Source organism: Pyrus communis, chromosome 3 (genome assembly GCF_041283825.1).
Source record: "Pyrus communis isolate YQ-2024b chromosome 3, ASM4128382v1, whole genome shotgun sequence".
Lineage (NCBI taxonomy): Eukaryota > Viridiplantae > Streptophyta > Magnoliopsida > Rosales > Rosaceae > Pyrus > Pyrus communis.
The window spans coordinates 10,001,865-10,107,505 of record NC_142567.1 but is presented as its reverse complement, the minus strand read 5'-3'; the positions used below and the strand labels follow the sequence as shown (position 1 = coordinate 10,107,505).

Here is a 105,641-nt window from a genome sequence, read left to right as displayed (position 1 = left end):
TGTGTATACAAAATGTATATATACGTTCTATATGATTTCTATTTGGCATACAATCTCAACTCAGGATCTTCTCCCTTTTTCCAGTAACTAGTGTACTGGTGCATTCGAGTCTGGACTCTCAATATTTGTTCTTCGCATATCGCATAGGAATAGAGCTTAACCTCGTGGCCGAAGATAAGGACACACCAACATCCCTCTATGCACCCAGCATGTGGAAATACACCTGAGGTGCCCACCCATCCAGCTGGTTTAGGAGAGGTAAGGACCGCTAGTAACAAATCGAAGCTATGATAATTCCTACAAGACCTCCGGCGAAGACGTCCTGCCAATGATTCAGTAATCATAACACGAGAGATTCCCACAAGAGCAGCACATAGTAATGGAAGAAATACAATGCAGAGCTTTGCGGAATAGCCTATGTGATCAAACATTTTGATCTTCCGGGACAAATACCATGCAAGAAAACCAAGAACTGCAAATAAAACTGAAGTCTTTCAGCACAAGGAATCAAACAACAACAATTTTTTGCATTTATTTACATAAATGAGATTAAATGAACAATTGTAAAAAGCAATTGAAATAGAATCAAAGTAGATACATAGACAAACAATTAATGAATTTGGCCCCAAGTTTTCCAATTTTATTTATTAATAATTTACCAAAAACAACACCCAAACTCCAAAGCTCTGCATCTGCATCTCAATTCTTTGTCCTTAATACTAGGTTTCTAATCAAAAGCTTGCATCTACATCCAAAGCCTTGCATATACATCAAATTGTGGACGTGATAGGAATAGACAAGAGCACCACATGCTGAGGCACACAATTCTTTGTCCTTAATACTAATTTTCTAATCAAAATTTGCACCATAATTATCATTTTACTTTCCTCATATAACACCTAATTACTGATATTAATATGAACAAATGTGCAGCCCCGTGCACCAGGCTACTGCCATTGCAGAGTATTGAAGAGTCATTGCAAAGTACATAGACAAACAATTTGAACGACGCTAATCACCCACACGCCTCGAACCACTTAGCCACTACTGATTTATGAAATTCAACCCAAATCAAAAACACCCAAAACCACAAAATTCAAGAAAACTAAAATTATCTACAAAATTGACAATCTTTAATGTAAAAATTCCAAATTTTCACAGTTTTTTATGTGAAAATTATATTGACACACAAATTAAACCCTATTTGTGACAATTATAGTATAAATGCAAGTAGGGATCGTTCTAACCGGGGATTAACTAGGGATGCTAATCTACTCTAAACTGACTTAAAAACACAAAATTGAACTTTAAAACACTTACCTAGACCTATATGACTCAAAATAACTTAAAAAGACTCAAAACAACCCAAAACACTCAGATAGACTCAAACTAGACTCTAAAGGGTGATTTGGACGAAATTTAACTAACTTAGACTCAAAACACTAATTTGGACAGATTCAAACACTTTTCTAACTAATCTAACACACTTAATAAAATGGGGAATTGATTTAAACGAAATTAATTAAAATGGACAAATTGTAAACTAAATAGATTAGGCACTAAATTAGGTGAATTGAATGGGAAAAAGGCTAGTTAGAAGGGTCCTTCTCCACGCATGCACATATGCAACACAAATTGATTTCCAGATTTTATCCCTTTAAACCATGAATGACAATGCCCCAAATTAATTGTGAAAAGTACAAATTAACTTTCAGATTTTCCTAGTTTCATTGAATTGGATGGAATACGCATCGACAATCAAATTATTCTAATCAAATTCCCTACATGAACTGCATAATAGAGATAAAATCAAAGATCATTAAGCTTTTTGAAAACTCTAAGCATTGACTAGGCATTCGTAACTATGAATTGCATGATACTCGTGCCTAGAATTTACTTAATACAATCATGACTGGTGATTTCCACTACTTGTGAATATAAGTTCATAACGATTAGGTGAAATTCCCTTATATCCTAGCATCAAATTCATGTATGAAAACTAAGTATGCATCCTTAATCAACACACAAGAACAAGTTCTTAATAACTCAATTAAGTAAATCACATTCACAATTCAAGAAACAAAATCTGGAGGAAATCAATTCATATAAAACATATGCTCATGGGTTCGAGTTCACCCCTAACTAAGAAAAACTTAGTTATACGTGTTCATAACAATTGAGAAGCAAATTAAAATAAACATGGAAACGAAACAAGGGAAGAAAGAACTCCCAAATTCTCCAATGGGTGTAGATTTCTTGCAGCACAAGATGATCTTTCTCCTATGGAAGCCACGGCACTCCTTCTTCTCCCTAAGAATTGCGGCACAAAGGTCTATTTCTGAATGGATGGTGTGTGGGTTGAATGAATGAATGATTTGAATGATGAATGGCTGCCTAGGGTGTCTAAGGGGGGTGCGGCAACTTAAGTTCTATATATATATATATATATATATATATATATATATATATATATATATATATATAGCATGGTAAAAACCCTAGGAATCAGAATTAGGGTTAAACCTAGCAGATACAAGTGATTAGGGCCCCTAGGGTTTGTGGCAAAGGTTGGGAACTTAAGTCTTAGCCCAATTGGTTTCAGATATGGACTTATACAATCCAAATCCAAAAGGAAAAGGGCCAAATTAAATCAAAATCCCATCAGAAAAAGGTTTAGGAAATTCGTCCAAAATTGGGCCTTCTAGAAACTAAGTGTTTTATGGCTGATTTTGGGTGTTCTAGAAGGCATAAAAGGGGGAGAGGTGTGGTACCCTTTTAGGGTCAGATAAGGCTTCTAGAAATTAGGTTTTTAGGTCCACTTGCAGCTAGGATTAAGGGGGAACAAGATAAGGTTAGGATAAGATAGGATAAGGTTTGGATAAGATAAGGTTGTTAGGATAAGTTTCCATATTTTTTGCTCTTTCCTTATCTTCTTTGTCTTGAACTTTCCTTTTCTGATTTGTAGCACGTTTCTAACCTCTTTTGACTCCAAATTCGTCCATCCACCTTGCTCCATATACAAGCTATCCATAATAAGCCCAAAACTGCTCTAAAAGGCTCAAAATTGCCTTTTCTTGCCAACTTTGTCATTATGACCTACAAACAAACGAAAATAGCTTAAAACACTATAATAAGTAGTAATTAGCTCACTAAATGTAAGGAAATAACATAACTAAGTAGCATAAATATGCTCCTATAAGTTTTCAAACCCAAAACAACAAATCGATAAAAACCCAGTAATAATTTAACGATTTGAAACAAAATCGAAGAAATAAATCGTCAGATTTGAAATTTACTAGACCAAGAGTAGATGATGACGAGTAGGAGATAAGGGCGAGCAGTACGAGGATGACGGAGCAGGAAGAGGAGCGAGCAGACGAGGACGAGCGACGACTCTCTCTTGACAACGGGCTTAGACAGTCCCGTGGTATTTGGGGGTTCTCGCGAAAAACTCTTAGCGAAGGAGATAGTCGAAGCGAGTAAGGGCTAATCTCATTAAACCTAGTCCCTTTGCCTACCAAACATGGGACTACACTAATAATTAGTGTAGACCAGTCTAATGAAACTTAGTGAGCCCAAACAAACAACCAATGTATGGAAATGAATTTCACACCCGTTTTCACACGCATGTCTTGAGTTTGACTTTTGATGCTCGTGAATCACATGATGGTGACCAGAGAAGACTGAAATACCTCTATGAGTCTTTCCTGCTCCTTGTTGTAGGGAAGCATCGAAGTCACTAGCTGGTCCGCTTTTTTAAGCAAAGAATATTTTGAGTCAATATTAATAATAGTTTAGTTTATTTAAATAAGTCAAATTCTTTAAGTTTAGGATTATTTTATTATCAATCATTATTTCTTTAATGATAATTTTCTTATAAAAATTAAATTTCTTCCTATTATCTCTTTAATTATTATTTTTTGTTCATTCTTGTTCTTCTTTCTGCCCTAAACCCTCTTTATAGATTTTATTTTTAATTTTATAATCAACTTATATCACATTTTAATTGTATTTTTATGTACCTATGTGACAGATTCTTTTTATAATCAATTTGTATCACAGATTAATGTGTCTTGCTTGTAGGTAACTAGACTTAACCTAATAACCATGTTGATTTTTTGGAACTAGATCTAAATGCCCTTATAAAATATGTAATGTCAGCTACAAAAATTGGCAGAACTAGTAAAACAACAATAAAGCCTTATCTCACTAAATGGGTTCAACTGTATGAATCTTAGAATGTCACTGCACTTAGTTTTGCACCAAGTCTTCTGTTAGCTCTAAGTACTCCATGTCTTTTCTTAGAGTCTTTTTCAAAGTCTTCCTAGGTTTTCTTCTACTCCTTTTGACATAAGTCTCTATCTCAAAGTCACATTTCTTAACCGGAGTATCTATAGGTCTTCGGTTTGAAAGGGAATATTGAAATTTATGTGGGATTTCGAGTGACTAGCATGCAGACAATTCAAAATTCAAATACATAAGCAATGGAAGAAAAATATCAAAGCTATATTCATGCAAATTCTTCTAGAAGCATAGGTTTAGACTTGATGCATCAAATAAACTTATTGAAGAACAAAGTGAAGGGTTAGTTTTGTACCTCTTGATCTAGACTTTAGACCAAGGATGGACCACCACCTCCAAGACCTTTGTCTTGGACCTCCTTGAGCCTAGCCTCCCTCATTGCTTCCTCCACCTTGAAGATTTGGAACTACTTGATTGTCCTTAGTCCCCAAAGTTGAAGGCCTCCAAAGATCCACACCCACTAGTGTAGTGAGATGGATGAGGGAATACCCAAAACAAAACGAGATGATTAGCTTTCTTCTTCCTTTGGTAGCCGGCCTATGTGCGTGATGGTTAGCTTTTTTTTTTTCTTTCTCTTTCTCTCTCTCTCTCTCACACACACACACACACACACACACACACACACACTCCTACACAAAACAGTTGGCCTTTCCTTAGTGTTGGGCTTGACTTGGCTTGGATTTTCTTATTTCATGTCACTCCATGCTTGAATTAAAAGCCTAATGGGTTTTTGCCCAATGGACCCAAAAGAACTTGAAGTTCCTTTTAAGCCCAAAAACAATGTTTCATCGCTTCTACGATTTATTTAGTCTATCTAATCATCACACAAGTGTATTGGTGTACAATCTTTTTAGGTTCTAAATAGTGAGACAATGAGGTGATTGGTATCAATCCAATTGATTAGTACTAATACAATCACTTCATGAATTAAAACTTACTTTTAATTGTCCTTCTACTTTGATGACGACTTATTTAATCATCTAGAATGACCCACAAGCCATGTGAGACATCTAACCATATATCATGGCTACCCAAGCTAATTTAGAATTTGGTCGGATAACCTATTCTATTCAGTTGGAATTACAATGTAATTCATTCCTTCTTTAATTCAATACTCCCAATCACATTACCAGGGTATGAATACTTTACGTCAAACCCTTAATGTGATTATATTATCTTATATGATTCAATTGAGCCATATAGGAATGTCTTCCATCATTACACTCGATACTTCGGTCCAAGGCTTCTGAATCATATATTAGAGTATTCATCCTCTTCTATTGAGGATTAGAGATTCCTTGTTGAACATTCACATGCCTCTGAGAATAAATCACTGATCCCAACAATGCATAAAACACATCCAACATAAGATGTGGTCACGTCTCATTGTGAAATGATCAACAATGTATTCCCAAAGACATCTATGATGTCTCAGGTCAAATGACTACTTACATTATTCTAACAAGTAGAGTTACTTGCTTGACATGTGAGTAGGCCTCCATGCAAGTACTCACGTTTAATTGTGTTTAGTGGACTCATTCCCTTAACGAGCGCCTACATACTTGTTTTAGTATCCCTACATGAATGGCTTAAGACTTTCTATCATTCCCATTGAAGCAGATATAGTACGTAATGGTCCATCTGGATTGTCAGTATTCATTTAATAATCCTATGATCAGGAACCTTTTGGACATTATGGTTATGTGAAGAAGGTCCTTGTAGTTTAACTGTAGACATCGAAATTTCAGTAAAACAAATGTTCACCAATGCATTAAAGTTTTGACGTGTCAAGGCATACATGGCATACGCCACGTGTTGTACAAATTGTACACATGGCGTGTGACTCAACAAAATAGGAAGAAATACCCTTGAAGGATTAAACAAGTTTTTCTTCTCATTTTGGGCAATGACAAGGCAAGTACATTTCAATCCATTGAGGATCAAAACAAGTTTTTCTTCTCATGTTGGGCAATGACAAGACAAGCACACTTCAATCCATTACGGATCAAAGCAAGTTTTTCTCATTTGGGCAATGACAAAGCATACACATTTCAAGTTTAAAATGGTGTTAAGTGGGAAATTAGGCCATAAGTTAGACCACCTCAAGTTTAAAATGGTATTAAGTGGGAAATTAGGCCATAAGTTACACCACTTCAATTTCAATATTGCATTAAGTGGGAAATTAGGCCATAAGTTAGACCACTTCAAGTTTAAAATGGTATTAAGTGGGAAATTAGGCCATAAGTTACACCACTTCAATTTCAATATTGCATTAAGTGGGAAAATTAGGCAATGGTGCTTGGAAAGGAAAAAAATATTTTGTGGTGGTGATTCATTCTCAAAGCCTATAAATAGGCTTCTCCATCAAGGTATCAAGCATCAAGGAATTCACAAATACATTTCTCTACTCCCAAATTGGAGAGGGATCAAGGAATTCACAAATACATTTCTCTACTCCAAAATTAGAAGAGAATTCCCCAAATCCTTGAAGCTTTGAAACTCCAAAGCTTCCAACCATCCAAATTCCCAAGAATTCCGAAGAATCAAGAAAGCTCTCTTCGTTCTTCGTTAAATCCTCTTTCAAGATCAAGCCCCGATGGCCCTTGAAGAAAGTGTTCATCGTTCATCCTAAGATCAAGCCCCAACGGCCCCTTGGATCAACAGCACAAACAAATCCACACATCCAATCGTTCTTCAAGACTAAGCCCAAAAGCCCTTGAAGATCCGCTCATCCATCAACCTTCAAGATTAAGCCCAAAAGCCCTTGAAGAAATCTACACAACCATTATTCAAGATCAAGCCTTGACGGCCCTTGAAGAAAGTGTTCATCATTCTTCAAGATCAAGCCCAACGCCCCTTGAAGATCCGTTCATCAACTGTTCATCCTTAAATCAAGCCCCGACGGCCCTTTGGATCAACAACTCATCCATAAACCTACACCCTACGAAGATAGAATCAGAGGACCAAATTTGAGAGAGATCGTAACCCCAAAATCATAAACACAAAAATATTATTTTGTACACGTACACTTGTTTCTTGTTTCAAGGAATCTTTCGTGTTCACAAATTTGGCACGCCCAGTGGGACATCTCTACCTCTCATCTCTATCCTCAAATCATCGAAAAACGCAAATGGCATCAAGAAAGGATCAAGCTGTTCCTGCAATCAAAGCAAAGAACAAGAACATCATCGCCGCAAGTGGTGATATTTCGGGCACCATAACCCGAAGTAAGGCAAGAGCTCTTTTTGCCACGGCTTCCGCCCCTGCATTAACTCTGTCAAAGGAACAAGAGCACCTGAGGCACGAGCCTGTGATCACCCTAGCCTCGCTAAGGGCATCAAGAGGGGAAAGCCCGAGGAAATACTCAGAGTCCCTACTCTCCGACGCTGATTCGAGCGGCAGTACAACCATGCAAGTCATGACCACTGGAGTAACTTCAATCGAGGAGCAGCTAGCTCAGATGAATGAAGCAATCGCAAAGCTCACATGGACTGCAGAGGAGAAAAACTTGCAAACTGCCGGACTCATCAACCGTCTGGAGGCGCAACATGGTGTCATAGTGAAACCAAGCTCTCTTCCAACTAAGAAGACCGAAGAAGGCTTTAACCCAAATGCCTACGAACTCATGTCAAAGGCTAGGCATGACTTTGCTTCCTCTTCAAATCTTGGAAAGAAGGTTTCAAACACCGTCAATGACAAAGATCGTGACCTCACCGAGACTCAAAAGAAGTTGAAGGAGCATGATTACGGAGTTGACAACAACAAAGCTGGACTTGGCTTCACACCAAATACACCCGTGAAGATTTCAAGCAAAGTGAAGAAAGCTAGCGCTCAACACATCAGCGTGAGCATTGAACAAGACCAAAAAGAGCCTAAACCCGCCCCTCGGACGTCGGTCTTCGATAGGATGAGCCATTCAAGCTCCAGAATTTCAGTGCTTAATCGCATTGGTAGTCAAGGCCGAACCTCTGTCTTCAAGAGGCTTAACGCGCCAACATCCCAAAACTCTGTTTTTGAAAGGTTGTTAAAGCCTAAGAAATAAAGCAACACAGCTATCTCTCCTCTGCGACGATCAGCTTCAGAAAGATTTGAAGATAATGAGAAGCCTTTTGGAAAGAGGAAGACAACACCAAAGGAAGAAAAGTTCGATGGGTTAGCAGAAAAAGGCGACGTTCGAAGCTTGATTCCTTCAAGGATGAAGCGCCAAGCAATCCTAGAGGTCGACACAAAAGGACCACTGAAGGTAAGGAGGCGCATCATCGTCCATACTGGCAATTCTTCATGCTAACAAACCCAAGAGAACGGCACTGAAGATGAAATCCCTAAGAAAGATGTCACTTCTGGCTCTTTCGACTCAAAGTCATCACCTCGACTGTTGGGGGCATGCTCCAAGTCAAGTGAAATTGAAGGATGGACTCATGTCACTCCGAAGAAACTGCACGAGAAACATATGTCTTCTCCACAAGTGCACCAATCGGAAAGGGGGCAAAGCAGCTACCGTCAACCTTCAAAGCTACATGAAAATGTTGAGGATGATGAAATTACAACACAAAGATCGTTCATGCGGGATCTTTTCTTCCTCGAAGACGTCTTCAATTACTCGATCAAGGCTCCTTGCTATGAAGATTGTGAGGAATGCAGTTCGAAGATCGCTTCGAAGAAATTGGACAAGTAGCAACCATCTTGTCCACAAGTTTATCAGTCGAAAAGGGGGCAAAACAACTCTTGTCAACCTCCAGAACAATGTGAAAGTGTTGAAGATAATGAAATTTCGACACAAAGATCGTCCATCCCCATCACAATGTGCGACCTCTTCCCAGAAGACTTTTTCAATTACTCGATCAAGGCTCCTTCCTACGAAGATTGTGAGGAACGCCTCTCCCAGATCGCTTGACAAATCCACAACAACAACCAAAAGCTCCTCGTTCGCACGAGCCTAAAAGGCGACAACCAAAAGCTCCTCGTTCGCACGAGCCTAAAAGGTGACAACCAAAAGCTCCTGGTTTGCACGAGCCTAAAAGGCGACAACCAAAAGCTCCTCGTTCGCACGAGCCTAAAAGGTGACAACCAAAAGCTCCTCGTTCGCACGAGCCTAAAAGGCGACAACCAACGCTCCTGGTCCGCATGAGCATAAAAGGCGACAACCAACGCTCCTGGTTTGCACGAGCATAAAAGGCGACATCAATTGCTCCTTGCCTGCACGAGTTAAAACTGCAAGCGGCACCAAACGCTCATTGCCTGCACGAGTTGAAACTGCAAATGGCACCAAACGCTCATTGCCTGCATGAGCTGAAACTGCAGAAGGCACCAAAATGCTCCTTGCCTGCACGAGCTGAAACTGCAAACGGCACCAAACGCACCTTGTCTGCCCGAGCCAAGAAACCTGCGCGAGCTGAAAAGTCTACAAGGACGGCTAGCCTTCATCAGACGCTTCATCTCCAACCTCGCAGGGCGTTGTCAACCGTTTAGTCGCCTTATGAAGAAAGATGTTCCATTCGTATGGGACAAAGCATGCCATAATGCTTTTGAAAACATAAAGAAATATTTGTCAAGTCCACCTATCCTGGGGGCACCTATGCCCGGGAAACCACTCATATTGTATATTGCTGCTCAGGAAAGTTCAATCGGAGCACTTTTGGCGCAAGAGAATGAATCCCAAAAAGAAGGAGCACTTTACTACCTCAGTCGAACTCTCACCGGCACTGAGTTGAACTATTCCCCAATAGAAAAGATGTGCCTCGCTTTGGTGTTTGCCATTCAGAAACTCAGACATTACATGCATGCTTACACCATCCACTTGGTTGCTAAAGCCGACCCTGTCAAATACGTTATGACTAAGCCAGTCTTGACAGGGCGACTCGCTAAATGGGCTTTGCTTCTTAATCAATATGAGATCATCTACGTCCCAGCTAAAGCCGTCAAGGGACAAGTGCTAGCAGACTTCCTTGCCGATCATCCAATCTCGGCTGATTGGAAAATCTCAGACGACTTGCCTGACGAGGAGGTGTTCTACATCGACATCTTCCCAACATGGACGATGTTCTTCGACGGATCCGCACGAGCAGACGGAGCGGGGGCAGAAGTAGTATTCATGTCGCCACAAAGGCAAATACTACCTTACTCCTTCCAACTGAATGAGCTATGCTCCAACAATGTTGCTGAGTACCAAGCATTGATCATCGGGCTCCAAATGGCGATTAACATGGAAATCACAGCTCTTGAGGTATATGGCGATTCCAAGCTCATAATCAATCAACTCTTAACTGAATATGAGGTGAGGAAAGATGATCTCGTCCCATACTTCCGGCTAGCGACCCAACTGCTACAAAAGTTCGAAGCTGTGACACTAGAACATGTGCCAAGAAAGGAAAATCAAATGGCAGACGCTCTCGCCAATCTAGCCTCGAGTATGACACTAGGAAAAGATGAAGTTGCAGACGTGCCAGTTTGCCAAAGATGGGTGATTCCGCTCGTTAATGAAATGTCACTAGATGATACAAATGTCATCTCAGTACTTCCAGTCGATGCTGAAGAGTGGAGACAGCCGCTGATCGACTACTTAGAGCACGGAAAGCTTCCAGATGATCTCAGACACCGTTCCGAAATACGTCGACGAGCACCTCGCTTCCTTTAATACAAAGGAACACTCTATCGACGCTCTTTTGAAGGAGTGCTCCTGAGATGCCTAGGTGAGGAAGAAGTTAATCTAGCCATGGAAGAAGCACATTCAGGTGTGTGTGGGGCACATCAGTCTGGACCAAAGCTACATTTCCGGCTTAAAAGAATGGGTTACTACTGGCCGAGCATGGTGAAGGACTGCCTGGAACACGCCAAAAGGTGCCAAGCCTGCCAATTCCACGCCAACTTCATACATCAACCGCCTGAACCATTACACCCTACAGTTGCTTCATGGCCGTTTGACGCATGGGGATTGGACGTTGTAGGACCAATTACGCCAAAGTCATCTGCAGGGGAAGCTTACATCCTAGCTGCAACAGATTACTTCTCCAAGTGGGCTGAAGCCATCCTTTTAAGGGAAGTAAAAAAGGAAACTGTTGTTCGTTTCATCAAGGAGCATATCATCCACCGATATGGGGTGCCTCGCTACATTATCACTGACAACGGAAAGCAGTTCTCCAACCGACTCGTGGACGAGCTTTGCGACAAATACAAGTTCAAGCAGCACAAGTCTTCCATGTATCATGCTCCGGCCAACGGCCTCGCGGAAGCATTCAACAAGACGTTGTGCAACCTCCTGAAAAAGGTAATCGGCCGAACAAAGAGAGATTGGCATGAAAGAATAATTGAAGCACTTTGGGCATATAGGACTACACATAGGACTCCTACCCAAGCTACACCTTATTCTCTCGTATATAGCGTAGAAGCTGTTCTACCGCTCGAAAGTCAAATTCCCTCACTAAGGATGGCTATACAAGAAGGCTTGACTGATGAAGAAAATGCAAAGTTGCGCCTTCAGGAGTTGGAAGCGCTGGATGAGAGAAGGCTCGAAGCTCAACAACACTTGGAATGCTACCAAGCACGGTTATCCAAGGCATTCAACAAGAAAGTCCGCCCAAGGTCTTTCCAAACCGGAGATCTCGTGCTGGCATTGCGTAGGCCTATCATTACAACTCATAAGACAAAAAGCAAGTTCACATCAAAGTGGGATGGACCCTACGTAATACAAGAGATCTACACCAATGGCGCTTACTTAATCATGGCAGAAGACGGGTTGAAGATCGGCCCCATCAACGGCAGATTTTTGAAGCGCTACTACCCCTAAAGCAAACGCACCACGCTCCTGGCCCGCAAGAGCATAAACTGTGTACGGCAAAATCATAAAAAAAAAAAAAAAAAAAAACCATCACTCATTTGAACTACGTCATGACTTGATCCCTCCTCAACCAAGAGTACGTAGGCAACTTGAAACTTCAAAACTTCAAGTACAGTCACATCATCAAAATAAAAAATTAAAAAAAAAAAAAAAAAAAAAAGGGGAAATAACACATCTTGGTGATGTATATGTTTTATCTGTATTTAGCACAATACACTAAATAAAATAAAGCATGTTCATTGATCTCCGAGAAATTACAAGTGCGTACAAAAAAAAAAAAAAAAAAAAAAAAAAAAAAAAAAAAAGAGATTGAGCTTTCATAAAGGTTGTTCACGTGAAGCCCCACTACTTGGGAAAACTACAGAAGCGGGAGACATCAAAGAAGAGGCCTCAATACTTGGTGGAACGCTAAATGAGCCAGGAAAAAGGTGCCTCTGGAAGAAAGCAGCAAGCCTTTGACGGTCACTTTGAATTCGACCACTGGATTCTTGCAGCTCATCAAGCTTCCTCTTCATGCCCGTCGAATAGTTATTTGCAAGCACATGCAAACTTCTATTCTCGTGCTTAAGCTGTTTGATCTCTTGCTTAAGAGTTTCCACCTCCGCCATCAATGATTCCACTTGGCGGGATCGAGCAAGTAGGCGTTGGCCCATGTTGGACACAGAGCCTGCGCACTGAACACTGAGAGTTAGGGACTCTTGAACGGCCAACTCATCGGACCGTTCTGAAAGCAGCCTACTATCTTTTGGAGTGAGGAAGTTCCTAGCTACTATCGTAGCTGTTGTTGCGTCCTTCATCATAGAATCTTCACCTGTCAAAGGGCCATTAGAAGATAAGAAAGAAGGGCACCATACATTTACCTGACGCGGCGCACTCGGATCATTGCTGAGACTCAAATCTAAGCAAATGTTAGACGGGTTAGCCATTGTCAAAAGGTTAAAAGAGAAAGGTGGATGGAGTAAAATCAGAAAGGGCCGAAGACGATTTTCACAAACGGGCGATCTTCAAAGTGTGCATGTTGGAGGTGATTGATACCTCTATAAAAAGCCAAGGCGACACGACCACGGATTCAAAAAATCGGATTTTCCTGCGTGAAGTTCGGCGACGCTTTCGCGGCTTTTCAGATAACGCATTCAACTTTGTCAAAAGATCTCTGACAAAGTTGAAAACACGTGAAGGTTATCATCCCAACTACGCGCCTTTGCCAACAAGCGTGGTGACAGAGCCGCACCCGTGACTACTTTTTCGAAGAGGCGCTCGCTCAGAAATCGAAGAGACGCTTGTTAAAAAATCGAAGAGACGTTTGTCGACAAGGGTAAAAGAACATAACCACCACTTGCTATTGGGAAATCCCTATATATGTCGACCTTCATCTTTTATGGCAAGGCAGACCTGAAAAAAAAAAAATGCCCAACTCTTCCTCACCTCTGAGGGCGCACTCCCAGCAAAGCCTCTCGAAATACTCAATTTTTTTCTTCTTCCCCAAAGAAGATACCAGATGCCTGGAATACAGATGAGGCAGGAGGAAACGGTAAATCGAAGCATGTGGAGACAAGTACAACAAATATATGTGCTGATTCATTCGCTGCTTCTTCAAAAGCAAAAGTATCTCATATCATCAAGGGCGAAAGCAAAGGTATCTCATATCATGCTTTTTCCCTGTCTTTTCCTTTGCCCTTGTTCTCACCTGCCAAGACAAGGACAGAGAAAGCAATATGTCGGAACCTCCACTCAAACTTGCGCTGCCACCAAGAAGTGAGGGTCCATTCAAATGCAAGGTTTGCATTCAACTCCTGCATCAGAGGACAAATACTACAAGAGAAGATGCTAAACCTGCATAAGGAAATACCACTTCTGCAAAGGGAGCAAGTAAGGCAAGTGAAAATGATACATCGAAGCATGTGGAGACAAGCACAACAAATATATATGCTGATTCATTCGCTGCTTCTTCGAAAGCAAAGGTATCTCATATCATGTTTTTTCCCTGTCTTTTCCTTTGTCTTTGTTATTACTCGCATGGCAAAGTGAAAGAGAGCAATCAGCCGGCACTTGGAGTCAGTCTTCCGATCTGGAACCGACTACCTGGAACCTTTGCCTGGTTGCTTACCTGGCGTTGCTCGAGTAGTCATCTTTAACGGTTGATACACTGCCAGATAAGGGACAAGGAAACTTCAATCTTTCCAATTCGTATTCAATACGAATTGGAAAGATTGAACAAAGAAATAGGTCAGCACCTCCACCTCGTACTTGCTTGCCATATCCTGAAACCGCTCGTAGACCTTCGGGGGAAGACCAAAAGAATCCTGCTGCCCAGTTCAAGAGTAGCACAAAGGAAAATCAACGAGCGGAGGAGACCAGAAGAATCCTCCAGCCCAGTTCAAGATCAAGCCTCAATGGCCCTTGAAGAAATCATAAGTCCGATTCAAAATCAAGTGTTCACCACCCTTGAATCAAATTCAACTCTAGATAAAAGGAGTAAGTTCAGACCTTCGGGGAGACCAAAAGAATCCTGCTGCTCAGTTCAAGAGTAGCACAAAGGAAAATCAACGAACGGAGGAGACCAGAAGAATCCTCCAGCCCAGTTCAAGATCAAGCCTCAATGGCCCTTGAAGAAATCACAAGTCCGATTCAAAATCAAGTGTTCACCACCCTTGAATCAAATTCAACTCCAGATAAAAGGAGTAAGTTCAGACCTTCGGGGGAGACCAAAAGAATCCTCCAGCCTAGTTCAAGACTAAGCCTGTGGAAAATCAACGATTGGAGGAAACTAGAAAATCTTCCAGTCGAACTCAAGATCAAGCCTCAATGGCCCTTGAAGAAATTTCCAGCCCAATTCAAGATCAAGCCTCGACGGCCCTTGGGTTGACATCTACATTAAGGGACTTCAAAACGCATCTTCTACACGTGACAAGCACATGTCTACGACGCGCCTTGAAGTGGGGGCATTTGTAGACATCGAAATTTCAGTAAAACAAATGTTCACCAATGCATTAAAGTTTTGACGTGTCAAGGCATACATGGCATACGCCACGTGTTGTACAAATTGTACACATGGCGTGTGACTCAACAAAATAGGAAGAAATACCCTTGAAGGATTAAACAAGTTTTTCTTCTCATTTTGGGCAATGACAAGGCAAGTACATTTCAATCCATTGAGGATCAATACAAGTTTTTCTTCTCATGTTGGGCAATGACAAGGCAAGCACACTTCAATCCATTACGGATCAAAGCAAGTTTTTCTCATTTGGGCAATGACAAAGCATACACATTTCAAGTTTAAAATGGTGTTAAGTGGGAAATTAGGCCATAAGTTAGACCACTTCAAGTTTAAAATGGTATTAAGTGGGAAATTAGGTCATAAGTTACACCACTTCAATTTCAATATTGCATTAAGTGGGAAATTAGGCCATAAGTTAGACCACTTCAAGTTTAAAATGGTATTAAGTGGGAAATTAGGCCATAAGTTACACCACTTCAATTTCAATATTGCATTAAGTGGGAAAATTAGGCAATGGTGCTTGGAAAGGAAAAAAATATTTTGTGGTGGTGATTCATTCTCAAAGCCTATAAATAGGCTTCTCCATCAAGGTATCAAGCATCAAGGAATTCACAAATACATTTCTCTACTCCCAAATTGGAGAAGGATCAAGGAATTCACAAATACATTTCTCTACTCCAAAATTAGAAGAGAATTCCCCAAATCCTTGAAGCTTTGAAACTCCAAAGCTTCCAACCATCCAAATTCCCAAGAATTCCGAAGAATCAAGAAAGCTCTCTTCGTTCTTCGTTAAATCCTCTTTCAAGATCAAGCCCCGACGGCCCTTGAAGAAAGTGTTCATCGTTCATCCTAAGATCAAGCCCCAACGGCCCCTTGGATCAACAGCACAAACAAATCCACACATCCAATCGTTCTTCAAGACTAAGCCCAAAAGCCCTTGAAGATCCGCTCATCCATCAACCTTCAAGATTAAGCCCAAAAGCCCTTGAAGAAATCTACACAACCATTATTCAAGATCAAGCCTCGACGGCCCTTGAAGAAAGTGTTCATCATTCTTCAAGATCAAGCCCAACGTCCCTTGAAGATCCGTTCATCAACTGTTCATCCTTAAATCAAGCCCCGACGACCCTTTGGATCAACAACTCATCCACAAACCTACACCCTACGAAGATAGAATCAGAGGACCAAATTTGAGAGAGATCGTAACCCCAAAATCATAAACACAAAAATATTATTTTGTACACGTTATTCTTGTTTCTTGTTTCAAGGAATCTTTCGTGTTCACATTAACATATTTAAATCACTTCTTCCATCAATCCATTGTCCATGGATTTACTATTTGGACATATATGGTTTATTGAAATTGTCCTAATTAGTGATTGTGCGCTTTTGTTGTATTATACTTAACTATACATTCAGACATCATCATGAAATGTTTCTTCTCAAGATTGACTCTCAATTCATATCCCCAACAATCTCCGACTTTCCCAGTGAAGACTCACTTGCGACTGGAACAAGTATCGACTTTTGGAGCTAGTTTGCACAGTGTACTAAGCTGGAAACTCTTGAATTCCTAACTACACACCATACCACTTGTTGAGAAGCTTGAAATAAGTGATGATTCAAAATGATGTTGGGGTGAGATTGCAGAGAGCTAGTCTATAGCTGATGGTCACCTTTTTGTAAAGTCTAACAAGGGAAACATCAGGCCCAAGGCTAGGTATCAAGGATTGACCATGGTGCATAGATAATTAAGGTCAAACAGATTTGGCTGCGGTGAGTGGATATCTTCGCCGGCCTCTCACCGGAGCTACATTAGTTGAAAAAGTTATGTCCAGGTTGAACATAACCATTACAGTCTTCTTGATTCCTCACCCTAAGATTAGGAGCTCAAATTGAGTATAGCTTGGGTGAGGAACATAACGAACATCAAGAATGGAAGCTATAACCATCGTCAGGAATTTAGAGAAGAAAGTTGGAAAAAAAGTTCTGGTTTTGTGAAAGTTTTTTTTTTTTTCAAAGAAGACTTGAGAAATTTTGAAGGCAATAGGAGAAAGTGAAAGAAAAGGGATGAGTATTCATAAAGGTTTCTTTGGAATGGCATGAGTGTTTAATCTGGAACGATTCACCTTGAGATTCGTGAATCCGATGGCTAAAAACTCTCGAAAACGTAAAATGTGATATATCTTCATCATTGTTGTCTTAATGGTATGACTCTCGAGATCAAATGCGTGAATTCAGAAGCTCCCCACTACCTGGCATTCATTATAGAACCGGATTGGCACGTGTTAAAGAATTACCAATGACATGCTATTTCAATTTACTCTGAAAGAAATGGTCCTAACCCTCAAGGGTACTTCATTTCAGAAGCATAGTTAAGGAAATTTGTAGGACCATGAATTTTATTGGGCCGGAGTAAGGTGGATCAGAATGTCAATGTCTTTATAGTTCGGTCATGGACTTAACGACTTCGAATCAGACTAAGCTGCCTACATGGAGCAAATGTGCCATCACACCTTGTTGGGCACTAGAAATGGTAGGCAAAGCCAACAAGCCTTTCCAACCGTGCTTGTTCCACAAGACACGAGAACCTGATTCAACTAGGGATCATATTGGTTTCCTATATTCTTCGATATTTCTACAATTTAGGAATTGGCTTGTGCCGCAAGTAACCACAATCCTAAAAGGAAATAACATCTTATGCTAAATATCTTATATGATTCTCTCAGTTTAATACAAATTCAATATCCTAAAAAGAACCTCTCTCGTCTAGTAAATGCACCCCTTAATTTTCAACATGGCAACGCATACTATGTCTTCTTGCCCACTGCTTGAGTTCTAAGATATTATACTAACTTGACCTCCAGAGACCCTTTGTCCAATATTACATTGGTGCCTTAGATTATTCATGGATGTTTGCTCTTTCTTGTAGGTGGTCGTTCTTGCACTCTTCTCCGTCCACGATGGTACAAAAATTTGGTTCGAATCAGGAAGCATTTGCCAAATATATTTCAGTGAAATGCAATATGTGTGTGTGTGTGTGTGTGTGTGTGTGTGTGTGTGTGTAGGAGTTGAATGGGTTTGTGTAACGCACCAACTCAAGTATTAATGTAAACCTTGTTTAGAATGTGATTCACACCTTAACTGTAAACCTTAGCAACATAATTATAGTGTGAAATGAAATATAAAATAAGAACATGAATAATTCGCTTGGAACAAATTCAACAGAGCAACATATAATCCATTGTAAAATACAACCAAAATTATAACTTAGAAACTACTCAAATTATACACATGACTAGCTCTTTATTAAAACAAGAGAGCAAAAACCAGCAAGCTCATCTTTTTATTTCTTATACAAAGTAACATAACAGACAACAAATAAAGTAATTTTTATTGCTTGTACAAAGTCACATACATACAACAAATAAAGTAAACTTCTAGTTTTTTGGTTTCATACCTGCAAAATTTAGTTAGGATGAGCTTAAAAGGCTAGTAGGGACCTATACCTTCAACATTAAAGTAATAGAGCTTGATTAACTTGACAAAAATATTAAAGTGTGTTTTAATTCTCAAGTCTTCTATAGAGCTTTGGATCTCAGAATTGACGCTTTTAGCTGAGCAAATTTAGAAGGGTTGACTTGGGAGATTAGAGCTCCAAATACAACAATTAGTGAAAACAAACTTTAGCTTTTATCCACCTCATCATTTAATTCTAGTAATGCCATCACTTAATGTTGGTAAAGTTGTAATACCCCATATTAAATATATATATATATATATATATATATGTATGTATGTGTATATGTACATGTGTATGTAGAAGTATGATTACTATTTCTAAGATACAAAATTTTTGTAATATTTTTATGAAAATCTATTCTTATGTACTTGTATTTCTCTATTTTGGATTAAGATCATTTTGCATATATACTTAATTACTAATAGAACGGGAGGTGTTGTCAAAGCTTGGAATGTCTTTGTGCCTACTACTATCCTTGTAAGTGATTTTTAGTGAAGTTTTATGAAAGAAACGTGGAGCTTTTACCAAACTTCATTTGTCTGCCTATTGATTGTAGATTTACCCATGTGTTTTGATCTAGGAAGAAAACTTAAGGTAAAGCTCCACGTGGCCTTAGATGCTTGTCATGCATGATATTGGTTAACTTAACACGTCTCTTTGCTATTTGAACACATACCATTGTTAATGATTAGCCTAACATTTGGTGTGTTTCTATTGGAACACATATTAGGGCTGCTGATTATCTTAACATTTTATTGTCTTTCTATTGGACCGCATATCATGGCTAATGATTGACACAACACTTGGTTTCTTTCTAATGGCACACTTTGGAGCTTTCATTCTCAAGCTACATGGGAAGGAGGATGCCATGCAATCCTTCTAAAGGAAGGGCAAAAACCAATGGAATGAAGAAGAGAGAGGAAGAAGAAAAAGAAAAGAAAAAAGAACAACTCCAAATAGAAAGCCACTCTCCCTTTCATGTTACCTTCTTTCTTTTACATGTTGTTAAGGCTTTACGTCATATTTCATTGTTGTATATAGTGAAATACAATGAAAGCAAGCCCCAGTGGATGTAGTCGGTTTGGCGAACCACTTAAATCTTATGTTTATATATTTACATTTTGAGATCATTGCCATAAAAAGCACTCCCACCAAACCATCGAAAATCTGCCCTTACTCCACCCTGAGAATCATGTAAAATAAATGAGAGACAAATCCCAAAAAATACATAAGAACTTACCCAACAAATCTCTCCCCACCAAACTCATCATCATTTTCGTCTAGTTATCAAAAGAAAGATATCTAAAACCTAGAAATTCGTCATACCTGTTTAGCATAACCAAACACCATTTTCTGTAGCTCAAAACGTAAAGCCTTCTCCATGAAAGTTATTCATTTACTTGTGAACTACACCATATCCAAATTTGAGATCCATTGGAATAGTATAACCTCAGAAGCTCAGGTATAACTAGTGGCTGTTCATCCTTTGTCTGTCAATCAGTCAGGCCGGTTGTGAGCTTCAAAAATCTATTTTATCTTATTCAGATCAAACTACTCTCTTCATAGAAGTTGTTATTTATCATATTTACCATAACATATCTAAATTACAGAAAGATCCAACGGTCCATTCATTCCAGATCCTCGAAATACTATCACAACCTTGAAAGTCTCACAGAAAATCCTGCAGTCATGTTTGGAGCTTCAAAACTCCAACTTCCTTAGCTCAAACAGAAATACTTCCTTTATAAAAGTTTCTCCTTATCATCTCTTGTATAACATATCCAAAAATCACAACAATCCAATCTATATGTTGACTTGTATGCTAGTTCGAACAACTGATGTACGGTTGAGCTGGCCTTCTTGGCTAACCTCTTTGCATGGTCAACATCTCCAGTTTTCTGTCACTCACTTTCATGGAAGTTTTTCAGCAATTCGACTCATATTACATATTTAGAATTTCAGCTACATTAAAGAAGAGAAAGGGAAAGTGGCGAAGGAAGAAAGAGAACAAGAGGGGGGAAATGAAATTGAAAACAATAAAAAGGAGAAATGGTAATGTGATATCCCGTCCCTAAAATTATTATTTTATTTTATTCTTGACGTATTTCGAAGATTTGATTGGAACTAGTTCTTATTTTTCTCCAAATTTGAGAAAAACGAAGTGAGGGTTACTTTAGTCATTTCTAATTTTCTCGACCTTTTCGGTCAACTCTTGAATTGGTTAGGTAGGGTTCGATTCCATGAGCGCGTAGGCGTAAACAGATCTTATTTCCGAATCCGAACGGAGAAGTTAGAGTCGTTTGAAGTTGGTGGCATTTTGGTAATATTACCAAATTGCTATAAATTAAAGGGGAGGGAAACCTCCAGAAAAAAAGGAGGGAGAGTTTTTCGGAAAAATGGGAGAAAAGAGCTGCCTAACCCGTTTTTAGGGAGAAATTGACCCGTAAACCCACCAAACTTGACCCACTTGTATCTTTTTCATCCGAGCTCCGTTTTGGATGATCTTGGTGTCCATGGAAAGCTCTTGGCGAGCCCTACATTTCTGTGATTTTAGATTTCCCCATTTCCTTTCCATCTTTGCAGCTCGAGGTCGCAAAGTCCACGACTTTTCCGGCGGTTTTATCATTTTTCCGGCGATTCCGGCAATGATTTCCTTCGAGTGAGGTATGAAACTTCATCTACTCTTCATAATCTTCGAGTAGGTATGCTTAGTTTGTGCTTTCGTATTCGTTTTAGAGTTGGGTGTTTTGAACACCTAGAAATCCGGTTTTCTCCGGTGAAATTGGACGGTTTCCGGTTAGAAATTATCGTCGGCCTAGTTGTGAAAAGTGTTTCCCTTGTTGAGCTCTAGCTACCACGTAAATTTGAACTCCTCCAGTTAATGTTGAAATTCGGGGTTTGTAAACCCTCCACCTTGACTCCCACCGCGTGTGGAGGTGCGTGGGATCATTCACGAGTGTTGTCTAGGTTTTAAATACCTTCTAGTGATCATGTGAACCTATGTCTAGCTTGGTTGCCAAAGATTCAATTGTTGGGTGTGGTGATCAATTTGGACCGCCACTTGTTTGTGTGATTGACGACAATTCGACCATTGGATCATAATGAAATTTTAGTATGTTATCCTCGAAGCATAATGTGGACTTTGGAAAGTTATGGATCATAAATCGGATTTGCGGATTGTTGTGGACCCCATCGTTGATCGAGAGTTGATTTTTGGTCAACATGTTTCGGAATGTTCTAAATAATAAAATTAGTACCACGGGAGACTTAAGTGAAGTCTAGTGGGCCTACATTGGTTAGAGAGTGACTTGAACATGTGTGATATGGTTGTTACCTTGATTTCTTATATTGGTATCATCTGTGAATTTGACTTGATCTTATAATGTGATTCTATTGAAATGTGATTATATATTTATATATATTTATATATATTTAGCCATAGACCTATGTTTATCAAACATGATTTGGCTTGTGTACTGATGATGATTGTGGTAGGTGAATTGACGTGCATATTCGAAAGGTGTTTGAATTACATAGATGGTATGTTATGATGAAATGTGAGTGACTTTAATATGTGTGAATATGAAATGGCTTTATAATCATTTTTCCTATAAATTGTTAATTTTCATATTTAGCCAATGATATAGTTATATGAAGTGGGATTTGACGTGCATATTGGAAACATGGTTTGTTTTGTATGAATGGCTTGATTTGATGAGGTGAGGGCTAGTGGTGGACCATTAACCCATTGTCATGGGGTTTGTTGCTTTGAAACATGTGTCAATGCTCGTTTCATTATTTCATTTCTTGTTTCGTTGAGCCTTTATAACTTGAGTAACTTGATTCATGTGTTATTTCATCGGTTGGTGGTTATGCAATACACTCCGCGATTCCGTTGAGTGATGGTCAGGAATCGTATCTTGGTTTGGGTTCCGTTGAGTGATGGTCCGGAATCCCTCTTACTCCGTGATCTCGTTGAGTGATGGTCCGGGATTGTATCCACCTTAGTTCATTGAGTTTAGTTGAGATGGTTGCAAAGGTGTAGGCTTTGGATGAACTATGTCGCCCTACTTCTACTTTCATTGTGTGTATGTGAATATGGATGTGAAATGCTATGGTTGTTTGGAATGAACTTTTGGATGTTTGGGTGACTCCCTCAGTGTTTTCAAAAGTTTGGTATTGATTTCTTATGAAAGATTTATATTCAAGGTTTATAAATTATGATTGACGGCTGGTTTTATTATTGTATCACATGCTTATTTTGTTGTCCCTCACCCGAGCCTCTCAGCTTATCTGAGTGCCTGAGTTGCCAGTGCACCAATTCCATAATATTGGCATTGACTTTACATATGACAGGTATGGGTAGATTATGAGAAACCGCTTCATATTTTGGTTCCGTTGAGTGGTCCGGAACCCAATGTTGTTGGATTCCGTTGAGTGGTCCAGAATCCTTGCTCTAGTTCATTCCGTAAGGTGATTTAGAATCCTAAATTCGAGTAGATGGAAATTACCCACAATAGATATTGTGAAAATAAATTAGAATTACCATGTTATTGTTCTTAACCCCAAATTGGAAATTATGTAGAGTTCTTTAATTAAATTCGTGAAATGATATGTTATCTCATTGATTGCTTAACGAAATTAAATGTTAATATTGTACTTCGTGATTCCTTGACATGTTACAAGCTATGTATTGAAATATAATGTTGGAAGTATAGTGATTAGTATGATGAAGTGAATTGTGATTTGAGTTGTGTATTGGAAATGGTTGTGACATGTGATTGAAACGCATATTGAATTGCTTGGGAGTTATGAGGTCTAGTAAACTACCGATGACCCATTTTGATGTGGATTTTTTCTCAATATTGCTTCGTTCGTTGAGTTTCGTGAATTGGGTAACTTGAATCATGTCTTGTTCCTTCGAGCCGTTGTTATGTTTCTTGGACTTCCGTTCAATTCGGTTGGGTGGATTGGAACTGAGTTCTGTTTGGATTCCGTTGAGTGATGGTCCGGAATCCCCTTTGGAGCCTTGGTCCGTTGGGTGGTCCAAAATTCCCTTTTCCAAAGATGTAGTCTTCAACTGAATTGTGTTGCTCTAGCCTTGCGTTTCGACTTGTTGTATGTGTTATTGATGATGTGATGGTTGACATTATTGATTGAGGTGATTATGGAATGACGTTGGATATGAGTGGGGTCATCATAAGTATTTTAGTTGATTAATACTTCTAGAGATTAATGTGTGCTTTGTTAATTCTCAACTATGTTACACATTATGAAATGCGATTGTATGTGGAAAACGTGATGAATTATGTGATGGTTGAAGTGGAAAAAGTAAATCGTCATGTGGGATTGATATGTAGGATACCATGGATATGGTTATGACTAGACTCGTTGATAAATGTGGCTAGAGAATGGTATTGTACATCGTTGGTTCTTGAAAATGATATATGTTGTGAATTGCGATATCATGTGGTGACATAATTGCCTATATATTGTTGGAGGGGAAATCATGATTTTCATATGGGTTGTTATGTAACCCTGAGTCAAGTAATTTCATGCTTGTCGAGTTCTATTGATTGATTGAGAAACGTTATACCTTTCGATTTAATTGGAGTGTGTTATATGTCAATTATTGTGCATGACGAACTACGAATGGCTTGATCCCTGTTTAGGGTACGTAGGCAGTCTAACGGAGAGGTTAGATGCAGCCATAAAGCATACGAAAATAACTATGTGATTCGATTATTGTGTTGAGCTTGCCCATATCTCGGAGGTAAGATATGATAGATACGGATTTTTGGTGACGTCACGTGTCAATTCTGGACGTATGTCGGGATTGGGGCGTGACAGGTAACGTATTGTTTATCATTTGTGTTGTTAAAGACTATTACTTTGGCAAGTGACATTTTACCACAGTGGTGGAAAGGAGTTGAGCCCTTACATCACGGCGTGGGTTCAAACCCCGTTGGTGTCTAAAATTTAACATAATGTAATAATATCTATCGTTTGACAAAAAAAAAAAAAAAACGATTATTAATTTGTTGTTGATATTATGATTATATTACTCTTGTTGTTATTATTTCTATAGATAAGATGTAGCTCACACCCTAACTCATGAATAGTTCTTATTCGTGGGTCGGGACGTAACAAAAATCATCACTTAACGCCGGTGACCTAACAAATCCAAATTTTCAAAACTTGAAGTAGTTATTTAAAATATTTTAAGAAATTGAGATTAATTTGAAATCACCTCAAAAGATTGAGTAGTTATTCGCACTTAACCATACTTTTTATATCTTATTGGTAACCCACAATGGCGGCTCCATTGGTTCTAATTGCATGTCTACAAATTTTATGCCCTTTGTTTTGTAAGTCCATCTTCGTTTTATATGTTTTTCATTTATCTATATTGATTTATGATTTCAGATGGGAAATTAGTGTTTATTTGAGTTGATGGTATTCAAATTTTGAAATTTGAGATGGCGTTTGTACGTAGATGATTTCAATCTTTAGTTACATTGTATTTGGTGGTCGCTTATTTTCTGTTTGGTTGCTGAGAAAGTGTCGGAAAATGAAAAATATTTAAAATTTGAATATTTTTCACTGACAACAACTGATATCATGGCGGAAGAGAAGGCATAAAAAGAGAACCCATCATCATATAATTCAAAGTTCAACAGTTCAACTTATGAAGCAGAGTACAAATTTCTTACCATCTTTTTCTTCTGCCCCTTAATTACTTTATAAATTTCATAACTTTTTTGGGCAATTGATAGCTGGATTTAAATGGAAGATTTTGGGTTTCTTTAAGGAATTTTAGTTCCTAAAAAAAATGATATTTTTTTCACAATGAGATTTTCTAGTGATTTTGCTTTTTATGTTAAGCAAATTGTGATTTCTGGTGATTTCTGTTTTCATATTGGTAAAGAATAGTTAATGACTTTCCTGTTCCTCCTTAACAGTTCTAGTCTCAAGTCTCTTGTATTACTGATTGAATCCTCTTGCAGATCAGGGTAACTTATTTTCTCCTTTTCGAAAGGATTTGATTCCAAATTTGTTTTCAAATGTGATAAGGATATGATTCTGTATTGTCTTTTGCATTATGGTATATGATTCTGTTTCGGCCTCGTGTCTTTTTCTGGTGAATTTATTAATTGAAGCATGTGTGGTGTCCTGGAGCAGTTAAGTTCCGAGTTTCCCGTTCCATTATCTTCCCAAGAGTGAGACTGAATAAATTCATGGCTACTCCATTGAAAACAGTTGAAGCTGAACATTCTTTCTCCAGTTTGCTTGAGCTTGCAGCTGATAACGATGTCGAGGGCTTTAAGCAGTCTATCAGCGACCTTGCTGTGGTTAATGAGATTGGACTTTGGTATGGTTGCCATAGCGCTTCAAGACGAATGGTTCTTGAGTATAGGACTCCATTAATGGTTGCTTCTAAGTATGGTAGTGTCGACGTTGTGAAACTGATTCTTTTATGGTAGTGTCGACGTTGTGAAACTGATTCTTTCTCTTTCAAAGGCGGATGTAAACTTCTCTCTCGGCCTACATAAGACCACTGCCCTTCACTGTGCTGTGTCAGGTGGGTCTGAAAAAGCTGTTGAAACTGTGAAGGTTTTTCTGTAGGCTGGTGCAGATCGCAATGTTACTGATGCCAACAGATGTTTCCCTTTAGATGTTATTGTTGTTCCTCTGAATTGTTCCAATCTGAAGGTTGTGCTTTCAGAGCTTTTACAATATGGTGGTTCAGTCCATGCTTTAAGTGTTAGTTTTGGATTTAGTTCACCACTAGTCATAGTGCCCGCGCGTTGCTGCGGGTGTTATAAGTGTAAAACATGTAAAAAGTAGGACATTAAACTACAAAATAAGGAGCAAAATTAGTGTCTTCAATATCTAAGTCTCTGCCAAAATGATCTTGGATCTTCAGCTCATGCTGTAAACCTGGGTACTAAAACAATGTAAATTATTGAAAAAATGACAATAAATAATGTCACCTGAATTTCATCTAGGTTTGATCTAGATTTGAACTACATGCTGATGATCTGAATGAAAGAAGGTAATGGTAACAGTAGAAATTTGTTTGAATTTCTGATGTCATGTGTCAGTGGGTTTTAATTTTTTAGACCACTATGCCTATTATATTTGTAGCAAGGAATGAACATTCACATATAACAAAAGGTTCAGGTTTTATCTAGACATTTCAACACATTTAACTATCTATGCAGAGCTTTTAAATTAGTTTCCAAAAAGAAAAGTAACACCTCGTTTCGAATTTTATTATCAAAATCTTACCCTCAAGCAATTTTATAGTGATCCCCTGCAAAAGAAACCGCCAAACAAAGAAAAAGGAACAAACGATGAGCAATAAAACTCACAGACCATAATACACAAAATTCCCTATAACGTAAATTGATAAAGCATTTTACCCAATCCAATTGAATTCCTGATCACAACACATTAGACAAACTAATAAACCATTTTATCAAAATAACCATTTAATTTTAAACACTTAAAACCAAAGAGAACCAAACGCGCATATTTGGAAAAAAATGGAGTGTTTTGAGTATCTAAACCTCACCCTCATCACTTATAAAATGTAGTGGTCCCAAATGGAAAGAGAACTTGCAAAACGGCGTCCCAGCACAAACACAACATATTAAACAAACATATGAAGACAAAAAAAGTTTTAAAAACCGACAATGAACGATAAAATTCAGAAATCCCACGACACAAAATCGCAAATGACATAAAAATTAGTAATAAAAGTTATGAAAAAACAGACACCACTTGACATCAAATGGCTTGACGCCAATGACAACCCCAAAGGCAAGCAAAATCCCAAACCAGTCAAGAAAAAATTAAGAGTCCATTCCTCTGTCATATTCTTTTCCCCTGTTTTGCTACCCCTAATCCCAAATGTGTCTTCAATGCTCTTTGTCCCGTTTTTCTCTCACCCTAATATCTCACCTGCAAAATCTTAACGCTACTACTTTCCCCCGCCAGCAAACCCTCAACACCCTGTAATGCTATGTTCTTCCAAATCTATAACAAAAAAATGCACACATAACACGATAGAAATTTGCGAAAACCCACAACACAACCTAACTAAAAATCTCACGGACCAAAAGTTTCACCCAAAAGAACCCCCCCTCCCCATCTCTCTTATCAAATGAATACTCCAAAAGCAATTCAATGCTTGATAACAACCCATTTAAAATTGAACCCAAAAACAAATTAAAAGCTTCTGAGATTTAAAATTGAACAAAACACAATCCATACATTATAACAAAAACTGCATGCTTAAACATGCTAGAAATTCACCAATACCCACAGCACTGACCAAGATCCACAAAATCAGCCAAAAGATACAAAATAGGGAAAAAAAGCTAAATCTGGAAAAGGAATAAAAAGAAGGGGGCTGCAAATCGAAGAAGCTGAAAAGAAAAAGAAAAAGGGCGTTAAGGGAGTAGCCAAATAGCTTCGAAAGCAATTCAATAGTTGATAACAAAACATTTAAATTGAACCCAAGAAGCTTCTACCATTTAAAATTCAACAAAACACAATCTATACAGTCGGAAAAAAAAAATACAGTACCAGATGCGAGATTAGAAAAACTCACCAAAAACAAAAAACGATTCCATCCAACAAAAGATTCAGGAAAAAGAATAAAAATGATATACCTTGTTGATAAAGAGCTTGCAAAGCCGCAGATAAAAACTGGAAAATTCGAGCAACAACTTTTGCTGCAACTAAAAATCAAAGCAGATCAGAAAAGTATACCCAAAGCTTGAAAAAAATTAAATCACACACAATCAGAAAAATAGAAAATTCACCAGTAAGCGTTTGATCGTATCCTTAACTTTTTCTGAAATTAAAAATAAAAACACATCAGAGAACCACACATAAACCACGAAAAAAAAATATTAAAATCCCATGTGGCAAGAAAACCAAATAACTCACCAAAGAACTTTAGATCGCATATCACACAATGTTATTGTTAACATCCTCTTCGGTTCTATAAAATCAGAAAGAAAATTTGCACAGAAAACCCATTTTGATATTCATATTTAATTATAAACTCACATCATGTGGCATTTTTCAGATGCAGGAAAAAAGAAGACCAAATGAATTCCCACGAATGTAACTCTTAAAAAAATAAAAAATAAAAAAAATAATTCAACAACAAAACCCAAAAGCAAGCAACCAAAGTTTCTCACCTTAAGCACAAATGTCTTCCAAAGCTGCAAACAAAAGTTCCAGAAAAATAAAAACCTGAATCCCCTGAAATTCAAAAGAAAACCTGATTATACACCCACATGCAAAACCCGATGGCACAAAAAAAAAAAAAAAAAACAAAACAAAACAAAAAAAACAAAAAATGAGAAGAGAAACAATTTCAACAGAAAATCCATTTACAAATCGAAAATCCATTTGTCAAGACCCACAACACAACCTAACTAAAAAACTCACGGATTAAAAGTTTCTCCCCAAAAACCCCATCTCTGTCATCAAACGAAAACTCCGAAAGCAACAACCCATTTAAAATTGAACCCAAAAAAAATTAAAAGCTTCTAACATCTAAAATTGAACAGAACACAATCCATACAGTTGCATAAAAAAGTTGCAGATGCAAGCTTAGACGAACTCACCACAAAACTATCCACTTTGAGACCAACAGAGGCGAAGAGAGGAGAGAGCAGATGGCTACGAAAGAAGAGAAGCAAAAGAAATGGGAAAAAAAATGGACCAAAAGCAGTGAAAAGGAATCACTGTAGAAAACAGGAAAGAAAAGGAACCGGACAAAAATGTTGAAGGGCAAAGTTGAAATAACAAAAAAGAAGCAGGGGTAAAAAGGGAAGTACACTGCTCTAGAACAGTGCAACCCGAGTTTGGGTTTTAGTATATATTAATTTATTTCAACGACTCCGACAAATAATTCCTTGCTATCATCAATCCCTGATTCAGCATGTAACACTTATGACATACATGTTTCTTCTACACCTGAAAAGAAAGAACACTGTAGACATCAAAATTTCAGTGAAATAAATGTTAACCAATGTATTAAAATTACAACATTTATTTATTTCACCTACATCACACACTCATTTCACCTACAACTTCCACTTACTTCACCAACCTCACACACTTATTTCACCTACAACTTCCACTTACTTCACCAACCTCACACACTTATTTCACCTACATCACACACTCATTTCACCTACCCACTTACTTCACCAACCTCACACACTTATTTCACCTACATCACACACTCATTTCACCTACAACTTCCACTTACTTCACCAACCTCACACACTTATTTCACCTACATCACACACTCATTTCACCTACAACTTCCATTTACTTCACCAACCTCACACACTTACTTCACCTACCAACTTCATTTACTTCACCTACAACATCCACTCACTTCACCAAAAAAATGGATGGTAGTGATTCACTCTCAAAGCCTATAAATAGGCTTCTCCATCAAGAGAAAGGGAGGAGGAGAACACACCAAAACCTTGAAGCCTTGAAACTATAAAGCTCTCAAGAAAATCCCGAAGGATCAAGAAAGCAATCTTCGTTCTTCGTCAAATCCTCCTTCAAGATCAAGCCCCAACGGCCCTTGAAGAACTCCCACCAACTCAAGATCAAGCCCCGACGGCCCCTTGAAGAAAGTGTTCATCATCCGTTCATCCTAAGATCAAGCCCCAACGACCCTTTGGATCAACAACCTCAACAAACCCATACACCCATTCTTCAAGATCAAGCCCAACGCCCCTTGAAGATCCATTCATCAACTGTTCATCCCTAAATCAAGCCCCGACGGCCCTTTGGATCAACAGCTCATCCACAAACCTACACCCTACGAAGATAGAATCAGAGGATCAAATTACAAAGAGATTGTAACCCTAAAAATCATTAATACAAAAATATTATTTTTGTACACGTATTCTTGTTTCTTGTTTCAGGAATTTTTCGTGTTTACAAACTTGGCACACCCAGTGGGACAATCTCTACCTCTCATCTCTATCCTCAAATCATCGAAAAACGCAAATGGCATCAAGAAAAGATCAAGCTGTTCCCGCAATCAAAGCGAAGAACAAGAACATCATCGTCGCAAGTGGTGATATTTCGGGCATCACAACCCGAAGTAAAGCAAGAGCTCTTTTTGCCGCAGCTTCCGCCCCTGCATTAACTCTGTCAAAGGAACAAGAGCACCTGAGGCACGAGCCTGTGATCACCCTAGCCTCGTTAAGGGCTTCAAGAGGAGAGAGCCCGAGGAAATACTCAGAGTCCCTACTCTCCGACGCTGATTCGAGCGGCAGTACAACCATGCAAGTCATGACCACTGGAGCAACTTCAATCAAGGAGCAGTTAGCTTAGATGAATGAAGCAATCCCAAAGCTCACACGGACTGTGGAAGAGAAGGACTTGCAGATTGCCGCACTTGTCAACCAACTAGATGTGCGGCCCGACGTGAAAGTCGACCCAAATTTTGGCCTAGTAAAGAAAGAAGTCAACGAAGAAGAGGAGCCTCCATCGGAGAAAGTCGAAGAGAAGCTGAAGCTAGACCAAGCAACGGCGTTCATGGGATCTCTCTCTATCCAGCAGCTACAGTAGATGATTGCAAGCACTATCAAGACACAGTACGAAGGAAGCTCACATGACTCCGTACTGTACTCAAAGCCTTATTCCAAGAAGATTGATGCTTTGAAGATGCCAAGGGGTTATCAACCCCCAAAATTTATGCAGTTCGATGGAAAAGGCAACCCGAAGCAACATGTCGCCCATTTCATTGAAACTTGCAACAATGCTGGGACAGAGGGGGACTACCTCGTCAAACAATTCGTGCGTTCGTTGAAAAGTAATGCTTTTGACTGGTACACCGACCTCGAACCCGAGTCTATCAACAGTTGGGACCAGCTAGAAAGGGAATTCCTCAACCGCTTCTACAGCACTCGCCGTACTGTAAGCATGCTAGAGCTGACCAGTACGAAACAGTGGAAAGATGAACCTGTCGTCGACTACATCAATAGATGGCGCTCCTTAAGTCTGGATTGCAAAGATCGGCTTTCTGAAACCTCTGCCATTGAGATATGCGTTCAAGGCATGCACTGTGGGTTACATTACATCCTCCAAGGTATAAAACCAAGAACATTCGAAGAGCTAGCAACTCGTTCCCACGAAATGGAGCTGAGTATCGCTAATCACAGGAAAAATGAGCCGATTACTAATTTCAAGAAGGATAAAGTATTCGCCCCAAATGTAGACAAGACCGGGAAAAAGCCCGCTAAGGAAGCTTTCATCGTCAACACTACCCCTATCAAGACCTCCTTAGCGCCCATTAAGATCTCCTCCAAGAAGAAAGCGAAGGAGATAAAGACAAGTGAGCATTCTCGCACCCAAGACAGATACAAGAGCACCTTGAGAGAGTTGGAACAGAAAACGTACCCTTTTCTTGACTCTGACATGGCTGCCATGTTAGATAACTTGCTGGAAAAAAAGGTGATTGAGCTACCCGAATGCAAGCGTCCTGAAGAAATGAATCGCACAAACGATCCTAGCTCCTGCAAGTACCATCGTATTGTGAGCCATCCTGTTGGCAAATGCTTCATTCTTAAATAACTCATCATGAAGCTAGCACAACAAGGGCAAATTGAGCTCGACCTTGAGGACACGGCCGCAACGCATACCACTACAATTGCGTTTGGATCGTTTAATCCTGTGCCTATCCAAGCGACACCTGACCATTCCCGTGAATGCTCAAGTTGCACGGCACCTCCTACACAACCATCACTGGAGGGAAGCGACCAAGATGCACATGCTGATAATGAAGAAGGATGGATATTGGTAACCTACAAAAAGACAAGGAAACCAAGACCACGAGTCATACAGCCAAAGGTGGAACAAAGAAGAAATCACCACGGCCGCAACAATGCGAAGCCTAAAAGAAACATAAAGCATGACAAGACAACATATGCTGGGGAACCTATGGAGCAGGAGCCACGCATTCCCGTTTCCTTGCATGAGTACTTCCCGAATGACTTTTTCCAACAGTGCACTACCGTGGCCTGTCACATGGTTGAAGTAGAAATAGAAGAGCCCTCAAAAGGAAAAGCTATCGCCACTGAGGTAGAAAAGAGCCTCACACCTGAAGAAAGTCTGCCAACACACTTTAGCATCGAGGAAGCGTTACCATTGCCAAAAAAGATGCGAAGAGCACTAGCAGCAGTCTTGGCAGGTCCCAGCGACCACGAATTGCAAGAAAGTAACGACGAAGGCTCGAAGCTTCAGCCACATGAATGTGCCATATGTTGTGCCACCCATGACGTAATTAACTTAATTGACGAAGACCTACCGTTGGGATCAAAGCTTCACAACCGTCCTCTCTTCGTCTCCGGGTACGTAAGGGAATACAAAGTCAACCGCATGCTTATGGATGGTGGGTCGGCCATAAACATCATGCCAAAATCAACAATGACCATAATCAGCATCAATGTGAATGAACTATCCCTGAGCCGTCTGTTGATCCAAGGTTTTAACCAAGGAGGACAAAGGGCGATGGGCATGATCCGAGTAGAGATGACCATTGGTGAGCTCAAATCAAGCACGATATTCCACGTGATTGATGAAAGAACTTCCTACAGCTTGCTCTTAGGAAGACCTTGGATCCACGCAAATGGGGTAGTGCCGTCCACCCTTCACCAATGCCTAAAATTTTACCGAGAATGAGTGAAGGTGATCCAAGGTGACACCAAGCCATTCACCGAAGCTGAATCACACTTTGCAGACGCCAAGTTCTACATGGATGAAGACATGGTACCCGAAGCCCTTCCGGAAGAGATCAGATCCACGGGCAAAGCAGCACCTAAAAAGCAGGAGTGGCAAGCCATGCCTAAAAAGCAAAAAGAGCAGGTTGTGCCATCTTCAAGCAAAGACGATGATGAGTTTGCTAAACCTGCAACAACCAAAGGGAGTAGGATGCCGTCAGAAAGACCGAACGCACCCATATTCCGGTATATCCCGATGTCAAGAAGAAAGAATGGTCAATCTCCATTCGAAACTGGAACAAGAACAGCCGACACACAGTGGCACACGGATAATGTGAAGTTGCTCAAGACGAATGCAGTTTTGCCTCTGACACAGCTAGGGGGTGCTAAGGTCGCAAGACTACCACAAGGCTTCATAAAAGCTCTACCAAAGAAGGTGGAATCAAGCTTTCTTCCAACCAAGAAGACTGAGGAAGGTTTCGACCCTAACACCTACAAACTCATGTCAAAGGCCGGGTACGACTTCGCTTCTTCTGCGGCGGCTGGAAAGAAGGTTTCAAACACTGTCAATGACGAAGAACGTAACCTCACCAAAACTCAAAAGAAGTTGAAGGAGCATGGTTACGGAGTTGACAACAAAAAAGCCGGACTTGGCTTCACACCAAATGCACCTGTGATGATTTCAAACAAAGCGAAAAACACTAGCACTCAATACGTTAGCGTGAGCATTGAACAAGACCAAGAAGAGCCTAAACCCGCCCTTCGGACGTCGGTCTTCGATAGGATGAACCATTCAAGCTCCAGAATTTCAGTGCTTAATCGCATTGGTGGTCAAGACCGAACTTCTGTCTTCAAGAGGCTTAACGCGCCAACATCCCAAAGCTCTGTTTTTTAAAGGTTGTTAAAGCTTAAGAAACAAAGCAACACAACTATCTCTCCTCTGCGACGATCAGCTTCAGAAAGATTTGAAGATAATGAGAAGCCTTTTGGAAAGAGGAAGACAACACCAAAGGAAGAAAAGCTCGATGGGTTAGTAGAAAAAGGCGACTTTCGAAGCTTGATTCCTTCAAGGATGAAGCGCCAAGCAATCCTAGAGGTCGACACAAAAGGACCACTGAAAGTAAGAAGGCGTACTATCATCCACACCAGACAATCCTTATGCCAATAAGCTCGAGAAGACAGCACTGAAGAGGAGGTCCAAGATGTTTTCCACATCATGATTCAAGAAGGTAAAGAAGATGAAATCCCCGAGGAAGATGTCACTGCTGCACCACCACAGCTCAAAGATGGGGGGCAAGCTACGGTCGATGATCTCAAGGAACTCAACTTAGGTACAAGCAAGGAACCAAAGCCTATCTTCGTAAGTGCATTATTAAGTACAGATGAGATAGAGGAGTATTATCAACTGTTGTTAGAGTACAAAGACGTCTTTGCCTGGACCTACAAAGAAATGCCCGGCCTGGACCCTATCATCGCTGTTCATCATCTTGCGGTCAGGCCTGGAACACGACCGATAAAGCAAACTCAAAGACGCTATCGATCTGAGCTTATCCCACAAATTGAGGTCGAGATCGACAAGCTAATCGAAGCAGGCTTTATTCGAGAAGTGCAATACCCCAAGTGGATCTCTAATATCGTCATTGTCCTTAAGAAATCAAGACAAATACGTGTTTGCGTAGACTTCCGGGATCTCAATGATGCTTGCCCAAAGGATGACTTCCCCTTGCCAATCATTGAAATCATGGTGGATGCAACCACTGACCATGAGGCATTATCATTCATGGATGGCTCTTCTGGGTACAATCAAATTCGCATGGCCCTCGAAGACGAGGAACTAACAGCCTTTCGTACTCCAAAAGGTATCTACTGCTACAAGGTGATGCCCTTTGGTCTAAAGAACGTTGGAGCTACGTATCAACGCGCAATGCATAAAATCTTCAATGACATACTGCACAAAAACGTAGAATGTTACGTAGATGATGTGGTGGTTAAGACGAAGAAAAGATCAGACCACTTGAAGGATCTGCGAATAGTGTTCGAAAGGCTGCGAAAATACAACCTCAAGATGAACTCGTTAAAGTGTGCGTTTGGCGTCACCTCTGAAAAATTCCTCGGCTTCATCGTCAAGCACCGTGGTATTGAAGTAGACCAATCAAAGATCAAGGCCATTCAAAGCATGCCCGAGCCAAGAAACCTGCACGAGTTGAAAAGTTTACAAGGACGGCTAGCCTTCATCAGACGCTTCATCTCCAACCTCGCAGGGCGTTGTCAACCGTTTAGTCGCCTTATGAAGAAAGATGTTCCATTCGTATGGGACAAAGCATGCCATAATGCTTTTGAAAGCATAAAGAAATATTTGTCAAGTCCACCTGTCCTGGGGGCACCTGTGCCCGGGAAACCGCTCATATTGTATATTGCTGCTCAGGAAAGTTCAATCGGAGCACTCTTGGCGCAAGAGAATGAATCCCAAAAAGAAGGAGCACTTTACTACCTCAGTCGAACTCTCACCGGCGTTGAGTTGAACTATTCCCCAATAGAAAAGATGTGCCTCGCTTTGGTGTTTGCCATTCAGAAACTCAGACATTACATGCATGCTTACACCATCCACTTGGTTGCTAAAGCCGACCCTGTCAAATAAGTTATGTCTAAGCCAGTCTTGACAGGGCGACTCGCTAAATGGGCTTTGCTTCTTAATCAATATGAGATCATATACGTTCCAGCTAAAGCCGTCAAGGGATAAGCGCTAGCAGACTTCCTTGCCGATCATCCAATCCCGGCTGATTGGAAAATCTCAGACGACTTGCCTGACGAGGAGGTGTTCTACATCGACATCTTCCCGACATGGACGATGTTCTTCGACGGATCCGCACGAGCAGACGGAGCGGGGGCAGAAGTAGTATTCATGTCGCCACAAAGGCAAATACTACCTTACTCCTTCCAACTGAGTGAGCTATGTTCCAACAATGTTGCTGAGTACCAAGCATTGATCATCGGGCTCCAAATGGCGATCAACATGGAAATCACAGCTCTTGAGGTATATGGCGATTCCAAGCTCATAATCAATCAACTCTTAACTGAATATGAGGTGAGGAAAGATGATCTCATCCCATACTTCCGACTAGCGACTCAACTGCTACAAAAGTTCGAAGTCGTGACACTAGAACATGTGCCAAGAAAGGAAAATCAAATGGCAGACGCTTTCGCCAATCTAGCCTCGAGTATGACGCTAGGAAAAGATGAAGCTGCAGACGTGCCAGTTTGCCAAAGATGGGTGATTCCGCTCATTAATGAAATGTCACTAGATGATACAAATGTCATCTCAGTACTTCCAGTCGATGCTGAAGAGTTGAGACAACCGCTGATCGACTACTTAGAACACGGAAAGCTTCCAGATGATCTTAGACACCGTTCCGAAATACGTCGACGAGCACCTCGCTTCCTTTACTACAAAGGAACACTCTACCGACGCTCTTTTGAAGGAGTGCTCCTGAGATGCCTAGGTGAGGAAGAAGCTAATCAAGCCATGGAAGAAGCACATTCAGATGTGTGTGGGGCACATCAGTCTGGACCAAAGCTACATTTCCAGCTTAAAAGAATGGGTTACTACTGGCCGAGCATGGTGAAGGACTGCCTGGAACACGCCAAAAGGTGCCAAGCCTGCCAATTCCACGCCAACTTCATACATCAACCGCCTGAACCATTACACCCTACAGTTGCTTCATGGTCGTTCGACGTATGGGGATTGGACATTGTAGGACCAATTACGCCAAAGTCATCTGCAGGGGAAGCTTACATCCTAGCTGCAACAGATTACTTCTCCAAGTGGGCTGAAGCCATACCTTTAAGGGAAGTCAAAAAGGAAACTGTTGTTCATTTCATCAAGGAGCATATCATCCATCGATATGGGGTGCCTCGCTACATTATCACTAACAACGGAAAGCAGTTCTCCAACCGACTCGTGGACGAGCTTTGCGACAAATACAAGTTCAAGCAGCACAAGTCTTCCATGTATCATGCTCCGGCCAACGGCCTCGCGGAAGCATTCAACAAGACGATGTGCAACCTCCTGAAAAAGGTAATCGGCCGAACAAAGAGAGACTGACATGAAAGAATAAGTGAAGCACTTTGGGCATATAGGACTACACATAGGACTCCTACCCAAGCTACGCCTTATTCTCTCGTATATGGCGTGGAAGCTGTTCTACCGCTCGAAAATCAAATCCCCTCACTAAGGATGGCTATACAAGAAGGCTTGACTGATGAAGAAAATGCAAAGTTACGCCTTCAAGAGTTGGAAGCGCTGGATGAAAGAAGGCTCGAAGCTCAACAACACTTGGAATGCTACCAAGCACGGTTATCCAAGGCATTCAACAAGAAAGTCCGCCCAAGGTCTTTCCAAGCTGGAGATCTCGTGCTGGCATTACGTAGGCCTATCATTACAACTCACAAGACAAAAAGCAAGTTCACATCAAAGTGAGATGGACCCTACGTAATACAAGAGGTCTACACCAATGACGCCTACTTAATCATGGCAGAAGACGGGTTGAAGATCGGCCCCATCAACGGTAGATTTTTGAAGCGCTACTACCCCTAAAGCAAACGCACCATGCTCCTGGCCCGCAAGAGCATAAACTGTTTACGGCAAAATCATCACCAAAATCACCATTAAAAAAAAAAAAAAAAAAAAAAAAAAACCATCACTCATTTGAACTAAGTCATGACTTGATCCCTCCTCAACCAAGGGTACGTAGGCAACTTGAAACTTCAAAACTTCAAGTACAGTCACATCATCAACAAAAACACAAACACTTTGGAGAATAAAGAGCAAATTCAAGAATGCAAACACTTTATTTCTTTGAAGGAAAAAGTCTGATTACAAAATAGAAGGCAGAAGACACTACTCGAAAACTATGTCCCTAAAACTGCGGTGACGATCTTCAAGCAAGCCTTCCAAAGTCTTCAAAGTCTCTACCTCGGTGAGAGACAAGATGGGCAACTCCATAGCCATGTCTTTCTCTTATTCTAGGCGTGAAATCTCCTCCTGGCATTGAGAAAGTGTAGCTCCCCGCTCCCCGAGGACACTTTCAGGTCGTGATGCTTCGATGCCCAACTGTTCTTGCTCTCGTATCAACGCATCTAGACGTACTTGGACGGAAGCTAAAGAAGTTTTTGTGGCTTGATAATCTCCCGAAGCAGCTTGCTGAGAAGACTGGACTTGGGTTAGTGACAAGTCTATTGCAGCAAGCTGGTGAACTCTAACATCTGGACTCATCTTCTTCAAGGAAATAGCACGCAAGGAAGAATACTCAGTTATCGGCAGCGCAGGATTGCAGGACAGGGCAGTCGGGATGCGAGAAAGCAAGCAATGCAGTGGCTGTGCAATGGTTGTGCAGTGACGTTTCGATCCGATATAAATACATACATATACATATATATATATATATATATATGTGCACATGAACCCAGAGAAGCGAATGAAGTGCAACGACTGTGCAAATAATGTTGCAGTGACTGCGCAAATAGCAATCCGCATGCAGTGAAGAATGTAATGAGATGACTGTGCAAACAAAAATCTGCATGCATTGAAGAATGTAATAAGATGACTGCAAATAAATAAATAAAAAAAAAAAAAAAAAAAGTCTGCATGCGGTGCAGCAAGGAACCCAACAATGTCAATCTACCATACTCGTCATCAGAACAATGTATATGCACACAAAGAAAAAAGTGCAAGCTACTGTTAGCAAATCAAGAAGAAAAAGGAAAAGAGATGGTGGTGACAGAATCATTGAAAAGAAGAAAATAGGGGAAGGATGGTGCACGGCACCAGCTTGCAAAAGTATCATTTGCAAAAGTATCATTTAAACAAAAGTATCATTTTGCTTGTACGTAACACTATACGCTGAATGAAATAAAACATGTCCATTGATCTCCGAGAAATTACAAAAGCGTACAAAAAAAAAAAAAAAAATGGAGCTTTCACAAAGGCTGCTCACGAGAAGCCCCACCACTTGGCAAAACTCCAGGAGTGGGAGGCATCGAAGATAGATCATTCGAGGCCTCAATACTTGGTTGAACGCTAGATGACGAAGGAAAAAGGTGCCTCTGGAAGAAAGCCGCAAGCCTTTGTCACTTTGCATTCGACCTTCAGATTCTTGCAACTGATCAAGCTTCCTTTTCATGCTCGTCGAATAATTATTCGCAAGCATGTGCAAATCCCTATTCTCGCGCTTAAGATGTTTGATCTCTTGTTTAAGATTTTCCACCTCCGCCATCAATGATTCAACTTGACGGGATCGAGCGAGTAGGCGTTGGCCCATGTTGGACACAGAGCCCGCACATTGAACACTGAGAGCTAGGGACTCTTGAACGGCCAACTCATCGGACCGTCTTGAAAGCAGCCTATTATCTCTAGGAGTGAGGAGATTCCTAGCTACTACCGTAGCCGTTGTTGCATCCTGCATCACGGAGTCATCACCTGTAAGAAGGCCATTAGAAGATAAGAAAGACGGGCACCATATATTACCCTGCCGCGGCGCACCTATATTACTGTTGAGACTTAAATCTAAGCAAATGTTAGATGGGTTAGCCATTTTCAAAGATGTTAAGGGAAAACGGTGGGATGAAAGTGTGCATGTTGGATGTGATCGATACCTCTATAAAGGGAGAGGCAACACAACCACCAATTCAAAAAAAAAAAAAAAAAAAAAAAAAAAAAAAATCGAAGAGACACCACTCTTCAAATCTTAAAAGCTGGATTTTCTTGCGTAAAGTTCGTCAACGCTCTTCAGACGCAATCTCGCCTTTTCAGATAACGCGTGCAACTTTGTCAAAGATCTCTGACAAAGTTGAAAACGCGTGGAGGTCATTATCCCAACTACCACACTTTTGCCGACAAGCGTGGGTGACAAAGCCGCACCCGCACTACTGCTTGCCATTAAAATTCCTATATATGTCAACATTCATGGCAAGGCATACATCCAGAAACGCATGACTCTTCTTCTCGGTCGAGAATGTAGCTGCAACCAAACCTCTTAACATGCTCAGTTTTCTTCTTCCCTTGAGAACACCTATTCAACCAAGTCTTCGAGAGCAAACGTATCCCATATCATTAGGGTCGAAAGCAAGAGTATCTCATAGCATGCCTTTCCCTCGTCCTTTCCTTTGTTCTTGTTATTCCCTGAGAGACAAAGAGAGACAGAGAGATCAGTCGGCACTTGGAATCAAGCTTCCCGTTTGGAGCCGACTGCCTGGAATCCCTTCCCTGATTGCTTATCCAGCCCTGCTCTCAAGTACTCATCTTCAACTATTGATGTACCCCCAAATAAGATACCATATGCCTGGAGTACAGATGAGGCATGAGGAAACGGTAGATCGAAGCATGTGGAGACAAGCACAACAAATATATGTGCTGATTCATTCGCTGCTTCTTCAAAAGCAAAAGTATCTCATATCATCAAGGGCGAAAGCAAAGGTATCTCATATCATGCTTTTTCCCTGTCTTTTCCTTTGCCCTTGCTCTTGCCTCCAAGACAAGGAGAAAGAAAGCAATCAGTCGGAACCCGAAATTAAACTTCCGATCTGGAACTGATTGCCCAGAACCTTTGCCTGGTTGCTTACCTAGCTTTGCTCTCGAGTACTCATCTTCAATTGTTGGTGAGTCTCGAATTCCCTCAGCGCATACTCCAGGACAGGTGACGGAGTGTCGGCTCTTTACACTGAAGCTGCCAAGCATAGATGAATTACCGAGAAATGATGCCCTGAAAGACCATTTAAAGGCAAAGGGTTGCGCACCACCTCGGGCTATGTAAAAGAAACAAGCAGAGAAGAATGCGGTACAAGGAGCTGGAACAAATTGCTGGAGTGCGACGCCTTCCCCTGCAGAACCATCCAGACAGAGGAGTTTAAGTCAAATCCAAGCTCAACATCATTGTTCTAATCAAAGAGCTCGAGAAGCCTCAACAACCCTCCACTAGCGCCGTCGCCAAAGAGCAAAGCCTCGATGCGCGACGCTGTTAAATCGTCAACACTTCTTCAAAAAAGCAAAAGTATCTCATATCATGCTTTCTCCATGTCATTTCCTTTGTCCTTGTTCTTACTCGCAGGGCAAAGAGAAAGAGAGCAATCAGTCGGCACTTGGAATTAGTCTTTCGATCTGGAACCGACTGCCTGGAATCTATTCCCTGGTTGCTTACCTAGCGTTGCCCTCGAGTAGTCATCTTCAACGGTTGATACACTTCCAGAGAAGGGACCACATCTGCCTGGAGAACAGCTAAGACGAGTGACAATGAAACATCAATCTTGTGGATCGTCAGCAAACGCAACAACTGCATATGCTGAATCATCCTCTAACCCTCTTCAATATGAATTGGAAAGATTGAACAAAGAAACAGGTCATCACCTCCACCTCGTGCTTGCCTGCCATGTGTCTGAATTCACTCAAGATCAAGCCTCGATGGCCCTTGAAGAAATCACAAGTCTGATTCAAAATCAAGTGTTCACCACCCTTGAATCAAATTCAACTCCAGATAAAAGGAGTAAGTTCAAACCTTCGGAGGAGACCAAAAGAATCCTCCAGCCCAGTTCAAGATTAAGCCTGTGGAAAATCAACGATTGGAGGAAACCAGAAAATCTTCCAGTCGAATTTAAGTTCAAACCTTCGGAGGAGACCAAAAGAATCCTCCAGCCCAGTTCAAGATTAAGCCTGTGGAAAATCAACGATTGGAGGAAACCAGAAAATCTTCCAGTCGAATTCAAGTTCAAGCCCCGACAGCCCTTGAAGAAATTTCTAGCCCAATTCAAGATCAAGCCTCGACGGTCCTTGGGTTGACATCTACATTAAGGGACTTCAAAACGCATCTTTTACACGTGACAATCACATGTATATGACGCGCTTTGAAGTGGGGGCATTTGTAGACATCAAAATTTCAGTAAAATAAATGTTAACCAATGTATTAAAATTACAACATTTATTTATTTCACCTACATCACACACTCATTTCACCTACAACTTCCACTTACTTCACCAACCTCACACACTTATTTCACCTACATCACACACTCATTTCACCTACAACTTCCACTTACTTCACCTACAACTTCCACTTACTTCACCAACCTCACACACTTATTTCACCTACATCACACACTCATTTCACCTACAACTTCCATTTACTTCACCAACCTCACACACTTACTTCACCTACCAACTCCATTTACTTCACCTACAACATCCACTCACTTCACCAAAAAAATGGATGGTAGTGATTCACTCTCAAAGCCTATAAATAGGCTTCTCCATCAAGAGAAAGGGAGGAGAACACACCAAAACCTTGAAGCCTTGAAACTATAAAGCTCTCAAGAAAATCCCGAAGGATCAAGAAAGCAATCTTCGTTCTTCGTCAAATCCTCATTCAAGATCAAGCCCCAACGGCCCCTGAAGAACTCCCACCAACTCAAGATCAAGCCTCGACGGCCCCTTGAAAAAAGTGTTCATCATCCGTTCATCCTAAGATCAAGCCCCAACGACCCTTTGGATCAACAACCTCAACAAACCCATACACCCATTCTTCAAGATCAAGCCCAACGCCCCTTGAAGATCCATTCATCAACTGTTCATCCCTAGATCAAGCCCCGACGGCCCTTTGGATCAACAGCTCATCCACAAACCTACACCCTACGAAGATAGAATCAGAGGATCAAATTACAAAGAGATTGTAACCCTAAAAATCATTAATACAAAAATATTATTTTTGTACACGTATTCTTGTTTCTTGTTTCAGGAATTTTTCGTGTTTACAAACACCTCTTTGATATGTCACTTCCCAACATCAAGAATAACATTTATACCACAGATGAGTTTCGAATGTTTTCATTCAAGATCTGGCCTTGTTCGCAAGCCTGTTCACATGATTGGACTGAATGCCATTTTGTGCATCCTAGTGAGAATGCAAGGAGAAGAGACCCGAGAAAGTTCCAGTATAGTTGTATGCCATGCTTGGATTTTCGCAAGGGGACATGTAGACGTGGGGATTTATGTGAATATGCTCATGGGGTTTTTGAGAGCTGGCTTCATCCAGCACAGTATAAAACTCGACTCTGCAAAGATGGCATAAGTTGCTTGCGTCAGGTTTGCTTCTTTGCCCACAAACCTGAGGAAATGCGACCCTTGTATGTTTCTACTGGATCTGCCATGCCATCCCCTCATTCAGCAACCTCTGCTGATGTTTTCATGGACATGGCTGCAACTTTGAACGTGCTGCCTGGCTCGACCAAAGCTGTGCCGGCCATGTCACCTCCTTTTACTCCTCCCATGTCTCTTCGTAATGGTATTTTCGACTATTCCATGGCATGGCCTCAACAACATATCCCCAGTTTATATCTACCAGGCAGCAATATTCAAGCAAGTCGTCTGAGCTCTTTTTTAATGCAAATGATGTTCCTACCGAGGAGGTTAACATGTTGCATAATTTTGAAATGCAACAACAGAAATCATTTCATGATGGGTTTTCCTTCTCACATTCATACATCAGTGCTTCCTCAATGAGTCATCTTCACCGTCGAGAAACCTGGACACCTTCAAATCTCAATGATGTTTTCACTTCCCATCTCTCATCCCCTCGATGTTTTCACTTCCCATCTCTCATCCCCTCGATTTGCTGACCAACTTGCAAACTCATCTGCTTTCTCACTCTCAAAAATATCTGTTGTTCGCAATCAACTCCACCAGCAACAATCAATGTTATCTCCTATCAGAACAAATGTGTTCTCTCCAAGGATGGTTGACCAGAATCTCTTGCAAGTTCCATTTGGTCTTTCCTCACTGAGGATGATGTCACCTCGAAGCATGAAGTCTCTTTCTCCAGTAGGCACTAGGGTCTCTACTCTTGCTCAGCACGAGAAGCAGAAGCCGCTATACAGCCTCAACTCATGTGATGTTGGATCCAATGGTGTTGGTTCCCCTGTGCCTATGTCAAAATAGGAGTCTAGCAGTGCGAAACTAGATTGGTCTATTCAAACAGATGAGCCAGGTCATTTAAGCAAATTAAGTTATACAGAACACAATGTCAACGAGCCTGATGTTTCATGGATTCAATCTCTGGTGAAGGAATCACCCTCTGATGCAAAGGAAATTACACCTGTTCCAGAATCAGGCACACTGCTACCTATCGAGTGTTCTAATTGAAACGTCATGCAGTTTCCAAAGCAGGGATTGAGCAGTTGCCGGTTTACCAACATGTTGCTTAGTGAAAACGAAATCATGTTTACTGGGCTTGGAGTCGGAGGTAGTTACAACAGAAATACAAATTCTTGAGTGGGTTGGTAACAGTAACGATAGAAGGAGGATACTGAACATAGTCTACAGAAAAGAACCATTCATTTTTTTTGGGTTGAAAAACGGGGCTAAAAGCAAGAGTCCGAACAAACTTACTCAATAATAAGTCTAGACCAAGAAAGTCGATCCTCACGAATAAAACTCTATGAGAAGACCAACCCAGGTGAAGGATCTTCTCTCCCAAGTCCCAAGTCTATCATAACTAAAGTATTTAAATTTCTTTTTTACCCTTAAATTATTTGTTATTTAAAAGCAAAACTGCAGAAGCCAGAAGCTCTTGTTCTACCATTTTTTGTTTATATTATTTTGAGCAACTTTTTTCTTTCTTCCAATGTCAGATGCATCTTTAATACTGTAGTGAAATTAAGGAATAAATATATTTATTTATTTTTCCTGTGTTGTGTGCTCTTTTTTTAATTGAACAGAGTAGAACATATTCTTTCAAGAAAGTGAAAGATGGTGCAATTTGCACCTGATGCAATTTTCTAGTGTACTTTGGAGTATTCTATACTCTGGAGTTTTCAATCGTTGGATTCTTGATCAAAGATACGGTTACAAGATCTAACGATTAAAACCCCGAGCAACTTAGAATCTTAAATAAATTATTGCAGAGGCAGATGGTGGTAGAGCGTGGTACACTTGGTCCTTTCTTATCTTTGATTGTCTCTGCATTGCTTTTCCTCTCCTTTCGTCTGTTTCCTTGTTATGAGAATCTAGTGGTGAGGTGGACTCCAATAGGAAGTTTGGTGGGTTAGGCTTTTTGATTTGGATAGGTGGGAAGTTGCTTTTTGATTTGGATAAGTGGAAAGTTGCTTTATTTTTTGTATGGATTTGTTCAATTTTTTTTCTCTTTTCTTTGAGATGATTAGATTTGATGCTGGACCACTTACGAAATAATTTATTTTACTTTCTTTGTCTTGGATATTCAAGCTCGTTACATTTTTTTCAACGTTGAAAACAGAAGTACTGCTAGATTACTAACCCGTTTTTCTTCTGCGTTAGCACTTGAATTTATCTGTGATTGATTCCTATCTTGATTAATATTTCAATTACATGAAATTAAGTTCATTTCAATTTGGTTATTCCGTCACCATGGATGCAATTGTATGGGAAATATGCAGAGAATGTGCAGTCCTTTCTCAAAACTACACTCATAAACTTATACGAAAACAAAATGCTTTGCTAAATATTTGATCAAGGATTTTCCCCAACATTGTAAGTTACATGCAGATTTGGTTTTTGTATGATTTATCTTCGTGTAAATGAAATCGGCAGCACGGAACGAATGGAAGCTAAAAAAACTGTTTTAACCTTCGAATGAGTAAAACCGGGTTCACATTTATGCCCGGAGGAATTCCCAGGGTCCTGTTCCTGTTCCTATCCTGCACTTGCATACCAAAATTGTAAGTTATGGGAATTTTTGTGTTTGTGAGGGCGCGCGGGCAAAAAACTGTAAGATTATACCTCCAAAATCCGGCAAATGTCCGGAGACTCATATAGATGGTCAAAGCAACCCAGATTCCAATGAATCCATTGGTATAAGAGAGTACAAACAGAACTAAGATGCTGACAATAGCCACCATAACCTGGAGAGAATGGTGATCATCAAGTTAACTTGTATCCCAAGGAACTAATTAGGCTAATTAGCCCACATAATTACTTGTATTACAAGAAAGGGACTAAAGACTTGCCATGGAAAAAGCTGAGTACGCGAAATCAGATGCTCCAAAGTTGACACCGTCGAAAACAAATGCCAAGGCATTGATGGGCTGAGTAGCTGCAACAAACTGATTTTGGATTGAAGACTGTTAGTTCAAATTGAAATGCCATTTAGGATTGAAGAAGTGTAAGTCGAACATTGTGTTCTGCTTCGAGACAAGGGACTTACTGGAATGCCTATGCCAATGAGATGTAGCACATTGACATCTTTTGTGAATAATCTTGCTCCATACTGCAACCCCACTCCGAGTATGGCAGCGAGCATCAAACCCAAAACCAATCCCAGCTGCAGTTTAAATGCAGTTACGAATATTTGGAGAAACTGACATCATATGAAATCTGTACTTGATTCTTTGAAATTTTTTACACACCTGTAGCACTCGGGATGCAGTGGCTGTAGCCTTATCGTAGTCTTTTTTGGCAAATGCACTTGCAAGTATGGCCTGAAAGCGGGGCAGGAAATTTCAGCACGAAGGCAGTTGATCATCATCAGTTCTAACCAAACTCAACAGCCAAGAAGTTGATCTTTCTATCTATTTACTACATAACTCTACTGGTTATCTGCCTAATTTAGTAAATATCAGTATTTCAGTAGTTTCAAGCATTAACGAAATGATCTCCGACCTGTCCAGCAACAGCCAGCCCATCAGCTAGAAGGGAAGTTGCCAACCAGACCTGCAAGCAGACTTGAAATGCAGCCATGGGTGTCGGTCCCTGACGTGCAGCCAACGATGCAGCCAGAGTCACACAGAATGTAACAGCAATGACCCTCATTAATAACAGAAAACCTGGAGTAAAGAAAGACCAATGGGGATAAACTTCATAATTAACATTAACTATCTTTTAACAAATGCTTCCAATGTTTTCGGGTCACTAAAAGCAAGGCCTAAGGATTACAGAATAAAATCTCACCGTTTTTAAGAAATCGCCTGAATTGGAGATGTCTGATACTTGGGGGTAATAGATTGACTTGAGCCATTAATCTCCACAGGAGTATGAAACATATCAAGTACCTGCGTACAATGACCATTTTATCGATAACAGGCAAAGCTGGCATACAATGTAGAATTCCATAGAAAGCACACCAAGACAACAGGACTGAACACAAACACGAAACTTGGGAAAGGAGTTAGATAACACTTACTGAGATATAACATGAGCAATAGCTGCACCGGTGACACCCAGATGGAAAACAAAAATAAATATTGGATCCAATATTATATTTGTTACATCTCCTGCCACTAAATTCAAACAGATAGTTTATGGATTAGAACAAGCTGAAGACTGTTTTATTCTGGTGAAATAGATGCAGTCAGAAGCTAAAGTTTAACATCGTTAAGGTATACCAGTGGCGTATAAAGGAGTTTTCGTATCCTTGAACCCACGGAAGATCCCTTGCATAGCCAGTGAAAGAAGAACTGCAGGAGCACCGAGCGATCTCAGCATCAAGTACTGCTGTGCAGGTTTTAGCATAGGGGAATCCTAAACGAACAATAATTCCTTTTGTTATTAGAAATTAGAGTACATAGCATTTTAGCGTTTGATACAAAAAATTATTTAAGTAAAACCATATGCCAAAAAGAAAATGATTAGCTTACAGAACCAACTCCCATAAAGTGCAATAGAGGTTTTGCTCCAGATATGAGGAATATGGCTTGGATGAGGCCAAGGATGCTGCCGATAACCATCGCTGACGACGCTGACGGGATATACCTTTTCTGATGATTGGTTGTAACTATTTCAAAGCTTGTAGCAACGGATTTTGAGTTGTATGCATTCTGAGTGGCATCTGAGAAATAACATTGAAGAAAAATAAAACTATCAAGTAAGAAGCATTTACAAACTTAATGCAATCACATTCTGTAAGTCTGTACACACTGCATACGAAGTACATTAGGAAAAAGATATGGAGCATACCGCTTTCTGGTATCAACTGTTTCATTTCACCATTAGTTGATGAACCTGTTTCCAGGTAATCACTGTCCTTTGCCTCGGGACTCACTGTTCCAATCGTATCTTCTTCAGCAACAAAAGATGTTGTGACACTAACAAGTGGGAATATTGCAATTCTGGATGCTTGATTAAATAGAGCAATAGAAACTCCTACAGCAGCAAGCTCCACTGGACCTTTAAACATTAAGATAATTCATTTCAGATCGAAGAACATATGCAATGTTGAAAACGAAAATACAAAAAAGAAAGAAAAGTACCTATTTGGCCAATGAATGCTGTGTCGACTAGAGAAGCGATTGGATCAGCTGTCAAAGCTAGCGCCGCAGGCAATGCAATTGATGCTATTTCTAAACCAAGTTTGTCCAAATTAAGAACACATCTACACATAAAGGAGAGAGAATCCAAGAATAAGATTAGACCATCTATGTACATTAATTCACATACAATCTTTTTCGGTCGTTTCAATTGTAATTACAATTCACTTAACTTTATTAATCGAGGAAATCGCAGGACTACATGATTTGTCAGGAAAGGAGATGATAACTACTTTCTCTTAATTGCAATAATAAAATCATTTGGAAAATATGGCTCATGGAGCAAACATATCAGACGTAAGAAAGTCTGAGCTGGTCTAGCCATGGATAATAAAATCACCATAGCCAATGGTTGTGAGTAAAAAGCTCGAGTTGCTTATAGAAAGCACTTTTCACTGCTTTTCTGCTAGGTTCAGTTTAACAAAAGCTTTAATTACAAACCAAGGTGGCTCCTAAACAGGGAAAAGGAATGTAAAATGCATAAAATCGATCGAAATAATATACCTGCAATCCTTAAAGAAAATGTAGATAGGACTTTTCCTTGTGTTCCCATATGAATATGAACCATCTTCTTCTGCCATCAGTTATCAATGAATTTATATTTCACTGGGATGTGGTTACAGAACTAGGTGCTTATTGGAAGCAGAATTATCAAAGTAATGGCGATAAAATCGATAGACGAGAATTCACAAATTGTGCTCCAGACCCTGAAGATTGTAGTATCTGTCAATTCATAACTCTTGTTTCTTTGCAAACCCAAAAAATTACAGATGAACCACCAAATAAAGTAGACTAAAAGAATGTTGGGTTACAAGACATTTCAACACTTGAAATTCCCATCCTTCAAAACAAACATTCAAACTCAAGGACTTGTAACAGTTTCAAAACATTCCAATTAAAAACAAAACAAGCAAATGAAAGTCTTCTACACATTAGCTTTGGAAACTAAACACCAGCCAATTTCTCAGTCTAGGCAAACCAGGGCGGAGCCAAGGTGGCTAGAACAGTGTGCTCTGAATCCTTCCCCTAGTTTAGATTAAATTAAATCATCCTACTCTACATAATTCTTCGGATATCGCTCTAATTTAAAGGAAAAAAAACCTCAGTCTATAAGAAAAATTAAATTCAAGAGAATTTAAAGATAGGAATTTAAAGCTTGTCAAAGAAAAAAAAAAAAAAAAAAGAACTAACAGAAATTTACACATGAAAACCAAAACTCACTGACCTTTGAGCCTTGAAACTTTCATTTACTTGAGCTTTGAAACTTGAAAAACAACTCTGTGTGTGTATATATTGAAGAAGGCTGAATTTAAATCCAAATTCCAAATTCCGTGAGAGAAAAGGACCTCCACAACAGAAACACACCAACTGGGGCAGGCCCTTCTTCTGTACGTTATAGAGAGAGAGAGAGAGCTTTCAGAGCCAGAATTTAAACATGTTTGGTATTTAGGTGATTCTGAAAAAAGTTGATATAAAAAAAATTAGGAGCTATTTTTATGTTTTGTAAACATTCAGCTTCAGCTCTTTTTTCATAGTTTTGGATAAAAAAAGCCAAAAATAAGAAGCTGCAAAATCCAGCTTTGAAAAACCGACTTTTTTTCACATCTGATTTACATAAAAATTTACCAAACACTATAATACTGTTTTTTTTTTTCAAAAGCACTTTTACAAAAAAAATTTACCAAACACTCTGCTACTTTTTTCACAGTTGCTTATCTCACAGCACAATAAAAGCAATTTTTTTTCAAAACACAGCAATACCAAACCAATCCTTAAGCTCTTCTTGCAATGCTTCCAAAATTCATATTTACACTATTACTTTTCTTTATTCGAGCTTCATTGATGTCTTGAAGTAGGTTCTTCGTGGTCAATAGGTGGCCACGTGTAAATAAATTATGTTTTGAACGTTCATCTTATACAATTAATTCATTAATCGACTTGACATGTACACATCACTTGTTACATGAGATGGTACATGTTGTACAAAACTTAAAACTTATGTTGAAGAATATAATCCCAGGTTTGAAACATGACAAAAAAAATATTGCTACTTATAAATGAAGGGTTCCACTCCTAATAACTCAAGACTTTTTGTGTTAAAATTTAACACATGTTAGATTTTGTTGGTGATTAAGTAAAGACAATATTAGTAAGACTAGTAATGGGTAGCTGACCCGACTCGAAAATTTTGAAGACTTGACTTGACATTACAGGGTATATATACATATTACTAATAAATGAATAGTTCTATTACTAATAATATTAAGGCGTTTTGTAATAAAATTCAACACATATCGAATTAAGCAAGTAACTAAATTTGTACAATATTATTAAGAGAACTTTAACGAAAAACTCATGTACTGTTCACTTTAACGACAAACTATATTTTTATACTAAAAAGTCAATCCTGATACTATTCACTTTACCCTTTATTTTGTCCTTATCGTTAAAATTCAAAGTTTTCAAATCATTTTCATTAGTTTTCTTATTATTAAATCAAAAGTAGTCCACTAACTTGACTAAAAAAGTAAAAATTTAACAACTTAAGCTCTCTAAGTACGATCAATATGTTGGTAAACATCACCATCGCTCAAACGAAAATTTTCAAACATCACCAGCACTCAAACGAGAATTTTCCTCCTATAAAACACGTAAGTTTGGTTCAGACCGACTAGACCGACTACTCCAAGAGAACTCATCCATGCTTTTGATGGGCTGATGGTGTGATGGCGAACTGCCAAGAGAGGTGATTACATGTGTTGATGGGTGATGAATACTAGATTCCCAGAGAGAAACGCATATTTGCATCACAACCTTAGATCATGGACAGTGGGGACACCCAGTGGCACTGCATGCATGGTTATGGCTAACAGCCAAGTGTCCATCACTTTCATGCAAAATGACTGGTGGTGGCCAAGTCAATAATAGAAAATTCTAAGTCATCGAATTAAAGTGAAATTAAATAAAATGTAATTTTACAAAAATTCCAAGTCAGTAATATATGTTGGGTTCTGAATTCGATTCCTAATACTGGTGAATCACACGGCGGTGATTAGAGGAAGGTTAAAATACCTCTGTGAATCTTTTCGATCCCAAAAAAGATAAAATGTCGTGATAAGACCACCAGCTAATCCATTTTTTTATAGCACCATATATTTGTCGATATCGCAAATGAATTATATTTTAGATTTGTTAATTGAAATAGGAATGCTCTTTTGGAAACCTCTGATTGTGCAAAACCATCATTTAGGAACGTATCTCAATCTAGTTTTAGATAACAAACAACATAGTAAAGATTAGTATGAATGAAATATTGTACTCTTCTTCTTAAAAAAAAAAAAAGAAGAAAAAAAAAAGATTAGTTTGAAGACCTAATTTTACATATCTTGTGAGTTTGATAGTATATTTATGCACCCTCTTAGTGAATACTATGTATTATTACAGGTACAATGTCCAAATATAGTTACTTTATGTTTCCTGAGGATAACTTAATTACTTGACGAAGCAATAAGCAAAGATGATTGCTAGCTCAAACACCGAAGTTGAATATAAAGAGATAGTCAATGAATATGTTCCAACTTATTTGGCTAAAAATTTGTGGACTCAACTTGGATTTAATCTAATCTGATGATGGACCTATGTTATGATAAAAAGGTTGCTTATGACATTGCTCATAATTCAGTTCAAAATGATTGTACGAAATATGTTGAAGTAGGTAAACATTTTGTTAAAAGAGAAGTTGGAAGCTCAAGATGTTTGGTTTCCGTTTGTGAAGTATGAAGATTAACTAGCAAATATCTTGACGTAGGTATTGTCAGAGTAAAAAGGTGTTTTACAATTCACTTAGAAAGTCAGCATTAGATATATTTATGCACCAATTTAAGGAGGAGTGTTGAAATAAGTAATTTTGTTGATTAATTGTAAATAGGATTTTGTTTCCTATTGTCGCTAAGTTAGGTTAATCACTTTCTTACGACCCGACCAAATCACAAGGTCAGGCTTTATTTAGCCATTTTTAAGGTGTGATGCTATTTACACTTTTTTTTGCTTTTCACATTTTTTTTTTTCTATTTTCAAACGACGAATCGAAAGAATTAAAAAAGGTCAAAGAATATAAATTAATAGGGATTGTATGGTGGTAATATGGTATGTAGATAGCAACACCCTTTTCAAATAGGTAGGGTTAGGGGCCTTATATATTAGGCTTTGGGTCGGCCCATGGCCTAGCTCTACGGGTTAGGTCTGATTCTTAATATTACATACATATAGCCTCCAAAACTAAAGAATACTCATTTGGAAGTATTTTGAAAATGATTAAAAACATTTTAAAGAAAAATATTTTTGTGTTCTAAAAGTATTTAAAATACTTCCTGCAATAAGCACTTCAACAATCTGGTTGTGTTACACTTCTTTAAGACCTGATTTGGTACTGAGGTGATTCTGAAAAAAAGCTGCTATCAAAAAAAGCTGGGAGCTGTTTTTGTATTTGGTAAACACTTAGCTTCAGTTTTTTTTCACAGTTTTGGATAAAAAAAGCCAAAAACAAGAAGCTGCAAAACTAAGCTTTGAAAAACCGGTTTTTTTTCACATCTGTTTTACATAAAAGTTTACCAAACACTGTAATACTGCTTTTTTTTTTTTTTTTGAAAAGCACTTTTACAAAAAAGCTTACAAAACACTCTGCTGCTTTATTTCACAGCTACTTATTCTCACAGCACAGCAGAAGCAGTTTTTTTTCAATGCACAGCAATACCAAACCAGCCCTAAGAGGGACAAGATTAAGAGCTGGTTTGGTATTGCTGTGTTTTGAAAAAAATCTGCTTTTGCTGTGCTGTGAGAATAAACAGCTGTGAAATAAAGCAGCAGAGTGTTTGGTAAACTTTTTTGTAAAAGTACTTTTGAAAAAAAAAAGCAGTATTAGAGTGTTTGGTAAACTTTTATGTAAAACAGATGTGAAAAAAAGCCAGTTTTTCAAAGCTGGGTTTTGCAACTTCTTGTTTTTGGCTTTTTTTCACCCAAAACTGTAAAAAAAAGCTGAAGCTGAGTGTTTACCAAACACAAAAACAGCTCCCAGCTTTTTTTTATAGCAGTTTTTTTCAGAATCACCTCAGTACCAAACCAGATCTAACTGGAGACTACAATCTTATGTTTGATGCAGCAAAGGATTAAGTTAAATGACGCTAACTTCGACTCGCCTCGACTCCGGAACCAGCTATAAGTGCCTTAATCTAACCGTCGCCAGCAGACCTTCTCCAGTGACCGCAGTCTAAAATCTTAATCCGATTACCACCCAGCACCCCTCCATCCCAATTGCCGCTCCCCTTCCCATATCCTCATCTGCAATTTGCGCGAGAAGAAATAATGAGTTCTTCCGATTTCAACAACACAGAAGGGTGAGGGGTGAGGGGTCAGTGGTTGAATACGTGGGAGCACTTTGTGAATTTACTTCTCGATCTCTTGTTAGAAGGGTGAACTGGTGAAGGGTCTTGAAGCAGAGCAATTTGTGAATTCTTTCTTTTTGTTTTGTTTTGTTTTGCAGACAATGAGAGAAGAAATTGAAGAAATGGTAAAAATAAAAAATGATTTAAAAGGTGTGGATCAAAAATAATAATTTGGGTCCTAAAAAATATTTTGTCCATAGCTTAATTTGACACTGTACTAAACATTTCACTATTTGTATCCTGCTTAGTCCAAGCCAAGCTGATCCGTTATCCCAGTTTGAGATAGTCCAATGTAACAAACGCACCCTATGGATCTTAATATTAACCAAATAATCATCATATCAATTATGTATCTAGTAATTATGGGAATATGGATTTATAAGTTAAATTCAATAATTCGAATCTGATAATCCGATTATATACGCACTATTAATTCAAATTTGGATGGGATAAATCCGATTCGAATGTAGCCTTTTAAAGATATATTATAACTTTCTAAGTTGTTTGATGAATGTATGACAATTCCCACACTGAATTGCAACATTAGGGTGCTTACATTGCACAAAGTATTCACCACGAAACATAGCATTGGAGATTATAAATAGGCAGTTGGAGTTGAGTCTATCCATGTTCATTTTGCAAGCAAACATTCGGTCACTTGCGAATCAATCCAAGTAGTACATTATAAAAAAAATGCCTCCCTTCGACACAGATAACAATGACGAAAATGAGTCAATATATCGGCAGATGTCACTGGTAGATGTTCCGGACTTCCCTCAGGTTGATTTTTATGGAAACAGATACGAGGACCTCGTGGACCGTTGCCGGGAGCACGGGAACAAAGAGGCTTTGTTCCGACATGGAATGGATCACTACTTTGGTAGAGGAAGTACCAGCAGCGCGCTGGGACGAGAATGGCTGATGCGCGCAGCTAACGGCGGGCATCCATGTGCATCCCTTGCATATGGCTCGATTTTGGTGATGTCCGGAGGAGACGAGGTCCCAACAGGTCTAAACATCATGTCTAATGCAGTTAATCCATCGAATTTACAGGAATGTAGGGACAGAATGGCTGAATATGTTGGAGGCATGCCATATGTGAGTAAGGAGATGGTTTTCAGCACCATCTTGCCGTACTGTGAGCAAAAACTACATTGTAGTGCATGTGGAGCTGATTTAGAAAATGACTGGACTGTTGGAATGATGGAAGCCACCATGATTGGGCAAAAGCAAATCGAGTGGAATGGGGAATGCAAAGCCTGTGATATGCATTGGGAGGTGTTCATATTTGGTATGCTTTTCTGTAGCCGATGGATGGACTAAGTATGCATGGCAGTTGTCCAAGAGCATGCTGTGAATTGTCCTGGTGGATATGATTTTCTTTTTCAGCACACAGTGTCCCAAGTTCAAACCTTTTTTCACCCTTCCATTCCGTTAGTGTAGTTTAGAATAATGATATCGCTTGTAATAATATATGTTTTTCTTAACTTGCGATATGAATAATGCCTTATGTTTTAGTTTACAAAAAAATGTGTTTTGTTGTGTATTTTCTCTTATATATGCAATGAAACTTTGTTTCTGTGATCCTAGAAATTACAAGAGCTACGTAATGTGCATGTCAAGTAACTATTGAGCTAATTACGTCTTTCTATTGATGTGGGCATCTCAATTTGCAAATGAGCTTGGTCGGGCGAATGAAATGAATGTGGTGATGCGGTGGTGAGTCATGTTGTTGACTACTTCTGCACTAAGAGACTTCGACCGAGAAAGAAACATGTGTTTAATACCAAAAATGCACAACTTCCTCCCACGAGTACCCAATGCCGATCCCTACTTAAATTGGACATCGTGGCACAAAGGCCGAGTAACTAAATAGCAAACTTTAATTCTTTTAAGAGAACTTACGTGACATGGGTGCAACGTCACATGGCGTTCCGTGCCATCATGTAAACAAAAACTAACACACTTCTTTATTTTATTGATACAAGATGCCATCTTAGCGGTGTGCCATGCACAGTTAATCATTCAAACTAAAAGAATTATGGCGAAGGTACGATCCCTTCGTTCTTGATATACCACTAAGAAAATAAATGCAGCACAATATCAGGGTACATTCAAGCATTTACAAATGATGATTCTTCAATTGTATTGTCATGCCACATCAAAATTTGGGGTACATTTTATAATTTCTGCTCTAAATGGACCTCCTATGTATACCCATTTTTCACCAAAAGGTCTCAAGATTATTTCCATGTGAAAGAATTCAAGGGAAAGATCAGTGTGCCCTGGAAAGAAGTGAAACAACTGCATCTGAGTGAACAAACAGAAAAAACCATGCCGAATTTCAGGTCGGCAGGTTTTCAAGGCCAACCACTTTTACCACAAGCCGATGAACTTCCACCAAACCCCTCCAACTCCAAGCCAAATAATGATGTTGACCACTGATATAAGGAATCCGTAACCCCACCACTTGGCAAGTGGGACGTAGTTAGCACCATAGAAAACAGGTGCTGATCCAATGCCGTAATGGGTAAGACCACCCATGAGGTTGGAGAGGAATGCAAGCACCATCGCTCCAAAGAAAGGAGGAGTACCAAGGGCAGTAGAAACAGACAAGAATGCTGTAAACATGGCACCGATATGAGCAGCTCCACTGGCGAAGAAGTAGTGAGAGTAGAAATATAGAAGAACCAGAATGCCAAAAGACGCTTGCCATGAAAGACCCAATCCGCCAACAAACTGTAAAAAGAGCAGAATCGTTGTTAATGATGACCAAAATTAAATACAGTACTTTAGCAGATTCGTTGAGGTTGAGCCTCTTGTAAGAAGATTCATTGATGTTGAGGTCATATAGCAGGAGACACAGTAATGGTGCACTGATGCATATGCTTTACTTGAAGTAGATAACCTAGCGAATTGTAAATACAGTACTTTATGCCATTAAACAAAAACATCCCGAAATTAGATGATGGGAAACCAGCAGATTGACTTTTGAGCTAGTTAAACTTAAAAACTTGCCAAAGTGAAATCATGTATGGATAAAAAACAGCAAATAACAACTATGAAAGGACCATAAATTAAGTTACAATGAATCCTCTTTTATGTTTCTGTACTAAAGTTTTTCACCACAGAAACAAACAAAAGAATAATGTAATGCTAACCGAAACTTCAAACTACATTTATAACTTTTAGTAGTGGTGATATCAGCAGCATGCACAACTATGTGACCAGTAAGCGGAAAGAAAGCCTAACCTTAACTACGGTCTGGCTAAACCAAGAAATAAGACCATATTTGTTGAGATACCCAGCCATTGCTATGAGTGCAGCAAACCAAGTAAGTGTATCCCAGGCCACTGATTCAGCTAAGCACTCCTTCCATGTAATAACACCAGTAACGAGGAGAACAGATAATCCAAGAATAGCAGCAGTTACAGCATCCACACCCAAAATTCCTCCGAAAATCCAAAGCCCCACCTGATATGTGTTCAGGAAAAAAGAAGGGAAACTATAAGCATTAATATTTTAAACAACACACTAGATTTACATATGCATCCAAAACAGTTGTGTACATGTGTTAGTAAAGGGAGATAATTTACCACAATCAAGTGATATAATACTAATTCAAGATAAACTGCTAGAATTCATGGCATAGGAGAAATAAATGTGCGAATTATAACCCGTAACCAATGATCAAGGGGAACACCAGCAACTTGAACAAACAGCATTCAATGATCAAGCTTAAGTTAAATGCTAAACTCTGAAAGGACAGGTTAAGAAAAGTTAAACGCTCGTTTTTAACTGAAGGGGAAGGACGCCTACAAAACACACAGCAAGTAACAGCCAAAACAAGTTCCTACCCAACACCTTGAGTTGGCAGATAATTTGAGCAACTCAAAAACAAGAACACTACACAAGACTACTTCCCCTTATTTGGTGATGAGGGAAACCCTGCCAGTAAAGTTTTCAAACAACATAATGTTCGGTTCCCAAAGCACCAATTGAATCAATGCCACCTCACAACAAAACCTGAAAGTAGACAAGCCAACTTTGCAGGTGCTGAATGCATATCATGTCAAATGGGACTACCACTCTATATAAGAACCATTCTAGTATACTGAATATGGATGGTAATACTTGTAGCCATTCTACGCAGTATCATAGAAAATAGGAGTCTTCAGCAAAAAATGGAAATGGATGGTATTTTATGTAGCATCGTGGAAAAGGGAAAACAGACAAATGCCAACAGCACTTGACAGGACGAATCAATCAAATTATCTAAGGAACATGCAAATTAAAAAACTGAAGGCACGTACAAGCTTTAGAACATCCAGCTTATCTGTCAAAGCATATCAACGGAACTGAAACCAAGCATAACGCTGATAACTAATCAAATTATTGCAGGTATTCAATCCATAAACTTGTCACAGCCTCTTTCGATAGTAACAGAGAATGGCTCTTCAACAAGCACAACCCATTAATTTAAATCTTACATACAACAGTGTAGCTCCTCGACGTTGCAAAAAATTGAAGTTATGCTAGAGTAACTCAATGCAGCCCCTGTCCTCAATACATTTATTAGTCATACCCAATTATTATCAAATTTAGCGTAGAAAGCAACTTCAAAACATACCCAAATTTGAAAAACCGAAAAGTGCACGCAATGCAGGCATTTTAACAAAAAAAGAAGAAATGAGTACCGTAAGAAACAGAGTCCCGGCCATGATAATCTCATTTTTAGACATTGGCCCCATCTTCTCCAGCCTCTCCCTTGCAAGCTTTGGCGCGTCCGGGCTGCTCTTCACCTCCGGCGGGTATATAATGTACAACAGCAAAGGCACCACAATCAACGACACCAAACCTGGCACAATCGCCGCCTTGGCCCAATCGGTCCACCCAATCGTCTGCTTAATCGTGTTTAATGCCAAGTTGGCGCTCAAGGGGTTAGCAGCCATGGCCGTCAAGAACATTGCCGACGAAATCACCGAAGTCTGGAAGCACGTGAGCATCAACCACGATCCCAACTTACCCTCGGTCCCGTCGCCGACATTGCTGCCGCAGGCGACGCAGAGGGACTTCACCAACGGCAAGAAAATCCCTCCCGCTCGGGCGGAGACGGAAGGGATCGCTGGGGCCAGCAAGGCCTCGCTGAAGACCAGACTGTACCCTAACCCCAGAGAGGAGCTACCAAAGAGGGAGACGAACTGGTACGCAATTCGATTTCCGAGTCCGGTCTTGATGAAGCCTCGGGCGAAGAAGAAGGCGAGGGCGATGAGCCAGGGGATCGGATCTCCGAAGGCGGAGAAAGCAGCGCCGAAAGTCAGCGTTTTCGTGAGGACGGAGACGCCGAGGCCGAGCAAGGCGACGGCTCCGAGAGGCAGGGGCTGAGTAATGATACCGACGATGGTGGCGAGGAAAATGGAGAGAAGCTGCCACGCGTTTTTGGTGACTCCTGCTGGAGTAGGGACAAACCAGAGGATAACTCCCGTCGCGATCGACGCGATTAGAGGCTTCATCGCCGCGCCCTGCCATGGTTCCTTGGCGGGAGTGATGGAGGACCCGCCGGTGGCTACAGTGGCTCTGACGGAGAAGCCACGGCGGGAGGGAGTGAAGTCCCGGGTTAAATTGGGGAGTTTGGGGGAGGAAATGAGAGGGGAGAGGGTTTTGTTGAAACCGAAGGCGGCGGTTTTGAGGGAGTTTCGGCGGGTTTGGGAGGCGGGAAACGGCTTTAAAAGTAGCGATTTGGGGAAGGGAGTGCGGGATCTAAGGGAGGGGAGGGTGGAAGTGGGGGTGGTGGCGGCGGTGGTGAGGGCGATCGACGCCATCGGAGTGGGGGTTGGGATCTGCTGCGGCGTAGCTCAGAGAGGCAGCTGCAGCGGCAGCAGCAGCATGTGTTGTTAGGAGTAGAAATGGTCGAAATGGAGGTGCTCGGGGGGGAGGGTATTTAAGTCAACGTAGGGTAGAAATGTGGGCCGTTGGATCGGGATTTGACGGCCCTTTAAAACTGCGACTTTGGAAATCCCGTCTGGAGTGGCTCGTAGTTGGTACTTGGAAGTTTGAAAATCGAAATGTCCGTCTAAATTCTCCGACAAGAGATTTTTGGGTGCATTGAAAACAGGGTCTGATAAAATATCACCATACACGTAAATTCACGTCGACGACGATGAACATGTTTCATGTACATCTTTCTCATCGACCTCAACTACCGGGACACTGTGCCGGTTGGAAAGTCCACGTGGCAGGATCTGAGTGGATATGTTATAGCTTTTTCTTGTTGATGACATGGGGATGGAGAAGGAGAGGAGAGGGACGAAGGGAAACTGATCGGATCCACGTGGTGCATAGGGATTGGTCCGTGGTATTTGTCTGGTCGTGAGGAATGGGAAGGGAACTAAGGGCTTTCTGACAGTTTGAAGGAAAGGGGAAGTGGGAGACTGGTGCTGGAAGCAGCAGAGGAGATCTACGCCTCTGGGCCACTAGTTTTAGGACCCGGCTTCTCTATCTTCCCAGTTCTCATATACTTCCATCATTTTCTATTTTATGCGATCACAATTAAGCCACGTTAATATTTTATATTGATTTTTTTTTTTTACAAAGATAATAAAACAAAAAGAATAGTGATATAAAATATTGGCGTGGCTTAACCGTGACTGCACAAATAGGAGGGGAAGGGAATGTATGAGAACTGGAAGGGCAGAGAAGTTAGGTCCATACTTTTAAGCACGTGAAAAGACATCAATGCCACTGAGAGTCCAAGAGTGGAAATTATTAGGCACCACACGAGTGCACATGGGTGGATCTCGTTGTCCAGAGTGTTTCTGCGTAACGAACTTGAACTACGGGAATTGAGATTTGTATTATTACTTATTAGCAACCTAGGGGTTGAATTATTGGGATTTGGATTCTAATTATTGGGATTTGGATTCCGGATCTTCTTTGTGAGGATCTGGATTCTCACATCCTATTAATTTATCATACATTGTGAGGTCATAAATTATTTTGAATTTTTTTTATTTAAAATTAAACACAAATGTGCTTAATGAAAGCTGGTTGCACGATTTACGATGAACGAATAGAATGTGAGGATTCATAAATCCTCATAAAGCGAATTCGGAGAGGATTTTCATCTGAATTATTGGGCTTGTAAATTTGTCTTGGTCTTGCTTCTCAGAGTGGGGGTAGTGGTTTTAATTATGTTCCATTACACTGAGATTTTAAAATAATGTCTATACATTTCAGGTTATTTGAATGTATGATTCTTTGTTAAATTGATTAGTGATAAATGTTAGACCAGCCTTTCGTTCGACATAAATGTCACATTTGCATTAGGAGTTGAGAACAAAAATGGGAAAAGAGTAGTCTTGATTTGTTCTATGAACTGTTGGTTGAGAGGAAGACGAAACTTTATGATGACTATTTCTTATTTAAGTAGTGCAAGTGTGGTTTTCTTGTCAGCCTAGAAAACTAATCTCGCACTTGTTATGTCATCAATTTGATTTTCAATGAAGCTGAAGAAAGTTGAAATTTTATTGTCTATCTTTTGAAATTTAACCTTAAAGGCTTAAACATTGAGGCATAGATGTGGTTAGCTCATAAGTTTGTCAACACTTCATGCATTAGGGAAAGATCAATGAAAATCAAATCACACAGCTCAAATTTTCCTTTGGCAAGCAAATATCCAACCCAGCCCAACCCTACCCTAGTCATTGTCAAGGCCCTAGTTCTTCCCATGCCTCCTCACCTCAACCCTGATTTTAAATAAACGGAAAATTGTAAAATATTTGAAAAGAATTTGTAGCTCGCATGGTTTTAACTTTTGAGCATTTACCATTGCACCACCATATATGTTTGAATACTTTTTTCCTTAATCTTGTCGTATAAACATATAGTACAAATGCTTAATAGGTAATTAGATGATTAAGTGTAATTAACCTATCTATCACAGTTAAGCTTAGGTTACTAGTTTCCACCATACTTTCGAGAAACAACTCAACTGCTCTATCAGAAAAAATGGAAATCGGATAATCAGAAAACTATAATTTTCTAAACAAGTGAACGACTCACGATGTATAGTTTATAATAAAAGTTTTAAGTAAATTGTTATCGAAGTTTCGCTTTGGCAGAGTCGTTAAGGCGTCTACTTGCTAAGACCTACTCTAACCCTTAGAGTAAAACTCAAAATTTTCCAAGTATATAGCGTTTCAACGCAAGAATTCGAATATTTCAGTCGACGATATTCTTTTTATTATTATTATTTTTTCAACTTTGTTTCTCTATTCTCTTTAGGCTGGACCTTTGTTGTTGTAATTACTCAACTATTCCCCACTACAAACTCATGACATAACAACCAAAATTAAAGCAAAGGTTGATGATTGAATTTGTTATTCTCCTATCATTTTATTGTATAAGTTTTTAAGCAAATTATATTTTACATGCTTAGAGTTTGATATCTATAACATATTGATTCGCGAAGTTTAAAAAGTAACAAAGTGCACGCTCAAAGTTATAGATCCTTGCAACATTAATCCTTCCATTAATTAAGTTGACGGGAGGTAACAATTACATTTGAAGGTATGCAATTCAATAATTTTTTGAAAAAGGTTATATTTTACAAGCTTGAAGTTTGATATCTGTAAGGTTATATTTTACACGCTATCTTTTGGTTTCCGAAGGTTAAGAAAGAGCAAAGTGCACTCCCGAAGTTGTAGATCTTTGGAACAATAATCCATCCATTACCTTCTTGCTTTTCCCTTTCCATGATCTGCTGCTAAAACCACTAGTTTCATTGTTAAGTTTGGCAATTAATAATCTTCTAATCCTTAGTTTGGAATATAAATCATGTTTATGGACTAAAAGTGATAAAAAAACAACCATACCTTGGTATATATTTGGTATGATACAAGCCATGCATATGTTGCACATGAACGCTAGGTTTGAAACTATCTTGATGCTAGTTCATGACACTCAAATTAATTAACCAAATATGCTTTCACAATCACGATCTGATTTTTTCATTTCTCCATTTTTTGTTCAAAACTATAACCCATTGCATTCTGCACAACCACCCTTCTCACCACCACTTTCACAATAACCATTTGTTAGTCCTAGGGCTGGCCCTGAAAGTAGCCAGAAGAGGCGACCACCCAGGGCCCCAAGTGGGAGGGGTCCTGAAATTCATTTACCTTATCTGTTAGGTTACGAATAATACCATAAATCTTAGGGCATGACTAACTAAGTCCTTATCAATCTCATGCCATTAAAACCCAATGAATCAACTCACCTTGAGAACTCAACAAAAGATGATGAACTACGCTAGAAAGAACTCGAAGTTTTTTCCTCACTCTTGCATCTTAATCCCGAAAACTATATGGAGAGCTTAGGGTTTGTGATGATTGCATAATGAGCAGGGACCTCAATTATTTATAGGCTTCAACCTAATAAAGTCATACCCATAAATGGACTATCTTATAAAACACTAATAGCCTATGACTGTACTATCAAAGCCTGGGAGGGTTTCTTAGCCCACAAGAAAATCCCTTAATTGCACCAAGTTAAATTCGAGTATATCCCTTTACTTGGTGCACAAGGAATAATTATAATTAAATTCTAACCTTGTTTCCTAAGTAAACTGTGAAACCAAATATAGATAGGGAATTAGGGTTTAATCTAAATGTTGGCATGAATCAACTTTCCTATTTATTATGGATTTGTAATTGAAATGGATTTCCTCCTTGAATAAGACTTCCATGTACCAAGACTATCTTTTTACTTGTATATATATTTCCTCCTTGAGAGAAGAATACAACACAACAATTCAAACCCTAAAATTCTCATAGTTCTACATGTTTTTCTTGGCATCAAAGCATGTTTCTACCTGTCTCTTTCCCCAAAAAAAAAAACCCTAAACTCGAAAAACCTATTCTTGCCGTGTAGCTTCCTTGGTTGCCGACCCCTAAACTTGTAATTGTCTTGTGTTTAGGACAATCAATCCTATCGAAAACCAAAAAATTTTACCAAGTGCTGCTTTGTGTTTTTTAAGCAGCACAAAAATCTTGATCCTCGTGTGTGCGTCTTGTTCTTGGCAGTCGGCACTGAAAATCTTAAACCTAAGCCTACCGTATCAATCTGTTGCAAACATGGGAAAAAAGACAATATTATCTCTTGTTGATCAAGTATCCCTTTCTGATGATCATGATTATTCAGGAAATTTGGGAAAAGTCTTAACTGCGTCTAGAGATTGGGACTTTAGGTGGATTATTGATCCTGAGCTATTGACCACATGACGTATGACAAGTCTCTATTTCAATCCATGATTCCCCCTCCAAAAGAGAGTGTCATCACTGCCAATGGAGGTTATCTAAATAACATGGGTTGATTCTATTGCAATCAATGCATATTTATCCTTACAAAATACATTGCTTATTCTGGCATTATCAAATCATCTTTTATCAGTCAGTCAAGTTATCAAACAACTGGATCTTATCGTACTAATTTTTTCGCTTTATCACTTACTTTAGGATACCCAGACTCAGGCTATAATTGGGCATGGTACTGAGAGAAGGGGGTTGCATTATGTTGACATGTGGCTCCTGGCAAAGTGAATCAAGTAAGTAGTGGGACTTGTGAAAAAATTAAGAAGATTTTATTATGGCATTGGGCTTGCCTTGTTTCGCTATTTATGAAAGCTGGTTGTGTCTTTATTTGATGGTATTTTAGACTCTGAACTAGAGTGTCATGTATGTACTCTAGCAAAGAGTCATCAAACCTTTTACCTATTGAGTTCCACTAAAAGAATTGTTTCTTTTGAATTAGTGCATTTTGATGTGTGTGGGGTCCTTCCCCCTTTTCTACTCTACAAGGAATTTGATGGTTTATGTTATTTGCAAATGATTATACTAGGATAACTTGGCTATATACAATGAAACACAAGAGTGATGTTACTGCAATTGTCAAGAATTTTCATTAGATCGTTCGGGCTTAATTTTTGCTTCTTATTAAAGTGCTTCACTTTGATAATGGAGGTGAGTATGTTAATGTCGAATTATAACTCTTTTTTTTTTTTCCTAGAGCAAGGCATCATACGCAAAACCACTTGTCCTCAAACACCTCATTAGAATGGGGTGGTCGAACGGAAAAATTGACATATTTGTGAGACAACAAGGACACTTCTCATTGAAACCTTTGCTCTGTAATCTTATTGGGCCGATGAAATTACATATGTCGTTTACGTGATTAACAGAGTGCCCTCCGAAGTGCTTGATTTTAGTACTCCTCTAGTTGTGTTAGCAGATCATGTGTCCTTGACTCCTTCCCTTAATCCCACCCCTCATATTTTTAGTTGTGTGGCGTATATTCACCTTCACAATGATCAATGCTCCAAGCTTGACCCTTGTGCAGTGGAATGTTTATTTTTTTTTTTTTTTTGAGTTTTGCTTCCCAATAAAAAGGCTACCAGTGCTATCATCCTTCATCACATAAACTCTATGTCATTATGGATGTTGCGTTCTCAGAATCAAAGATTTTCTTTTCTCCTGATAAACCCAATCGTGTCCTTCAGAGGGAGAAAATTTATGAAGGATCGGTTTGGAGTTAGAAAAAATAATTACCGAACAATAATTGTTGGAACCAAATTTGCACACCGCGTGGATCATGATGATTGCATTAGTAGAGATGAACACTATAATGATATATTTAAACCAGTTGGTAGAGAGATTTTTAAGCATAAAATCCTTATACTAAGCCAAGAGATTCCTAAAGGATATTTAGATGTAGATATTGCATCTTCTTCAGGAGTGTGATTACTTACGGCGCATGCTAATTCCTAGATTGTACGAACTCCAAGACTTATAGAGGAATGGTTGATTCCACACCAAATTAGAACCCCGTGTCTTGCGGAACAAGTATGGTCATTTTCAGCGAAATCCCTTGGACTTCACCCACTACTCCGGAATAGGAGGATGGTGGCACCACTATTCCGTTAATCCAGCTTTGCTTAGAGCTGTTAAGTGATCGGACTTTTGAGGTAACTGTATTTCGATCTATCTTACTCTTGCCCTGAAAAATCATAGTCCCATAATTGCCCCTAACTATGTATCCCAAGGAATTTGTTGCCCTTGAAGATGGATAGTTCTCCAAAGACCATGCATTTAGGAGCAAGTTGGAATACGTATAGTTTAGTCTTCTATATTCATATGACGATCCAACTTTGTTAAGTAGTAAAGACATTTCGTATTAGACGTGCGGCCTCGAGTGTCATTCCATAAAGGTTGCAATGATGAAATTTCCTTTGTTGCGTGTGCACAAAAAACAATAATCACCTATGATATTCTTCACTTATTTTAGCCGTCAGATTTATTGATCCCAAGAGAAATCGGTCTACATTCAACGGCTAAATGACTCTGCAACATGCCACCTATATAACTTCAGACATTTCTCTTTATCTTTCCAAAAATCCCCATATCATTCAAAGGAAAATGCTCCAACTTTTTACTTATACATTAAAAAATTCCTCAATCCCTTTAATCTTCTTCAATGGCCTCTTCTTCAGCAGAGCTTCAAAAGTTCTCCATATAACCTTCCACCAACGAGGGTGTGCAGCCAGGAATAAGGCCAAGCTTTCATTCAGAACCATCTGGACCTTTTGAATCAGTCTAGGGTTTGGTGGGAATCATTGCTCTAAGTTTCCAATTCCTAACCATGAATGGATCCAAGCGAATAAGGTTTATAAGGTGATTCATTTCCTTAAAACCAAAATTTCTCCAACTCCAGCAAAGAAGAAACAAAAGAGATATGGCAACACCTCTTTAGCGTTGTTGGCTGCACTTTCTCAACCGCTGCTACCGATAACAGAAACAGTAACCAAAATCCTGAAGATGAGGAAAAGATTCTGCTATTGAAGAGAAAAAAAATCATGTGCTCTGATAACTGCAGTCCCAGAAACATTCACCCCACAACTTCTTATTGAAGAGTCTTAACCTCTTCTTATTCCACCTCAAGAACCAACGCCATAACAACCACCTAAATCCAAACTTGAACCTATGCCTTCCCAACAGCAGAACGATAACAAATACTCAGGTCGGGCTTTTTGTTTCATGGTAAAGCGATTTAAACTTTTCAAAGTAATAAGATATTAGACTAAAATAAATAAAAGGTATTAGAAACCCTCCATTTTTGTGCTTTTCTCAGAAAATCCAGGCCTTGTGACAAAACTCTTCTTCACACCATATGAAGTTAGGGCTCGTGATTCTTCAATCAATCATGAATTAATTATGATCGTCGTCTCTGTTTTTGTTGTCGCTCACAGGTAAACCTTTTACCATCAAATCATCTTCGATTCGGTTTCGAAAGTCTATTTTTAAAGCTTAAGACATCCTCAACATATCCTCAGAAGGAACCTTCCTTAAAATATGCCATCTTGACCTTCAAAATACCCATACATCCAGAGACGTCAATCTGAGAAAGCTGCGCACTTGGCCTTGTTTTCTTCGCCACGGTCAAACGGCTTGGCATTAAAGTTTGGAATTTTGACACCATTATCTTGAAAAAATCACAAATCCACTCAATTGGAATTACTCCAAAATTCCTTCGTTTGATCTTTTTTTTTCTTCAAAGAAGATTCGCATGTCGATAGAGTGATTTAGACAGGAGAATATGAATTCACTCTCAATGAAAGCACCAATTGTTGGAACCAAATTCGAACACATCCATGGATGGAGGCGAAATCAAGTTGGGCTAGCCCATGATCTCTGATGAGGGGAGAATGAGGTTGATTAGGGTGTGTGGTTGAATTCGAAAATGATTGCCTACATATCTCCAGGAATGAGAGTGAAACCACGGGTGTAGTTCTAAAAAAGAATGGTATGATCCATCCTTGATGAATAGCCTATGGTGGGGCGTTGGGAGATGAGTTCTCGATAGACAAGTCTCCGCAACATCGATCACCACTCTCGGATGCCGATATTAACCCTCGTTTTTCTTATTCGTCCACAATTCCTCGACTTTTATCCGAAATCCCATCTTCGAACGACGGCGATGATACGAAGAGGTCCTTCAACTTGTGCCGAACCCGAGCGACCTCTTTCTCTTCTGTGGTGGATCGTCGTCATGCTTATCGCTGTCGATGGGTGAAGATGCAGATGTGATGAAGGAGATAGAAAAGAAAGAGAGATCTCAACCTTACGATTTTACGTGAACGGTTGAGATTATTTCATCCTAAGGGTTCGCATGGAGATGATCTGGAAAAGATCTTGATTTATAAATAATTGAAATAAACCACCTGTCAAATCTAGGAGTAGGTCAACTAGATAAATATGTAAACTACAAATAAATTCTAATATATGAGTTCTCACAACATTCATTAGGTCACAGCATGCTAAATGTGATCTCAGAATGAGGTGATAATGAATCTCTCATGCACTCCACTTAAATTTTCATACAATCAATAACTTTAATACCCTACTTAGTTAGAAGCTCACACTACAAAGCTTACACAGATCCTTTATTAGTCTACCACTCTTATTTGGGTGGACTAAATATTGTGATTTATCTAACTAGTAATAAAGGCAGACTCTGCACCATATTTTTACACAATATTTAACCCAAGTTCTAGACTTTTTTTTTTTTTTGTTTGGTAAAACAATATTTAACACAAGTTCTAGACCCTTATTTGGATGCAATCACATTTGTCACTTTTAATTTTCTAAATTATGCATTGTGAAGAAAATCCATAATTAATTTTTTTATTCTCTTTCCTCACTCATTAATTGTATTCCATTACGTTTCTCCTCCTTGTGCTTCGATATTCGCCCTTGCTATCTTCTTTCTTTTTTTTTTTTTTTTGCTCATTTGTTTTTATTTTTATTTTTTTATTATTCTTTTCCGATTTCTTTTGGAAGGATCCAGAGTCATGGTCAAAGGATGGCATGGGCTTGTTTATTACTTAATGAAATAGGCATACACATTTCGTAGTTCTAGTGCAGGCAATTTTCTATTCTGCTATGTTATGCTTCAGTTTTTTCAACTTTTTTCCACGGCTTAATGAATTCATAACCATAAAATAACCAAAATGTTAAATGAATCCATAATCCTAAATCATAAATATCACCATAAATCTACGTTGCGCTGTCATGGAACGCACCACATCTAGTCATGAAAAACCTGTAGCAAAGGGAGGATCTAGAGAAGAGTCAATCTCCAACAATTTGTGTATAATAGCAAAAAGAGTCACGTAATAGTGACTATAAATCTTTTTTTAGACTAAATTGGCCAAAACTAAATGAGCAAATCACACAAAAGTCCTTTAAAGCAATAATAGAAATAAAGTTAGAGAACCCGCAAAAATAATTGTCTCAAAAAGAACCATATGTCAGCTTTTGAATCCTTTTTGTGATAGTTAGAGAAAATCAAAGAAAACTAAAAGAGAAGTATTCTTGGGATTTTCATGGGCATTGTCCTTCGTTCCTCCCAACCACAATATAAAGAGGGTTTTGGGGAAGGGATAAGACACACCAACAGAAACAATTCTCTTAGCTTTAAAGATGAAAGGTAAAGCTCTAGCCTTTAAGGTATCACCTTGGCCTCTGGGTTAGGAGGTAAGAACATGTCATCTAAATGTAAGTTTACATAAACTTAAATCGCAAGAGCCAAATGTTCATGAAAACTTGGGGCCAAAGTTTGTGTCCGAATTTACACCAGCCAGTCTATGATTAAGTGATTAATGTTGTAGGCATAATTTACTGAATAATTATGAAGGCGAGGAAGAAAGGGGGTGCGGCAATAGTAGAGAGAAGAAAGAGATGTGTAATTGTGAGGTGTGTTCTATTCTACCCCATTGTGCCTTTATTTATAGTAGTAGGGAAGGTTAATTCCTTACCCTAATAGGATTACAACTCTAATAGGATAATATCTTGTCTAAGAGATATGGTAGAATCCCATAAGGATATCTTAGATATGTTAGGATTTACACAATCACATTCCTAATCTAATAGGACTGCAACACTCCCCCTTGATTGTGTAAATACTTAAACAAATGGCGCATCAGGTCTTCAGCGATGAAGTAAGTTTAGTTGATGAAGTTGTCGGCACAATGAGTGAATGTGAGTTTTAAATCAACGGAATAATGCATAAAAGGTAAAACTCACAAAAACCTCGCTATGGTAAAACCCAAGGTGGGAGAAAAACCCATAGACTAAGGAGAAAAGTGACAAGTTGCATTAAGTCAAAACTATACGTCTTCTGGACGTAGGTAGAAGGGCTCACAAGGGTATGACTAGCCCAGGATGGGTGTCTCATTAAAACCTAGTTAGGTAGCAAAACCCAGTGGAAAAAATACTCCTAGTTGTAGGGAAAAATAGTACATTAAGATCAAGTGAGTATACTTTTGGATACTTCCCCTGAGTTTAATAGAACTTCCAAATGAGAACTACAAGCATTGAATATGAAGAGTTAGGCATACCAATTCCTCGGACAAGCTTCTAGAAGGTTGACTTCGGCAGTGACGTCGTGTAGAGGTCAACAAGATTATCTGGGATCGGCTTGCATGATTTCAATCTCTTGATGCATTGCTGATGTAGATGTAGACACAATATGTCTTGGCATTGACTTTGTTGATGTATCATGTCTTGGTTGGGTTGATACATGCGGCATAGTCTTCATGGATCGTCGTTAGGACTCAACGATGAATGAAAACAACAAGTACTTCGAATATGCTCAACAAGAGCTCTCAACCATGTCTTACATGTGGCGTAATGAAGTAAGGTGAGTCCTGGAATGATTCGAAGATTTCGTAACTAAGTTCATATATTGGACCTCCAAGATATTGCGATATCCCTAATAGTCAAGACATAACCATTTAGGGATGTGCCTTGTGCAGATTTGATAAGTAATCAGCGTCAACGTAACAAACAAGGCAAACATCATTCCGAGGATCAGGGGGTCGAATCCGCTTAGGATGCGTTGGCATTTGCCCAAATCCGTAGTTCCTTCAGAGTAGCGGAAAACGTCTTTAATACCAATTTAGTGGTTGCATGTAGGCGCAAAGCTGCATCTTTACCAATAGATCAACAGTGAAGGAGATGTCCTTTCTAATTGCAATGAGCTAAGTACAACAAGCGCAAAGTTGAACTCAGATATGAAACTTCGGATTCCATAACCTCTTCAAGGGTCTTGTTTGCATATAATGTATAGAAGATCATAGGTATATTCAAAGATAACACATTCAGGGTATAGTTCGGCTGGTAGATCAAAGTACTGTCAGAACAATGTTTTGAACTTTAGGTCAAGGCATAAACTAGTTTTCCCAAGATCCTTCATCTCAAATTCCATCTTCAAGTGCGAGGCAGTTTTCTCAAGCTCTTCCAGAGTTTTAGTGAGATTCATGTCATTTGACATAAACTGTAACTCTAGCAATTTGGAATAAGACTTCATAGTTTAACACGCAAGGGCTTACTTCATATCCCTAACTGATCAAATAATCACTTAGATGGGTATACCACATCCATCAGATTGTTTCAATTCGTAAGTGAACGCCTCAAACAAGTTAAGAGGGTGTTCCGTGATTTGGAACTATTTAAACCAGTCCATGTAATTCTTTAGGAACTTACATGTAAATCTTCGTATCTATATCTCTATGGAGAAACATTAACCACATTTCATAATGCTGCTATCAATCACAGGGCGTTTGAGAGTCATATCACATTATTTCATTCATCTCAATATGCTTCCTTTCCCACTTGTAACATAGCAGGGTTACCTTGGGCAGTGTAGGAACGATAGGTCCAAAACATTGGTAAGGAATTTTAACTTGGATTGTAATTTCGGTTATCCAATCAGTTCTACGTTGTCACTTAATCAACAGAACACGGTTTGATATTGTCGCTCTTTCATTTATGTCGGTAGCTACCATATAAGTGAAAATATTATTGATGGTAATCTCATGTCAATTTCATTTTCTCATCCAAGCTAGTATATTGGACCAAGAATTTCAACTCTCGGGAGTAATCCAGATTAATCTTATGAGATGGAAATGATTTGAGACATCGATCAAGTATGGATTCATTTTGTGCCGTGGTCTTCCTTTTCTAGGGAAGTGAATCCTATGAACTGAGTGATCTGTCATGCTCCATGCTAGGATAGATTGATTGGCTATTCGTCGATGTACTAGACCGTCCAACAGGGGCGGTACACCCTTCGAGGATGTTGACTCAACGTCCGTTTAAGTACGTCTATCCTTGCAAGTATGTTTACAGCTGGTATATGATCTCGTCATTTTAGCTAGATCAGAGGAATGCGTCTGGGGCAACATTCTGAAAACTAGAATTTATCGCACTTGCTTATCACACTTGTACGGTACGGGGATTGAGATAAGACATAGTGGGCAATCTACAAATGAGTGGTGAAGAGATCGATTGCAAGGGCTCTAAAAGAGTTAGTGTGGAGGAGAATCATAATCGACGAAGATTCATATCCTTATTTAAGGACCTATGTTGGTACATTGCGGCGGCACAACTTAGCACATGGAATGCACACCGAAATGCGTAAATACAAAAAAAGTTAGGTTCATACGTAGTAACTAACTGTAACATCAACTAGGTTGGGTGGCAATGGGCCTCAAGATGGACCAATATAGCTACATACAAGATTGCATACCCCACGATAGAAATCGAAAACTTGGTGTGTTCACCAAGATCCGGGCGATCAATTAAATTGCACTTTATGATCGCTCTGCGAGTCTGTTTTAGGGTGAACATGGGAATTCGATGATCAATTACAAATCTAAGAGACATGCAATACTTTATTGAAAAAACCGTTGATATAAACTCTCCGGCATTATCCAATCTCCCAGACTTTATGGGATAAGTAGAGTGGTGAACCCTTAAAAATTGGCTAGGAGGTTTAGCAGCAATGTGTGTAGACAAACATGTGACCAGTTTGTCGATTCATTAACCAAAACCATAAATATTTATATGGTCCACATTTTGGTTGGATTAGTCCACATATAGTCCCTTGAATCCACTGTGAAAAAAGGGTTGTTTCATATCTTTGCTAGGAATGATTTAGAAAATCAGTTTCCCACAATGAGCAGAGTGTGCTTGTAGGCACAAAATCCTTACTTCGGGTAAGGAGATGCATCGTAGCATCATTGTTTGACCTAAGTGTCCCAAATGGTTGTGCAAAAGCAAGTAAATTGCTCAAATCACCCGTCTCCAAGCCTACTATATGTGGTGTGTTCCCAGTCGGGAGGCAGCCCATTGGCCCTAAAACAAAGCTTCAGGCTCATTTTTAGAGGTGGTGCAAAGATATGTAACTCTATTTTCTTCAGTGGTTTCATTTATGATCGTTATCATCTCGAATATCCTAAAAAACCCAACGATGTTCTTCCAGAACAGTGAGAATATAAGGTCTCTTAAATGGTAATGTAGTACCATTCATACAATGAGGAGCGTGCCAATGCTCTTAATCAGGTTGGATAGACCTGAAGTCGTTGCTAGAGATATGATTTGGGTATAAAGTTAGTGTGCATAGTATCGCATTTATCCAGACATCTAACTTTCCCACATTCGTACCTAATCACGTGTTTAATTGAATTCAGTCACATGTATACAAGAAACATGTTTCAATTAACTCATTTTCGAGGACAAGATCGATAAGATTATCCATAACTAAAACAAACACCAAATGTGAATCCAAGAACATAGAAAAAATGTTCACAAAGTAAATGGTTTACTAAGGGGATTCAGCTAACAAGGCCATCCATGTTAAAATTCTGCTCTTCCAACGATGTTTGGTGGAGCAAATTAGTCTCACATATTGACTACTAGAATGGTACTCACTAACAACATTGGTAGGGGCACAAACAGATGAATAACCAATGATTTATTCCATCAAGACAGAAGTAGATTCCGCAAGGTTGAGGTTCTGGAACAATATCCCTTATTCTTGAAGTTTTAGATCTTAAATGCCAATGATCATGCTTCAGGTATAATGCCACACCTTGGTAGGCTCTGATTCTACCATATGTTGTAAAAATAAACTCGAAATTAAATTGTGAGAGAGACAAACCCAGACTTGGGTTCGGTAGGTTCTAACCGAAGTTGGATGAGTCTGTTCGGTAGGCCTTTGTCGAAGTAGAGGAATACCGTTCGGTGCATCTTTGCTGAAGCAAAGCATGCCCTTTGTGCATCTTTGCCGAAACAGGGTACCACCATTTAGTAGACTCTAGTTGAAGCTGAGTTGATCTATTCGGTAGACTCTAGCAGAACTAGGTCTATACCGTTCTGTAGACTCCAGCTAAAGCTGGGTCTATACCTTTCTCTCACGTTTGTGGTAGTAATCAGATCCAAGAATTTGGTAAACTTCCATTTTCTACACTGCTGCTTCAAAAGCGAGTTAGAAACAAGGAAGGACGAGAAAAGTATTCTCTAGTCAAAATTTGATCGTATTTATAATCTTAGAATCGTACTCATTCATGGATGTAATCATGCTGTGCTTCAGGCAATATCTTTCATGATTAGACAGTCCATAAGAACGAGCCAAAAAGCCCTGGAATCCTTGTTCGAGAGGTACTTCTGTTTGTAATGCTTTAGGCATAAGTATTTGAATGAAGATCATGGTAGAGACTTATTCAGCTCTTTCATGCCATTGTTGGCTTCAATGGTTTCTTAGCTTCTTGATAGTCAAGTGGAGATTCACGTCTTATACCCCACATAAGGTCGTTTCTATTAGAAGCGTCCAATTTAGGAAAATCGAACTTGTTACGGTACAACAATCCACTAAATTGGAGGGAACAAGATTATGATTAGTGCTATAGGGATGAATCATCCATAAGCATCAAAGTTAGAACATTCGAGTTCTAAGACGTGATTTTTCATGAAAAACGTTAGGTTTTCATGGGTGTATTGATTTAAGAAAAAACTTTGGGTTTCAAAGGCACTAAATTTGAAGTTACAGGTTCGATTTAGTTTATGAACGTTTAGTTCATAAAAGAGAAGTTCTTGTAAGAACATAGGATGCAATATGCTGATTTAAGTGTAGTGGATTTGAGTTGCTTTGGGAACTCAAGTGTGAGCGCTTCAAGACTACAAAAGGATGTCAACGGTTCAAAGAAGAAAAATAAATTATTGAATCGTTACTTCCAAAAGTGAGTTTCAGGCTAATAATTTTGGATTTCTTGTTAGATTAATGGACTGCTGGTTACTTTTAATTAATTCAATAGATCAGGACTATTCGGGATCGATCATAGAAGCCAAAATAAAATTTGTCTAGGCCCTTTGCTGATTTAATGTTGGCTGCAGGCCAGACAAAATTGGGTTGCGGGCCGTGGCAATGAAATAACCAGAGATAATTTTTGGGTTGTGAGGGACAGCAGCCCAGCTTCAGGCTGGCTGCAGGCTGAAACAAGAGAAAAACCAACCCCAAATTGGGCTGGGAATATCGGGATACTGCAAGCCCTTATATGTTGATCCAAGGCAAGCCCCAAAACTGAAGGGCCATTCTGGAAAAACAAGTCCCAAGCCCAAACAGTGGGTTGGGTGGCAGGTGGGTTGAGCATTGAGAGGCCCAAGGCCTCGATAGTTGTATCCAAATAAATCCCAGCGGTGCTGGATGTGTGGAAGTCGCCGGGGAAGAAGGTGGCGCTGCCACGGCGGCGACGATATCAGTCCAAAACCATGGTCGAACATCGATTGGATATGTCGGAAATCGTTGGAACGATTTGCCAAGTTGCTGCCATGGCCTAAACCATGGTCGGCATCGAGATTTCCACCTGGAAATATGGTGAATCCAGCTATGTAGGTGACAAAACGCCAAAACGGTTCCGTCTCAAACCTCAGAATGGTTCTGTGCATCTGGGTTTTGGGACAGAGCCGGCTCGGCTCTTTTGGTTCGATTTTCTATTATTTAGGGTTTTCAGAACCCCAATCCATGCTTCTATTTTAGTTAGATTCTTTGACTCACAAATTCTACCTAACGAATTTATAATTGCGTGTGCATGAACATATACATATATATATATATATATATATATATTATATTGATAAATATATGAACAAATACAATAGATATCGGAAAGAAAATATAAATGTAGGGGCTTCACGCATTATGGGAAATGTTTTCATGTTTCATGGTCATTTCAAATATCTTCTTTTATTTTAAGCGTACCTGATTGACAGAAAACAGCAAAAACATTTGAATTTTGTAGAAGATCATTTTCTGAAAGTCAGAATTGCATCTCTAATACGTTGTAACATGTTCAACATAGAAAAATTAAATTGAATCAATAACATGTAGATCAATTCAATAAAATAATAAATTAATCACAAAAAGAATGATTAAAACGTAATACTCTTCTAATTGAAGAATAAACTCTTTTTAGCATAGCGTTAAGATCATGTTGATAACGTGTTATAGGCATAATTTATTGAATAATTATGGAGGCCAGGAAGAGAGGGCGTGCGGCAATTGTAGAGAGAAGAGAGAGATTGAAAAAAAAAAAAAAAAAAAAAAAAGGAAGAGAGAGATGTGTGATTGTAAGGTGTGTTCTATTTTAGAACATTATGCTTTTATTTATAGTAGTAGGGAAGATTAATTCCTTACCCTAATAGGATTACAACTCTAATAGGATAATATTTTGTCTAAGAGATATGGTAGAATCCCATAAAAATATCCTAAATATGTTAGAATTTACACAATCATATTCCTAATTTAATAGGACAGAAACAATTAAAACCAATTTTTAGTTGGAATTAAGATGATTGACACAATAAGGCTAGCCAAAATCAACTATCACAATTGAAGAATATTTTTTATTTTATTTTCCCAAATGATGAAGATTTTTGTTGATTGAGGTAAGCACGGGCCAAATAATTGGCCAGCCACGTTGGGACTTATCCTGGTCATATAAATAATACAAGCTTGGAAGAGAAAATGAACCCGATCAAACACAAACTTGTCATTCTATATTATCTTCAATTCCTATATTAGCGTAACGTAGTACCCACACTTCTATTTCATTTTCTTTAAATTACACAATTTAGTTATCGCATAGTATTTTATTTGCTCGGTCATTCAATCGTTTGATCAGCAGTCAAATTTAAGATGCAAACACAATCATTTTCGCATATTTTCTAAATGGGCCATTGTAGGCCACGAGGTGGCACGCTCACTCATCTAAAGAAGGACCACAAATCCTTCTTGACGACCTTCCAGGCCAAATAGAGGCAAACATGTTTGACCAAAATTGTTGCAGAAATGCAAGGAAGAACAAAACTTACCTATAGCTCTCCACATAAGTACCTGGGGGAGAGGGCCGAGTTTATTTGTTTACGGTGAACTTTCCAAGTTGAGGAGTTTCCTTCGCGTAGGGGTTGTTTTAGAGGATTTTCTTCGTAGTTTACGTTTTCTATTGAACAAATTGAAGTATAAATAACACGTGGAGCTCGTACTACAAAAGGAATATTTACCTTTACCTTTTTTTGTAGAATGTGAAACTGTTTAATCTCTTTTTTAATCATAGAGGCTAAACTTAGGCGTAATCATCGGTCATATAGATGTCGGTCTCAACTCTCAACCCTCGAGAAAAACAAGGTTCATGATAATTCATAGAAACACATGTCAGTTATGAATATGGTACGATAAAAATCTAAAGGCAAATGATAGCAATTAAGTAGAAGCACTCCCATCATCTGTCATTTGAAGTGAAAATGGGCACCTTGTCTTTTTTTGCATAACTAAATGTGTAATGCCATCATCACATTCCAAAGTTGCTTTCTATTCACTTCTTGAATATTTGGCCAAAATATGTCTATGAATTGATTATAATTTAGGTGCACTAATTGTATTTGTTCCCATTTGGAATGGTAAACTATGATAATTGCTCTTTGAACAACGATATAGCCTAACTAACTAATTTAATAATAAATAAGTCCAAGTTTCAATGAGAGCTTAAGCTGACTATATATTGCTCTTTCATTGATGTTGAACTTTGTTATAACTATTAACAAGTGGACATGACAACAATTGAAGTGACAAAAACCTATTAGAGAAGCTATGATTATTTATGTATGTTGCTATTTTTTTTGGAAGGAGAATGATAAATATAAAAGATTATTGTTATGTATATAGTTTAGATCAATTTAGTAAGGTCCGCGCTCGAGTTTTTACTAACCACTCGAGTAAATGAGAATTGTTACTGATGCTTCAAAAAAGTGTGTGTTCTTTCCTTGTTTAATTTCATTAGAGAAGAGAATGTCAATAATAATGTCTTTATAACTCAAGATAATATTTCGAAAAACAGAAAAACAGAGAAAAGAGAGGGGACAAAAATATATTATATATCTTCCTCAAATGTGTAGTACAACATACTTATCTCCCACTGATAACAAAATTCCACCCACCATGCATTATTCTTTTTGTACATCTCATAATAACTACAATCGCTATATATACCAACTAGTTATTATTATTAACCTTGATGTATCTCTTCCTACGTTTTTATGTAGCTATTCACATCTTCCTTCACAAAGTATATGACACTCTTTGAAGCCTTTGAGCGTCATGAAAAAAGCAGATACATACAAGACTACTCTTCATTGTCACTTTATATATACTCAAGTGACCTTTATTTCAACCACCATGTCCCACTTCATCTGAGCTACCCTTGAACTCTTGCCTTCTGATACCATATATGGTAATATAAAAGTAGAATAAACGCTGTTTTTCTACTTCTGCAGTCTATGACTAGGAACAATTTTCTACCAACCTTCAGGAATAAAGCAGGGATCCTCAATGAAAAAGATAAAAAGAAAGAAAAAGAGATGGAGGAATATTTGAAGGTTTATTCAACTTTGGTAGTCAAGATAAGGAAATGAGGAAGATGAAACATCTTTCATCAAATCCTCCAAGTCCCAGTCCCCCATGGTGAGCTCTTCCTGATCATCATCAAAGTAATTCCCAACTCCAGTTATGCTCTCACTTTTAATATTTTTATTGCAGGTGAGTATGCTATTTATATTATTGTAGTAATTATTATTATTACTACTACTAGGGTTTCTATGATCCCCAAAGATGGTTTCAGTTTTAATATTTTGATCTTCAGTGCTCACACTCTCAAGAGGAGGGACAAATATCTCTCCTTCTACCCCAATATCAACATCACCACTCCCAAACACTCCATTTTCTCCAAAGTTATAACAATCACCAACACCACCAACAACAACTTCAATCTCCCTTTGTGTTATGCATGGGTTGGCATTGTGGTATCCACCTGCGCCGGGAAAGGTTAGGCCGCCATGATTTATATCGAGCATAGGCAATGGATCAAACATGTGGTTGAGGATCGTAGATTGCATGAACGATGGTGTTGAGTCCATGTAAATTGGCAGCATGCCATGTTCTTGCCCGGGACTAATGAACCCTCCGGTCACCATCGCACAATGATCCTTAGGCTCTGAGGATGAATCGCTTGCGTTTGGTGAGCCATTGGAGGATGACAAATTCTTTAACCTTTTCTTTATTGTTGAATTCCAGAAATTCTTTATTTCATTGTCAGTTCTCCCAGGCAAGCGTGCTGCAATTTGAGACCACCTACACGTATAAGAACAAAATAATTAAGAATTTTATGAATCATATATCATTAATTAAAAGAGTTGGTTTTAACAATAGTGTTTCATTCTTGACCAACAAGAAAATATTTAAGTGTTTGATTTCTTTTGCCCCAACAGCAACAGAGTTTCATTATTGACCAACAAGAAACTATGTAGTCTAATATTCGCTTCCTAAATGCATAACTTGCATGCCTTCCAAACTTAAAACACAAAAAGATTTTGAGTGTCTTTGACTCAAAAGTTAGAGATGTAAGACTCTTTTATCATCACATATTCACACGCCTTCTCACATGTAGCAATTTTTAAAGCCAAACACGTTGACAATAAATATCACATTACGGTATCAATTTCTTTATTTAACTATAGCTTTTGGCGGCCAATGCCGTAGGAAACATTGAAGAAACCAAAGTGAATTATACATTTAACAATATTGATGGTTAATTTGCATGGAAGCGAGTCTCACATAATATTGAAATTGAAATTTGTAGGACTAATAGCATTATTCTTAAAACAATAGGGGAAGCGTTATTCTTAAAATAATAGGGGAATAGCAAATCGTGAATTGTTCTAATAAATAGGATATTCATTTTCAAAATACTACGTACTAAGTTCAAATACTTATCTCTTTGTAATTTAGATGATTTTAGTGTAGATAATTTTTAACTCAAAGGAGCATACAGACCATGTATAAGATAGCAACCCTTTTTCACTTTCATATATAAATTTTTTTAATAATTGAGGCTCAATATTTGTGATTATAGTCAATATTGGCGTACTCATCCCAAAACAATAAATAAATATAACTCAACCAACTAGTTCTTTATGTATATATATGATCAGTATTAAGAGAAAGGAAAAAAAGTATTTTTGTATATATATGGATGTATACATATGCCGTCTAAGGTATTTATTAAAAAAATGGAGATTAGTTATGGGACCCACTCCCCATCGAGGTTCAATGACCCGGACCGTCTATTTTGTAAATCTCAATTCATAGATCATCCTTGCAAAAATTCAATTCAATCCGAAATCATTTGTCTAGTTAACTATCACGTTTAAATTTCTATGTTTTCTTATAATAAAGTGTTCGTTAATTTCTTTGAACTGACTTAGATGCATCAAATATGTGGATAATATTTTGTAAGGATGATCTATGAAGTGCAACTTAAAAAATAGACGGTTCAGATCGTTAAAGTTCAATGCAGTGTGGGCCCCACAACTAATCCCCTTTAAAAAGAAAAAATAAAGATCCTTTCACTTAAAAACCTCCTGTATGTGTATGTATTTTTGTTCAAGGATATAGTTATACTTTGAATATCCTTTGTAAGTGGATTAGCACCAAAGATATTCGTTTAAACAAAAGATTGTAGTAGAAGACAGCTTTTGAAAAGACACATGGCAAGACACATGGCATGTCAAATTCGGAGTCTATCCAGATCAAACTCGATTGTCAAACAGTCAACAAAGAGTGTAGAGACCCCAAAATTTCAATGACTTAGAATGGGGATTATATATTCTCAAAACTATTCCATCCTATTATAAACCTTGTCACATCAGCCTTCTCATTATTGTTTGACCTCATTTTTTCTTCTTAGAATTTACTCTTCCACACCAAAGCTGTAATATAAAAGAAGGCCATCTAATCCTGTATAAAGTGCGTTTCATTGGACAAATATTTAGCAACTTCTTGTGCATCTGAATTTACTAATCACAACAGCATGCAGATGCAAAACATTTCACAAATAGGAAGTGATCACTTCTGGAAAGTGATGCCAACAAAAACAAAAAGTGCTTCCTTTTCGCATGAATATTAAAAAATCAAACATGTAAGTAGTAAAAAGTGTCAATTGATAAAAACCTGTTTCCAAGGAGAGAATGTAAATGGATAATGAGCTCTTCTTCTTGGGGCGAAAAGGCGCCTCGCTTAAGGTCCGGCCTCAAGTAATTGATCCAGCGCAATCTGCAACTCTTGCCGCACCTCTGCAGTCCAGCATTTCTTGCCACATCACTCCAACAACCTTGACCATTGTTGATCATATAGCTCATCAGCTTGTCATCCTCCTCCGGCGACCACAAACCCTTTCGGAGCTTACTGTTAGAGTTGTTCTCTTTGTTATTCTTGCCTGCTGGTGCAGAGGAGGGTTCTGGCTTCCTCATTGTGACGAGAATGTGATGGGTGAAAGGAGAGAGCTAATTGAGAAGTAATGTTTTTGGATGTCTTATTCTCTCCCAACTGGTTTGATGAAAATAAGTGATGAATTTATAGAGAAAAAGAGAGATACAAGGCTTCATATGGTGGGAATGATGATGATAATGATGATGGTGATGGTTGTGGGGTTGCTTACAATATAGGGAAGAGAGAGAGAGAGAGAGAGAGAGAGAGAGAGGGGTTGGTTGATGGGTCTGAGTAGAAAACGGTTTGGAGAGGGACCTGCTATGAGAGAGATAGGTGGTCGTCTTGTCTTTGACTCCATGACCTTTGTCCTTTTTCCTAAACCTATTTTCTTCATTCTCAAGGTAATCATAATATTATATGAATCATATAAAAGCATCAAAGAATTTCTTTTCTTTTTGGAACCAAGCCAACATATAAATTTGCTTCCACTTCACATAATCTCTCCCTCTCTTTCTCTCTCTCCACACGTGTAGTTGAAGATAAAGAATAAGATAATCAAGAATATGCATGCTGTGCACTTATTGATCTAGTTCATCCAGCTTCAATGTTGATTGGCCATGAGATCCACATGTTAAAGCTTCTTTTTATTTTTTTTGGTCAATACATGTTTAAGCTTCATATGTATACATGAATTGAATGTAGAAAAAGAAGTAGAAAAGACTCTAGTGTGTGGACAATTTATCCTTAAATTATATTCTCATATAAGAAAAGGTGACAAAACAAGTGATTTGGAGCTTTCACAATCAATCTGTTGAATACTGAAACGGTTAAAACAAAGTTAATATACTATTATATTGTACCTGGTGCTTTATATGTGCATGTATCATTTGAACAAGTGCAGAGGATCAATTATCTATTAACCTATATTTCCAAAGTCAATCCAAGAGTTAAATACTAACTCTAGGTCCTAAAATTGGTTTGACACCCTAAGTCTAATTTCAATGCCTTTAAAAAGATGCATTTTGAGTGATTAAACGGTGTTTTTTTCTCCGTGTGACTGTAATACGGGGTTGTACACTATGTTTATTTATATAAATGGTGAGATATGTGTGTTAAAAAGTTAATAACTTCAAAAACAAATTTTTTTCATTACTTATATAAAAATACGTGGTGTGCCATCCGTGTTCCGATCACAATGAAAAATTTCTTCGAAGTTAGCTGCAAATTGTTTGGACCACTATTAGAGATTTATTTATACACAGAAAAACACATAATTGTCAGAAAATACATTCTTACTAGACAGCCTATCAACATAAGATGTTAATTTTGTGTCAATTCTTTAAATTTATAATTTAGCAACATAAAATAAAATGATTTAGATCGTTTGCTTTACAAACATAAGCTCAAAGCGGCTCCTTAAGACCTTTTCTATTGAGTCTATGGGTCTACCCGCGGGTCGAGGATTTGAACCCTACGGCGAGAGGGACACCTTATGAACCGAGCTTCTTCTGCCAAGAGGGCAGCAAAGCGCCTTAGGTTTTTCTGCCAGTCCTTCAAGTCTGCGATTGATCAAGACCCAGTTGAGCACTCACTCTAGATTGTTCGTTAGCAATCTATCCAAATCTTGAAGAACCAATTATATGTACCTGACTGTGCGCCTTGATATTTTTCAGTATTTAATTGATTAGTTAGTTTCAGCCACTTGTACACAGGTTCCATGCGTGGATACCATGGATTGGTTTCTCTAGTTTAATTATATTCTAAAGCTACAATAATTTGAAGGGTTCAGCATAAATATTCAAATAATGGATTAGAATTCAAGCAAGCCAGTCTCTTATGCCTTAAATTGGCAGTTTTGATTTGATATATTGCAACAGATCATTTGACTTATAAGAACATCTTTTAGAAGCAACATATATTGCATGCTTGTACATTTCTTTACTAGTGTTTATCTTAGCAAGAAATATATATATATATATATATATATAAATTTTTTTTTATATATTGTCTTCTGGGCATGCCGATTTGATGTTTTTTCTATACAACAATATTGGGGGAAAGATGTGTCAATTGATGCTAAGCCATATAAATTTCTACTGAACTCGTCATTCAAGAAAATCAAACTTAAAACCTCACAATTACAAGTGTAAAAGAATACATATAGTTGTGACGATTTTACTTTAATTACTCTACGCTATATATAGTTTTTAAATAAAAAGTTGAGTACTGTTATTTGAACCACTTGTATGACTATTTTATTGATCACCTCTCTAATACATGTGGATCATAAATGTATACGTCTCTATTAAAGAGATGATCACCAAAGTGGTTAGCAAATATGATATAGTTGCATTGCTTTAAATAAAAACAATTACGTTGTGATAAATCAGAAAACCAAAAGTGCAAATTATCAGTTAGTTTGGTGATTTTCACACACCCTATTTACTTTACACACATTTTCAAATCACTCCATTTTAACCCCCACACACTTTCTAAAAAGCTATTAAACAATTGAAAGAGAACAAACAAATAAAATAAGGTGTGTGAAAATCACCACCCATAAGTTAAAGGCCAGAGCCCTGTATACCTGAAGAGGACACATAATCACCTTCTAGAAGGAAGATGTCTGGAACTGTAATTGAGTTAGCGACTAATTATTTATCGAGGAGAGCTCTCTGGTAGTTAATTATGCCGTGATCGGGCAGTCTAAACATTTTTCAAAAATTCATTGGCAAAAGGAAGAAACCCCTACATGAAATGATTCATGATTGGAACAATTGACCACAAAAAACAAGTTCATAATTGGCGGAACCACTATATTAGGTTTTTTTACCGCACGCATAAACAAATCAAAGTTTTTTTATACTAGCCAATATAATTCAATTTTTCTTCATGCAATAGAATTCATTAGTGCTATTTCAACAGTGATGGCGTACAATTATTATTTTGGCTGCAACACACACCATCAGTTGTGTACAAATGTCAATCCATGTCGCTAATGTACTGTGATGATTTGGGAAAGATTAGAGATTTGGAAGGAAATGAAGAGTTCTATATGCAGAATTTTGAGCGTGAAAACCTCAGATGATTGACGAGATGTATGAGTATATGCATCAGTCCCCTTTCTTTGAGGGACTTCTCAAATAATTTTATCTAAGGGACATCTTGTGGTGCTAGTTGGATTGGAAATGACAGTTTGGGTTGAGATAGGCTACTCCGAGCTGAAAAGCTACAACCCTTGGCTCAGTAAAGATTTCTTAGGCCACTGGGCTAATAGCCAAAGAAAGAGCTGATTCGACCAAGTCCTTATGAAGGTAGGATTGTGAGAGGATTAAGTGCAGGTATATAGTTCGATCGAGTCCTAATGCAATCGACGAAGTGAGGTGTTACTTAATTACTTCGTGTTCGGCATTTTGAAATCTGAACTATTTATTGAACTTTGTGGTGATCTAGCAATCTTTTTTTCAGGTCCTAGAACCCAAGATTGAGATGCATTCCTTCCTCAGTCGTAGTTGTTCAAGTGCAGAAGTCAACAACACATTCAACACCACCATCACATATAGTCTACTAGCTCAAATGCTAATTGGCACGCTCGCATTCACAAAAAGGACGTAGTTAAGTCATAGCCACTCGACCTGTGCGCTACGTAGGCTTTGTAATTTTTAGGGTCAACATGTGCTTATTTCGTAACTTCTTTTAGGATCCAACTCATCTATATTTTAATACATCATTCATAGTTCATCTTTGCAAAAAATTAGACAAATCCAAAATTATTATACATTCAATTGTAGTGAAGAATAGACGAAAAAGAAACAATAAGATGATTACCATTTAATCAAACACTTAAATGGTTTCAAATTTGGGTGGACTTTGAGATGACCTTTGAAGAAATACCATAAGATGAATTGTTGAATCATTAAAGTACAAGGTAGAGTGAACCCTAGAAAGAATTTCTCAAATAAGCTTATTCGCTTGATCACTTTTATCAATAATAACTGTAGATAAATCTCAAGAGGTTTTGACTAGTCATTTGTCAGGAATCTCACTGGATGCAGAAGCATGTGGCATAGTCTCTTATTTATTAGCTAGGAACCTCATTAGTGATTAGTCCTTCTGAAATAGCTAAGCTTAGCTATCTTAAGGTGGCGAGATAATGCACCAAAGGTAACAAAATAAGGGCTAATTAACTAGCGTTACGTATATCCTAGAACACAATATAAGAATCCACCAGATATTAGAAAGCTCTAAATTTGACCGCAAGTTCCAAAAGTTGTGTGTGTACATGTATGTATGTGTACTCCTACCAATCCCCAACTCCAAAAATAAGTAAAAAACAAACATTCAAAATTGCACCAAAATACAAAAATATGAATTAATCAAAATAATATATTTGACCTAAAAGTACCTTGAACGCTAGAAGTGATATTTTTCATGTTTGTAACTCAAAGGAATGTTTGGGGTGAGGAACTTTCAAATTTATTGGGATTTGAGCAAAGTGATGCAAAATGGATGACAAAAAATTACATAAGAGGAACTAGAAATGCACCATATGTAAGATTGTGAGAGCGATTTGTAAATGATTCATCCTAAGTAGTCATTTGCAAATTCCCTTACATGTCTTTTGTAATGCTCATATGAAGAATTTCTACTTCCTACTACCTAACTTTTTGTAATCCATTTCTTTTTTTACTTTGCCCAAATTCCATAGAACTTGGGTTCGATCTCCTCCCCACTAACATTTAATAATTTAATTCACTAATACTATCGTTTGTCAAAAAAAAAAAAAAAAAAAAAAAAAGAAAAAAAAAAACCCATCAAATTTGAAAGCTCATCACCCAACAATACCCTAAGAGGATCCAACCAGTTTTAAGTTACTACCCGAGGCATAAGAGATTAGGTGTGGCGATTTCAAGCCTACACGTGGATAATAACTGGTGACGTGGAGTGCGTGTGGTCGTTGGGCTTTACACATGAACAACCTTACTTTGATACCATGATGAGAGTTGAGGTTCCACCATAAAACCAATTGGCAATATGGGGAGTAGCCTAAGACCATATAAGCACATAACAAACCTTGTTCCTCACCGATGTGGGACAACTCTCAACATAAACAATGTTTATAAGATAATTAAGGCAAATCCAGCCAGTTCTAGTATGGTCCTGTTGCCATCTTCCACATATTCAAGTACCCTTTCGATCATATTCTTTTTCATTGTATGAATCTTTAGTACCCTCATGTATACGTACACAAAATGCCATAAAGTTAAAAGGAGGGGACTAAAAGTTCCAATTTCCACTAATCACACTTCGAACTCATCAATACCATATATGTGGGCATCTACACTTTGCTAACCAGTATCCAGGTCGAATCAAATTAAATATATCTTTCTAAAAGAAAAATCGGACCAAAAGTTTTAAGAGCAAATCAGTGTTCCATGTGTTGCCAATATGCTTGAATGCCACTTTATATTGAAGTCAAATCGTATGATTAATTGAAGTAATTACGAGATAAAGCAAGTTAAGCTGACCTTGAAGTAGTTAGTTAAAGAATTAGTATATAATAAACCTTGTCGGCAACCGGAACAACTCAATAAGAGTTGACAGCCTTTTAACCAAATGGTGCTGATCATGAATGAAGTATACATATATTTTATATACTACGATATATTTATATTTCAGAAAATAATTAAACACCAAATCTATCATTTATAAAATTCAAATGTAAAATCTTTCACTCTTTCTAATATTTATCCAAAAATCTTAATAGAAAAAAAAAAACGTTGGCCCAAATATTATATTTTCTGGAAAAGTAACTCCAATATTGAAAACTTAACTAACTCTTGATAGTAATTTTGGGAGAGCTATAATCATTTTTTAAAAGAACCCCATGAAAGGTGAAACTTTCTAAAACCATTTAAGTAAGTTATTCAAGAAGCACATGCAAAGTGTTTTGTCATAAAGTCACATAAAGTGACAACTGATCTTATAGACAAACACCTCTTATCTACAATTTAAATCGTGTATTTCATTAGTGAGGTACCTGTAAATTATTTATGACATATTTACTTATTTTGGATGGTTGTCATAATTAGACAAGAGAACAAAAGACAATTCCATCAACTACTTCCCCATATTCAATCAAATTCTTCATTTTCAAGTATTAGATTACCAATTACAATATAGGAGCGATGCATTTTTCTTATTTATTTCATGTATCTTGGTAAACACATGATTCGTCAAGGATCAGAATAATTTTAATACTTATGTATTAATAAACACAGAAGACTACATTAATCATACTATTTCAATACATACTCATTCCAGACTGGAAAACCTATCTTTAATGATGGGAGCACAAAAAGAAAGATAACACAACCCCACCTCGCCCCATTGCCATCCTTATATGCAATTAAATCGTACATTTCACCATGCATAATCAAAGGGAAGAACATCATAATTCTAGTAGCCAATCACCCTAGGAGGGGATTAGGGCTTAGGCCTAAGAAATGCTTTTTCTTTTTAATTAGCAGGGAAGCCTAAGATGTGAAGGGTATAAAATATAAACAATATTCAAGAGAAATGGGAGACGGTGCAGCCTTCCAGGGGAAACATTGGAAGTACTCCAAAGGCTTCAGCTTTTACAATCTTTATCTTTACTGTTTTGTTGCCAAAGCTTAGCCCCTGCCGACTTTGATTTCCAACACCATAAGCAATATGGCTTTTGGTTGATGAGACGGGCCCAACTCAGAATTCCCTTCCATTTTTTGACCAGGTAAAGGAATGTGCATCCTTCGACTCCAAGTGCACCAAAGAACGGAAAACACACAATTTTACATTGGAAAATGATAAACGGACACTATTTTTTTATTTTTTTATGAACTTTTTTTTTAATTATCTCTATCATTCTCATTCGAATTATTCTATATGATGATCAAAGATAAAGAGTTGTGTGTAAGAAGAGAAAAATGTGTGTGGTTATCATTTCCTTTTTACTTTAGAAGCTACTAACATCTTTTAAACAAGCCATGGGAAATTTTAACCCAAAAAAAAAAAAAAAAAAAAAAAAACACATAAACTTTACTCAACACATATAACTATCAAGGACCATTCCTCCTCCGTTTTCCTCGCATTACTCTTTCGTCAATGTGTCAAATTACAAAATTGACTCTGTCTAATTACTAATTAGCAGGCACATTGATATTACAGTTGTGGAAGAATTAGCCGTAATAGAAGGGGCTCCCAAGTCCTATAGGGGCATAGGAAATGATTCATAGTCCTTTTTAAGGCCTTTTTTTCCCTTAAGTGTCCCTACAAACATCTCATCCAACAAATGTCTGTATAGCATATGTTTATATGATTGCAATAGGAGTAGTATAAGTAGAGAATTGGATATAGTGCCCCTCAGAGGTTTACCATTAATTATAGATAAATCACTGCTTTAGTTTACATCCTTTTGAGTACGCTTTTCCCAAAAGAAGCAAGATAATGTTATACCAGAATAAAGTTCGATTGGTAATGCCTGAAATGTGAAAATTTTAACCAGAAGTTATACGGTATGTGAGTAAATATACCAGTAGGTTTCTTTCACCCCAAAAAAAAAAAAAAAAAAAAAAAAAAAAAAAAAAAAAAAGGAGAAAAAAGAAAGAAACATATCAGCAGACTGAAATTTGACCAAAATAAAAGTTTAGAGAGCAAATTGATAGTGAGATATAAAGTTAGGTGAAATCGGCGTAATAGCCTTTTCTCTTAATGAGCATTGAGCAAATGTTAAGACAGCAATAACAGTGGTACTACTACTTATAAAAAAACACCTTCAAGAATTTCTCTGAGTGTCATACTAGGTAACATTTGAGGACTCTGAAACTGAGTTCCAGATGAGTGAGCAAAGAGCTCACAGCTCTTAGCTTCTTACAAGATGAATCTGAATTTGCATTCCATTATTCTTTTAAGAAAGATAAAATGAAGTTGAGCTTATTACTTATTAGGATCTGCTCTTGGTTCCCACAAGTACCAAGGTAGGTAAGGCTGATGATACTCTACAAGTTTTTATTTTTTTCTTTCTATTTTCATTTATTTGCAGCAGTATCTGCAAATTGTTGGGTGAAGTGAGAATGTCACTGCCGTCACATCAAGAAGTTAGGTATATAATGGAGGATTGCGAGGGAAAGGCATGCGGTAAAATTTGGCTGATAGAGATGGTTGGACCTCTTAATTAAGCAGCTCCATCTAGTGCGTAATTGTTGGGATGTTTGAGTGAAAATTCTGTGAGACCTTATATTTTAAAAATATCTATTTGTTATAAACAGGTAAAAGTTAGAAAGGTAATCTTTGCTAGGGACAGAAGTAAAGCGGATGCAATGTATCACACTATTTAGTTTTGTAACTCTAACACAAAAGGATTGTAGGTAAAGAGAGGAAGAGATGGATACTGATATTATTGCTTTTACCTTCTTTTCTTTTCTGTGTATTGTGATCACATACAGAGTGCTTTTTACATAGAGTCACATTCGTGACAAACCAAAAAGTGAAATGATTGCCCTAAACATCACACAACAACAATTACACTACTATTCTCAAGCCTTCCTCACTTTTAGTAAAGCATGTGGGCATTCATTCCCACAACTTTTACACTCCCCCTTGGATGCCCACATATCAACATCAGTTGTCTCGTTAAAACCTTGCTTAGAAAAACTCAGCGTAGCAAAGGAAAAAGCATATAGCTTAACTTGGATTGTTGATATAGTGTTAAGCATGCTTCTGTTGTCTCATAAAAACCTTGATAGAAAAAAACCCAGTGGCAAAAATCCTAGTAAAAGGAAACAGAGTACAGCAGGCATGTATTATGGATGCTCCCATGACATGTATTTGCCCCTGATTCCGCATTCTTCAAATTTAATTGATACATAAGTTGGCGTAGTCTGATACCATGCACTAGCTTTTGAAACGTGCACTTTGTTAGAGATTTGGTGAATATGTCTTGTGATACCCTGTCCTAAATTTGTAGTATTTTATTGTTTTGAAAGTATGAAATTACCAAAAGGCCATTGAGGCATAGATGTTGACTTTCGTTGACCGTCTCGTCGAAACGCGTATTACTAATGTTCTTAGTTTCTTCTTAATGTACTCATAGCCACGAATGCGTGAGCATGAATAGGTTCGAATTTGGAGTTATAACGAAGATTTTACATTACGAAACGTAGAACGTTTTTAAGATATTTCATGTTTTGTTTTTAGTGTTCTTAAATTGTGAGCCAATAGGACCCACTTGGTATTCTTGTCTCCTTATCCCTTTCCCTATCTGTGAGTTCCCCACTTTTTTTTTGATTGAAAATATCTCTGAGCTTTCTCTCTTCTCTCCCCCTCACATTTCTCTCTTTCCTTTAGCTTTTATGATCCCCTTTTCTCTGCAACTCTTTCTACGAACTCACACACACAACAACAATGATGAGACCCCCACCTGACCAGCACCACCATCTGAACATCACAATCTTGAACCCCTAGGGCAAAGTTGTGGCACTCCAACAGTGATATAGGCATTATTAATTCCCTCCCCCGACGAACTCCAATGGACTTTGTGACTTTTCTAATGTGAGTAAATTCCTTGAAACCTTTGGGTTGTGTTTTAAGGTTAGATTAAGGCATATTTTAAGTTTTATACGCTTGTTGGACGTAGAAACAGCTCGAGGGAAGCTTTCCCCAGATTCCAACGAGAACCCGAGCCTTCGAGGCTATTTTTCGACCAACTCCAGCCACGAGATGTCTCCAAATCGGTACGAACCTCGTCTTTTCATCCAAAGCTTCATTTCCATAGCTAGAACATTGAAAATGGTGAAGAAATGAGCTTGAATGGAGCTATAAACTCCTGCCTAGATTTCGATAGACCCATGGCTTGAAACTGGTTTGACCCGACCCACAACCCTAAAATCGGATCCAACCTAAAAACCAGGTCCAACCCAACAAACCAGGCTTAACCTAATAACCCAGTAACCCAAAATCCAGATGCGACTCGGATCTAACCCGACCCAGATCCAATTCCTAGTTTTTCCATGAACTGTGCGTGGCCACCTGCTATGGCCGGCGCGTAGGGCACACGGGCATCTGCCGTAGGTACTGTGTTCTGCCGCCCTCAATGGCAGCGCCGACGACTTTTTCGATGACTAATCTCGGGGCGTGGGCGAACTTGAGGTCCCCCTTTAGGTTTTTCAACGTTCTGAATCTGTTTATGACGTTTGTTTTCCCAAATTCATTCGTTTTAGTAGTGTTTTATTACTTGGTCCCTTTATGTGCTTATGTGCGTTTGTTAGCGACGTTTTCGTCCTCCCTAGTTCGAACGACTCTTCGGCGACGGAGTATCTGTCAGTGGACCCCTTTCAAAATGCTTGATTTAATTACAAGAAATGCAGACATGAAAAACATGATTTGATGACTTTTATGAATTAGTTATGAGTAAATCGGATTTATGTTTTATGAAATATCATGCTTTATCGAATTTATGTTTATTGAGATATTTATGATTATGACTTATGATACGATGTTTAAGCTATTGAGCTCTGACGAGATAATTTTGGAAAGATTATTTTCATGATTTTCTATGCTTATTTAGTGGTTATTCATACTATGTGCCCACGGGTGAATGATACTTATATATGGGTTTGGTTGGGCGAAGTAGTGCCTACGGGTGAATGGTACTTATATATGGCTTCGGTCGGGCAATGTAGTGCCTTGGGGCGGAATATATTTATATATGGCTTCGGTCGGGCGATGTAGTGCCTTCAGGTGATTGTGAAACCACTATTAAGCACACTATATATGATATATGTTTTACGAAGGTTTTATGGCATGCTAGGGTTTTTGGAAAATCTATTACTTATTATGCTATATGAGTTTCCTAAAGCTGGGGTTTAGTACGTTGAAGAATAACTGTTTTAGCATAACTTATATATAAACTTTGTCCATTTATGTTTTGTTTTACGCCCTCTTAGGACCTAGGAACGAGGCATACGACCCAAGCTACGAGGCATTCCCATATCAGTGAATTTGTGTCCTGCTCTCTGCCTAAGACATCTTTTGTGTTATCACTTTCTATTATTCCTTCCGCTTGTACTTCGAATTAGTTGTATGCTCTGAACATGGCATTATTATCACTTTTAAATTGTTGGCAGTTGAATATTATATTTTATTAAGGTTTGTACTTGATTACAATATTGAGTTGTTACTCTTAAAATTGATATGCATGCTTTACATGTTCTCAGCATATGCATTCATAAAAAGGCTTGCGTCGCCTTTGGGTGTCAGCTAGCACGTGGCCATACTGTTGTCATTCGAACACAAGGATCGAGGCGTGTCAGATTGGTATTAGAGCATACTTAGGACTTCATTCTTTCCACTTGGTAGTCATATTCCTTCATCCAACCACAATTTTTTGTCCTTCTAAATCTTGTTTGCCTCTTACAAAGTCATGGATACTGGTAGTAGGAATGTGCCTCGTCAGCCTCATTCTGGTTTGATGGGTGGAATTTAGCAATTGACCTTGACTATGCGACATACTTTCCCTAGGAATAGCGGGTAGAGTCGTACTTACATGGAGATTGCTCGGAGTCATGGTGTTACCGAGCTGAATGTGGTTGGTGCTTGTGAAGAGGCCGAGGATTGGCTCGAGAAAATAGAAGACACTTTGGAGGGTATGTTTTGCCTAGCGGTTGAGTGGGCAAATACCGCATGTTACTTTCTTCAGGGTAATGCGAGATTTTGGTGGAAATCAGTGAAGGACTTTCGACCACATAATTTGGTGATGACTTAGGCTACTTTTAGGAGACTCTTCAATAAACATTTTTGAGCCCCGAGTATCAGTTGAGAAAGAGACAGGAATTCTTAAGTTTTCGCCAGGGCAACTTAATGATTACTGAGCTGGATAATACTTTTCAATGATTGGTGAGACACCATCTCCCGGTCTATGGGAACCTTTAAGAGATAATGGTACAACTTGAAATTGCTCTAAATGATGACATTTGTGAACTCTTGGCACCGCATACTTATACATCTTATGAAGAGATCATTTAGGAAGTTTTGAGGGTTGAACAGTCACGTTAGAATAGAGTTAAATAGAATCAGCATCGAAACAGAACTAGCCTCGAAATCAGAATCTATGGGGTCGAGGTTTTAGATCTTGGAGCATAAGGGTGCCTTCCACTTCTTCTTCTTTTTTTGGCCCCAGACACTCATTCTCATTCAAACGCTATGGCCAGGGTTTAGGACCTTCTAGTGAGGGATCTGGCAGTGAGATGGTGAGACAGTTTTTTAGTCAATTTAATATAGTGATCACAGTTTGTGCGCGTTGTGGTAGCTGTCATCAGGGGGAATGCATTGCAGATGCAGTCATGTGTTTCATGTGTGGTGGCACATGACACTATGTTCGTGATTGCTCTTCTGCATGCCCAACAAAGAATTATGCTTCTAGTTCGGGTTATAGTGGGAGTAATAATCCGAGTACTCAGAGTTATGGTGGGAGTAGTAATCCGAGTACTCAAAATCCTTTTTAGAGACAACCGTAATATTTTGGTGCAGCTTTTGGCAGTTGTGCTTAGGGTACCCAAGCAGACCATAATAATCGGGGTGTTATGACTTGTGAAGGTCGTAGCAGTGGTTCAGGATGATAGGCCCATGGACATATCAATGCCATGACTTTGGGAGGTAGAGCAGGATCCTAGAGTTATCATGGGTACGTTACTTTTTTGGTCATTAGGCTCGTGTTCTAATTAATCCGAGTGCTACATATTCATTCATGTCTCTATAATTTGCGTGGGTGGTGAACCTGCAACCTACATCACTTGGGTTTGATATGTTCAAACAATTGCCTCCTGGAGATTTATTTTGTGCACAGTGGGAGTTTAGGTATTGCCCACTTATTGTCGAGGGAGAACTTTTGGAGCCTAATTTGATTCCTTTTAAACTTATGGAGTTCGATATCATTTTGGGAATGGATTGCCTATCCAAACACAATGCGTATGTCAGTTATAGAGAAAAATTTGTGACATTTAACTTGCTTGAATGACCAGTAATCACGTTTCAAGGTGAGCGTATGATTCTTCAAAATAATATTATTTCCGTTATCAGGACGATGAAGTTGTTACAGAAGGGTTGTGTGGGATTCTTGGCTCACGGGGTCATGTAAGGTGAACTTTCTCTGTGTGTTGGGGATGTGTTAATGGTGATTGAATTCACTGATGTCTTTCTTGAAAATTTAGAAGGTTACCACCTGCAAGGGAAGTCAAATTCACCATCGACTTACTTTTAGGTACCATCCCTATTTCTTTACCACCATATTGAATGGCACCAACTGAATTGAGGGAGTTGAAGATTCAACTTCAGGAGCTTGCGGAAAAAGGCTATATCCAACCCAAAATTTCTCATTAGGGCACTTTTGTGCTATTTGTGAGGAAGAATGATGGGTCGATAAGACTCTGCACCAACTATAGGTAACTTAATCAGGTGACAGTGAAGAATCGTTTACCTCTACCTCATATTAATGACTTGTTTGATCAACTGAGGGGTGCTCGGGTATTCTCCAAGATTGATCTCCATTCAGGTTATCATCAACTACTGATCCGGGATGAAGATGTACCGAATACCATTTTTTGCACTCCAGACAGACACTATGAATTCCATGTCATGCCGTTTGGACTAACGAATGCACCTGTAACTTTCATGGATTTGATGAATAAAGTTTTTCAAATTGTATCTTGATCGGTTTGTGATTGTATTAATCGATGAAATCTTGATTTACTCCAAGGGTAATGACGAGTATACGAAACATCTGAAGTTAGTGTTGGAGAAGTTAAGGAAGCATTAACTGTATGTGAAGTTTAGTAAGTGCCAATTTTGGCTGGACCAGATCAGTTTCCTTGGGCATGTGGTTTCCACTGAGGAAATTTGCGTGGACCCTCAGAAAATTTCTACAGTATCTATGTAGGAATAACCAAGGAAAGTCACTGAAGTGAGGAGTTTTCTTGGGCTAGCTGGTTATTACCGATGCTTTGTGTAGGATTTCTCGGTGGGAGGAAAATTACGAATTGAGTTTTCAGGAGCTTAAACATCGTCTTACTTATGCCCTTATCTTTGCTCTTCTGGACGACGATGGTGGTTTTGAAATCTATAATGATGCATCCTTGTCAGGCTTGGGTTGTGTGCTGATGCAGCATGGGAAACTCATCGCCTATGCTTTCAGACAACTCAAACCTCACGAGAAAAATTACCTGACTGATGATCTGAAGTTTGGAGCAGTAGTATTTGCTTTAAAAATTTGGTGACAGTACCATTATGGCGAGAAATGACACATTTTTAGGGATCACAAGAGCTTAAAGTACGTTGTCCCTCCATAAGGAGTTGAACTTGAAACAAAGAAGGTGGATGAAACTTATTAGTGACTACGATTGCACTATTGAGTATCATCTTAGTCAAGCAAATGTCGTAGCAGACGTTCTTAGCCGGAAATCCTATTGACAGCTTGCATCTCTTCGAGCTATCCATATCTCACTATTGTTTTCTCTTAGAGAAACCGACATTGCGGTGACGGGAGATGCACAGGGAGCATTGTTGGCACACTTTCAAATTAGGCCTATTTTGGTAGATCTGGTTTGGGAAGCTCAAGATGACAATCATCAATATGCAAACCTAAGAGAGCAGGTGCAGAGTGGTTTGAGGCGAGATTTGAGGATCTGGAGAGATGGAGCCTTGATGATGGGAAATAGATTCGTGCCTACAAACAATGAAGTTGTGAAAAAGGATATTCTTGATGAAGCTCACATTTCGGTGTATGCCATGCACCCAGGAAGTACTAAGTTGTATCACATTATTCGTTAATTCTACTATTGGTATGGGATGAAACGGGATGTTGCGGAGTATGTGAAGAAATGTATAATTTACCAGCAAGTGAAAGTGGATAGACAGAGACCAAAAAGACTAATCCAAAATCTCCTTATACCACCTTGGAAGTGGGAGGATATCACCATGGATTTTGTGTATAAATTACGAGCACGCAGTCAAGGTTTGATGGCATTTCGGTGATTGTGGATAGACTCACTAAGACTGCTCATTTCTTACTAGTTCGACATAATTACACATGGGAGAAGCTAGCATAGTTGTTCATTGGGAATATTGTTAAACTTCACGGTGTACCTGTCACCATTGTTTCAGACAGAGATCCAAGATTCACCTCCAGATTTTGGAAAGCATTCCATGACGCCATGAATACTTAGCTTTTGTACAACACTGCCTATCACCCACAGACTGATGGTTAATCTAAGAGAACAATGCAAACTTTGGAGAACATGTTGAGGATGTGTGTTCTCCAGTGGAAGGGTATTTGGGATAGTTATTTGCCATTGATCGAGTTTGCCTACAATAACAGTTACCACTCTAGCATCGGCATGGCACCTTTTGAGGCACTGTATGGAAGGGCATGCCGGACACCTTTGTGCTAGACTGAGGTTGGTGAACAGGTGTTAATGGGGCTAGAAATTATTGACACCACTAATATTAACATCCAGTTGATAAAAAGGAATTTGAAGACGATGCAAGATCGGCATAAGAGCATCGTTGACCGACATTCTAGGGATCGTGAGTATGAGATTGGTGATTTTATCTTTCTGAAGTTGTCGCCCTGGAATGGTGTTGTTTGTTTTGGTAAGTGAGGGAAGTTGAGTCCTCGATATGTTGGCCCTTGTAGAATCATAGAGAGAATTGACACAGTTGCTTATAAATTGGAGTTACCATCAGAGTTGTCACAGATACACAATTTATTTCATGTTTCCATGCTTCAGAAGTATGTACCGAATCCACCTAGCATTTTGCAACCGTTACTGTTAGAGGTGAGTTAGGACGTCGGTTATTTGAGGAACCAGTGGCGATTATTAACCGACAAGATAAAACACTGAAAAACAAGGTCATTTTGTTTGTAAAGGTGCAGTGGAGGAACCACGAAGTCAAGAAGGCGACGTGGGAAACAGAAGAACTATTGAGAAGTTAGTATATGTACCTGTTTTACTTGAGGTAGTAAATTTCAGGGATGAAATTCTCTTAAGGGGGTAGATTGTTATACCTCATCCGAAATTTGTAGTATGTTATTGTTTTGAACGTATGAAATTACCAAAATGACCTTGAGGTATAGATGTTAACTTTTGTTGAATGTCTCGTCAAAACGCGTATTACTAATTTTCTTAGTTTATTCTTAATGTACTTATCGCCATGAATGCATGAGCGTGAAATGCGTCGAACATTTTTAAGATATTTTGTGTTTCCTTTTTAGTGTTCTTAAATTGTGGGCCAATGGGATCCACTTGGGATTCTTATATCCTTATCCCTTTCTCCATCCATGAGTCCCCCCCTTTTTGACTGAAAATATCTCTCAGCTATCTTTCATCTCTCCCTTTCACTTTTCTCTCTTTTCCTTAGCTTTCCCGATCCCTTATTCTCTGTAACTCTCTCTATGAACTCACACACATAACAACAATGATGAGACCCCACTTGACCATTACCATCATCTGAACATCAGAATCTCAAACCCTCGGGCCCAAGCCACGACACTCCAATAGTGACAGAGGCACCCTTTCCCCAATGAACTTTGACGGACTTTGTGACTTTTCCTACGTGAGTAAGTTCCTTGAAACCTTTGGATTGTGTTTTAGGGTTAGATGAAGGCATTTTAAAGTTTTATATGCTTGTTGGACATAGAAACAGCTCGGGGGAAGCTTTCCCCAGGTTTCAGCGAGAATCAGAGCCTTCGAGGCCATTTTTCGGCCAACTCCAACCACGACAGATCCCCAAATCAGTACGAACATCTTCCTCTCATCCTAAGCTTCATTTCTATAGCTAGAACGTCGAAAATGGTGAAGAAATGAGCTCGAATGGAGCTCTAGAACTCTTGCCCAAATTTCGGCCGACCCACATCCTGAAACCGGGTCGACCCGACCTGTAACCCTAAAATCGGAACCAACCCAAATCGAGCCCAACCCAACAAACCAGGCCAAACCTAATAACCCAGTCCAACCCAGTAACCTAAAACCCAGATCTGACCTGAATCCAACCCGACTGGGACCTAATTCCCAGTTTTCCATGAGCCGCGCGTGGACGCTTACCATGGCCGCGCCTGGAGCACACGCACATCGGTCGAAGGTACTATGCTCTGCCACCATCCACGGTTGGGTCGTTGACTTTTTAGGAGACCAATCTTGGCACGTAGTGGTACGTGGCAGTGTATGGGGGAACTTGAGGTCCTTCCTTAGATATTTTGATGTCCTGAATCCATTTATGTGCTTAGGTGCATTTGTTAGTGACATTTCCGTCCTCCCTAGTTTGAATAACTCTTCGGCGACAGAGTATTTGTTACTAGAAATGCATACATTGAAAGCATGATTTTATGACTACATTTTACGAAACGGTTATAAGTTAATCAGATTTACGTTTTAGGAAATATCATGCTTTATCGAATTTATGTTTACTAAGATATATATGATTATGATTTATGATATGATGTTTGAGCTATTAAGCTCGATGAGATATATTTTAGAAAGATTATGTTCATGATTTTCTATGCTTACTTAGTGGTTATTCATACTATGTGCCTATGGGCGAATGATACTTATATATGGCTTTGGTCGGGCGATGTAGTGCCTACAGGCCAATGATACTTATATATTGCTTCGGTAGAGCGATGTAGTGCCTTTAGGCAATTGTGAAACCTCTGCTAAGCACACTATATATGGTATATGTTTTACGAAGGTTTTATGGCATGCTAGGGTTTTCAGAAAACCTATTACTTATTATGCTATATGAGTTTTCTAAAGTTAGGGGGTTAGTACGTTGAAGAATAACTATTTTAGAATTACTTATATATAAATTTGGTCCACTCATGTTTTGTTTTGCGCCCCCTCAGGACCTAGGATTGAGGCATACGACCCGAGCTACGAAGCATTCCCATATCAGTGAATTTGTGCCCTCTTCTCTCCGTAAGACATCTATTGTAATAACACTTTCTATTATTCATTCCGCTTGTACTTTGTATTAGTTGTATGCTCTGAACATGTTTGGCAGTTGAATATTATATTTTATTAAGGTTTGTACTTGATTACAATATTGTTTTGTTACGCGCGTAATTTATATGCCTGTTTTACATGTTCTCAGCATATGCATTCATAAAATGAGTTGCGTTACCCTCGGGTGTGGGTCAGCACGTGGCCATCCCGTTGTCCTTTGGACATCGGGATCGGGGCGTTACATGTCTGCCAGATTTATCATTGGAACATATTTGTTTTTCAATAACTTTAGCTTTTTGAAGCTCACGTGCACTAAAAAACTTGGGAGATATGTGTTTAATCTTATCGTCCTTGATGAATCCTTCATTCAATTAGGCAACACATGTTGCATTATCTTCATGAATGACAATTGGAGTGTTTATCTTTGAAGGTAGATCACATGAATTCCGGATGTGGTGGATCATTATTCTTAACCAAGAACATTCACGACTGGCTTCATGTAAAGCAAGTATTTTCGAGAGATTGGAAAATGTAGCAACTAATGTTTGATTTGTTGATGCCATGAAATTGCTATATTTCCATAATTGAACACATATCTAGTTTATGAGCGAGCTTTATGAGGATCAGAGAGGAAACCAGCATCTGTATATCCAATAATGCTTTGGTCATTTGTGGATTTCTTGGAGTAGAAGAGATCCATGTCTGTTATCCAACAAAGGTATCGTAAAACATCTTTGATTCCTTTCTAATGACGAATTGTTAGAGCATAGCTATACCTTGTTAACAAGTAGACTGAAAAAGCTATATCTAGTTTAGTAGATTGTGCTACATAGACGAATTGTTAAACCAGAGCTATACATTGCAAACAAGCTAACTGAAAAAGCTATATCTGGTCTAGTACATTGTGTTAAATACAATATTTCACTTATTGCACTCAACTATGGTACTTATGGACCAAGGACCATTTCATCATCTTCTTTTGGGCAGAATGGATCTTTCTTAATGTCCAGAGAATGAACGACCATTGGCGCTGAGTGGATAAGCCTTGTCCATGCTAAATCGCTTTAGGATTTTTTCAACGTAAGCTGATTGATGGACCAAAATTCCATTAGCATAATGCTCGATCTATAGGTCGAGACAATATTTTGTTTTCCCAAGATCTTTCATTTCAAATTTGCTTTTCAAATATATTGAACTCTTTAGGGGTTCCAACTAAGTTTATCCTTCTTGTTAGTATATCCTTCTTTGATCAAATACTCACTAAGACGATTATACCACATTCGTCTAGATTGTTTCAGCCCATGTAATGATCGCCTTAATTTGATTGAAAGCATACATCGTGATTTGTTAGTCGTTTCAGGCAACTTAATTCCTTTTGGGACTTTCATACATATATATATATATGTGTGTGTGTGTGTGTGTGTGTGTGTGTGTTAGTATCGAATTCACCATACAAATACGTGATGATGACATCCATAAGTCGCATGTAAAGTTTTTTTGAAACCACCTAACTTATTAAGTAACGGAACATAATTGTATCCATTACAGGAGAGTATGTCTCCTCATAATAAATTCCAGCCTTTGTGAAAAACCTTGTGCAACATGTCATACTTTATATCTTGCAATCTCGTTTTTCTCATTTGGCTTTCTTGTGAATACCCATTTGTAATCCACGGGGTTTACACTAGGCGAGGTTTGGACTACCGGTCCAAAAACATTTCGCCTTTCTAAGGAATTTAATTCTGCCTGGATTGTATCTTTCCACTTTGGCCAATCTTGTATCTGTTTGCATTCATCAATAGAGCGAGGCTTAATATCGTCGCTTTATATGATATCAGTGGCTACTGCAAATGTGAACATGTCATCGATTGTTTCATTTCAATCCCACAATTCATTAATACATGCATAATTTATGGAGATTTCTTTGCTCTCATGTACTTCTCTCTCTTCAGAGGCATGTGTCTCATCAAGGACATTTTCTTTTTCTAGAAGTACAAAATCAAGAATTGTGGATTTGTCATTCATTTTCTTTTCCTAAATGATTTCATTTGGATTCAGCTTTGCCATCATCTTTCTTTTTATAGAGGCTGAATCTTTTGAACCTTGGGGTCTATCACTCTTCAAGCATGCACTAGCTGAATCATTTGCTACCATTTTATTTTGTCCAACAGGGACATCAATTCTTGCTGGTACATTTGCAGCTGGTATATGTGATTTTGTCACTTTCGTAGCATCATTAAATGCATCTGGCATTTGATTAACAATATTTTGAAGACGAACGATGATTTTCACTTCACTTTCACATTGAGTGTTTTGTGGATCAAAATGTGATAAGGTGGGTACAACCTACGTCAACTTTTGCCGTTCTTCTGGAACGGTTTTTTCTTCCCCTAACGACAAGAAGACTGTATCATCAAAGTGACAATCAGTAAAATAAGCTGTATCACATGTCAAGGGTTCCAAATATCTAATGATAGATGGTGAATCAAAATCCATATAAATTCCCATTCTATGCTGAGGTCTAATTTTAGTGTGTTGTGGCAATGTAATAGGCACATAAACAACACAACAAAAAACTTGTAAATGTGAAATGTTTGGCTAATGCCCAAACACAAGTTGCACTGAGGAGTATTGGTGGTTGGTTATAGGTCTCAATCGAACCAATGATACAACTTGTAAGATTTCATGAGCAAAGTGTAAGGAACACGGTGTTCAACATCAGTGCCTAGTGTCATGCAGTAATCATCAAATGTTTAAGAAGTAAATTTACCAGTGTTATTAAGTCAGATTGACTTAATAGGGTAATTTGAGAACTGTGCTTGCTACTTAAAATTATGAGCAAGAAGTCTCGCAAAAGCTATATTTCGAGTAGACAAGAGGCAAACATGTGACCATCGGATAGATGCATCAACCAAAAACCATAAAATATTAAAATGATCCACAAGGTGGTTGAATAGGCCCACAAATATCCCCTTGAATTATTTGCAAGAATGATGGGGATTCAACATCAATCTTTAATTGTGATGGTCTAATTACCAACTTCCCTTAAGAACAAGCCTTGCAAGAGTTATCATTTGATATAACAATGTGTCTGCTCAATAATGGATATCCACTAGAATTAGTAATGATTCTACCCATCATGGTGGATATTGGATGATCCAGATGGTCATGCCAAAGCATGTAAATTTTTGGATCAATGAACTTCTAGTTCATGACAGTATGTGCTTCAATTGTCTTTATGTATGTATAATACAATCCACTCGATAAACCACGCAACTTTTCCAATGTACACTTCTGGGTATCATTGGAGGTAATGCATAGATATTCCTTATTTTCTACACTTTTCATTTCAATGTGGTATCCATTTAAACGTATGTCTCTAAAACTCAGCAAATTTTAAGTAGATCGAGTAGCGTACAACACATTTTGTATGGACAATATTCTTCCATTTGGTAACATGATCTGGGCTTTAACTAAGCCTTCACTTACATATGATTGGCTTGATATTGTTGTTACCTTTACTTTTGCAAGCATCAAGCTTAAGAAATATTTTCGATCTTGAAGTATTGTATGTGTGGTTGCGCTATCTACAAGACCAATATCTCCATCATTACTCTTGTTTTGAGAATAACCATAGTTTTTTTTATCCATACTCTCTGAGTAGGGGAATCATAGTCAAAAACAATTTATTCAAAATAAAAGGGAAATTGAAATGTCACTTTTATTGAATTGAAATGCGAGCTTTAAACTAGAAGTTCAGATAATAAGAGTACATCAAACAAAAATGATTCAATCAGACCAATACATTTCATTCCTTTTTTTAACAATGAAGTCTAAGACATCCAGGTGGGTTGTGTTCAATTGCCCTGATAAATCGAACATTGGATCAGGTATATCCATTGGTTTAGCCTGGTCGAGGAAATTAGTTTCGACACTTTTCTCCTTGAGGGAGGCATGATATAGGTCCACCATATGTTTTGGGGTATGAAAGGTACATGCCCAGTGCCCATTGCCACCACACTTATGGCAGCCTCCTCAGAATTTCTAAGAGTGTTATTCATATGAGCTTGACCTTTGTGGCGATTTACATTTTTAAAGCTCGGGCCTGAATTACGCCTTGGACTTGGTTGTCAAACTGGACACCATGATTATTGCCTTTCCTATTTCACTGGCCTCACCTGTGGCCACGTCCTCGTTTGTAATTATTGTCACGAGAGGATGTGGTGTTCACTTCAAGAGAAACAACATTCACTTCTGGGAATGGCACCGATCTAATAGGTCGGGATTGATGATTTTTTATCAGGAGCTCATTGTTTTGTTCAGCCACAAGAAACACCAATATCAACTGGTTGTACTCAGTAAAGCCTCACTCTCTATACTGCTACTGCAGAGCATGTTGGAGGCATGAAAGGTGCTGAAAGTCTTTTCCAGCATATCTTCCTCGATGATGGCCTCCCCGCAAAGTTTCATATGGGAGTTAATTCTGAACATTGCAGAGTTGTACTCAGCAATTGACTTGAAATCATGGATCCTCAGGTGTGTCCATTCATAACGAGCCCTTGGAAGAATCACTATTTTCTGGTGACTGTATCTATTTCTTAATGCATTCCAGAGGGCTAATGGATCTTCAACCGTTAAGGTACTCGCTCTTCAATCTTTATCAAGGTGGCGACGGATAAAGATCATGGCCTTCGCCAGATCTTGAGAGGATGCACTATTTTCCTGATGTGATAGAAACTAACACACAAATTAAACCCTTTTTTAGATAATTGTAGTATGCGTAAGTAAGGATTGTTCTAGGCCGGGAATTAGGAGGGATGCTAATCTACACTAACTTGACTCAAAAACTAAAAACTAGACTCAAATACACAAGACTAAGCTTGACTGACTCCAATAACACAAAACAAGCACTAAGGGGTGTTTTGGACAAAAATTGAAGTAAATTGACATGAAATACTAAAGGGGGGGGTTTGTTTGGATGAATTTTAAACTAAAACTAAGTAGGTTGTAGAAACAAAGTAAGGGTGGTACGAAACTAAGGTAACTTAAGGGGTGAAAGGCTAGCTGGAGGGTCATTCTCCACACATGACACATATGCAACATAAATCGATTTCCAATTATTATTCCTATAAACCATGAATGACAATGCCCTAAGTTAACTGTGAACTGCACAAATGAACCATCAGATTTTCCTAAATTCATTGAATTAGACTCAGCGACGCAATCAAATTATTCTAATCAAGTTCCCTATATGAACTACATGATAGTGATACATATCAAAGATCATTAAGTTTTATGAAAATCATAAGCATTGACATCGCATTCGTAACTATGAAAAGCATGATACTCTTGCCAGGAATTTACTTAACATAATCATGACTAGTGATTTCCATTACTTACAAATATAAGTTCATAACTATTAGGTGAAATTCCCTTATATTTTAGCCTCAAATTCATGCATGCAAACTAAGTATGCATCCTTAGTCAACATACAAGAATAAGTTATCAATCAAACAGATAAGTAAATTGCATTCACGATTTATGAAACATAACTGGATGTAATCAATTCATATTACACATATGTTCATGGCTTTGAATTCACCTCTAGCTAAAATAAAATGAGTTCCACATGTCTGCAATTAAACGAAACCAATCTAATTTAAACATTGAACTAAAACTAAGGATAGAATACATCTAGAAATGCTTCA

The 105,641-nt window shown here is 38.6% G+C and overlaps 4 protein-coding genes, 1 long non-coding RNA gene and 1 pseudogene across 9 annotated transcripts; 2 read left to right on the top strand and 4 right to left on the bottom strand.

The window, feature by feature from the left end:
* Window positions 1-26,522: 26,522 nt before the first annotated feature.
* LOC137721789 (uncharacterized) lies at window positions 26,523-29,560 on the bottom strand. 5 transcript variants are annotated; one of them, XR_015960676.1, is made up of 7 exons: window positions 29,307-29,560; window positions 28,875-28,938; window positions 28,618-28,672; window positions 28,491-28,522; window positions 28,338-28,406; window positions 26,950-26,974; window positions 26,523-26,598 (listed from the first exon to the last, which is right to left on the bottom strand). It is a non-coding gene; the product is annotated as an uncharacterized LOC137721789 (long non-coding RNA). The 5 variants fall into 5 exon arrangements; XR_015960674.1 differs by having other exon boundaries at window positions 28,491-28,672; XR_015960675.1 differs by lacking the exon at window positions 28,618-28,672.
* Window positions 29,561-31,851: 2,291 nt separating this feature from the next.
* Window positions 31,852-44,412, top strand: LOC137715631 (uncharacterized; annotated as a pseudogene).
* Window positions 44,413-45,925: 1,513 nt separating this feature from the next.
* LOC137715630 (protein DETOXIFICATION 42) lies at window positions 45,926-50,226 on the bottom strand. Its single transcript, XM_068454975.2, has 14 exons — window positions 49,978-50,226; window positions 49,257-49,459; window positions 48,696-48,817; window positions 48,403-48,612; window positions 48,084-48,274; window positions 47,832-47,967; window positions 47,630-47,726; window positions 47,398-47,498; window positions 47,110-47,273; window positions 46,857-46,928; window positions 46,655-46,771; window positions 46,458-46,553; window positions 46,231-46,352; window positions 45,926-46,148 (listed from the first exon to the last, which is right to left on the bottom strand). Exons 2-14 carry the CDS (start codon window positions 49,331-49,333, stop codon window positions 46,106-46,108), a joined length of 1,548 nt encoding a protein of 515 aa, XP_068311076.2. The 5' UTR covers window positions 49,334-49,459; window positions 49,978-50,226; the 3' UTR covers window positions 45,926-46,105.
* A 4,660-nt stretch (window positions 50,227-54,886) lies between these two features.
* LOC137714423 (putative F-box protein At1g67623) lies at window positions 54,887-55,575 on the top strand. The gene has a single exon (XM_068453644.2). It carries the CDS (start codon window positions 54,887-54,889, stop codon window positions 55,514-55,516), a length of 630 nt encoding a protein of 209 aa, XP_068309745.2. The 3' UTR covers window positions 55,517-55,575.
* A 709-nt stretch (window positions 55,576-56,284) lies between these two features.
* On the bottom strand, window positions 56,285-60,641 carry LOC137715242 (dicarboxylate transporter 1, chloroplastic). Its single transcript, XM_068454495.2, has 3 exons — window positions 58,891-60,641; window positions 57,446-57,667; window positions 56,285-56,932 (listed from the first exon to the last, which is right to left on the bottom strand). The coding sequence occupies exons 1-3, from the start codon at window positions 60,013-60,015 to the stop codon at window positions 56,570-56,572; spliced, it is 1,710 nt and encodes a 569-aa protein (XP_068310596.2). The 5' UTR covers window positions 60,016-60,641; the 3' UTR covers window positions 56,285-56,569.
* Window positions 60,642-78,493: 17,852 nt separating this feature from the next.
* On the bottom strand, window positions 78,494-82,035 carry LOC137714791 (transcription factor MYB46-like). The gene is made up of 2 exons (XM_068453926.2): window positions 81,647-82,035; window positions 78,494-79,768 (listed from the first exon to the last, which is right to left on the bottom strand). The coding sequence occupies exons 1-2, from the start codon at window positions 81,943-81,945 to the stop codon at window positions 79,024-79,026; spliced, it is 1,044 nt and encodes a 347-aa protein (XP_068310027.2). The 5' UTR covers window positions 81,946-82,035; the 3' UTR covers window positions 78,494-79,023.
* Between the last annotated feature and the right edge of the window lie 23,606 nt (window positions 82,036-105,641).

Excerpts from the sequence above, each read along its gene's own strand:
- LOC137715630 (XM_068454975.2), bottom strand. The coding sequence starts at position 49,333 with ATGGCAGAAGAAGATGGTTCATATTCATATGGGAACACAAGGAAAAGT. Across the intron at positions 48,818-49,256 it reads ATTTTCTTTAAGGATTGCAG|ATGTGTTCTTAATTTGGACA; the intron begins GTATATTATTTC and ends CTTTATGTGTAG. Across the intron at positions 47,274-47,397 it reads CAGGCGATTTCTTAAAAACG|GTTTTCTGTTATTAATGAGG; the intron begins GTGAGATTTTAT and ends TCTTTACTCCAG.
- LOC137714423 (XM_068453644.2), top strand. The coding sequence starts at position 54,887 with ATGCCTCCCTTCGACACAGATAACAATGACGAAAATGAGTCAATATAT.
- LOC137715242 (XM_068454495.2), bottom strand. The coding sequence starts at position 60,015 with ATGGCGTCGATCGCCCTCACCACCGCCGCCACCACCCCCACTTCCACC. Across the intron at positions 57,668-58,890 it reads CCGGGACTCTGTTTCTTACG|GTGGGGCTTTGGATTTTCGG; the intron begins GTACTCATTTCT and ends AACACATATCAG. Across the intron at positions 56,933-57,445 it reads TTAGCCAGACCGTAGTTAAG|TTTGTTGGCGGATTGGGTCT; the intron begins GTTAGGCTTTCT and ends CTCTTTTTACAG.
- LOC137714791 (XM_068453926.2), bottom strand. The coding sequence starts at position 81,945 with ATGAGGAAGCCAGAACCCTCCTCTGCACCAGCAGGCAAGAATAACAAA. Across the intron at positions 79,769-81,646 it reads CATTCTCTCCTTGGAAACAG|GTGGTCTCAAATTGCAGCAC; the intron begins GTTTTTATCAAT and ends TTATACGTGTAG.